At 39.4% G+C, this 141,572-nt stretch overlaps 3 protein-coding genes and 2 non-coding genes across 5 annotated transcripts in view; 2 read left to right on the forward strand and 3 right to left on the reverse strand.

The window, feature by feature from the left end:
* Positions 1–27,467: 27,467 nt before the first annotated feature.
* On the reverse strand, positions 27,468–27,539 carry trnaa-cgc (transfer RNA alanine (anticodon CGC)). The gene has a single exon. It is a non-coding gene; the product is annotated as a tRNA-Ala (tRNA).
* An 8,781-nt stretch (positions 27,540–36,320) lies between these two features.
* On the reverse strand, positions 36,321–36,392 carry trnaa-cgc (transfer RNA alanine (anticodon CGC)). The gene has a single exon. It is a non-coding gene; the product is annotated as a tRNA-Ala (tRNA).
* Positions 36,393–40,894: 4,502 nt separating this feature from the next.
* sema4f (sema domain, immunoglobulin domain (Ig), transmembrane domain (TM) and short cytoplasmic domain, (semaphorin) 4F) lies at positions 40,895–101,732 on the forward strand. The gene is made up of 15 exons (XM_059355330.1): positions 40,895–41,705; positions 88,775–88,917; positions 90,125–90,184; positions 94,082–94,180; positions 94,870–94,981; positions 95,063–95,182; positions 95,952–96,103; positions 96,182–96,363; positions 97,380–97,521; positions 97,658–97,871; positions 98,105–98,214; positions 98,318–98,463; positions 99,560–99,615; positions 99,752–99,942; positions 100,073–101,732. Exons 1-15 carry the CDS (start codon positions 41,612–41,614, stop codon positions 100,787–100,789), a joined length of 2,538 nt encoding a protein of 845 aa, XP_059211313.1. The 5' UTR covers positions 40,895–41,611; the 3' UTR covers positions 100,790–101,732.
* Positions 101,733–102,826: 1,094 nt separating this feature from the next.
* On the reverse strand, positions 102,827–106,675 carry LOC131989942 (carbohydrate sulfotransferase 12-like). Its single transcript, XM_059355326.1, has 5 exons — positions 106,579–106,675; positions 106,099–106,274; positions 105,084–105,227; positions 104,694–105,001; positions 102,827–103,219 (listed from the first exon to the last, which is right to left on the reverse strand). Exons 1-5 carry the CDS (start codon positions 106,673–106,675, stop codon positions 102,979–102,981), a joined length of 966 nt encoding a protein of 321 aa, XP_059211309.1. The 3' UTR covers positions 102,827–102,978.
* A 31,387-nt stretch (positions 106,676–138,062) lies between these two features.
* Positions 138,063–141,572, forward strand: part of syt4 (synaptotagmin IV) — a 7,809-nt gene continuing 4,299 nt past the window's right edge. The window contains exons 1-3 of the mRNA XM_059354122.1: positions 138,063–138,306; positions 140,310–140,929; positions 141,037–141,360. Coding sequence (XP_059210105.1) covers positions 138,273–138,306; positions 140,310–140,929; positions 141,037–141,360 — 978 coding nt within the window. The 5' untranslated portion in view covers positions 138,063–138,272. The remainder of the gene's footprint in view (positions 138,307–140,309; positions 140,930–141,036; positions 141,361–141,572) is intronic.

Consider the following 141,572-nt stretch of genomic DNA (forward strand, 5'->3'; position numbering starts at 1 on the left):
GCTCCATTGTCTGAACCAAGACAGCAAACTTTATCACTGCTTTCAACTTTGACAAAGGCAGCACAGGCCTACGTCATTACGTCACCGTATACGTCTGGAAACGTCTCTGCTCTCCGCGACTCCAATAATAACAATGGCAGACTACATAGTCTCTTTACAAATGTTGCTCATGGCTTTGCAAACCTATATTGGCATCCAAATACAACATGTACAACACATCTGAGCTGCTTATCTTGATCGCTATGGATGGAGATTACGTTCTTACTAACACTGAAAATCAGATGTTAATGTTAGACTTTGTTGTAAGTTAATGCTAGCACACTAATGCTAGCCCACTAGAGATAGCAAGTATCAATCACATTGCAGTCAAACAAATAAAATAAAATGAATGATACATGTTTTAGTTGGTCTTGTTGGTCACGATAACCCCACCCCCAGCCCCTAACGTAAGTGGTTCAAGTGTTGATGTCGCTCTGGAACCAGTTTTCCTGGCCGAGAGCCGGTTCTTTGGCAGTCGAAAAGTGAAGAACTGGTTCAAGATTAGCCACCGGCTCTGAACCGGCCCTGGAACTGCATTGGTCGATAAGGGGTCTTTAGGACATGAACACTGTTGTCCTGGGTCAAAATCTGGGGTTTGTTTGAATGATCCACTGTTAAAACTAGTTTTGTGAACCTTAATGCAGGTAGGCAGGCACAGGGAAAGTTTTAAAGGTTTTATTTACAAAAGGATGAATCAGTAGTTGACTGGGTTCATCCAAGACCCAATGAAGGCAGAGGGATGATGGTAGTGGAGCAAGTGAGTTCAGTGACGGTGGTGTGGCTTGAAGCAGTAAGCACTGGTCCTGAAGCACAAGGGAAATGTTTGTTAACATGAGGCAAAAAATACTGAGTTCATATCTAAGACTCTCAAAAAGGACATGAGGAAGTGGCTGATCTCTACCACACAGGCATTGCAACAATCTGGCAATAAATGGCTGGATTCTGGGATCTTAGTACTGCAGGCTGATGAGTAGATTTGTGGAAAGTGTGATGGTTGAGCAGAGTGGAGCAATCAGCAGCAGGTATGTCAGGCAGAGTGGAATTGGGTTGCCACGCCCACAGAGACAGACAGACAGACAGACAGACAGACAGACAGACAGACAGAAAGAGGGAGATCTGCATTTGTAACTTGCTGCTTCTGCCCCTTTAAAATCTATTTTTCTGTCCATGGCATCATCTAAGGGGAATTACTCCCACCTCCAGCTTATGTGAAATAGAGCACCTTGTGCTGATATCAAGCCACATACTGTAATTGAGTCCTTTTGACATTTTTAGTTGCACTTCGAGGCTGAAAACAAAACCAGAGCGCAAAAATACGCTATTTTATAACAGCACCTTTATTTGTGACAGGATGTACTTTCAGGTTGGCCTGCTGTCAGTTTTTTGATTTCCCACAGTAGTTATTATGGCTGGGATTGGTGTCAGGAAGGCAGGCGTGGAGAATTAACTCACTCTCACACCACCTCAGGTCAACAAACAGGAAGGAGGTCCTGTTGGAGTCTACTCTGGCCATACCTACTTCCTGCCTCTGCTTAGCAACGAGGAAAGCGTTACCAGGGGCTGTCAAAGGGGTCAACAGCCAACTGTTGTCCTATTACACAACTACAGTTTGCACATTTGCAGTCGGATTTTTGAGTTTCTTTTCATCATTAATCTGAATCTAACTTTTATCACCTCAGGTGCACTGAAAAGGTTTACAGACTTTGTATTTATGTCACTTCCTATTGAGCCCCGGAGTGTAAGTGGTGAACATGAATCCTGGGGTAAAACTTGTGTTTTTGTGTGTGTGTGTGTGTGTGTGTGTGTGTGTGTGTGTGTGTGTGTCAGGTACAGGCCTTTGACAGCCCTCTCTGCTGTCTGTTCCTCCTATTATCTCATCCTCTCTCCACATGCCGCCAACATCCAATGCAATAATTAGCAATCAGTCTCGCCCTGTTGGCTCCTTTCACTGACATGGTACACACACAGTCTCTCTCTCTCTCTCTCTCTCTATCACACACACACACACACACACACACACACACACACACACACACACACACACACACACACACACACACACACACTAAAGTAGATAAGAAACCATCATGTTAGGGTCTACCTTCATTATGCAGCCCTGTGTGTGTGTGTGTGTGTGTGTGTGTGTGTGTGTGTGTCTCATGAATGTCCTTATCTGCTGTGAAGAGTCCTTGTAGGCTCCAGCTTTGGGACAATGAAACACAACAACGGTCTGGATGTCGTTCTCCCTTTTGACAAGAGCACAGCAGAAACAGGAGATAATGGCACAGAGGACAGACTCATCACACTGAAATGAGATTACATTTGCAGGAACACACAGACATAGAGTCAGGTGGTATAAAGTGGGACAAATGGTCATAAAACAGACAGCTAAACAAGGTTAAGATAAGTAAAAAAAACATATTAGAATGAAGCAGAATAAGAGAGAAGTGTGAGAGTGTTCACGTTGGAACAAAAACCTCTCCAGAACAGAAAATGGATGAGGCACTTTAGGAAATGAGGTTTCCATGCATGTTCATTCATATTATAATCAGCTTTTCCTCTCATTTGTATGCATGAAAAATAAAAAGCACAACAGCTTTTAAAGTGCTATGAACAATAAAAGCCACACAGCCTCTTTTAGTACAGTAGAAGCAGAAAGAAGAACCAGGTATTTTATTTATTTTTTTTAGCAAAAACCGCTTGTAAAAGGCTAATGTCTCCTGACAAGTGAGGTTTTCTGACTCTGACAGCAGATAGCGAGGGACTCTTGAGTCTGAAGTGCAGTGGTGCGGGAGACCATCACGGCAAAGAAGGGCAGAGAGAAAACACTCTAGGTGGTCATGAGAGAAACACTTGGACTGTTTGTGAATTCAGCAGTGAAAAAAAACAGTCTAAAATGTTTCTATTTGGATGCATGAATCGGTAGGGATGGTTTCTTATTCAGAAAACACAGTAGAGTGTTTAGTTGTGATGCAAGGTACAATCGTTTATGGTGAAGGGTTAAAATATGAAAAATCAGTAGCATTGTAGTTACAATTAATTAATTAATTAATTGATTGATTGATTGTAACTGTAAGTGTTTGTTGGAAAGGGCCCAATCCCAATCTCCACACTCACAGACTTCCCAGCAACTCTCTGAAGACGCTAATAATCTCACTGTACCTGTGTGTGGCTATACGCACTGGTCTTTGTGAGTTAGACTGCTTTTGTAAGGAGGCTAATTTGCATAGAAAGAGGCCAATTTGCACAAAATGTATGGATATTACCAGATTTAAATATGTGCAAATAGCACAAGAGCCCTGGGACTTTTCTTTGCTTGGCAGTGAAGTTCGGGGTGTATCTCGTCCTTTGCAGATCCTTGATTGTTACTTTTTGTCTTTTTTTTTGCAGGTTTAGTAACCAAAAAGTCCATGCAATGTCTATGTGAATTCACCTGAATTGAGGACCACTGAAACAACCAAACTTGCATACAGTGGTAAGAAAAAGTATATGAGAAAAGTATGTTTGAAATGACCTAAGTTTATGCATTTATTTGTCATATGTAATGTGATCTGATCTGCATCTAAGTCTCAAGTATAGACAAACAGAATGTGCTTAACCAAATACCACACAAACAATTATAATATTTCATGTCTTTATTGAACACATCCATGAAACATTACTGCTGATGGAACTGGTGGAGCCTCCTATACTTGGGACTTAGATCTCGTTATATGACAAATTAAAGCAAAAAAAAGGTAATTTCACAGGAGATCACATACTTTCTAAGCCACTGTATATAGCCTTCCCTTTACTGGACTTGGAACAATCGATGCCGCCTCTCCTGCCATGAAATATTCTCCCAGCAGGTCTAATCAGCTTCACTCCTCATCAGCAGTGAAAGACTTAAAGCCTCAACTTCTGCAGCCGCCTGCTGACTGAGTTGAATAAGTCAAAAAGAAAGAGGGACAGAAAACGAGAGGGCGGGCGAGAGAGCACCTGATGAAAGAAAGAAAGAGAGAGAGTGAGAGAGAGTCAAAAGAATAAAAAAAAAACACAGACAAGGACAGGCTGCGCCCTCTGGAGCTTTTGTTCTATTGGCCATGGGCCCGCCGGGCGCTGGCGGCAACCGATGACATCACTGTATGAATCGCGGCAGGGGAGGGCGGGGCCTCAGCTGCCTCTTGTCACCCTGGCAACAGGTCCACTTGTGTGTGTGTGTGTGTGTGTGTGTGTGCTTGTTAGAGTTATGCAGTGATTGCCTCACCTCTGGGCATAAGTCTGCTGCCTTATGCCTTTTATGCTCTCTTTCTCTCTTTCTGTTTTCTTTCTTCGCTCATTCTTGCTGTTGTCCCTCCATCTATAAACAAGTGTTTAGCCATTTTAAAACATAAAATGTATAACTTTCTCCTGCTTTTCTCCCACTTTTCTCTTCCCCCTGTACTCATATCCATCTCTCATTTTAATATTTTCCTCAGTCCATGCTTCTCCTGTCCATATATCCTTTCATCTTCTCTTCCTCTTTCCCTCCTTTTTCCTCATCTCCTCCTTTCTCCTTCCCTCCTCTTCAATCTTTTTAGTATTCAGCGGAGTCTATCGTAAGTGGATTGGTGGTGTGCCCACTTAAAAGGAGTGGAGGAATCACACCACTAATCCCTTTGTGAGAGAACAAGAGCTGAAGCAGGCCAGTGTGTGTGAGTGTGTGTGAGTGCCTGTGTGTGTGCGTGTGTGTGTGTGAGAGACAATATTTCTGTGTGGAGATAGTGTGCTTAACAAAGGGGGAGAGAGGGATTTCGTATGGACAGGTACGTGATAAGGAAAGTCAGAGAGAGAAAGATAGAGGGGTCTTTGTGTGTGTGCCCTGTTAAATCAGGCATGTAACGCCAGCTTTTATTGGAAAGCCTCTCTAGACTCCTGTGATAAGTGGCAGCTTTCTCTGATCTGAACATGAAAGACCGGGAGCAAGAAAGGGAGAGAGAGAAAAAGTGGGGAGGAGAGAAAGTGGGAGAAGAAAAGAGGGAAGCATAGAAATGAGAGTGGAGGATCAGTGTGGTCCATCCAAAGGAAATGTAATTTCTACACTTCCTGGGGAGCTTCTTGTGTCGTCTGACTAATGACCAAGATGAAAAGAGAAGAAAGGACAAGATGACCAAGGACTTTACATGTGCACCATCAGGGCTGTGTGGCTTGCTTCAGGCACTTCTGCCATGTTTGAACTTTGCTAATTCACAGAACTGGTGTTGTGCATTAACACGCTAAAAAAGCACATTCACCTGGCCAAGAAGGCAGCAGAAAAAAGCTACAATTTACAACATTAAACACAGTTACTACAAACAGAGAATACAAATACAGCCATCACAACAACACTGAGTGAGCATCAATAGCCAACTTATATGGAGCAGTCACGCTAATCAAGGCAACCGATTTTTTTGTCCTTTAAAATCAATTTAAATTCCCTGATTTCTAGTTTCAAGTCCTTTTGCAAGTTATTCCAGCACAAAGAGGTGGCGTAATTAAAAGCTTTTTTACCCAGCTCAGTTCTAATGCTTGGGACCATCATCTGTACAGTAGTTTGACAACGAAGACTATATTGATTTTGATTTCAACATATGTATGTATACAGATAGGAAGGGAGCAGCTCAAGAATAGATTTGTGGATAAAAACTAACCGATGAGAGAACCTGCGGACATACAAAATGGCATTTCAGTACAGTGATGTGTGCCATTTTCCCCCAGCCAGTAATAAAACGTAGAGCACAATGATTTTGATTTGATTTGATATTTGATTTCTTTATTGTCCCAGAGGGGCAATTTGTTCTGCATTCAGTAGTTAAAAATGTCACACAACAAACAAATAATCATAATAAATACAAAACACAGCACATAAAAACATTAAAGCATAAAAGCATATGGGAGACATCATGGAATATATAATTTACATTGCTTAAGAAAGACAAAGCTACTACCCTAGTTTGATTAGGAAGCCAACAGCTGAGGGAACAAATGATTTTAAATGCAGGAATATCCTGTCTCCACAGCTACGCCACTGATTACAGTGGGTGCAGTGGCAGGAACATTCCGGCGGAAGTCGATTTTCATTTCTTTGAGACATTTAATTTCAGATATGAACTATCACACCACTTGACAAAATTGTCCAAGACAGGCCCATGGTCCACCTCATGTTCCTGCAGGAGACTGACTATGACTGAATCATCGGCAAACTTAATAATAGTCCTTGACTCAAAGGTACTCTGGCAGTCATTAGTGTAGAGCACAAATAGTAAGGGCGACAAAACGCAATGATAAACAGAATCCAACTTCTTAAGACTCTGATTAGTTCATAAAAAGCAGATCACCATAATCCAAAAGGGGCAAGACAGTTGCAGGAATCAAATACTTGCTTGACTGATAAGAGAAGCAAGATTTGTTTCTGAATAGAAATCCGTTTGCAACTGATTAAAGTGAATGTGAGCATTGTTAACTCTCCTAAAGCACACACTGTGAAGAACTGAAATCATCAGCCAATGGTTGAGCTTGTACCAGCATGAATATAATATCCATAGCATATATCCTCACTGGCCACTTTATTAGCTAGCAATGTGTATCTAATAAAGTGGCTGATGTGGTCTTCTGCTGCTGGAGCCCATCTGCTACAAGGTTGGACGTGTTGTGAGTGAGTGGTTATTTGAGTTACTGTTGGCTTTCTATCATCTCAAACCAGTCCGACCATCCTCCTCTGACCTCTGGCATTAACAACTGCAGCTCACTGGATATTTTCTCTTTTTTGGACCATTCTCTGTTAACCTTAGAGATGGTTGTGTGTGAAGATTGCTGCCATGTGATTGGCTGATTTTAAATAATCGTTAACGAGCACAGCTCTACCTAATAAAGTGGCCGTTGAGTGTATATGGTATATTCTTCAGGACTTGTTTCATCGTCTCCTATTAATAAAGATTATTTGACCTTATTTGACATTATTATGCATTATACATATGTATTACACTGAATGCCAATTCTAGTAGTGAACACTGAGAAAATCTTTTGCTGACCATGTAAATGAATAATAATAATAATAATAAAAAATTCCCCTATAACACTATTTCTAAATCAACCAAAGCATTGTTTTCTGCATATATGTGCTCCAATATGGGCTGCCAACCTATAAATCAATCATGGTCTAAAGTGCATAACACTGCACCTAACAAGAAAGATGCCCAGTTCTGTAAGAACTAGAAGACAGAAGAAAAAAGGCAATCCAAAATGACTCACAGAAGGGTGTTCTGAGCGAATGCCCCATATGCAGGACAGAGAGAAAAACTGTTACAAATGGCACTTAAACAACGTCACGCTGCTTCCATTTTGGCTCCGTCAGATAATGATGATACATCTGTGAGAAGGCCCTTGTTAGGTAAACGGAAGAAAGACAATAATAAAGACAGAGAGATGTTTAAAAGAGAGAACTGATCACAGGAAGTCTCTTCTGATCTCTCTCCTTTAATTAGTCTTTCTGTCCTTTCCAGCCTTGATTTACATGCCTGCACCATGCCAACAGCGGTACTTCTTTCTTGTCGTTCTTTTTTCCCCTTCATCTCTGCCTTTCTCTCCATCACCCACCAGGCGTCAAACACACTTCTCTTTCATTCCTGACACTCTTGTTTTCTTCTCTTCACTCCCACCACTCCTCACCCTGTGGGAGGTAGAGAGAGATTTATAGAGGCTGAAGTGATATCATTGTTAACGCTTGTCCTCTGAGCTCCCCTTTGAAACACACACACACACACACACACACACACACACACACACACACACACAAATGATGCACGATCAAATGCATGCAGGTTACTGAGCGAGCAGCGGAGGGACACAAATGCACTAACACACACTCCTTAGCACTCTACCGTCTGCTGTCAAGAGTGTTTATTCCCACACTGTAGGGAGTGTGTCACATGAGCAGCCAGCTGTGTATTTGTGTGTGTGTGTGTGTGTGTGTGTGTGTGTGTGTGTGTGGGTTGGAGGGACACTTTGGGGCTTCTCCTTGGGGATTAAACTTGCGTTTTAAGGTCAGATAGGGTTGCACTGCTGGTGGTGACACACACACACACACACACACACACACACACACACACACACACACACACACACACTCACAATCAGTTACCTCAGGACGGAATTAGCCGGCGTCACTGTTGTCAAACAGAATGGATTAGGTTATTTCAAATGCAATATGGTGTCTGTGTTAGCTATTGTCTTGCCAGCTAATCCATTTAAGTGACCACGTAGGTCCCAGTGGTACCAGCATCTCTCCTCCCAGAGCCTCGGCTTGGCAATTACTGTGTGGGTGAGTGGGCGGTAGATGACTTGCTGTTGTAGTAGTGAGAATAATTTAGTATTTAAATGACTTTGTGGCGAACACTTGAGATGTCTACAGGTTAAAAGGAATCACAACAGAGATCCAAACCTTATTGCACAGGATCAATTGCCTGTGCTTTATATTTAAGGCCCACCATTACTGACTTTTTTCCCCGAAGAATACCTGGATTTGGTCTGACAGGTGTTTTGTTTCTCCAAGAAAGTTGTAACCTTACCAAGGATGTTATGTTTTCAGTTTTGTTTATTTTTTTGTCAGCAGAATACCAGAAAAACAGCTGGTCAGATTTTAATGAAACTTGGTAGAGGGATGTGGCATAGACTAAGGAAGACCTTATTAAACTTTATTATTATTATTACTATCACTATTACTATTATTACCATAATAATAATAATAATAATAATAATAATAATAATAATAATAATAATAACTTTTATATATTATATTTATATACATGGGACATACCTTTTGAGCAGATCTTAATCATAGGGCGTATACACCAATTATTTTTCACTTGACTTAACATTGTGAGACAGGGCATCTCAGCTCTCCGAGTGCCCTTTGAGGAGATACTGGTAAGTGATTTTTAATGTAAAGGAAGTTATCTTGCAAATTTGAGCTGATAGAATACTTCTTATAGTGAGTTAAGAAAAAAAAGTGAGAAAAGGCAGACTTTCACCCAGGAGAACGGGGTTCATGTCCCATGTTAAAACAAAAGCAAAGGACTTTTTTCAATGTAACTTACGTTATTTATGTAACTTCCATCACCCTCATAACTACTTCACTGCCGGCATTTATGTACATTTATTTACTGTTTAAACTTTCTTTTATAATGCCTAACCAGGGTTTTTTTTGCCCTAAACCTAGGTCAGTGGTTTTGTAGCCTACATTCACAGAAACTGCAGCCTTCTTTACAACCATGTATGTATGTGTGTGTATCATAACATGTGTGCTATTTTCAGAACGATCCGGTGCACTGTGAGCCACGAAATGCTCATTTTGACCATATGTGTATTGATCATATGTGTAGTTATGGGTGTTATTAAATTTCATTTGTCTATTCTGTCGTTTAGCTTGTTGGTTTCAGAATAGAATATGGGACCTATGTAGTCTTCTTTTTCTATTTGGTAGAGCCTACTGTTTCCTTGTTAGTCCACCATTGCTTCCATATCAACAGAACTTTATCCTCACATGACCTTGACCATGCAGGTTTTATTTGGACCGTATCATTTACATCTAAATTAGCATTAGTTACAGGTATTGACTGCCATGACGGAGAATTAAATCAACCCCATTGATCCAATCGGAGCCAATGACGGATACAATTGGGAGGGATTAATGTGATACTATTCCAAGTCCAGACAGAAGGTAATTGGCTCAGATGGATTACAATGCCTTTGTGTGAATAAATGAAATATAGAGGCTATTGTTAATTTGACTAGGTTCTGGCAGATTCATGCAAAAGCAATGAAACCCTTCTTGCAAAAGATCAAATAGTGTGACAGACTAAATGGAGCTGATATTGAAAATGTGACATCTATATTTCATTTCTAACTATATCTACTGTTGTAATTCTCTTGAAAGGAACATGAATCCCTGCAGTCTGTGATAGTGAACTTAAATAAAAAGCCCCAGTCTTATCACTTAAGCTGATTATTGGGGAAGTGTTTTTGGGGTGAATCAAGGAAGAGGATTGTAGAAAGGGATATAAGGGTTTGAGAGTTGTTTTTGAACATGGGAATTAATGCTCTTTTAATCCCATTGTTATGAGACGTTGTGGCTTTAGGGCATCAGTGTCTCTCAGTTGGCAGGTTTTGGGGTGTCTCTGTGTTTTGGTGATTCTGTTCCCGTCTAGACAGATGACATTTGTCGCAGTATGCTTATTTGTGTCAAACGCAGTAATACCTTGAAGCCAATTGTTATGTGTTTGATGTTGTTTGGCTATAGTTTGAGCCATGACATAGCTTTGTGCATTCTTACCAGTATTAGGTGATGTTTTATGTTGTAAACAGATTAAATCTGTGGATCATGCAGGCTTGGACCAAAGGCTGCTGTTCATAGCTTAGCTTGTTTACTTTTCTGTTTACTCTTTCCACAGGTTCATAAAATGTAATTTGTTACATAGTTGAGTTCTTGACAGAATACTATTATCATCACAAAGCCAACAATTTTCTCTTTCTCTTTTCTTTCCTTTTTTCACCCTTTTGATTCACATATTGTGGTCTCGTAGGGCTGACTTCGAAGGTCTTGTCATATTTTGACCCCCTTCACACACAAACACATACACTAGAAAAACACACACAAATCCAACAAGTGCATCCAAACTCAATTTTGTGAGGCAGTGAGTCACATCATCATCCCAGCTCTCTTCATGTTTTACTGCTTCACCCAGCTTCCAGTCGGTGGGATCAAGAGAAATTTCAGTTGATGTTTTTGGAAAATATTAAACTGAGAGTGAACGCACCTGTAATGTTGTAAATAATCCCTTATTGTGAATGTACACAATGACAGAAATATGCCTTATAATGCATAGTGATACTGCCTTATAATGCACACTGATTTTGTGTCACTTTCCACTTTCTATTTGCCAGAAAAATACAAAACAATTACATCACGAATCATAATTATGCAGATGATACTCAGTTTTATATTTGTATATATTTTGACACTTTCGCCTGCCTATGCTCCAGTAGACTTGCTGCATCTATGCATTGGCCTAATGCTAGATGAGCCAGAATTTTCCTCTATTAAATAAAGACAGAACTGAGATCATTGTCTTAGGTGCTAAGGAAGAAAGACTAAAAGTGGAGGCTCAAATTGTCTCTAAGACAAAGTCCAGGTCTTAAGTCTTGACATTGTTATTTATTCAGATCTAAATTTTAACAGCCAAGTCAAAAGTCTATGATCATCTTAAAAATATAGCAAGACTCAGAGGATACATTTGGTTGGACTACTGTAATGGTCTTTTCACAGCTTCAGCTCCATCAGCCTGCTGTTGCTCGAGTTCTCACCGAGACTAATAAAGCTGAACACTTTACACCAATTCTCAGGTCTCTGCACTGGCTAGCAGTCAGTTATATAATTGATTTCAAGTTACTGCCGGTAGTGTATAAATCATTTAATGGCATAGGACCTAAATACGTGACCTACTTCTTCCGTTTGAACCCTTTAGGCCTCTCAGGGCGCCTGAAACCGGTCAGCTAAGAGTTCCCAGAGTCAAAACAAAACATGGTGAAGCTGCTTTTAGTCATTATGCTCCAATTTAATTTGTTTATGCTTACTACCTATGTCTTTTTAAACCTATTTTATATATTTCGTACGTTTTTACCTCCACTTCTCATACATGTCCAAAAAACCTATTACAGTGTCTTTAATATTGAACTGAACTAAACTTTCCTTTATACTGTGTATGTTAAATCTAATCCCCAGTATACAATAGAGTTGATTTTTTTTGTGTTAGTGTGTCTGCTTCAGTAGGCTAAATGATAGTACAGAGCCAATTCCCCTTTGTTGGGAATTAAATAATTTCTGGGTTAAACAGTTCTTCTAACCTCATACCTCTGAGAAAAAATACTGAATGTGAGCAGAAATACCATAACATTACAATTTCTGATACAAACAACCAGTAATGCCTTTTAAACCTTATAAAACAGTAATGCAATGTGACTCAGGGGAAAACACAATATAAACCGGCTCAGATGGACCTGGTACTTTGACCTCCTCTTAATTGGTGAACTAAACCCCGGAGCAAATCCTAACCTTTAAGTGGTCAGCCTACAAAGACTGTGAGGACAGCCTGAGGCAAGAACAGGCTGTTTGTACTGTAAAAACAAACATTTTCTGGAGGCTGGTCTTCCTTTCAGACTTTTCATAATTTTGTAAACCAACAAAATCTTGGATTATCCATCAACCTTAGATATTAAACAAGTATTTTCTTTCAGTGCTATTGCTTTTCATTTCATTTTAAATCCTAAATAGCTCAGTCTCTGACATTAGTTCTTCGCTTTAGAGCAAACGGATGTAATATCAGTCATTTAAAACACTTTCTTTTGAGCATAGATAACTTCCCCAACTTATTTTTTATTCATATATTTGTGTCAGAATCAACAGATGCACGAGATGCAAACAGTCACATCTGGAGGGCGCCTTCATCCTCAGCATCTCCCTCATCGGTGTGACAGTTTGGGCAGCCATCACAGTCACTGTTGACGACAAGCCGCCGTCCTGAAGACACCATGACAGGTATGATGATCTTGTTGATTGCTGATTGAAGTGGCGTTTACAGTGCTGCAGCTGTCCAGACATTGAATCATGCTGGTGTGTAATTAGTGTGTCCAGCATTTCGGTCGAGGCACACAAAGAAATAAGGCAACAGGTTGTCAGTGTGCAAATGAAGTAGGACACAGAAAAAGGACGTGTGCATTTTGACAACAAATGCACGCTTTAATGAACTGCTTCCAGGATACGCATGGTCAGATTCACTTTACCCACAGGACCCCATGTACAGGATTGCCTAAGCTTGTCAATTACTCCTGTGCATGAGCATGTGAGCGCAGCTTGTTGATATTGACAGTGCTGCCTCTGCAGTGTTTTACACCATATTGGCTATTCAAAAGGCCTGTTCAATTTCCCAATAGGTCATACGGACGAAACATGTCTGTGCAAAGAATTATCCTCTTTCTATCAGTACGACAGCATATTTATAGCAGCTATTCCTTTATTTTAAGTTTTCTTTAAATTATTATAATTTCAGTATTTCTGTGGTTTGAGTGGCTCATATTGATTCAATGCAATTGCACACACAGTGTCGATACTTTCAGCTACTTTGCCCTCCATTAGTCGGGATTGCTGGATCAGATGTGTATTGATTTTGACAGTGCTTGTATTGTGTGCAAGCAGACGCCTTTTCAGCTTCATAATATGGTCCAACACACTACTTGGAATGTAATTCACATACATAATCCAGGTAATGACGGATCAAAACACGAAATGTATGACAGTCTGAGAGATATGAAACTGAAAATGACTCTTGACCTTCCATAAATTGCACTGAACAGAATTGTAGCGTTTCATTATCAGTCTCACCGCGCAAGCTGCTTTGAAATGTTTACCTTAATAAATGTAAGCAGGTGCTGGTTAGAGTAGGAGTTGGCAAAATTGACCTCACCTGTCTATCTGGTGGCTTGTATACATAGACAGTCGAATACATGCACACACACATTCATGCGCACACTCTTATACACACATTTCACCCCCCCTTACCTCTCTCTAAATGTCAGAATACATTGATTGTGGGATTGTGAACAGGAGCCCACAGGCAATTTCAGGTTTTGTTTGTGCCTCAACAAAGATATAAAAAAACCTGACAGTGTATTTAAAGGTCAGACACTGAAGAATAAAGGGGCTCTGTGTGTGTGTGTGTGTGTGTGTGTGTGTGTGTGTGAGTGAGTGTGGCACAGGAGGATAGCAGAATTTGTAAAGTAAGAAAAAGTAGGGTAGGATTATATAGTTTCAATGTGGAAAAATGACACTTTTGGATCCCTACGAGAATATAAAAAAACTGTATTAACAGAAGTAAGTAACAATGTCCAAAGCTTTTATTTATTATAAAAACAATTTACTAGAGAATATATATAATAAATGTATTTCTTCATCCGCTTTGTCGTCTTCATCTACAAACATCAAATATATTGATTGACAGTTTAATGTTGATTACATGGCATGTGCTTAAAGTTCTTTGTTATTATATTTTGCTTACACACAACATGAAGCTCACTTTTCTTATGGCAAGATAACATATAAAGTCAATGCAGATAACAAAATCATGTCAAATGTGGTTATAAGCTTAAGTTAAAGTTTTCAGCTTTACACAAGAAATGTGCTAGACGATGTGTCAGAGCCTATTAGTGTTGAGCTAGTTTTGGATAGCATAGTCCTGATCAATCCAAACTCCATTCAGAAAACAAGCATTTTAAAAGCTGTTGCTGTTGTTGTCCTGCAGACAGACCTGACAGAGGATGAATTCACACTTTTACACATCGGCATCATGAACCCATTTGATACTTTTTTTTTGCAATGAAAGCATGCCATAATCTGTTTATTTTTGGTTCGTACTGCTGTGGTAGTGGCAGTCTTCCAGATATTTGTAAAAAAAGACTGTAAAAGTGCACCTTCCTATGAACTCAGACAGGATGCTATTTGGTTTTCTAACAAATCTGTAAATTCCACAACATAAACAAACCACCAACTTTCATCGAGAAGGCCGTTATTAGCCCATTAAATGGCCAGCTATGTTAAGGTTTATTGTTAGGTGCTGACTACTAGTGGCTGTAGTAATTATGAATCAGAATCAGAATCAGAATCACCTTTATTGTCATTGGGTAACAAATAGTACAATGAAATTCTGATTCTGATTCTGAACTGCCTCCTTGGTGGAAGTCTGAGAGCATTTTCTAGTTAAATGTCTTGTTATCATTATGGATTTACCATGTTTTTAAGAGTCTGCTGACGCTGATATAGGCAATAAAAACAGCATGAATTTAGTGAGAAAGTTAAAATATCAAACAATGATAGGCTAACTAGGCTTAAGTAAATTGTATTTAATTTATTTGAAAGTTCGGCCCACACAGTATTTGGCCCTTGGACAAATGTAGTTGGTGGCCCCTGATCTAAACCATGTTTTTTCTCCCAAATCCTAGAAAGCAGAAAGTGCTTAATGCACAAAGCAACAGTAGAGGTTATCTGTGAATATGCAAATGATCCAGCAGTCGAACTGGCAGTAGTATTGTAAGGCAAAAATCATCTTCACATTTGGTGTGAACACAGCATTAGAAAGAGGCATTTCTCTTTCTTGCAGAAGACACTACTGGGTGTGCTTGTGAGTGACATTGCTTGTGGATAGTTCTTTGAGTTGTCGTGTCTTTAAGGCTCAAGTCTGCTGTTGTACTCTTCTCAAGGAATCTGAAAGGTTGCATCATATGAGTGAAATAATGTATTCTTCTTTTTATTTGCTGAAGGTCAAGGTACTGACAATGCTAAGATGTGTTTGGCCGTAGCAGAGAATGTTATTTTTCTTGCTTTTAGCCAGTATTTATATGCTGAGACACAAATATATTTGGACAGTTAAGGTGAACAAGGACAGTATTCAGACATTTATATAAAAAAAAAAATGTTTTGTTTTTACAGCAAACCACCCCTTTTCTCAGAAGTTAAATTTACAACCTGCTTTCTAATTGAGGGCAGAGAAAAGGTTCCTCTTGTTTTCTCTGTACATGCTGTTGATAAAAACACAGGACCTAACACACACAATTAATCTGTCTTTCTGCAAGAGGAGCTGCTTGGTGTTGAATTTAATCTCAATCTCAATCCACAGGCACTAATCCTATAGATTATAGACCCTTTACTTCAGCACACACATATGCACACATTGCGTTATTAACAGCATCTTTATTTTATGGGACAATCCCCTCTGAGGAATACCGCTTCCTCAGCGTTAGCCCACATGAGTCCAGCTGAGACATGGACACATATTAATATTCTCATATGTGCAATAATTTATATCATAATCCATGCACGCTTACACTGATGCATGCTTGCCTACACACAGAGATGCATCGTCTATATGCAGTATTTGACCCAAGAGCAACCTCACTTAACATATTGTTGATTTTGCACAGATTGAGGCATAAGTGCAACTACACACACTCATACACAAATACGCACAAATTATTAAGGTGATTAAGTACTCTGTATTAATCTGTCTCAGTGTCAGCCATAAAGCAAACAACTGAAATATGCTGACTTTCACCACATGTCAGAGGAATGATGTTAGGATTAAACCCATACACACGTCTGTATGTGTTGTGTAATCACGTGTAATCTGCAATTATATAGATACTGGTCACATGTAATCCCTGTGACCTGGTAAAGAGAGATAGATGTAGATTATATCATCAGTGAGACTCCCTGATGAAAACGAGCAGGATTAATAACGTCTTATTAAAATAAATTGTGCATAATGTAACTCAGAGAGGAGATGGGATAAAGCTTTTTGACACATTTGGATCTCTATGTTCTGCTGAATAAGTAAATCTTTTCCTCTTGTTACTTTTTTTTTTTTTTTTTAGCATTTGGGCAATACAAATGCTTTACATAATTTGCAAACTAGGCTACTGCAGTATGCAGGCATTACACCTTAGTTCACCTTTTCTTTGTTGAAGTGGTACTCTCTACTTCCAATAAACTATAAAGACCTGAACAACAGAAGTGAAATGTGTGATTCTTTGTGAAATATTAAAATGAAAAGTATATATACATATATATATATATATATATATATATATGTATATATAAGTGTGTTGGGGTGTTGACCACTCGCAGGGCTACTTGGTGAGCTAACCATGAACTCAGTAGGTAGTTTTGTCTCTGCTGTTTGGTGAACTTGAATTTGTTAATGTAATATGTTATAATTATAAAAAAGTTATCATAGGGCCACTGTTTTATTAACATGGAGTATTGGTGGTGGCAGCCAAGTCATGTAGCAAAACAAACTTGGCTAAACATCTAAAAAGACAGACACCAGGTCTTTATTGGGAATTTCGAGAGGTCAGTAAAGTTCCCATTTCAACAACATAAAAGTATTACAGACAGTTATCATAAACGTTAACCGGGCTGGCAGCACATTAACCTGAGCAGTTTGACCCTTAGTAATTAGCCGACAGCAACTTTAGCTGTCTGTTAAGTTGTCATTAAGCTAGCAGCTAATAATAAAATGGCTAACATTAATGTGGAGCTGGCAGCAAACATTATTATTATTATTATCATTATCCTGCCCTTCTGTAACATGTTTTTTTGTCATACCATGCACTTATGTTGCTGTCCTTTTTATTGCATTACATTTTCATTGATGTAATTGTTGTAATGTTTGTTTTAAAGTTTTTTCTAAGCCTCTTTAATTTGTCATTCTTACCCAGTGGTATCGAAAATGATACAATATGAGTATTTTCCTGGGTAATGGTAACGAGGTTGAAATTCTAGTATCGTGACAACTCTAGTCTGAAACATTTCCTCTTTTGTGGAGCAGTTTTTAGTCTGATACAAAAGGCTAAATAACAGAATGGTGCAACACAGTGATATATGAGATGATGGCTCCTCTCCACTTTGGACTCTTTGTCCCCTCAAAGGTCAGCACTGTCTAATAACAAATGGAGTACAGTACTAACTGATGGAGAGAGACAAAAACCTGCAGCTATTCATAATAAATGCAGGGAGTCTAACATTAATTATTTAATGAAGAAAGCAACAACTTGGTACCCATCCTGCATCCACCAGTAAAACCATAGCAACCACTGTCGACATGAATGCACCGGTCGATCACAACATTTCCACTGCTTGCTTACTCTTCAACTGATTGTCAAGTCTGTCCCGTTATTAGACGTAAACTTAGTGAAACATTGATAGAAGAACCCTCGATACAGTTTCACTTGACATGTGTTATCTGAGCATGTGGGTATGTATATGCATGAGAGGGACTTGCGATTATCATAATGGAGCAGTGCCAGTAGAGAGAGAGAGAGAGAGAGAGAGAGAGAGAGAGAGAGAGAGAGAGAGAGAGAGAGAGTGTGTTTGTGTGTGTGTGTGTGTGAGATGGAATGATGCCAATGAGTCTGGATGGTTCAGCATTAGCTTTAGATCAGAGCATGGTGTCATGATCCCTCTATGTGTGTGTATTTGGCATGATAAACTGCTATGCAACTGATAGTAGAGCCCGACAGATATATTGGTTGATGGATATTATCGGCTGATATCTGTCTATCTATCAAAGGCTTATTGATATCAGTGTATAGGCTATCTGTAGGCTATGTGCCATCATGAAACCTTTATTTACTTATTATATATTGCAGAAAATGTTGCTTGGTGTGATTTAGAAATGCTTTTAGCTATTCATTTATTTTCTTTTTTAAATAGTCAGCAATTGACTGACACTGAACAGTAATTATGTTTATGTAGCTATCTATTTTATTCTATGTTATTGTTTATTTACTCAGTTATTTATAAAATTGGCTGACAGTGTAATACATTGTTTGCATAATGTATAACCATGTTTATACTGCCCTTGCAGTGCGTAACTTGGCGAAGCTGAAGAATGTTAAATATGGTGTTATGGTGTGCACAATCCACATAAAAAAGGTTTTTCTTTATTCCAACTCAAAAAATGACTATCGGCAACCATATTGGTTATCAATGAATATTCCCCCATCTATAATCAGTATCGCATCGGCCTCAAAAATCCCAATGTGGTTAAGTTCTAAGTGATCGCTCCTCTATATCTCTCCGTCTCTCTTTCCTGCCTCCATTCATCATTCCTTTATCAGATCTCTACTCAACCAATCATTGCTCTGATAAGCAGGTCACCAGCCATGCATACAGACTGCCACCAACTTCATAAACCAGTCAGTGGACGAACATTCATCTTGTTGCACCGAAGACGTGTCAGCTTGCGTTAACGCTCACCTCGTTTCCAAGTTTGTCATGTAGAGAAAAAGTTGGCTGCAGCTGAAGCCATCTCATATCAGCATTATAGCCACACATCCAGCAACTCTTATCTCCCTCTTCCCCCCTTTTTCCCGTGTCTTGTGCTTTAAAAAGTGCTATATAAATAAAGTTAGCAAGGTTACTTACTTGCACATTGTTCTTATAGCATTGCATAGTGCAGTGTGGTTGCCTGAATACCTAGAATGGACATATTACATGATTTGGAAATTTGTGTCCTGTCCCGTGTATAAGGGCAGAAGGTGAAGCATTTAGCTAAGGGTACATGATATTACTACGAGTCTTTAGACTCTTCAGGCCATCTGCCATCTCTGAAATGCCAGCAGTAATTGAATTCATAGTGCTGCTGTTAGCCCCTGAGCCACACCGCCTCCTGACACCAATGAGATTAGTTTTCCGCTGAAGTCCAAGCACTTAGTTTCGTGGGATTCTGACAGGGTAAACCAAATGCAGCATGTTCGGACTGTATTTATTTATGATTAAATAGCTGGTTGCCATTGTTGGTTGCTCTCTCTGCATTAACCCCACCAAACTGTTCTTAAAAAAATTGACAACAATACACCATTTATTGTAGAATCAAACTGGCATTATCATCACAATCTGAACTTTCTGACAGTCCTTGAACGGATCATAGAGCAAACGTTTTCATGAGAAAAAGTGACTAAAACAAAGTATAAAACTGTGATATATCAGTAGAAATCACTTTATTCTCCATGTTTCATTTAAAACGTAGCAAAAAAACAAACCATTAGGGACAACAAGATCCTGTAATAAACATTAAATTCTGCGCTCTTCACAGCAACTGGCAAGCCTTGATTGATTTGGTTTGTCACATGACAAATATCGGACATAACAGCAGGCTGTTTGCAGATGTTGTAAAAATGCAAATAGTTCAATATGTATAGCATTTGGAGACCAATTTCCCCCCCAATATTCATGATTTGGCACTTGGAAATGTATATATATAAGCTGTATTTATAAATTACATTTTAGTACAATTTGGTTTTTTAGTCATCAGAAAACTTCAACTTGTGTTTTTTCTTTTTTATGTATATCATTATAACTGTGTAAGACTACACAAAAGACATTTTTGAATTGGTCCCACAGGACTTATATATTGCAGTAAAATACAAGGCCACAGTAAGTAAAATGTAAAAGGAGCAACAAATGCTCAGAAGCAGCTTGGGGGTTGAGAGGGCTAATATATAAAGCTTGATAAATCTTTACAGCTGGTGATCTTTGAACTTTTAACAAGCTCGTCCTGAAATGCAGTAGCTTGTTCTGTCCCCACTACATAAACCAGTATAGCAAATCATTTACTAATAGTTAAGCATTTGTCAGTCCCTATGTCTTTGTATGTAATGAAACATGTTCTGAATATAATTTTTTTTTAATATGTGTGACTGGGCGCCATCTTGGCTCCACTGAGCAGCCGTGGACTGGAGCCAAGATGGCAGATGGCTGCATGTCTGCAGGGTTTGGATTCCTACAGGGCCTCTGATACAGCAAACACAGACAACCGGGTGGAGGAAGATGCTGATATTTATTGTCTCTCTGCTTGTTTCACTGTCTCAATCCATTTCTTTCCTTACCTTTGATTCACTCCTCCCTGAATCAGCATCATTTTTAGTTTCCCCACCCATTACATGTTGTCCTCTTTTTGGGTTTTCCCTTTTGTGTTTTCTGTTGCCATTTTTATCATAAACAAGGTGTTCTGGTGCAAAAGAGAAAATATAAGAAAAAGACAGAATATTAATGCAGGATTTGATGGAATGCCTGTCTCCCTCCCTTCTTCCCATTTTGGATGATACATTTGGTCTTTGATATAATAATATAATATTTCCTTCCCTGTAATTAGGGGGGTTGGTGTAATTAAACACCTCTAAAGTAACGTTTGATGAGATGAGAAAGCCTGGGTATGTCTGGCTTGTTCCTCTTTATAATTTGCATTCTCATTGCTGCACATTTTGCATTTTGCATATTATGCTGACGCTTTGATCCGGAGCATTTTTCAGTTTCTGCAAAAGCACAGTAAGCTTTAAATTCTTGTACTACAATCAGCAGCTGATAAAAAAACACACACAATATGAAGATCCAGGACAGAAGATTAGATACAAAAAATTGCTTTGCATCTGAAGAAATTCAATTATCTTCTGCCAAACAAATAGATAGAAAATGAAGACTTGCTGAGCACTGTAAAAAGAATTACGTGTATAAATGTGTTTTGGGGTTATTAGCTTCATTCTGAGGAGAAGAATCTGAACTGATAAAAATACTGCTCTTGCAGCAGTTGAGCAAAGAATATCTGCATTTTCCTCATTTCTACATTTATTTATACCTGTATCCTTTTGTTCTCTATTCATCTTTTTCTCCATTTTCTCTCTTTTTATTAACCACTATATTTCCACCTTTTTTGTCCTTTTTTGCCTTCTCTCTCCCTCTTTCTCCCCTGATTCAGACTCTATCTCATCCCTCCCAACCTCTCTCATCTCCCTGCATCCCATTCTCTTTTTCCATCTCGATTTCTCTCCTGGAGCAACAGTATGTATACACCCGGTTGCCACAGCAACCGGAGGAGGCCACATGAGCGGGTGGATGAACAAAAGACCCAGAGACCCTCATCCATAGAGAGAGAGAGAGTGAGATAGCGAGAGAGAGAAGGAAAATCAGATTTCATTTTTAGGCGAGGGGTTTGGTGTGTGTGGAAATTGAGGAGGTGGAGGAGGAGGAAGAGGAGGGGAGGGGGGGATGGATAGCGTAGGTGAGGTGAGTTCATAAATGAAAGAGAGAGAGAAAGAGAGAGGGAGAGAGAGAGAGAGAGAGAGGGGGAAGGGAGATGTGGTTAACAAAGCTGAAAAGGGAAGAGGTTTCTGTGAATAAAAAAAGAAAGCCTAAAAAATGCAACAGTGCATTATGTAAAGTGGCAGCTGTCGCATCACTGTGGCCAGCGGTGGTGTCTCAGAATCATTTCAAAATCACTTTGAGGTGCAGAAGATTGGATGTCATTTTATTGTTAAGACCATCTCAATGGTACTTCATAGTATTGTTAGGAAGAATACGAGGTAATTTCGAAGGCAATTTGTGTGAAAAAACAGCTATTTTTTAAAGACATCTTTAAGGTATTTCACTGCATGTAATTTACAATAATGAAGTGCTGCTTCCTGCCTCCATATTTCTCATGTTTAAAGTCAGTGATATACCAGCTGTGATATTTGGGAGTGAGGGAATCATACTGACAGCAGTCTGTTAAAGTTGAAACCACAATGTTGCCTTTGAGCTACAAGCATGTTAATATGGCAGTGCGACAGTGGTACCCAACCTGGGACTAGAACTATAGACCGTATTAAACCGTGGTTCTAAAAGTGCAGCCCAGGGGTCTGGGTAAGGTTTTCAAAAAAAGGTTTTAAATCTATACTAGTTTAGTTATAGATTATCTTCTTACCTTAGAATCTGCAATAATGTCTAATACATGTGTAGCACTTTTTTCAAATTAAATGTTTTATTTACCATTGCTCTCTTGCTCGCTTATTCCAAGGGACATTCACAAGGGGGTCCTCAGTATATTTTCTCTCCTTTAAAAAAAATATTGACAACCTCTGGTGTAAAAGAAGTTGACGTTGCTACCGGGTCTGGAAAGTGAAGCCAATACTGAGGTGCCTTACAGCCAGCAGGGGGCGACTACACTAACTGCAAATAAAAGTGACAGAAGTCTATGAAAAAATGTCCCTACTTCTCACCTGATTTATTACCTCAGTAAACATCCCAATAAGTTTATGGTCCCAATGGCTAGTTTCAAGTCTTCTTTAATAGAGCATGATGTGGGAGCTGTGTTCCCATTTAGAGTAAAATAAACAATACAGGAGGGTATGCTTTAAGGTGTGACTGACAAGTTGCTGTCATGGCAGCATGATTTCATGGTTTTCATTGAATTATGGAAGCTAACTTTGTTAGCAGTGACTTTGCATTGCACATCCAGTAGTCAGGTGCAGCCAGGTTGAGCATAGAGTTAAGCAGTCTACTCATTTACTCTGAAGCAGGAACTGGAAATGCAAAATGTGATGTAATTTCTGGGTTGTAGGACTCATTCCTACGCAATCTGTAGGTGGGCGTGCAAAGTGTCTTCAAGTTCTCGGTCAAACCCTCTTGTCCGATATTATCACTGCTGTCTCCAAAAATATACAGAGCTTTGCTGCCTCTAAAACTATTAAATCAAACAATATGAGAAGCACCAGTCACTTGATTGAAACCTTGGATATCAGTTTCATCTTATGAGCTATAAGCATCTCTTGTTGCTACTTTAGATTTAAAAGTGAAAGAGACAACAGTGCGATAAAAATCCTTAAACTACACTTTTTGCTTGCTTTAATTACAGTACTTACAGTGTGATGATTTGAGTAATTCAAAGGCACTGGTTTTATCATCAAATGTAAATATACTTTATAATAAGATACTGATAATCAAACATAGAATAAATAGGCCACCTGAATGTTTCTTCCAATTACTACAGCTGTAAAGAAAACAACTAAACGCCTCTTGTAGCTCCTTTAATCAGCATCTTCAGCTGCATTGCTTTGCTGGTAATTATGTTGTTCACTGTGAACAAGGCGCAGACACTCATTCAGTCTCACATATTAAGCTGTAACCTAGTAATAATTAGGGAAATAGATTACACTTGAGAAAAATATCAAGTTGATTTCCACTTCAAACCTTCCTCTCATTATCTTTGCTCTTTTTCATTAGCAGGTTTTTTCTCAAATTGGATTCTTCGATGAAAAAGGAACAGAAACAACTTTGTTATAGGGCTGATATAATCTAGGAGTTTTTAGGTGTCAGCTCTTTTTTTGGACACAGGATGTTAGCTCTCTCAATCATCTATAAAACGACGACCTCAAATGCTCCCTTCGAGTCCATTGACCTTTGAAGTCTATAATTAACAGTTGAGCTGGTGGCAAATGTGCTCCTATTTGACTAGGTAAACGTATGGAGCGCTGATCCTTTGCAGAATATACAGATAGACCCTTCAGGGCACTGGTGGGAAAACCATATTCAATTATCCTGCCTATTAAAACCTGTCAGGAGTGTGTGTGTGTGTGTGTGTGTGTGTGTGTGTGTGTGTGTTTTAGCTGGAACAGGAGAGCCGTATGCAAATATAATTACGCCAATTAAACCACAGTGGGGGCTCAGAGGGGGTTTGAGTGAAAAGACTGGCAGCAGTGGTGTCCCAGTGTTGATGTGTGTGCCAGTAGGTGCAGAGCTGGTTCCCTAGTGTGTGTATGTGTGTGTCTGTGCATGGATATAAGTTCATGTGCACATGTGTGGGTGTTCTGGAAACACTGTTCTTCGCACCCTTTACTCCATCCCCCCATCAGCACCACCATCACCCCCATCCCCCAAAGCCTGCTTCCCTGTCTGTCTGTCTTCAGGGAGTTGAAGGAGCTCAAAGGAGAAGCTTGGGAGAGACTCCATGTTTGGAGGAGAGATGGAGGAAGGGATGAGGACATGGAGAAAAAAATGGGAGCAGGAATACCGGAGGGAGTACGGATGAGAAAGAGACAGAATGGGTGAGTTCAGGAGCAAATCAGTTGCCACACATGTAATAGGCAATTTAAACACTGATGAAGACAGTTTTAGGCGGCCCCAATGTTTTATTATTAACTTTCATGAACTGAAAACACACTGTGAAGTTCCAGGACAAAAACACATACATGGAAATAGTGCATGTGGTTGCAACTTGTCAGTCACAAGGTAGCCACACTCTGTAGCTTACATTTTTTTATCGTCTGTTTTAGTCAAAATGGGACCATAATTCACTAAGTTAACATCATGCTGTATTGAAGAAAACTTGAAACTAGCAATTGAGACCATAAACCCACAAGGAAATTGGTTACTGAGATGCAAAATCAACTGAGAAGTAGGGTCATTATCTCATAGAATTCGATACAATCTGACTTCTTTTGCTGCTGGTTGAGTCGCCCCCTGCTGTCCATTAGAAAGAATGCAGGTTTAAGACACTTCTGCTTCCACATTGGCTTCACTTTTCAGGCCCAGAGGTTGCCCCTTTAATGAATAGAAGGTCTTTTATGTTTATTTCTTTTTCTGTTCTTTATGAGTTAATTCAAGATAATAATAATTCTTATTTTAAATTTGACGTTATTCAGTTTTTGCTGCAGGTGCAGGCACGTTACAGAATGATATTGGAGCTGAAATGATTTATTATACATATTTTTTCAATGCTTCTCTGATGAATTCTCCCAGGCCATGACTGATAATAAAATACCAAATCCAGTCTTATCAAATCAGATAGGAACTTGTTTTACTGCCACAGGTCGATGGTCTGTGTCCCAGGGAGTGTAAGTCTCATCTGAGTGCACACAGTATTAGCTCTGATCATGTGGTACATCATTGCAGCAGAGGGAGTTGATATTTTAGGGAATTGGTTGCTTGAAAGCACCTTTGACTCTAGTCCTGAATCAATTACTATCTTAAGAAAAGTTCAGGACAAGATCTGTGATGGAGACAGCCGAGGGAGTGAATGACTGGCTCAACTGATGTGATATTTCATGACATTCATTGGTTATTTTTCTGCACATTTCCCCCCCTTCCCTCCTGAAATCGGGAGTCACTAGTTTTTGCCCAAGGGGTAACACCAGTGACTATGTCTGTCAAGTTAAATTTACCCCTGAGAAGCTACCTGTTCATACACTCAGAAGAAAAACGACAGAATTGTTTCAGACAGTGTCTAAAAAATCTTTTCAGCCTCTGTCTCATGGGAGATAAACTGTCATCACAATGCAGTAGAGACGACTGTATCACCATCGTTGTGTTCAAGCTTTCATTTCTGTGTATTTCCACAATACAGTGGCAGCATCATACACTTGACTGCACTTCATAGAGATGACAACATCTGCGGCAACTCAATAAAGTGCAGGCAGCTTTGAAAACAAAGGAAATTAAATGTTGTTCTGATCACCGTGATCAGCAGGTTACTGAGACACAACTGACAAAAGGGTAATAATTTATTTTTTTTCCAAGACAGCAGTCTATTAAGGAGCACAAACTGTAGTCCGTGTTTGCCCAATGAAATTGGCCGATGCCTTTATAAAAATCTACCTTGCTCCGAAAAAAAAGTCCCTTTTCTCTTTAGTATTTTAAATGTTTGTTTTAAAATTTGTTCATACACTGAAGTATTGGACAAATTGGTGATGTTGGCGCTGGATGGAAAGGATTCACCAGTCTCAAAATCAGTAGGATTCATCCTCTGGAGACTATGAATGTCTGCACAATATACTGTTGCAAAAACATGATGGACATACTGACAGACATGGACATGACAGACTGACATTGTCTTACTTAGAGCTAAAATTGTAGTCCAAATCTATTACTTTTTTAAACAAGTGAGACAATGAACAGCTTTTGGACCACATACCAGATGCTCATCTCTCTCATAAACACTCACAGTAGGAGGAGAGATGTAAGTCGGAGTGAGACATGAGCTCCAAATCCCTCTCCTCATGAGGGACGGACCCTTTTTTCTTAAAAGGGACTTACAGTTCCATAATATAGCCTCTGATCTCATACAGTATTTAAAGAACATATGATTTATTTGCCGTACTCACTTTGCCGTATCTATTTTAAGCTCCCGAACAAACTTTAGATCCTCTCCTCTCCTCTCCTCTCCTGCTAATCAGTCAGCAGATGTTTGGGAGGCACAACCGCCACTCTCTTCCTCCTCCCTCCTGTCCTCCTGTCACTCCTTCTCTCCCTTTTTAATTACCTCTGAATTTCTTTTTTCTATTGCTGGTCGCAACAGCTTAAAATGAAGGAGCTGTTGTCATGTGAGCAGACGCCCAGCTGGATTCATCCCTCCCTCCTTCGCTCCACAAACCTGCTCTCCCTCCTGATGAAATTATTAATCCATATTCATGTGCTTATTATTGAACCATATCTTTTATTAACAATTCTCAGCCTGACACTAGTGTGTTTTCTTCCATCTTAGGATTTTCCCTCGCCATCGGCCTTACAACCAGCCAAGGACCAATTTACCCGCTTTCTATTACTACTCCTTATTCCACCCCCACTCCTTGCCCTCTCCTTCTACCTTTTCTTTAAGTCACAACCCCCTTCTCTTTACCTCCCTTACTGCATCTCGACCCCCTCGTTTCTGTTTGCCAGAGAGAAGGGCTCATAGTAATAGAAGGGAGAAAGGGAGATAAATGCAGATGGACATAAAAACAGATGATATAACCAAAGAATACGATGAATTAATTCGATAAAACCCATGTTTCATATTGCTTTATGACATTCATCACTCACAGTCTATCAGATGAATAAAAAAGTGAAGTTGGAGGACAACTGGGCTCGACTAATACTGATCAAGGCTTTGGAGCCAAAAGTGCATTTATAACCATAAGTTTCTTTGCGAAGGCAACAGACATTGGCTCTTTTTAATTAATTCCTTTGGTATAAGGGACAAGGACATTTGGTGAATGCTTTTATGTAAGGCTCCCTTGAGCATTGTGTAGATAAGAAGTGGAGATGCTGGGGATTGAACCCAGGACCTCATACATGCGAAGCATGCGCTCTACCACTGAGCTACATCCCCTATGTCAAGACTACATGTTTGGTGGGTAGGAAACACAGATGGACGGACAAAACATCAGACTTGAATATAAGAGACAGCAGTAATCCCATTTGTTTTAAAGCATGACCACATTTCATAATTAACCCTTTTCAAAGAGCGAAATGATATCAATAGCACTACCTTTCTGAAAAGCTGAAATTGATTGTTTCTACTCTTTTAGATTTATTCAATTCAGAGTATGTGCATGGCCAGAATTGAGTTTTGGTGAATGTCATTACATAAAGCAATCTTGAATAGTGTGTAGCTAAGTATTAAAAACATTTGACATTTTCAAAGGATTGGTTCCTTTGAAGACTACATGGTGGAGAAGTGGTTACCTCACTTGCCTCACGGCAAGAGGGTCACCTCAGGGTTTGACTCTGGCCTTTGGCGCTCTCTCTCCGGCTTACTCCCACAGTCTTAAAACATGCAGCTTAGGTTTAATTGGTGAATCTAAATTTCCTGTAGGAGTGAATCTGTCTATATGTGTCTGCACTGTGATGTCTCGGCTCCAGCCCCCTGCGACCCGAGTTCTGATAAGCAGTTAAGGATAATGGAATGCAATGGCTCTTTTGACACTACACCAAGGTGTCGATTTTGGGAGCCAGCATATCACTTTCCCCTTTTCGACCAAGTGTTTCAACAGCCAAAGAACCAGCTCTTGGCCAGGAAAACTAGTTCCAGAACGGCACCAACTTTATGCTGGTCTTGAACCACAAACCACTTATATCAGGGGCTGGGTGCGGGATTATTTTACCAACAAAACCAAACTAAAACATCATTCATTCGTTTAACTGCAATGTGATTGATACCAACTAGCATTAGCGGGCTAGCATCAGCTTACAACAGTCAAACATCAACATCTTATGATCAGTGTCAATCAAGACAACAGAACAAATGTGTTGTACATTATGTGTTTGAATGCCAATGTAGGCTCGCAAAGCCAGGAGCAACATTTGTAAAGAGACAACGTAGTTTACTGTTGTTATTATGCTTGCGGAGAGTGGAGACTTATACAGACGTATACAGTGAATGAATGACGTGGCTCTCGAGCAAACAGGATCTGAGACAGTTCACAAGTAGAACTAACTGCAAACCAGCTCCAGCACCAGCACCAGCACCAGCAAAAGAACTAGGTTTGCGTTGTGGTAACTGTAGCTGCACAGGTTCAGAACATACAATGGTCACTTTACCACCCAGTCCTGCACCAACTCTTCATCAGTGAACTGCTAACCACACTAGATTTGTGAAGACTAACTTACCTTAACCTACCAGATAAGATAAGTCTTGTTGAAACTGTTCAATATGTGGATCTTGTTCAGGGGGCTGCCCTATAATGAGCAGCTATGATTCAGACGTTATGGATATTGCTTTTATTTGAATAAACAGTTGAAAGTATCACTTGGATGTACATCTGCATGCACCTGCACAACACAGACTATACAGTTGTAAAAACCCATAAAGACATATCTCCACTCTTAGCTCCATAGCTACTAGTGGTCAAAAACTCCACGGTGTAGCTTTACTTCTCTGGCCGCAGGGTGATTTCTGTGTCTTTTCAGTAAAATAATGGTAAATAATTGCAACTGTAAAAGCTACTCAACATTACAGCTTTCAATGCACCATATGGTGTAAGCCACAGGGGTTTTGTCTTTTTAGTCTTTTCATGTTTTAATGAGTATTAAAGTATACACAACATATTTAAAGCCTATTTTGCTGCAAAATCATTAGTTATTCTTAAATCTTTCATTTGTGTGACTATACGCCCCGACAGAATATGTTTCAAATCCACTTTAGTTGGATCACAACATAAAAAGGCAATGAATACATATTAATGAGCTTGTATGTTATTGTAAATAGGGCAAGGAAACATCATGAAAGATCGTACTTATACTTTCTGTCTTTTGTGTACTTATGTTGTGTGTTAGTCATTTAATGATGTTAGACAAGGCAAACACACCTTTTCCTCCAAAATGAGTGTGGGTATAAATAATATTAACACTACTGAACACCATTCTAACATGTAGTCTTCAACGTGTCAGACTGAGGATTATTATATCTGCAGACTGCCTCACATATGCACAGTGAATCATTTAATCAGTGATCTATAGTGCAGTATAATCTGCGTAATCAGCCTCTGAATCAACTAAATGAACTGAAATAATCAGTTTCTCCCATATAATCATAATCTCTTACCCTTTCAACACATGCTGCTGTGCAATTATTGCAGTGTGATCTGACTGCGATGTAGTTTTTATTTTTCTGTAAATGAGTGTGAAAGGCTTAAAATTAGTCTTTCTGCTCACTATTCAGCTGGGTGCGAAAACTGACAGTGGGACCCCTTGAAAGAAAATATGTAAAAAGAAATTTGAGCTTGTAGACTTAAGCAGATACATTAAATATAAAAAAAGCCAAGTCAGCGTCAAAAATAAATCTTAATTTAGGAATTAAATTAGTCTCAGTATCAGATTCAGTAATGAAGCTGGACAGTTTTGCAGCTCTGACTCCAATACAGCCAAAGCTTTCTTTCCCCCGCAAACAATAAATGCTTTCACAATGAAAGACCTTGAACATTTTCAGCAAAGCAACTATCCCTCTGAAATGGGAATATTCCACATCTGCCGAGGCCCACATTGCAGCTCGGTGATAAAGCAAACAGAGGCAACCCAGCCAGAGTCCAAAGCTGTGGTGGTGTGTACTGTAAAGGGTTTAAATCTCTCTGCTATCAGCCACCCACAGCAGTTTATCTCCCAGCACTGGGAACTGTGCTTACAAGCATGTTTCTGCAATACAAATCTACTGTGAAATCTGCCATAGTGATGTAACCTGAAAGTCTTTCCTCCCTAAAATTAACTTTTATTCTTAATTTAAAACATGTAGACCAAACTGCCAATGATGCCAAGCGCCGCTACCCACCTCACCCCTTTCCCAGTACTAAGACCCCTCTTTCCAAGCTGGATGGGGGTCAAACATGTTGTCAACAACAGCTTAGCAAGCGACAGACCTGTCTTATCCTTTCAGAGATCAGATTTTATCATTAAGAAACAACGACCCCATTCGCCTCACATGCTACAAATCTATAAGTAAACAGCTCGTCACCTGCCCATCCTCAAGTCAGCCTGACCTATAACACACACACATTTTCGATAGCGATTATGGGTTAAAATTTACCTTTGATCGGTGACTGTAAGGAAAATATGTGAATTATTTTAAAAAAGAAAACCCAAACAAATAAGGAAAGCTGACAGAAGCATTATTCATCAACCCTGTCAGAGGGATAAAAACAGGATGTTGACATGACCCATTTATTGAGTAGTATCTATACCAGATATTATCTGTTATCCAAAGTCTACTTCCGGCCAAGTAAGACAAGAGCCATTCCATCGAGTGCTGATAAAGAGTACAACATCACTTGGACTTTTAACTACATGTTTAACTTTTATAAAGCTGTTTTAAACTGTTAACTAAAAACACTGACAATCATTATCTAATCCTATCATAACAAACTTTGCCCCGCAAAGATGAACGGTTTATTTTATATATTTATTTAATTTTATGGATTATTTTAGTAAAAATAAAAATAGTTAAAGTTAAAGTTAAAGTAAATAAACAATGTTTTTTCCACGTAATTTTACAATATGTAATGCTATTAAGGGGAAATGCCTGCATTTCCTGCATTTACGTTGCGTTACCCATTCACTTGCTTGCTAAATTGACATGTTGCCTTGCAATGGCGTCCTCACAAAGTCACCATTTGAACACCACTTCATTTCTCCCGTCGCTATGACCGCTGACACAACTAAACGTTAGCTTAGGCAAACGTTATCAGTAAATGTATTACCGTTAGCCGCCTTTGGTAAAGATACTTATATAGTGTTGGGGGCGGAGTTATGATAAGGAAGCTCCAGTGATTTTAGACACGCCCCAAAAAATCCTGAACACAGAAATGGAGAAAGACAGTTTAATGGTATTACTCGAAAAAATTCTGTCATATATAGTTTTAAGTATTTTTTACATGTTTTCAGCTATTAGTTTGTACCTGGTAAAATATGTTTTCATACAAATCTCTAATTTAACTTTACCCAGACTTTAAAGTCAGCAAAATGCTAATCCCAATGTGCAGGCTAAAGTTATCCATCTGGCCATGATGATATGTAGCACAACATTGCTTAAATTTGTTGGAATAGTGTTAGAAATAGTCCCTTTTTACCCTACACATCATTTTCCCCCCTGATGCCAGTGTACTGCTGCAAATCAGTCATCATTAAAATATTTTAAAAAACAATCCTTGTTGACTAGCAATTTATTCATTTGGTATAATTAAAACAATGCTGAGATTGAACTCAATCAGTCATTCTGCTGGTTCTTAGACCGTATGTAAAGCACCTGTGGATTCAGTGATTCACTATTTAAGCAGCTCTAAACTTCAACTTAAACATAGTATAAGCTGGTGTTTAAATTTGCTTCCCTTCCTCTGCACCCCCACACTCACAATCCTGTTTTTCAGATTTATACGCTGTGGATCACACAGGGTTTTTTTTTCTTTTACACTAGTCATGTATTAATGTCACGGTGAGCCAAGGAGCTTCACTTTGTACCAAGCACTTGTTTCTTCAATTAGATCTCTGTGGGGTGGAGGGGTACAATGTTGTACTTGCCCGCGGCGTTCTCCTACTCTCTCCGCTTCTCCACACAGCTAGAGTGGGTTAACAGGATTAAGGGGACATTTGCATTGGGTTGGGAGGAACGCTGAGCATGTTGGCAGTGACTCCATCATGGTATGTAGTCAGATAATGTTCAGAGAGCTCAACGTGTAGCGAATTTAGGTCAGATTTGAAAATTGCATACATTAGCACACATACAAATGCACCCACAGCATGTTAAAACCTGTAGGAAGAACTGATAGATTAAAAATAGTTTAAAGAGGGCTAAGGAGGTGGTGTGCATCTTGGTGTTGATCTTGAGTCTGGATCATAAGGGAGTTGATGTTGGCATAATCTACTTAATCTGATTGAGGGCAGCGTCGTCTTCACAGGCTCAATAATTGATAGCACCATCTGCTGTGGAATCAATCTACCAGAATGCCACACATAAGGAATTAGGTTAGAGCAATTCTGGGTAATTACATTTTACCTTTTTCTTGCCATAAGGAGTCTGATACTGGATAATTATATTTACCACTTCATCACAGTCACAGTCAGATGAATTGGTGTGTCTGCTGCAAGTCGGCCCTCCAGAAAAATTCATCTGAAAGTCCCCCAATCCAATCGACCTACACTAGTCTCAGAGCCAGACTGATTTCCACAGTGCTGTGTCAGCACTGGAAAATGGTCGGTCTGCACCCATTATCGATCGGGTACAGGGGGAAAAAAAACCCTGGCATGCTTGTATTTCCTTAAACCAATCACAATCATGTTGGTCGGAGCTAAGTCCAGCATGAGCACAGAGTACAGCCTCTGCCAAACAGATACCTAAGCAAACCCCCACTAACCCTGAATCAACTAGGACTGGGTGATATAGCCAGAATCTGGTCATTTTATATCTCTGGTAAATCAACAAATAGTCTTTATGAAATAACCACATGGTTAAGCCTATTTTTGTATATGCCATACTCCATGTTAGCCAAACTGCTCCAACTTCGCTCCTATGTGCAAGAACCAGAACGTAAAGCATCTTCAGACTGTTACACAATTCGGGATTGCAATGTATACAATAGATGTTTTCATATTGTTTTTATGATCTTTATCGTCATAAAGCCCATAATCTCAATAGCAGGGTCATTTTCTAATAAACTTCTTTGCAATCAGACTTATTTTTGCAACCAGTGGAGTCACCCCCTGCTGGCTATTAGAAGGAATGCAGTTTAAGGCACCTCTGCATTGGCCTCAGTTTTAGGCCCACTTGATTTTAAGTGTTTAGCACGGTAATGAGTCGTGGATGCTGGAGTGGTGGTGATGAGACAGCTGGTTGTCCCCCCTGGCCATCATTGAGAAAAAAACAGGCACAGAAAAGAAGATAATATAATAGATATAGAAGGAGAGAGAGGACACTACGTCAATCAGTCACATGGATCAAATGTTCTTTGACTGCATTCTCATGATTTTCTTTTTAACCTTTTCTGATTTTGTTGATTTAAAAAAAAGAGTGGCCACTGTTCGGAAGGTCGGTTGATCCCTGACCATGGCAGCCTACATGTCGAAGTATCCTTCAACATACTGAACCCAAAATTGCTCAGGATGCTGCGTTCATGGGTGTGTGAATGAATCCTGATGGTGGCAGGTGGCACCAATGAGGGCAGCCTCTGCCACCAGTCTGAATGTGTGTGTGAATGGGTGAATGAGCGCTGTCCGTAGTTTAACATGATTTGAGTGGTCGCAAAGACTAGAAAAGCGCCATATAAGTTTAGTCCATTTGTCCATTACTTTTCTCTTTGCTTCTGTGCTCACTCGCTTATACACTCTTAGTTGCAAGACAGTGTTCAGGTCTTATAGCTGACTCATTATGTTTATATAATATAAAATTACTTGGGCTGCTGCACAATCTTTCTATGTACCCCATGGCAATCGCTGAAGTACCCCCTTACGGCGTGTGATGATTAAACTTAGCAGCATTCAGTTCAAGTGACCAGTCATTACTGAATAGCAAAATGTGTGTCTTACAAAGCACTTCTTTGTTCTTCGAAGGATGAGACTAATGATTAAATTTCAGCTCACACTGAAGAATGATTACACCACTGACATGCAGGCTAATTATAGCTGAAATGATCCCTTTAATTAGTCGGGGCTCTTTAATCGCATATGGTGTGTCTATATGTAACGTTGTGTGCATATATGTATGTGTTTGCTGTCTAGATTGTGCTTTTGTATGACATGTAAATAATTGATTAGTTAGCATTGTTTGAACATTATTAATTCACAGCACAGGGATGGATAGCACAACAGCTCTCCCCCATGACTGCATGAAAGATGTGCTCGCAAATATGTGCTAATGTCTGACTGATTAAAACACTTTTATTAGCACTGAAAACATGCACAACATACTGCATGTGATAATTCGACAAGATTTTCTTTCCTCTGCCAAGCATTGTGTTGCAACACCTCAGCAGGTGCAGCTGTAGCCGCATGAGCAGCCTCTCAACATGTATCCATGTTTCCTGGAAGCAACCGTCATGTTGTGTTCATGTCATGTTGGAAAAAGTGAAAGAACAGGTTGACAGATTAAAGCAATTTGGGAATGCTGGGAGCTTTTTTATCCATGAATTAAAAGACGTGAGGGGGCAGATACAAGGGATTGTTTTGTTGCTCCTAGTTATCTTCCATCCAATATGACATGTATGTGACAAACCTGTAATACAGCCAGGGAGTTAAACACATAATGTAGTGAAAAATCACTGTGTTTCTGAGATTAGACTTAAAAACTGAGATGATTATTTTTTACTGCTCTTCATGTTTAAGAAAAGATATGCAGCAAAAGTGATTCATTTACTGCTGTGACTGACTTTGGTACATTGCTGACATTTTTTTCTAGTCTTAAGAGCAAAAGCAACCCTATTGTTTTTTTTCCTTCATCTTACTATGGGAAAGAGAGGGTGGAGAGAGGAGATGGACATAGTGGATGAGCAAAGTCTAAGAAAAAATGACATCCCACATATAACTGTATTCATGCCACAGTTTATCTATTGAATGCAAAACATTCAGTTGGAGGACAACTAAGCCTGATGAAGGCCATTCCATTCAAAAACAAAATGTGATTCCAAAAAGGGAGTTAGTTCCATGGGCCGCTGAACTGAACCTTTCAAACTGATTCACCTTGGAGGGAATGCATGGCTGTGACTTTGGTGAATGGGCTTTCTCACTTGTTAAACTTGACTGCCATGTGCCCTGATTGGTTTCCTGCTTTAGTTCCATTGTAAAGAGAAATTGGAGATGCTGGGGATTAAACCAGGTCCTCATACATGCGAAGCATGCACTCTACCACTGAGCTACATCCCCTCTGTTTATGGAATATGTTTGGTTGGTTGGACAAATGGATGGATGGATGGATGGATGGATGGATGGATGGATGGATGGATGGATGGATGGATGGATGGATGGACGGACGGACAAAAAGATCAGATCTAAATATAATAGGAAGATGTTTAGTAATCACATTTCCAACTGTTTGGCAATCTTTGTTTTTTTCAAGCGTGGCCACATTTGGTGCCTGACCTTAACCAGGTGTTTTTTATAGCCATGAAAAAGCTCCCTAAAACTTTACAAACCCAAACCATGGTGTTTCCCAAAACCTAACCAAGTAGTTTTTGTGCCTAAACCTTGGCAAGACTTCACCATAGATATAACAATGATGTTACACAAAACTCTGTTGTTCGTTTTATATTACTGTAGACCATCATAATACTGCTGTATATGTGGCAACTGAAAACACAACTGGAGGACAACTTGTGAGGACAGCTAAAAGAAGCCATTGCTGTAGATGGTTCTTATTCATTCACCTCTTGCTGTTTTTTATTTTTTTATGTGTATCGGGTTAGAGCTCCTCTGAAGATAAGCAGTGGAGGACAACTAAGTCTGATGAAGGCCATTGCATCCTAAAACAAAATGTCTTTCCAAAAGAGAAGTTACTTCCAAGGGCTGCTGAGTTTGAACATTTAAAAATGATTCACCTTGGAGGGAATGCATGGCTGTGACTTTGGTGAATTGGTTTTCTTGAAATATTTGACCACTACACAACCATCCCTGCTTTAGTTCCATTGTAAATCAGAAGTGGAGATGCTGGGGATTGAACCCAGGACCTCATACATGCGAAGCATGCGCTCTACCACTGAGCTACATCCCCTCTGCTGACATTTTGTCCACTGTATCGTAATGGATCTTTTATTCAAAGAAAGGGAACAGGGTCTTAGTGTCTTCTAAGCAGTGATGGAATCATCATTTACCTACTTTGTGAAATCATTAACTTTATTAACCTTCAGGTTAATGTTCCCATGTATCTTGTGTAACCTGGAACTAAAAAACCCACATTCATGGACCATTTGTGTGGAATGAAAATAATCAAATGCTTTAACTTGAGCGTTGATCCAAATCTCCTGGCTTACCTGGGCTCAGTACAACAGTTCAGACCCACTGCCTGAATCCCTTCTATCGCTGCCCTCAATAAAACAGCAGAATCCATTGTTGGGGGATTAGCGGAAATGGTTTGGGCAATTTCTTCCATTTCCTCCTCAGTAGAGGTAAGGGATGGGGGGTAAATCAGTTGGCAACCAGCCAGCTGCGATACAAACACCAAGCAGTGAATAGCACATAGGGTGGGGATTGACCCAACGCTCGCCTTGTAATCTGTTTCAGTCAGACATTCTCGGTGAAATGCTCACATTGTGTACAGGATTTCTGCTCTACGGTATTAGATTGACAGCTTGATTGACACATTAAGACAGAAGGACGGGTGGGGATGCCGCAGGAGAGGTGGAACGTGTGATGAGAAACAGGGAAGTGAGGGTGACAGAGGTTAGAGGGTGCAGGCAGAGAGAGATAGGGGGACAAAAAAACAGGGTGCGTTACATCTTGGGTTTAATTAGGGAAATGAAAGCTGTTAACTAAATGAGTGTTTCTGTGTGAGTGCATGTGGCCCCTCTGCTCCTCAGGGCAGAAGTCCCTGGCCTTTTGTGACCCCCCCTTCTCTCCCTCACACACACACACACACACACACACACACACGCTGCTACTGAATAAATTGAAGAACAGAATTAAAAACCATGACTGCATGGATTACTTATCCAGTTAATAGATCAGTCACACACTTGCAAGACTTTATGCCACTTTACAAAAAACAATATTTTCAGTCACTGCTGCCCTGATGCCCATGGACAAGGTCAATGTCACATGCATGTGTGTGTGTGTGTGTCTGGCCTAAAGCTGATCAAGAAGCAGCTGCTCAGTGATTCTGAGCCATATAATTACATTTGCTGGAGGTGGTGGCTCGTCTGTCTCTCTCCATGTCTCTCTTCTGTCTGATTTTCTTTCCTGTCATCCTCTCCACCCATAAAAATGCCTCAATTTCAACCAGCGATCCCCAACTGTTAGCCACACATGTACACACTCAAACTGACACACATGCACAAACACACAAAATTACCTTACCCGCTGTCTGTCCTTGGCTGACACGCATGCATAGATGTGCTCAGAACTGTATATATAAGTGCACACATGCAGTACAATAAAAAAAGCACCGACTTGTGACAATGCATAGACAGGCACACACACACATTAACAGAACGAGTGCAGGGTCACGGATTGCAGCTTCCTAACATCAGGGTCTGAATATTAATGTGCGGGGACAGATAAGCAGCCGTGGCAATCCCTTTAAGGCCATACTCCACTCTGGTTGGTGCTTATGGTTAATTTATGCCAATCTTTATGCCCAATATATGCAAATTGTGTGTTTTTGGTTTGAACCCATATGTGGGGAGAGGTTTGAAGGCTTTGATCAGTCTGACTGTGTCTTTGTGACGGCTCATCATACAGCAGCATTAACTGATATGTGGAGGAAGCCTTCTTCTGGTTGCATACTGTTCATGTTTTAAATGACATGTTGTTTCTATATTAGCACTTGCTTCACCTGTCCAGTAGGGGGCAGCAGTTAACCTCTTCCACTCCACCCTCCCACCATTTTTTTAAGGTTGAGATGGGGGTGCAGGTGCTCTTTAGACGGAGAAAGGAAATCAACAGTAGATGTCACATGGAAGTGGTATACATCACCTGGAAGCTGGGAACCTGAAGATTAATTTGAGATGCAGCCCGGCACTGTGTGTCAGTGTTAAGTGTTCAATGTTAAAGGTTTACAGTGTATAAGGGCTTAGAACATTATGATTGAAGTATATGCTGGTCATTCTCATGCTCAATTATGTCTTATAAGTTGTTGCAGCATTTTTAGGTTGATACCATTTGTTACACAGATTTGTTGCTAATTGTAACCATTTTGACCACCAATTGATTCAAGTGGTTATAAAAACTACAATAAAATGGCTACAAGGTGGATGCAATTGGGTCTCATCTTTCCATTTATACCCAATTTATGCAATTCCAAGACTGTTTAGAGACAGGAGTACGTGGAAATATTTCAATACAATAGGTGAAAATGACCAGTTTAAACTCCATCCAAATAACTGTATGGGATAAGCATAAAATGGGCATGCCAGTTTTTACCCCTGTCAAAATGTAACCTTACTTTGGAGCGTTATTTCGCCCCCTTCCTCACAAGATCATAACATGGTTGTTGTTAGGTCCTGGGTCTTCTAGTTTCATTTACTGAACCTATAAAAACAAAAAGTTGAAGAGGTTAAATTTGACTTCAGAGGGGTTTGAAAGATACTGAATCAATATCAGAACCCTCCTTATTTGCTTTATCCCAGACACACTGCAGTTAGTCAAAACAGTAACTGACCAGATCTGGACCCCCGCACTGACATTGATAAATATACTAACCACCCAAAAGTCATGGGTGAAGGCACGGTGGGGTTTTCCCCAGTGCCCTCATCTCCAACGGCCGCTACAACTGCCACTGATGAAGACGTTCATTGTGATCCTGAGTGATGTTTAGTCATTCAAAAGTCATTGGCCGCGTAAAGATGAGACACGCACAGTGTGAGCTTAATCAGGCTCGATTAGAGACGGCGCCGCTCACTTTTTAGCTCCATTTGGCTTTTCTTTATCATCGCTCCCTTACCTCTGACCCCTGTCCCCCTCCTTCCCCCTCCTCGTCTACCAAATCCTTTAATCCATGCTCCTCTGTGACCCCTCCCTTTTGTCATGGACTCAGGGTACATGTCTGCACCCCCGCCCCGTGAAATTGGCCGGTCAGCACTGCCAGCCATCTTCCTTAGAGAAAGAGAGACTGAGCGGGAAAGAGAGAGCTTTCAGATTTGCAGTTATGGCTGCTGCGCAGTTAATCCAAAAATATTAAAATTAGAACACAAGTTTGAGCAATTTCTGAACTAAGGAGACTGCAGTTTATTATTTTCTCAATAATAAATGAATGTCATTCCCACCCTATATGACATTGAATAACATGTTTGATGCACTGAAGAAGTAAATGTCAAGACAAATAAACAGCACATGGCAGAAAATAACCTCTCTGTGGATTATTAGTGTGGTTAAGGCTGCAGACTATTGACCTCACAACTACCGCTTAATCATCTTTACTTCAGACGCTCCACCCCCTATGATGTCAGATGACTGACAGGTGGATTAAGGGAACCAGACCACAGGAGCAGAGTTAAGAGGAGCAGAGAGCATTTCTAGTCAAATGTTCATTCTTTAAATGGAAATGTTAAATGAGCTGTTAATGTCTGATAGACATAAAAAGGCTAACAGAAATATTAAGTAGAATGGGTTCCAATATTTCATCAAACCTCATATACTTGTATGAATGGTTGTCTAATTCAGTCTTGGGGCAACATGAGTAAAGCATCTGATTGGACTCAGTGGCCGACCCTATTCAGAATTAAGGAGATAAATCAAATAGCTCATATTATACATTATAACCCGACTGATACTGGATTGTTGTGAACAAGAAAGAAATCTGATCAGCCAATTGGCTTTTTATTTTTATTTTAAGTTACATTACAAAGGTAAGGTGTTATAGTAATATATTACATTTAACAGCCACTATATGAACTATAATTCGCTATGAACCAACATTACCCTCTTCCATATTATAATGCAATATAATTTATTGCATTTTTTTCATGGAAGTAATGCAAAAGTAGTGCAACAGATTAAACACAATGAGTAATACTGTCACTTAACTCATGACTTACATTAGTTCAAGCTCTATCACATATTTCACTATTCCTCTAAATAATGATATGTCGTCAAGTAACTTACAGAGCTGTGTCTGAGAACTCTCTTTTTTTTCATACCTAATTTGTCTACAACCTTCTTTTCAACAAATGCCATTCTCAAAAAACAAATCTCTGTGTGAAATCAGTACAAAGAGTTGCATGCACCCTCCAGCCTTTAGGACTTCTGCAATGACAGTTTCACTTTAACCACTACAGGCTTTTATGTCATTGTATGACAGTGTAGACAGTTGTATAATAGTGTAGTGGACACAGTGGAACCTATAATTACTCCCTGATCCGTAATTATAAAGAACCTCACAAAACTACTTCCGTTTACTCACAAGTTTGATATCAAGTGCGTACAGCGTTTTCTTTCTTCCGGTTTGCACCTGTCCACTGTGACATCATACCTTACCTGTTGTGTACCCTCGCGCTGCCTTTTCCGGAGGGCGGGGCGCGAGACGGTTGGCTCCTACTCAGTCAGCGCTCGAGCGTTGTAAGCAGCACATCCTCGAGCCGGTCGTTACAGCCTCCATATCACTGAGCACAGAGCCAGCGCTCGAGCTCCAGCGACACAGCGCGCGCTCGGGATTGTGTTCACTTCACGGACCTAAACGTGATTTTCTTGCTTTAATTTGCTCAGATAATTTAAACTGGCGACGAGAGGAGGTTTTTTTTTTATTGTACCAGCGGGACAAGCTCGGCGACACCGGGGCACAGAGCGGGGATAGGAGCGAGGCTTCAGCTCATTATAACCCAGGACACTGGACATTCTTCCTGCACGAGAGGACGGTACTTTGGATTACTTTGACACACAGTTTGTTACCGGAATACACCGTAAATATAACTACAATAATGTGTCTTCTGCTTCTCGGCGTGTCGCTTTTCTTTAGTAGATAATACAACCCTCACATTGCGCTGAGCGGATGCATGCACTTCTGTGCGCTTTGTGCATATTCAAGCTACAGGAAAAGCTGTAACCTGTAGCAGAATAAAATATTTAATAAAGCATTTATTTTATTTATAACTAACCCCCAACTCATTTACTATTGCCTTGGAGCGAGCCCTGCGCCCTTTTTGAACTCAGAGAAACCTGCGAAGCCCGGATCAGGATCAGGATGCATCACAGCTGAAACCACGGGTCCGGGACTTTGGTGTTAAAAATCAGATCTGACGGACCTCCATCTCTGTCCTGGAGCAGGACAGGAGCCGAATCATGAAGTGTCCTGGCAGTGCGATGTGGATCCTGCTCCCAGTGCTATGCCTGCTCTCTGGAGCCTCCTGGGCAGCGACCCTGGGCGGACTGGGAGGTGAGTGCAGCCGCCAAGGCGGAGGAAAACAAAAAGTCACGAGGGGAAGATTTGTGATGATCAAAGCTGTGATATTTGAAAAAAGCGGATTTTTATTTTGGAGGATAGTCTTCACTTTCAGAGGCTTTATTGTGTGTTTTTTTGTTTATTGTGTATTTGCAAATTACAAGGTTTTTCAAGTGGCTTTATCACCACAGCATGGTGGTGGTGGTGATGATGATGATGATAACAGCTATAAAACCAATAACATTCATGATGCTGGTGCAACATCTGCAACTTCAGCATAGTTTGCAATGCTGCCTTATGTGATTTCACCATATACACAGCTCCAAAATGATGTGTGATCAGCTTTGGCATTGTTTGCTGCAAAACAAAATTTAACCCAAAGTTAAAGCTGCAGTCTAACCTCTGTACTGCTGTTTTACGCGCTCTGCGTGCATTGCCAAAGGGCTGCCTCGCGCCTTTATTGTGACTTGATAAATGGGGATGCTGGCGAAGCAAGCAGGTGCCAGACATGTTCTGCTGAACGCCAACAACAAGTGCACAGACTGGGCAGAAAACACCAGGCTGTTGGATTCATCCAGACACGTAGCAGCTTTCAAATTTAAAGGGACAGTTCACTAAAACGCGGCTCAATTGCTGGACAGGACTGATGTGCGGTAGGGAATTTTCATTTGCCCTCATCCAGAGAAGGCAGAGGTCAGGATCTGTGGCTCTGTCAGCTGGCAGTGATTCAGCGTCATGGTCAGGGACACTTGAGCAGAGTGGAAGCACGGGATTGAAAATGTTCAGACTGTGTGCAGGTCTCTAAAAAGACCCATAAACAGCACTTCGTTTTTCACAAAAACCTGAAGGATGAAAGAGAACCAGACACAGATTTGGATGGCTCTAAGTCAGGGTGAATAGTAGACAAGCCCAGCTCTCTAACAAGCTCCCCCTTTGTGTCGGGGTCAGCAGCACAGACTGTCCAGCCTTCCTGTTTTCTGGAAACTGACTGACAGTTACACTGAAAAACATAAAATGAGAGGAGACATCCATCACAACAAAATGATAAGAAGCTTATAGGGCAGTAACTATTATATGACCCTTTGGAGATTGGATTTCAGTCTGTATGAGTGTGTGTCTCTGCATTTGTCAATGTTTTGAATGTATTCATTTTGTCTGCAGGGTAATAGATCTGTGCTGTTGTTTTTCCTTTTGTATAGTTTTCATGTTTTATTCCCCTTTATTTTTTCCATCATTTATGCTATGAGTATCCCCCCTCTCCTTTCTTTCCCTCTCTCACATGTGATGGTGTTTACACCCAGATGCACTGAGGAGGAAAAGATTTAGAGGTTGCGTCACTGTGTCCATTGACCATTAGCCTGTACTCCAGTCACCTGACTGTATTAAAGGGCTTTGCTCCACAGCAGCACTCTGCAGCAGACCTTTTTGTGCTTTAACCCTTTAGTATTTTCCACTCTGTGATTGATCTGCAGCTAAATTCTTACTTCAGACGGCCACTGCTTGATTCAGTCTCATTTAATGAATGAATGCAGTGTCTGTAACTTAGCTCCCTGTCTCTGTGTGTCATTACGCAACTGTGGCCTGTGGCACGCTAGCCCCGCAACAAATACAGTTGGAACCAAAGCCAGCAAACAGCAATGAGAGAGGGAGACATTTAGATTGGCTGCCTTATAGAGAAGACTTCCACAAACACTCGCAGATTAGGAATCATAATTAGTATTTCGTGTTGCATGGTTGTCTTTCTGTTAGAATGTTTTGCTGCAACTTACATCAGAAATGCTGCATGCTAAGTGCAAACATGCATGACTCTTATCTCGATTAAAGTCCAAATTTCATTCTAGCAGAGTTCAAACGTGTTATTGCTATCCTCTTTAAGGTGTGTTTGCATGCTTCAGTGTTTGCATGTGTGTTATGATAACCTAAGAGACACTCTTATGTAAGACAGTGTAGTTGTTATGAGCAACTGGTCAGGTGATGTGTGTGTGTTTGTCTGTGTGTGTTAAGCTTGGTTTGCATGTACTCTAATATCTAAGGGATGACCTGCACAGAGTGCCTTCAGATGCACTTCTGCTAAAACACTTAAAAGCATGTAACGGTTCTATTTTTGCAACTAATTTAATTTACGACCTCTAAACCTGAATACTGGATTTTAGCCAGCCTCTGTTGTTTTCAAGATAAATATAGGCCTTGATCTGGCATCATCCTCAGGCCCAAACGTGCATACAAAGTTAAGAAAGTCTTGTTTCAAGATACCTTTTTTTTCTTTCACTCAGTTTGTTCCACATTATACACCAGTCTTGCATCATTCCTCACTGCCTCATTGCTTTAATGATACATCTGTATCTGTCGTGCTTGTAAGATGCAATATTAAATGGTTGGGTGGCTAATTAGGCTGATGTGGAATTGTTCCAACTCTCTGGTTAAGTGTTTGGGAAAAAGTCGTAAAACTGCTCGGCTGAAATTACCCGCTGCATAATGAAGTTACCATCAGAGTGTGGGATTTTAGTTTAAAGCAATCCCAAACAAGCCCATTTAGTTAATCATAATTGTGTTTTTGCAAACAATTTAGCATTTGGCTCAGCAATCGCAAATCATATTTATAAAGTAGACATTTTTATCTAGTTATTTTAGTTATGAGAGTGCTGATATAATTTCTATAAATCATATCCAAAATAATAAAATCAGGATTAAATGGCACTGTAGGGACATTATATCTGGATCAGAAAGTGACCCTCTGCCAGCTCCAGTCAGTTTCACTAGTCTAGCAGTCGTTTTAATGCTCCTCACATGAAACTCGTTAGGGTGTCGGCACACAAGAAGGGGCTGGCTCCCAGCGGTGCACCCACTGCATGGATCAGGGTCCATTTACGTTGAAGAGAGAGGAGCTAGACTATGTCTCATTTGATTAGCTTGGTTAGTCGGAAACTATGCAGGCATATAAGCATTATGACACTCAGAAGGCCACCCAGCGTCCATGGACTGTACCACCTGCAGTTTGCCTGCCTGCTCACCAAAACTATACTTTTTTTCTTTGTTTGTAGTCAACAGGAGCTTAACACAATCTCTATTCAAATATTTCTCACTCCAGTAGCTCAGAAGACTTATTACTCTATTGTAGTTGTCTGTTTTTGTGCCAACATTTGCACTTGGCTAGCGGTGAACTATGTGTGGGTGGATGGGAGTCCCTTGTAACAAAGACTAATCAAAGCAGGATGGAAAATACAGTTATCGACTTGATTTCACTACATATTACTGTGTGCTGGGTGGGGCTAGAGCTTCTGTGGTCTGGTCTGTGCTTCTGGTGAATTTTACTTGCCAGGTAATACTGATGCTTCACACTTCACACTTTTAAACAAAAGCATCTGTAACTGATGACTGTGAAAAGTGCAGCCTCTGCCAACTTTTTCTGGCCGTCAAGCTTAAATTAATTCTGCAGAATTTCCCTGGTTGCTCATCTCCTACTTCTACCTGTTGTAACCGAAGTGTAAAAGGAGAAGTGCCACATCACTTAACAGGCTTATGTTTCTCATATTTACATGATAGGTGGTTTTAGCCCTGGCTCTCCAAAAAGCTAGGACAGGCATGGGAGTAGAATTAAAAGAATAATACATTTCAGATTAAGTGGTTTGTCTTGTTATCACTTTAATAAGCAGATGAAAACCCAAACAGTAGCCACATTGTTTATTTAAGTAAAATGCATACATTTTGCATTTTGTCACTGGTGGTGGTCTTTGTTTTAAGAGAGGGGCCCCACCTTCAATCAATTTGTTGGTGAATTAAGTTATTATTTGTTAAATTTTAAACATTTTTTATATAAATAATTGACCATATAGCTATAGTGTGGTACATTGCAAAAAACATGTCAGTCATATCACACTTCATACCATATAACTTATCTTTTGAAGTACAATTTGAAAACAGTTGTCAGGTTACAAAAGCAGTGATATGTTCACCTTTACGACTCAAGACTAAATAATCCAACGATGGCGTGAGTGTTGAAAACCCCAAAACAAAAGTCAAATTGAATTGTGGATTTGGAGAATAATGACACTACTGTAATTAAGTGATTATGTTCTTTGTGCCAATCAGAAATGATAGTTCTTAGTTTTTATTAGCCTGCATAGTTCCATGTTTGTTACAAATTTTCCTCAGACATAGTTATGAAACCTGCAGGTTTTATATGATACATATCAAACGTGATGTTGCCTTTGTGCATTCAAAATACTCGTATGTGCTGATATGGGGCTTTTATGCTGGTGTCACAGATATTAAGTGTAGAGGTTCTGATAGTCAGGCTTGTGATGTGCAAAAGTCTCATCCCTGCATACTTTGATATCAGAGAAATGCCGTGGGATTAGGCCAGGAAGAGCGTAGCCGCTAAACTGTCTGAACCGGGGCTTTGCCTGCGAGAATACATATGGACTACAGAAGATTATGTGTTTGGGTTGAGGCTGCATTGTTGTCTCTCACCAGGGAATATGAAGTTGTTATCCAAAGACAAGAGAATAGTATTTCCTCTGTTTCTTTGTCATTCCTTTCCAGCCCTCATCCCTCTCTTTCTTCTAAGTGTAGCTGATAGGGCCTGCTGGAGTTGAGTGGTACCATGGGAATGGAGATCAGAAATACTTTTGGCGCTTCCTTCAGTTTAGTCTGATGAGCCTTAGCCTTTTTGCTGGCTGTAGATTAAGTGCATAACGGACAGCTGCAGCATTTTAAAATCTGCCTGTCTATCTATATCTCTCTCTGGCTGTCAGAAAAACCACAAGTGGTTTAAAAGTTTCCACCACAGCCTGTCCACAGTTAGTCCCTGACCCAAAACATACATCGCAACAAAACTTGCATCTCTATCTGTTGCTTCTTCTTTTCTTCAGCTAGCTACATCTCTGTTTTATTTTTCTGCCTGGGGTTTTCTCTTTCTTCTCATTCAACTGTATTATTTCATTCCCCTACCTTTTCTGTTATTTTCTAAATCAAGTTTTTTCTTTTAGGTTATCTAGTATCGGCTCATAAAAAAAAAAAGATTAAGCTAATGCTAAACCTCAAACCAAGCTAAAGCCTCTGATAAAGACAAGCTAACAGGCAGCTTTTAGGAGGGTTTTTTTTGGTCAGGTTAACGTTAGATATTAAGCTTCGCTAAACCTAATGCTAAACCTCAAACTTAGCTAAAGCCTCTAACAAAAATAAGCTAACAGGCAGGTTTGTAGCATGTTTTTGTGAAGTTATACATTAAAGAAAGGAGTGTTTTTTTTCTCAGATGCCAGGCTCAGATAAGATAGACTAAGCTAACACAGCTAACACAGCTAAAGCTAAACCTTAATCTCAAATCAAGATAAATCCTCAAAAAAAGAAGCTAACAGGAAGGTTTAAGCATGTTTATTGTGAAAATGCGTAAAATGCGTCTTAAGAGTGCCTTTTTTTAGTAAAGCTTACTCATGGTTTGTAACATACATTTTTTGATGTGTTTTAAATTTTGCAAAAATATGAGTAAGATATTTATTCAGAATGAGGTTATTTGCTTGAACTGGCACTAAATGAATTAAACATGAAAGAGAGGAAGTGAATGAAAGATGGATTAGAGGAGTAAATTCTCAGCTGTCATTGGCCTCCTACAAAAAATGTTCTCTCACTCTCACATTCGTCAGCAAAGTTCATTAGCTTCTCATGCGCTTTTTACTCATAATGCACTCTCTATGAAGCCCCCGACATTGTCCCTGTTTCGGAGAATTACATTAGCGCTGCACACGTACATAGTGGTTCATGCACTCTCCCACGTTGTTTGTGAACGGTCAGCCCACACAGGCACTCCTGTGACTGGTGCTTGTCAGCATAAAGGTCAAATCGAGTCAGATGTCAAAGGCCACACACACTCACACACACACACACACACACACACACACACTCACTCACACACACACACACACACACAGTCGACGCAAGCAGATTCCCTTGGTTGTATTCCCAGGAGGATTTCATGATTGGGATTCTTGGTGGCTTTTTTTTCGGCCCTAATTCTGCGTCTCTTGTCCAGATACGTCTGTAGTATGAATGCTGTGAACAGCTTAAACAGAAGACACTTGGAGGTCAACGCCATGGTAGGCTGCTGTAGGTGGGTTGGTGGAATTCTTCATTCATTCATTCCTCCTTCCTTCCTTGTTCTCACTCCCTCGTTCATAAAAATCCTCAACAAAATGTGCTGCGTCATGAGGTGAAATGCAGCTTTTCTTAAAAGGTTTTCTGGAGTTATGGTCTTGGAGGGTTTAGCAGAGAGTGCATGTGGGTGTGTGAAGCATTTAGTGTGTATTGGGGCTTTAGAAGAAATGATTGCAGTGCACGGCTCAGGCATATAGCATCACCTCATTGGGATTCACTCCTGCTCTCTGCCCTCATCTTCTTCCTCCCTAGCCCTCTGTTGCGTGAAAATCCCATCTGATAGAAAGTAAGTTGAAACCAATTATAATGCAAAGAGAACACTTATGCGTGGAGAGGCTACACTTAAACTGATTTTTTTATTATCCCTTGTTCTGTTTAATTCAAGTTAAAATGAAGCCCTTATTTTAGCATTTTAATCAAACCTGGACAGTCCCAGAGGCGTTATGAATTTAAAAACTTTACTTCATGTGATGAGATGTGGAGTGAGTTGGAGGACTGTTTCTTGTCTGAGAGGCTGTTCAATATTGCTGACTGTTGTCTGTGACCATCGTCAATCATATAAATCAGTATTGATTTAACTGTTCACCAACTCAAGGTGAAGTAAAGGAGAACAAGGAGGGACCTAAAGAAGGCACTCTCTAGTTAACAATTGCTGAACATGGTTAAATTTGAATGTTGTGATGTATGAACCCAAGACAATAGTGCTTAAAAGGATAAAAAGGAAAATTAAAATGGATCTAATAAGTTTTGGGTATAGACACTTATAGTTATTGATGAGCTAAAAACACAGAAAGGAAGTGTAATTGATCCGTCTCGTACAAGACAAAACCAACCAGACGGACAGGAGTTGATGGGCGTCCCAGGTTTGAGATAAGGTCACAGGTCAGACAGGGTCACCTTGGTCATGCTGAGGCACTGACAGCATCCACTTAACCTGTAAGCTTTATGGTCACACATTTACAATGAGAAGATCCTCAGAGAGTCTGTGGCTATTTGCTCAGACTGATTGGAAGTCTAGAATCAACAGAAGTCAGCAATTGATTGGACTGTCAATCCATCCGTGTATCTGTCTGCTGCCTTTCTGTCCGTCTTGGTGAGTGCTGCCATTAAATGCGCAATATGTAATTTTCTGCAGCTAGGGGCCTCTCAATAAAAACAATAACAAAAGACTTAGTTCAGTTTGGTCTAGCTGCTGCCTGTAGCACCTGGAGTCAGCTGTTCACAGTTAGGACTCCTTCAGTGTCCATTGTTCAGGAGGTTTTTACTGGAATTATCTGCAGAGGTCTCCTCCTCTACGAAACAAAAGAAACCAGTGATTAACCAGTAAAAGCAATGAAAAAGGCAGCTTTATGTTAAAAAATATTTTTTTCTCCAATGCTGTTTGGCAACAAAGAACATCCCACATGGACCGCAAACTGAGCTGCTGCTTACATTTGATCAGTAAGTATTTGATCATTTGAGTGTAATGTGGCTTAAAACTGGATTAAAAGTCAATTTGTGACGGCTTTTGGTGAAAAAAACCCCAACTAAAATTGTTTGAAACATTTGGGATACACAATTCAAAGTATTTCACATAGGTCTAGTCTAGTTTTTAGACATCTATATACAATCTATCTGTATAATTAAGAGCTGTAATACAGTCTTTACATCTGTTTCACCTTTTGAAACCCTTCTTTGCTATTATTTATAATACATGAAATAATATTAAATATGGATTTAATCAATAACTGAAGGAGATTGTAAGGTGATTTGTTTACATGCAAGTCCAATGCTGCAAGTGTGCTTGCTGCTCTTTGTGCAGGATCTGTATCAGCAGTAAGGCAAAGGGAGGAGTGTGGGTGGGAGGGGAAGGAAGGAAACACACATGCACGCACACACACACACACACACACACACACACACACACACACACACACACACAGAGCAAGCTTCTTGTCTCTCTCCTCGTGAGTAGAATACTATACTTCCTTTGGCCCTTTCCTCCTAGACACACACACAAACAAACACACACTTCATCTCACCACGCTTGTTTTTGGCCATTGATCTCCACAGTTCTGCTGTCTCTCTCAGCCATAGACTAATACAAAGCTACATGGACAGTTTGCTGTTGTCTCAGTGTTTGTGTCAAAAGAGGATGTTTAAAAGCTGGACACCTCTTTTTGGAATAAAACTCCTCACACCAGCGCTGTAGCGAGCAGTCAGCTTATTCCAGATTTGTGCCTGTTGGCATTTTTTTACTCTCGGTGACAGTTGGAAGCTGGAAGAAGCCACCGTGTGCAGACTGCAGAGTTTGAGTGCAGAGGAAATGCCTTGTAAATCCTACTTTTACTGCTTCCTAACAGCAGTGATATTTCTGCTTCCGTGCAAATACATCAAAAGTATTTCACCAGTGAAGGTAGACAGTGATTTGACTGGGGCAATGCCCTGCAGAATTTTAACCACTGTGCACAGAAGAATTGAAAACACTATTCTTGTGCATAAAGCACAGACCACTACATCTAGCTGTGTTAATGCTTGCTATTGCTGAGACAATTAATATAATGTGTCTTCTCCACCCTCCATATCATTAAACAATGTTAATAGCCAGGTCCTAGCAGAGTAAATACAAGAAACACAGAGATAATTATACTCAGCCATTCTGAAATTTCACCTTCCCTCAGACCTGGACCGTCAGGTCGAACCAGCTTACAGTTGTAAACATGACACTGTTTGGTTTAACCGGTTTCTGCAGGAAACAGAAATACACCATAAATGCACCATAAATGGTATTTAGTTCATTTTCAGTTCAAAGAAGCTGGAAAAGTAAAAGTGTTTCACATAAACACACATACACACATCACAGGGTGTTTGGCATGCCATGCAGAGCAGGTTACCTCTCCTGCTACGATCAAGGTAACACACCTGGTCATAAAGTCAGCACAGCGACTCCCATCTGGAACACACACACACACACACACACACACACACACACACACACACTGGTAGCCTTCAAAGAGAAGCTGAGTAATGGATCTCCTAAATCTAACGGATAAACTGATAAAGTCTGAGGCTACTTTCTGTACGTGTGTGTGTGTGTGTGTGTGTGTGTGTGTGTGTGAGATGAACTAAGATATCTATTTCCTCTGTATATTGTGCTTGTTCTCTCTTAGGCAGCCCAGTAAATCAAACCACATCTCTTCACTCCTTCTCTCTCTCACTCTTTTTGTGCATGTATGTGTGTGTGCGACTTTTGGCAGCTTTGTTTGGCACCCAACCACGGGCCTGTTTCTCCTTCTCCCTGGCACACACACACACACACATACACACACTTACACAAAGACTGCTTGACAGTAAGGGCTACCCTGCTGTTCCTTACTTTGTGTTTATTGATTGTCAGTGTCTTCCGCTGCAGAGAGTTTCTTTGGTAATAGTGTGTGTGTGCATGTGTGCATGTGTTTGTGTGTCTGTGTGCATTGGTCAGTTTAAAGCACAAATTGACTGTGTTGTTTTCTGTCTCTCCATGGTGTGTCCATGACTTGTTGATCTCCAGCTCTACTCTTTAGTTTTTTTTATCATCCTCTCTCTGGATATTGACCTCCTGTCTCTTTCCTTTTTTCAAGTTTGTGGTGTGTGTGTGTGTGTGTGTGTGTGTGTGCTTTTAAGGAAAGCAGAGTAACACTGGGAACCTTAATGGCAGGAAATAAGCTTGGGCAACACACAAAGGAAAGCTGTCAGAAGTCCTTCTCACTCACACACACACACACACACACACACACACACACACACACACAAACACACAAATGCACGTGCATGTAGACATACAGATGTTTACACACACACACACACACACGCACATGCTTCCTGTTTTTCTTTTTTTTCAACCTTCCTTGTATCATTTGCTTGTTTAAAAAGCTTGAAATGTACTATTACCTGCATACTAGTTTTGGCATGTATGTTTTAATGTGTAAGAGTGTGTTTGTGTGTGTATGTATGTGTGTGTGGACAAACCTCTCATTAAATTCCCCCCTCTGTCTCTCTCTCCGCCGTCCCCTCTCTCTTTCCCTTACCGCCCCTTGGTCGCCCTCCTCTGCTCCCTTTATTGTGGTTTCTTTTAATTGGAGTCTGAGGTGGTAATTACAGGGTGGGAGGGAGTCTGGGAAAGGAGGAGGAAGGAGGCGGGAAGGAGGAAGATGAGGAGAAGAAGGAGGAGGAAGAAACAGCAGGGTTGTGATGACAGAGCTGCAGAGGAGATGACAGAGGGGAGACACCTTTTCAAGAGGAAACGTTGTTGAGAACTGACCCAAAGACGTTTTCTCAAATTCTCCTTGTGCACTAATACATTAATACTGTTGACAGTGCTTCTGGCTCTTCAAAAGTGGAGAACATTAACATGAGCCAGGTTTCCATCCAAAAGCATTGCAAATTTTAACTGACTTTTCCATCCAATTCTGTCCTCGAAACCAATCGACTACTTTGGTCGTTTGTTTTCTACCCTTAGTGTGTATCTTTTTTGGGAAGGATAGTCTCGATTATAAGGAGTTGGTTCATTTAGATAAGCTCAATGTGGTGCAAAAGAAGAGGGCGCAACAAGACGATGTAATTAAAAGAGCACCAGTCAAACCTTAAACAGAGCAATGAATAATCTGTTTTCCATCCATGGACATTGAAGTCGCATGTTTCATGTATGTCATAACATTATTCGCTAAATCTGTTTCCATTGCAGTGATTCACATTTAGCTTTTATTGACTTTTTAAAAAAAATGTTTTTCCTTAGCCAAGTGTATAACCTTTCTTTGTTTTTACACAAGTTTAAAATGTGTTCAAAATGTCTGTTTTCACTCAGGTATTTTATGCACATAAAAAGAGGTGAAGGGAAACGCACCTACAAGTGATGAAGTGTTTTGTTTAATGAGGTGTGTAGGTTGATAAAGTGCACTTTTTGCTCATTTTGTACATGTTCTTTCAATAGTTTGGTTATTCAAATGCTCTAGACATTTTTACATTATTTACATTGTATAATCTGAGTTTCTTATCCCCAAATTCAAGGCCATCTGGACCATTGAAACTGGCTCACACAGATACACACAGATAGAAAAACACACAGTGGGTTCATCTCCTCGAGGCCTGTGTGCTTTCAAAATAAAATGCACAAAAATCCTCGCATTTTATTTTCTTTGTTTTACTCGATCTTTCTCCCAGCAGACTCTGGCTTCAGCGTCTTCCTTGAATTTTCTTATCGTTCTGTTTGCCCATACATATTTTATTTTGTTGCAACTTTCATTTCATTGTGTATATGTGTTTATCTTAGTGTGTGTGTAAGAGCGTAGAAATGCTGAAGGCCTCCGTATTTTGCTTTCCTGGAGGGAATAACCTGTGTTAAATGAGATACAGTAGCTGCCCCTCCTTTCCTGCTGTCTGGGACACGCACACACACAAACACACACACACACACACACACACACACACACACACACACACACACACGACATTGTTGAAAGCCAGCCACGCTGTAAGGATACATTAATGCTGATCCACATTATCATAATTGAGGTGTCTGCTGAGCCTGTATGTGTATTTTGTGCGTGTGTGAGTGTGTGTGCGTCCAGGGGGAATACAGAAAGAGAGAGAGGGGGTCTTTAGAGCCAGACAGACACCATACTTTCATCTTTTAGCTCAACATTACAATGGAAGACAGCCTGCCTAAAATGTGTGGTTATGTGTGTGTGTTTGAAAAACATCACTGAGGCAGGAAAACTCTCCTAAAAGCATTATCACACTGATCTAGAAAGCATGTCGACAACATAAAGCACTACACAGGAGCTTCATAGACAGAGACGGTGGCATCACAGTGAGAACGCATTAACTGAGCCTTTGTTTGAATGGAGGAGAGTTAGTTCAAAGCTCATGAAAACAGAAAACATCATAGTTGTTGTTTTTTTTTTACTAAATTAAAATGGTAAAGTACCTTAACTAGATAAAAGGTTAGTTTTGATACACTATATCTGTGAATTGTGACATTCAAAGCCACACAATACGAATCAAATCCATTATGAAATTGTAGGACACTGATCCAATTATCATTTCAAGTTCCCGATGTGTGACATCATGCTACTGTGTCCAGTCAGATGGCATCATGACATCACAGCGTCTTGGCCGATCTCATCAGCTTAAGTGCTTTTATATAACGGCCCTCTTGTCCACATGGGACCGAATAGAAATGAGATCCTGGCAGTCCAGATTAGATTAATATCATGCTGACTGAGATGTTACAAAGGCACTGAGGAAATGTGTGCAAATGCATTTGCTTATATACGTTCAGATACATACTCACTGACCTTTACAGTACAAATACAAACATGTTTACTGAAATAGATCTATATTTTTTTACTGTATGGCATAAGTGAAGCAGGGCTGGGTATTGTTGTAAAAAAAAATAGGCTACCAGTAACATTACCAGTACCCTGATACAATCAAGTACTTTATTTTAAACAATTTGTTCTACTTAATTCATAAGGTTATCAAAGTTATCAAGGAATCCATAACACATAGTGAAAAAACTGTGAATTTCCAAGATTAAAGTTGTAAATGTTTTTAAAAAAACAAAAGCTATCCCTGACATTACAGTAAATTTAAGGGCAAAAAGTGACAAACTGAATTGAAATTATGAAGGTGTGAATTTGCTAGGAAAACCAAAGAAATTCTCAGAGATTTGTGAGAACAAATATCGTAAATTTACAGTAAAAAAACTTGAATATTCTTTGCGATACCATACAGGTTTTTTACCACTTCATCTTAGATAATATTTAGCCTGAAAAGTATTTTTTTCTCAAAAATGTGCAACTAAGCTGGGAAATTCTGTCTTGGAATATACTCATCCTCTTGCTCCTTATTTATTTATTTTATTATTTTTCCCCTACAATCACCATTATACGCCTTTATAGCCTATTGGAACATTTTTGTGGTATCTTGGCATGTTGAGTTGCCAATTCAGTCAGATACACCACACTCTCCACAGCACTGACCGTACAAGACTACCTGGTACTGGGTTATTTTGGTTGATACGTTCACAGTTTAGAGTACCATCCAGCTCTAAAGTAAAGTTGTCTTTTGCATCTGACATTAAATAGCCTAAATAAAAGTGGAATCTTCAGGTAGTTGCAACCACAGCATGCATGTATAATGTATAACCTGCTTTTTGGCTTGAGCAAATGCCTGCAGCCATTTAAATTTAGATCATGGAGGCCTTCAGCCACTGAGCTAATACGTATTGAATGGACAGCAATCTGTTAATGGGGCTGTTTGTGTGGGTGGGTGGGTGGGTTTGTGTGTTATCGTGTCGAGCCTCACTATTGCACTAATAGGGCACTGAAAGAAAGGACTTAGTGCATTAAAGACACTAAGAGGTGAGGTGGACTTATCCCACTCAAACATATGGGTTAGGTCAAACTGTGTATGTGTGTATGTGTATGTGTGCATGTGTGTATGTGTGTATGTGTATGTGTGCATGTGTGTGTGTGTGTGTGTGTGTGTACTTAAGAGGATATAAGCTGGCAGTTTGGCTAATGTAAATTACTTTGATAATGAGGCTTGTGTGTGTGTGTGTGTGGGGGGGGGGGATTTTATGCACTTGGTAGGCTGCTACTTTAAGAACCACTGACAGGCTGTTAAGGTGCTGCTTATGATTGCTTCTTCTATTATCACAAAAGCAACCGCACACATTCAGCTTTGTGTTGGCAGGACCTGCTGTGTGTTTACGAGCAGTGGAAGTGTGTGTGTGAGAATAGGAAGCCGGCCTTAGTCAGGTGACCTAGTTACACACATGTCAGAGAACACACAACAGTGAGCAGAGCTTGAAGAGTTGCTCAGTTGCGTTATTTGCCTCAAGTTTTCAGTGTTAATAAATGATTAACAGTATTAATGGCTTATTCATGGAGCCCGGGGAGCTGCTATGTACCTACCATACCTGTGCAAATAATCTCCCCAGACACACAATAATGAGTTACACCGTGTACTGTACTCTACTGTGCTCTGTAACAGGATTTGAACTGCAAAACATCCCTGTAATTTTAACTCTACAGGTCTTCAACAGGTCATGGTTTCTGTTAGTGGAGATCAGTCCTTGCATGGGAAAATGATGGAAAACTATATATTTTAAAGTCTAGTAAGTTGTTTAATATGCTTATAGCAGTGACAGATTTACACTTAGAAACAGAAATAGATATTTTCTACACTTGTTAAAATCTTTATGGGGCAATGTGTAAAACTGCTTGAAGGAGAATTTGCTGTTTAGCTACCAGTCTGCCTGGCAGCACTGAGCAACAACACCCTGGGAACATTTGCATGTTTGCTTGCATGCAGGTCTTTTTCCATCCTTTAGTTTGATCCACAGTATATTCCTGTGTGTGTGTTCTGCCAGTATAATGCTCCGTCAGCTGACCCTGCTCATGACTCTTTTCTTTCTTTTTTTTTTACACTCACACATTTACACTGTCAGTGGTGCTGATGACAGCTGAAGGTGAAGAGCAGGGCATAAAAACTGCTGCACATTTAGTTTTAAAGGCACAGTCTCATTAAAACAACCCTATAAATTTAATTTACAACACTATTTATAGTGGGAAGAGTTAAAGAGGAGAGGCTAGTAGGCCAGCTGGAGGTTGACCAAGGGTATAATAGATTAATTAGCAGTTGAGCTGGTTCATGTTATACACTGATGGGAAACAATAAGGTACAGTTTAAACTGTAGAAGTGTTTTTAAATATTTGTAAAGGTGTGTTAGGGCAGTAATTGAGGCTAGTTTTTATCCTGGGACAGCAAAGTAAGGTCTTAAAATATTGTGAAAGTGAACTGAAGTTTGTTTCCTGACTTTGTGTTCTTTTTTACTGGTTCCTTATCTTTCTTAAATGTGTTCCACGTCACATTACACATGACAGGTTTGTTTAATTTAGGCAGCCTGGCTGCTTTGCATTATGAATGTTTAGTGAGTTTGCATGCCATCATTGTTTTAGTTCAAACAGACGCCCTCAGAGATACACGGTAAGACTTTGAGCAGGAGTGACAGAACAGACATTACTAAATATCATTTAGTGTCAACTTTTATTATTGCTTCCAGTTTTTAGTTGCTTTTGAAGTTTAACTGTTTCATGATGCAAAGGCGTATTTATTGTTTAAGTGGGTATGTGTCTCCTAAGAACTCAACATGCAGATGACATATATATACTACTGCTGTAAGAGACTGGAGGTTGGAAGCAATTCAGAGCGAAACCTGTGGTTTGGAAGGACAGGGATAAGGGACAGAACGAGAGAGAGCTAATGGACTTGTCAATTATTCACTCCTAACCTTTTTAACCGCCTGTTAGTGGATCACTTACCTGACTTGTGTTTGTGTGTGTGTGTGTGTGTGTGTGTTAGTTTGTGTGTGTGTTTACAAGAGCCACACATGTTGTAAGATGAGTATTTGCATGCTGCTGGGTTCGGATGTACGTGTGAAACGTCTTTCTGAGAATGACGTGTGATGCTATTTATGATATACGATAGGGATTTCTTTATCCAAAACAATAATAGCCTGCTTCTCATGGTTGATATCATTAATCAATCATTTCATGTTTTTTGTATTTAACCTGTAGTTAATAAACACCTGACAGTAAGAAATGCTTAAATTGATGATTTCATATCTGGATATAAAAACAAAAAAACAGCTCTTTTTTATATATATGTCCTTGTAAAGTACATAAAAAAACTTTGTGAACAACTTTGGTATTTTATAGATGATAATAATTCAAAAGCAATGCTTTGACATAGTCTGTCAAATCAGACAAGTTATTGCATTGAACAGAAGTTTGAAAATGTGTAAACTTCTAGAACCAAAAGCCTCGGGTGGCTTAGTTTGCAGATAAATCATTGATCAGATTTATATATATCTGCAAAGTAGCAGCAGCTAGGGAGAGTATACTGGGTTCCAAATGTGGTATTAGCTAGCAAAATCCTCTGTCGTCGACCCTGAAAAAGGCTGATCATAAAATGCTGTAAATTCTGAGATTGTGTAGTTTCTGTTTCTAATTAAATTCTTGCAGTTTTAAAAGTTTTGTTGAATCAGTGCTACTGCTCATTTTTTGTGCTACCACTAATGTTTACTGCTGCTGCTTTATATTTCTCCAGTACATCTTCAATGTAAATTTGCAGGTGACTTACATATTTGTTGTGTTTAAACTCAGACATTTTACCTCCTCTTATATTTGCTTATCTTCCTGTGAAAGTGTGAAAAATGTTTGATTCTCTAGTTTGTCCTCCTCTTCCTTTTTCCTTTTCTTCTTCTTCTTTGTGTTTATTGGCGAATCCCATGATCCCATGTTGCATTTATCAGCTGTAATTTAATATCAGAATAATAACAAATATAAATGTCCCATTTTTGGCTGATAATTTATTGACCTGATATATATCGTGCATTCCTAAATTAGACACATTATTGTGCATATTTATATGTTGTTTTTTTCAGTGTCTTTGTGCCTTTGCTTATCGTTATGTGTGTGTGTGGGTGTGTGTGTGTGTAAGCTGATGGCTTGTCAGCAGGCCAACCCGACCATTGTGAAGCAGTCACTGCTGTTCCATTGGCCTCGCGGCTATCAAGCACTGATAAAGATGTCAAATAACATGCACTGTGAATGTTATGAAAATAACTTGGGAGACCAGAGAGGAAACTGTCTGCCAGGGCAAATTTTATTTTAGACAGACTTCACTGAACACACATCTCAGTATATTGATGCCTCTGCTGTTATTGCTATGGCTTAAATACTGATATTCATTATATAATAGTTGTTCAAAAGCTGATCAGCAGGTTGAGGTGCAGCTAAACATGGACAAAGACTAAGCTTTCCTTGTTAGGTCACACACACACACACACACACACACACACACACAGATCTTAGTGTTTGCCAGGAATGAGCTAAGGGTCATTAATCTTGCTTTGCTTTGCGCAAACTGACCAAATTCTCACTCAAACACACACACACACACACACACACACACACACACACACACACACACACACACACGCACGCACACACATGCACACTGAGTGTTCACACTCAAGCTGAGAAATAAACATTTCTGTCTGTTTTGAAGAGCCTTTTAAAATCTTTCCATTTTGTTTTTTTACTTAAATGTAAGTGATTTTACCAAATGTCTCATTGGTGTTCTTTGTGGTGGGAGAATCTATAAAGCTCCTCCCTCCAGGTGTGTTCACACATACAGGTGCAACCACGTGTATGCATGCGTGCGTGTTGAAATGCATAAATAAATAGACCTAGACAGGGTGGTGCGGCTCTGTTGGAATTCCACTGGTTTGTTTTGCACCTTTTGAATGCCCATCAGTATTTGTTCATCTGTAACAGTTTGTGTGTTATGCAAGTGTGTTCTACACAAACACAAATGAGACCTGCCAGATGATTGTTTGGGTGGTGAACAGGGATTTTATGTAGTGGAGCCATGGCAGGGAACAAGATGATTTAAAGCCTTTTAGTGATTATGAAGGCAGGGGGTACAGAAGATTAAAATACTTGTTTCCCTCTTAATGCTGCTGCTGAGAACAGAAGCTGTTTTTTTGACCATGCAGTGTTATATGATTGGTTGTTTGTTAACTTATTAAAACTCTTCATTTGGGCCTCACTGATGAATTGGCATTTATAATTAGCTGATTTTAGCTTATTACAAATATATTTCACAGATACTGTTATTATGTGAAACTTGAAGACCAAATTAATCCATTGGAACCAAGAAACTTCACAACCACAAACTACCATCCTAACGCAGAAAAGTGCAATTCATGCAGAAATCTCAAAGATGTCAAAACATTTTGAAATCAGATCAAATGTTTTTCTGTGGTGTTCCTCAGGGTCTTGGGGTCTTTATTTCTATATTTTTGAGGGATTTTTGACCATTTATATCCATTCTTGATTGGTCAAAATCATAAAATATAGCATTAAATCTGTGTGGCAAATGGTAGCAAACCCAAAACTTATGAGACATAACTGAGCATTGGATGGCCTTCATACACGTGCATCATAATGCTCTAAACTCAGTCGTTTCAAAATATATTATAGTTAATTATTTATTCTTTATCTCTGATTTATGAACAACGCTGAGCTGCATCGCAAATTAATGTTCAGGTTCCCAGCTTTCAGATGATGTGCACCACTTTTATGTGGCTTCTATTATTGACCTCTTGTATTATAGCAATCAAATGCACTGTATAGTAAGTAAAACCCCTATTAACCAGAATGGCCTGTTGGTGTTCTGTAATTATATTGTTATTGATGTATTAATATATCAGCAGCACTTTAATGGTGTAGTTAGTAAAGGTGGGGCCCTTTTGAACAACTTCATATATCCTGTTGGGTACTTTTATCTATAGTAATGCTTTGTATGAACAACAATGCTTTCATTTATCAACAAAATTGAATGATTTTCATTCAAGAAAAGTTTTCGTTAAAACTAATATTGATCAAACTCTTCATTTACATGGCATTTTTATGCTTTATGATGGTACCATGCTGAGGTGAGGCGACTCCAATATGAGAGGATACGAGGGAGATCCTGCAAAAATGGAAAGAAAATGACAGAAGGAGGAGTCTTTTTTCAGTGGAGTAAATTTGCGCGTGTGTCCATGGGTAGAGGGGGTACAGTGAGAGGAAAAAGTAGGAAGAGAGAATGAGAGAGGCTAAGAGGACATTTTCTCATCACCGGGAGAAAATGAAAGTAGATGGGAAGAGAGGAGAAAGAATGGAAACAAGGGCAGGAAGTCAAGATGAACTGTCATGTCCTGTAGACCGATGGCAGCCTGAGAGGAGGAGAGATGAAAAGAGGAGTTTTTATCCCTCCCTCTCCCTCTCTCTCTCACTCTCTCGCTCTCTCTCTCTCTCTCTCTCACTGCTGTGTGACCCGCCATGTCTCTCCCTTTGGGTTTAATCAAGCAGACAGTTGGTCCGACCCGTTCCGGGGGGGATTTATCATCAGCAGGCATTAATCTGTGTGACAGGGGCTTATTAGATGAGAGCGACCACCCCTGCTGGCTTACACAGTGGATGGAGCCGCCACTGACAGAGAGAGGTGGCTGAGGGGAAAGTCACACTGTAGGGAGGGCAGAAGAAAGAGAGGTGGTGATTTAACTTTCACAATCTACCTGTTTCTTTTGAGGAAGATGAAAGTGACATGAAGGAAGGAGTTTATTTTTATTCCCTTTGACGGCCAAGATCTGCTGTCTTTGTTTGAAAGGTCGACATCAATTAGATGTGCAGTGGAAGCCTGTGCTGTCCACGTTAATATCGTTACAGTACACGGCCCTGTGTGTGTGTGTGTGTGTGTGTGTGTGTGTGAGTGTGAGTGTGCACACATTCTGCACATGTATTGTGAGGTATTTTGTTGTTGTGTGTGTATGTTTGTGTTCTCCACCCCGACACTCACTGTCCTCACACATGAATGCCCGATCTTTAGTGCTGATTACGTAATGACACAGCAGCTCTGCAGAGTTTTTGTCCCAGCACAGTGTCTCCTCAGGCTAATGAGACTCATCCTTTCAATACTTTATAAAGCCCTGGCTGCAGCTTTTTTTTTTTTTTTACCCGGCTGCAGTTTAGTGACTTCCTCTCACTCGTGGAGTTATGGCTTGTAGTTTTGCTGCAGGAGGGAACTGAAGGAACGTAAATCACCTGTGTTGTGATTCTGCATTGTGCTGACTCATGCTTCGTTGTGCAGACTAAAGCAGTCCACACATCGGGACAATCACTGAAGAAACTAGTGATCTGTGGCAGCATAGTGACAACATGGAAAACCGGTTAATGGATAATAACAATATTCTAGGCACCTATTCAATTTTGTTTTGAAAACATTATGATGAAGTACCTGGAGGCCATTCCCATGCTTAATTATGTCTCATAAGTTGTTGCAATTATTTTTGGGTTTTGGGCTAAATGTAAGCATTTTTTACACTTTGACAATTAATGAAAAAGGTTAAAAATTGCTCCATGATACCACATCAAGGCACCGAGACCTTGAGGAACTACATAGCAAAATTGTATTTGATTGTTTAAATGTTTAGCTGCGTTGTTCTGCAGTTGCATTGAGTAAACAGGTGAAGGTTTACATTGTATTTCCACTTATGGGACGGCAACTTGACTCACTCTTTTTTTGGATTATAGTAGCAAAACCTTTGAATAATGCCTTGCATGTTTTTGTATGCAGATACCAGAAGTTGGAGTTAAAACAAAAAAACCCTGGAAAAACCTGCCATTTTTATGTGGCCACACTATGGTAAATAACAACTACAATTTAAGATTTTTGAAAAATGGCTACTTGGAAAACAGTTGATGAAGTGCAGACATTACCTCTGTTTGGCTGCTGATGAAAGGATTCAAGAAGCTTTAGAGATGAGTTCATGTTATTTTCAAGTGGTAGCACTCTGCAGATCAGCTGAGAATCCCATGTATACCTAGGGGGAACTTCATGCAGTGGAAAACAAAACAGGAAAGGAGCTGGTTCTAAAAGTGAGTCAAGCCAGGTCAAGCAGAGCCGTACCATGCAGTGATAACTGACATGGCATTGGAGTTATCTCAAGGACATTACGACAGCACACAGGTTGATGGACACAACTTTCACAGGCATAATCTCCACTGGGGACAAGAGGGGCAATTCAAAAAATCGTTTCTGTTTAATTTACCCACCAAAGTCTCTTTAAACTCTGTCCTCTCATTCCAGCTGCCATAATCCACATGAGACACTTCACCTGATATGTTCATCTGATGCCTTCTATTGTGACAGCAGTGAGATTTACAAGCAGTAGGGAGTTCTTTGTGGACTGCTTTGAATTTAAAATATTTTTCACCACAACGCAATTCAGAAAAGGAGGTGGAGGAAATAACTAAAACATTAATTGTGGATGGAGTGAGACAAAGAAGTACAGAAATTTTGGATATATTACATATTGTTACCTGCTAAAACAGTGTACTATAAAGATTAGTAGATAACATACACTGTCCATATTGCAGTATGAAATAAAAACACAACGTCAGAACATCTATCGATCATTCTGTATTATCATCTCCCAGTAAAACTATTGTAAAAGTAGGATAAGTGCTATATCATTGAACACACAATCACCAATTTCTTCAGAGTGTTGATATATGTTGTATAAATGTACATCCTTGACATAATCTGAACAAATGTGCAGTGTTAAGGTCATGGCACAGCCTTTCTCTAACCACTACTGCAAGCAGAGAGCAAACAAATACGTGCATACATAGATTTTATTTATGCACAATAAATCCCTGCCCTCACACTTACTGAAGTTGAAGGCGTCTCAGAGTTCATGAGGGTGTTGCATATAAAAAACGAACAAATCAAACTGGGAAATGTCTGTTGGTCACTAGGCACTTAGGAGGAAACACATGGAGGATGTTGCAACTGCACAAGTTGCATTCCAGGAAAAGACTCAGGCTAATGCAATTAGCTACCTTACACTACAGTACGTCTGTGTCACCACAACCATAAACGGTCTGTCTCCTTCTTTTCTCTCTCTTCCTCATCTTGTTTCTTGGCAATGGAACAAGCTGGCAGGTTGTGGCTGATGATTGACCCCCCGAGCTGACCCAATTTCTGTCTTTCACAGCACATACACATGCTCACACACACACACACACACACACACAAACTCAGTTGTAGAGCAGGTCCTGCAGGTGTGTGTGATTGGCAGCAGTAGTGAGGGGGCGGATAGTACCTGGGGATACGGGTTCTCCATAGCAGCCTACAGGCAAGTGTACAGCATGTATGTATGAGGGTGTGTCTCCTATAGCGAATGTCTTGTGTTTTTTTTATGACATACTGAGGATTCCTTAGAATAAGCCTTTGTAATTCAACCATTTTGTAGTTTAACTTTCCTTTTTTACTTACTTAAAGGGACTGCATTATCATCAGCTAATTTGTGTTCCATTTTTCACATTTTCCTTCTTATCTCCTTAATATTGGAAGCTGTGCTCATCTGAAGAAGGCCTTATTTAGTCTTGTAAACTATAGAGAGAATTTTCAACGGGAAACACAACAGTTTTTGGGTCAAACTGAAATGTTGAACCTATTACAAACAGAACAAAATAGGGCCATCTCCAAATATTGTGACTTTATGGGAAAGTTTGGATTTACTGAAGTGTAGTCTGTTGAGGTGCTTATCCATAGTCTGTGTATTACGACAGTAGATGCCGGTTTTGCACAGCCCCAATTTATTAAAACAGGCAGGAGTACAGAACAGAAACTAAGCAACAAAGTACTGCTGTGGAAGAGGCAGCAGTTTATTCTACATGCAGAATATTTTCATCAAACAGCCCTTTCCAACCGGTTACTGAAGCCATTATCTATGAAAGGTACCAGACCATTGACCAAAAAAATACATTTTTCTTACAGAATACAGGAGTTGCTGGTCTATTGCTGCCTTGATTGTTGTTTGTTTTTGTTATTGTACATCTTTGGCTAGTCAGAAAATAATGCAAACTCACTAACAGATTGAGGCAGCGATAGACCAGAATCTCCTGTGTTCTGCAAAATAAACTCACTGTTTTTCTCAATGGATTCTGGTGGCTTTGAAATGAGCATAGGACAGCTCAAATTCCATAGTTATACAGGGTTGTCTGATTGCAAGGTAAAGTTGTGAAAATATTCTTAATACAGTGTCCACCAGTACACTCTCTGGTACTCCTGCCTGCTTCTTCAAGCTACTGTAGGTAATAGACTGACTATGGACAAGTTCCTCATATGACCCTACTCCAACAAGTCCAAACTCTCCCTTTAATTACTTTTATATGTGTGTTTTAGCGTGACACTCCTGCATTATTGTGAAGTTTCTCAGAAGAGACGGACCAAATGAGTTACAAGAGAAGCACTAAAGAGCAGCCAAACTTGTTTCTTTCTCTTAACCCGAGAAGCTCAGTTTACTGCAAGTCCACGGGCTGTTTTCCACTGATTTGTTGCACAATGGCATCTTTGTCAGAACTGGCAATTTCTTATTCTGTGCCAATTTTTCTGCCACCATCTTTGTAACCAAATCCTTCTTTTTTGCTGTGATTTTTTTGCCTCACTTTATCTCACTCTAATGACATGTCACTCAGACAGTGCAGTCAGGTCAGTTTTTCAGGTATGACAGACTTTTCCTGTGAAGGTTTCAAAGGAAATAGGGTTAATAAAACCCTGAACCAAAACCTTAAACTTCTGCTTTATGACCAGTTTCTGTAGCCACGGGGGCCACCTTATCTTCGGATTGACTTCTACTTCCTGTTGCATGTGGAACTAATCCTATGATCTTTGTGTGTTTCCTTGTTTGTATTTATGACCCCCCCCGCCCCCGCCCCCTTAACAACATGAACAGCAGAAAGGAGTTCATAAAGCATGGGAGAAAAACACACATTTGCATACACAGGTTTTTTGCATAAACCCATATGAGAGCTTTTCCTCCCGCAGTACTCAAAACAGTGTGTGTGTGTGTGTGTGTGTGTGTGTGTGTCTCCATTGTATTGGTGATGGGGTCAGGAAGGAAAGCCCCGCCTCTTTATTTCCCCTTGTCGCCCAGAGTGACGATGACGTCACAGAGGAGCCTGGACCTGCGGGGCATCGTGGGAAATGGCCTTTAGACCTCGGCACACGAAGATGCACGCACACACAAACAATCTGTGTGTGTGTGTGTGTGTGTGTGTGTGCTCTACATGTATGCAGGAGTGTGACCGGAGAGAGGTAGAAAAAAGAAGGGAGATATATGAAATCAGGTTAGGGGGCTGGACTTGTGGGACTGGGAATCTCATCTCCAGACACAAGAAAAATTCTACCCATGTCAGCAATTTGTCACTGTGTGTGTGTGCGAGAGAGAGAGAGGTGATGAGGGGATAGATAAATTGATAAATGGATTGAGGCAACACCTCTGACATGATTAACGACTGGACGCACTGTATTCAAGCTAACCTCAATCTGTACATGTCAGGATTCTATTAACATTAATCGAAGCTCGTGAAAATGAACTGTGCTGCTGTGCACATTAAGCAGCATCTACTGTTTATTCACTGTAACTGAGCTTCTTAGTGTGTGGCTACATGTGCATGATGAATACACACTGAGAAAAAAACATGCATGAAAAATAGCCTGGCTGGTCTCCAGCATTTGCAGCCTCCATCGATCGTACAGTAGTTGTTTAGTCTGTAACCAAACGGTTTAGTATTAATGTAGCATTACAAAGCTTGTGTTACAGTGTATATGTTGGATTTAGGAGCTCAAATGTATCCGTAATATTGGAATTAGTGAGTTTACTTATAAGGTGATGTTATATCATATTGTACACTTATTCATGGTAACCTGTATGTTGTATCAGTATGAGTTAGTACTGGATATTTAGACTCAATACCTTTGAGTTTGACTCAAAATGTGCAGCAAGTATCAAAAACTGTCTAGTACCGAAGATGTACTTCTTTGTCATGTTCTAAACATTTTTACCTCTTCTTTCATGAGATGATCCCTCAATTTAATAATATTTTTGCTTGTTTTAAATGTACCGTCCTACTGTGTCCTCATAGCTTGTGTTCAACATTAAATATTGATACATTTGAGAAGTTAAAGGGGGCATATGATCAAAATGTTTGCGATTGTGCACATACATTTCAGTGTCTGGAGCGCCTACCAACTCACAAACTGTGATCTGCAGTCATAGCGTTTTACTGATATTGTTCTGGAAAAATAGCAAGTGACAGGACTGATATTAGTCAGTCATTAATTAAAAAGACCCGTACTTGTGAAATCATGTTTTAACCTTGTTAACATGTTCATATGTATATTATTTATGTTACAAGATGCATCATGAGTTACAGGAGCAGTCAACCCAGTTGCTGGGAAATATAATGATAGCTTATCGATATCGTGACATGAAACTACATATCATCATTCGGATATCCTGTTATTTTTTCAGTATGAACATAGCAGACTGTTCTAGTTTTTACTGATGCTAACTGCACACCCTGATACGTCTGTGATTTTGGTGCACAACAGACTCCTTTTTTTCTTCTTTTTTCTTCTTATGTGTAAAACAAAATATTAATCATAGCAGAGCATTTTTACACACTCAAAAACATGATACACTGACAGGAGCAGAGGCTAAGGTGGTGTATTCAGGGGTAAGCATGCTTTAATATACAATATTTAAAAAATGCCTCATGTCATCAAAGAGCCCAGTATGCTGAGGGAGATATGAGCAAACACAGTAGCTATGTGAGTGTGGGGGAGGGAAATAGCTTATGGGTAATGCAGTCTTTAGGGATACAGCATGCCTGCTCTAGAGGTGAAGCCCACCATCCCTCTAACACATCCCTGTGTATGTGTAGCTGTTTGCCTCGATCCTCCTCACTTCCTCTCAACAACTGATATTTTCTAAATGTCAAGCCTGCGTTATCTTTGAGCTGCAGGCAAATATAGGATTTATTTAGGCTAATGTATGTGTGTGTGTGTCACATCAGTATCTCATATAGCAGAGAAGGCAAAAGCAGACGCATCCTAAAGGGCGTCGGAGACAAACAGCTAGGTGTCGCTGGTATTTCCCAGCTCTCACTGTCAGATTCTTGTCTTCAACTTACAAACATTTATCCAAGAGTGGAACGAGAGCACACAGAGTATATGCAGTGCTCACAGGCAGTAAAGGAAGAAACCCCTTACTCTCTTCATCCAACATGTGGGAGTGGAGAGTATTGATCGCTGGTCAGGCATTAACCATATGAGAGAGCCAGAGATTATGTTTATCTATTGATTCATGGAATCACTGAGCTGTACAGTACATTTGCATTTTGAACAACTTCAGGTTTCAGTTCTCTGATTACTGAAATACACACATCACTTTTAGGAGCAGTCTGTGGTTTTGGTCGGAATGGATTCAAATAAGTACTGTGTGATTCTCACTTCTGTTTCTCTAAAAGGCTTTATATTGGGTTGATATATTAATAGCAAGTAAAACAGCTACAAGAAAATAGACATGTTCACTTTTGTCGCCTTTGCACCGATGTCACTCTGCAAAGGTTCTCAGATGGCTGTTTTTGTTAACAACATCATTAAAGAATATTTTGCATTATTATAGATTACATGTATTACATTGTCCACCAATTCCAGAATGAACACTAAATGAACACTAAGAAAATACATAAACATAGAAATAAAAAAAATAAAATAAAAAAAAAGCTAATTAAATAGCAGAACTGTGTGTTCAGTATCATTCAGTTGCTAATCATTTAAATAATAATTAATAGCTGATAAAATAAATAGCTATGTTCACTATCAGTCAGATGCTGACCATTTAGGTAATAAATAAATAAAAATAAAAGAAATTGCTAAATTAATTTTTACTTTATGTTCAGAATCAGTCAGTTGCTGGCCAAGAATGCGTAAAAATAAAATAAAAATATGACACAATTTCTAAATCACCAATTTATACATTATATGTTCTGTAAAAAAGAATGAGACAAAAGAATAGACATTAGATGCATCTGTGATGGGCCAAAATTGACCAAAAAGATCATTAGAAATAATCTTGATTAGTCCTCTGGTCTACAAAAAGACAGCAAATAATGAAATATGCAAATACCCCATTTTGTAAAGTTGTAATTTTTTGTTTTAACAAAATGATGCACAAAACAAACCACTATGTCGACCTGGGTTGAGTCAAGAGAGGCGGCACAGTAAGGAAGGTAAAGCAGCAACATCTAACTTAAACTCTCTGTACACAAACATCAACATCAGCATTGTTTGTTTTTTTGTCGCAGACGTATACTGTCCCCTTCCACTCCAGCACCTGAAGTGGCTTTAGGGATCCCGGCTTCCTGTTCCAGGCTGCAGGCAATTTTAGGTTGACATCTAATCAAGATGAGTGACAAGCGTTAAGAGCAGGGAACTGACATGGGAGCAGCTCACAATACACTTCTGTTTGCAGAGTCAAGTTGAAGCTCAAACTGTACCTCCGTGTTAGAGGCTGTTCTCCCTGCAGGGAAATGTAAATTATGAACTAAACTTAATACTTATAGCACAAAACAGCTTATGTAACTCTACCCACCACGAGTTCCTGTAATCTGTGAGTGTGAGAAGCTGGCGTGACAACATTTCCTAAGTTTTTTCTCTTGTTTTCACATGAATTAAATAGAAAACCAACAGTCCCTCATCATCTATTAGAGCTCCAGCAGACCTGAGAGTTACAGAGCAGAGCAGTGGCGGCGAGCTGGCTGAACTTGGTCTCACCCCTCGTCCTGCTTGACTTTTAAATGTTTCATATAAACAATCTGTCCTGACTTCTGCCTCACCCTTTAACTCCCCCATTCCCCCTCTATGTGTCCAAATGCTCCAACTGATCCAAGTGAGGAAAACACCATACTTCATGTTTAATGTTACAGTGGAGTTTAATGGTGTGTGCATGCTCAATGTGTGTGTTTACCCACACATTTGTGCTGTGCTGTGCTGTGTTTGTGTGTGTGTGTGTGTGTGTGTGTGTGTGTGTGTGTGTGTGTGTGTGTGTGTGTGTGTGTGCTCCAGCTCACTGACAGTGCAGTGAATCAGCACAGGAGCTTCAGCCATGTGGAAACAATACACATCATTTATTTAGCATGAACTGTCCGTGTGTGTATATGTATGTGTGTGTATGTGTGTGTGTGTTTGTGGTATGGGGTACTAAAAGGCCCACTCTTATCATTGTATTTAAAATGTGTATAACGTGTATTTGTGGTGTGTGTTATGTAAGAATAAGTTGCTTTCCCACCTGTCTAAGGTTACCATCTTCAGAAACCTAACAAAGATACTCATAACCTTCATGTACCAGAATTTCCAGCTACACACAAAGAAAGATGGTTGACAGCAAGATTTATAATGATAAGGATCATTCTGTCACGCACACACAAACACAAAGGCTCCATATCAGCAACTTCCTATTGTTTTGAGGTCATTTGCACGCACCTGTCCTCTTCACCTCATGCAGTATCTTTGCATCTGCACTCAGCTTCTTCTGGTTAAGATTCCTTCAGTGTTCATCGTTCAGGAGGATTCGATCCTCAGAGGTCTCCTCCTCTCCAACACAAATGGACCCGCTGATCAAAACCAGTAAAAACCTTGAATAAAGCAGTTTCATGTTAAAAATCAGTGTTTTTCCAATGTGGTTTGGTGGACAAAGCCTGTCCCTGAGGGGCTGTAAGCTGAGCTGCCGATAGCATTTTCTCAGCTTGTTTCTCTGATAACTTGAGATCCAGATCATTAAAAATCACCAAAAATCATTAATCCACTTAAAGATCTGAAAAGTGTGTTGTAAAAATGTGGTTTATTTGGATGAAATGTAATTTTATGACATCCTGTGGCAGACAACCATTGACGGGCCCAAATGAAACAGGCTTACCTTGATTAAAACTATAGATTTCAGACATTTGTAAAGCAGAAAAGTTATATGCCTTTAATTTTGTGTTGATCCTCAAATCAACTGATATATTAAATGTTTGAACAAAACAGAAAATTATCCATCTCGCCTCTGAAGTCTGTTGTGTGAAAGTACTGATGCAGGAGCCTTTGACCCTGACAGACAATGAATAAATAAAGCCGACTGTATGTGATAGACACATATGAGGGCGTTCATCCCCTGTGACTGTGCAGTGATCTATTGTTTGTGACACATAATCACACACACATACACACACCCTGATCTCTTTGACAAATGTTTTATTCATACCTGAGTGTGTGTGTGTGTGTGTGTGTGTGTGTGTGTGTGTGTGTGTGTGTGTGTGTGTGTGTATAAGAGGTGTGGCTCTGAGGTCATTCAGCTCAACAACAGGCCCAAGCCTGACAATGATTTGGGGTCAGAGATTCATAACTTAAGCAAACACACACACAAATACAGACTATTATAATACAATATTTGTTTTCCTTCTCGACATCTAAGTGGTTTTGTTCTGCTTGTCACTCAATCTCTCTTGGATATCTTAAATCTCCTAAATGCCACCTGGCTGATGAGATTTTAATTTTATTTTTAATTTAGCTGAGTTTGATAACCTTTGGACTAAAAAAAATCTACCTAAAATTAAATTTCAAAAGAGCATAGATGTCCAACCAAATTAAAAGCTGCATTTTATTAATTTCCTGGAAAGCTGACATTTTGAAAATGCCATGTTTTCATTCAGGAAGACATTTTTCATGCAGACATTAACTGTTCAGTGACTATGTGCATCCTGTCTGCCACCTGTAATATCCATCATCAGGGTGGCGCTTATTGATGATTGGCAATTATTTCCCCATGTGAATCCATATCCTGCATTTGAGTTTGTTTTTATTCAGCTTTTCCGCATAAGTGAGCATGAAAAATACTGATGTCTGAAGCAGAGATGCACAATGCTCCGTCTGCTCTTTCAGTTTGCTCCCCTGATCCTGAGAGTTGCCTGCAGGACAGATAAAGCTATCATCTCTGCAGACACACAGAGGACCTCAGCAGCCATTTCACAAGAACGGAGCACTTAACCCATCAACCTTTACTGCCATATATCACCTTAGACACACACACACTGAACCACCGCAGCCATATCTATAAAAGTGGGCTCCTCAGAAAATGGCCCTAGTTTCACTGCAATGCTATATCTGTCCACCTTGCACTTTCAGTCTCTCTCTCTGTCTCTTTCTCTCTCATTTTCTGTCTCAGGTCAGTGAGTTCTTGCCTTATGGCTCCATTCGAACAGAGAGGAAGAAGGAATGCAATGTAACACCCATTTGTTGTTCATTTTATGTACCAAGTACATAAAAAAACTACAAAAATGCCTATTTGTTTTTTTGAAGTAGTAGCTTTTGATATGATCATATGCACACAGTAAGCAGTAATGTATAATGATAGGTGTTCATAATGGTATAGTGATCTTTGCACACCTATTCAGCAACAGATTAAATGCATTAAAAAAATCCTGCAAAATGTAGAACTAAAATATGATTGGAACATCATTTTTAGCTAGAATAATAAAGGAGTTGAGAGAGAACAATATAAGACCAGCACCACCTGCAAGCCTGTCATGTTATGCATATTTAAAAAATAGACATTGCTGCACACAATATGGACTGTCAGTACCAGATTGGATGCCAGTACTAATTAAACAGAACACAAAGGGCCATTTTAGTTTCAGCTTAAACTTTTCAGCACACCGGTTCATCTGTTCCTGCTGTTTGTACTTCTTAACATCAGCCTGACAGCTGGCTAGTCAGTGTTAGCTGCAGTACTTGGCTACAGGCTCGGGACAGAATGAACAAGTAGAATCTAATGAACAAGTAGACTCAGCTGAGTCCACTGGCTTCACATCCTGTAACAAGAGATGATGCCTCATCACAATATACAAAACAAAGCTGAGATCATCTTACTAGAAATGTTCAGAAACCATTTTTTACATGCTGATTCCGATGGCTAATAGCAAGTACTGATCCGATACCATCATTGTCTTATGGCCTGGCCCGGGTTAAACCCTTTGTAAAACAAGAACAAATGCATTCAGTGAATAAATGCAAATGCAAATGTAAAACATAAATAAAATCACAAAGCATCAAATTCAGAATTTAAAATGTATATTTTTTTCAAAAAGCTTTCCCATTTGAGCATTAGATATCTTGCCATGTTCTGTCTTCAGTTGCATGTGGGTCACAAGGTATTTGCAAATAATTGCATTCAGCTTTTATTTTACATTTTTTGCAGAGTCAAAACGTTTTTGAGTTGTAATAAATTGTTAGCGTAGCCACAAATTAGTGAAATATAGTAGTGACTGTATAAACAGTAGTCAACAGCAACTTGCGGACATTTCACTGCAGTCATTTATTGTGTATATTATTATCGAATTGCTATCTCCTAATTGCCTCCTAATTAACTTTATTTTTGAATTATTCCTGCAGCGTTCTAGGGTGCACAAAACCACAGAAACACTCAACAGTATATGGTTACAGTAACAGTCGTCATTGCAGCCCTGTTTCATTTGATTGTAGTATGTTGCTCATATTGGTACTAAAAAGAGACATTTTTGGCACAATCACAAGACTTCTTCAGTTGGAGGTGCAGATGGCTTTTTCGTGTTCACTTTTCACTACCTGGACTCTCTCTCTCTTCATCTCTCCATCTCCCCCACTTCCTGCCCGTCTCTCCCTCTCATTGCTCCATCCCTCCTTTCACGCTCTATAGTACCTTTTATTTATTCACATTCCCCTGTGCCTCTTCCTGTCTTTCCCTTTGCCTCTCTCTTTCTCCCCCCTGTGGAGTTCCTCTTGTGTGACTCGGTGCTATGCTAAATAGCTTCTAAATCTGCACACACACTCGGAGAGACTGAGGTAGTGATCTGCTAACAAATGCAATTTGAAGGAGCATCACAACAAACTATGATCCAGCTGACCTTGATAATGTAGCCAAGTACGGAGGGAAAGAAGGAAAGCAGCCAAGAAGAGGAAGACAGAGGAGAGGAAGTGCTGGATTTTGTATTTCCACGAGGAAGCGCCTCTCTCTTCCTCTCTCTCTTCTCTCTCTCTCTCTCTCTCTCTCTCTCTCTCTCTCTCTCTCTCTCTCTCTCTATCTCTCTCTCTAATTCTGCCTCTGCTTTGGAAACTCTCCATGTTTTCATCATGTTGTTTGGCGAGACTGGTTTCTGTGCAGCTGGAAGGTCATCACCCTCCCTCTACGACCAAACACACACACAAAATGATACTGATTCCAGTGTTATCAGTTGCTGTGGTGCTAAAAGCGTGTGAAAGGTTCAGAATGCATGGAGAGAGGGGTCACAGGTCAAAGATGGTGCCATGTTTCTGTCAATGTCTGGTGAGAATTCTTCGAGTGGAACCTCTAATATAAATACACTGACAGCCACATGGTGAGGTGTGTGTTTGTAGGACTTTAGCCTTGACATGCACTAGTGGGTTTGGACTCTATCGTTCAGGAAGAGGCAGTCGATTTGGTAATGTGAGACATGAGAAGACATACAGACAGACAGACACAGAGAGCATTTAGAGGCGCTTGTGTCTCTGTGACAATGTGTCCATTGTTCTCAACTTTGAATGAAACTGAGAAGAGAGAACCGGAGAACCATGGTGAAGAGCTAGCCACTTGGAGCATCTTTCCCCGCTCAGGTTCATTCATACTGGGACGCAGAGCTCCAGCAGAGCCTCCTGGATCTATGAAGAGCACAACAACTGCACCTGGAGCAAGTCCAGCAAGTTAGGAAGAGAGGGCAAAAGATTGACTTTTATTACTTTTACAATAGAGTGTTAAGAGACCTTTGAGGGTTATTTAATCTGCATTTCATCCAAACTTAAACACTGATTTGGCTGCTTGTTTTAGATGGCAGAAAATCAGTCTTTAAGTATTTTGGCATACACACAGCTCCCCTCTCAAACACACATACATCCCCTCAGGGTCGGTCAATGGCCAGTGGTTAAATGTTGGAGGCTTTGATCTCTGGTCTCTGTCACTGGCCAAACTCAGTCCAACACACTGGCTACTTTGTTCTGTTGTCAAGAATAGACCCAGCCCCAGACATCATGGACACAATGGCTGGTTTTCAGGGAGCATGGAGATGTGTCGTTTTCAACACATCCATCAGCTTTTAGAGATGGGTTTACTGCGATTTGTACTGCAGTATCTAACAATTTACGGCCAGTGTTAAATTTCAGTACCAATGCAGGAAGTTGAAAGTGATTCACAGCGGACTATAGTTATTTTCCTCCATTGCTAAACTGGTGCACAACAAAGTAGTTCATTCGTATCAGTGTGTTTCCACCAAGGGGCAACTTTCAGGTCTGAAAGATAAAGCCAATGCAGAGGTGACTTAATCCTGAATTATTTCTAATGGCCAAAATGGGGAGACTCGCCGGTTGTGAAAAGAAATACAATTGCATAGAAGTCTATGACAAATTGACCCTTCTTATCACGTAATTACATCAGTAAACATTTTCCTCATTCAATTATGGCCTCAATCTCTAGTTCTTAGTCTGAATTAAAGTCTTCCTTGATGAGTATTGTGTTCTTTTGTATATTATGGTCCTATTTAGAGGATGTTCTCTTTTGCCTTTATTTATGCAAAGCACACTGAGTTGCCCCCTTGTACAAAATGTGTGTTAACTTGCCATTGTTATTTCTAAAACAGACAATAAAGCAGTGTATGCCTTTGTAATTTTGCATGGTTTGATCCAGGAACTTTACATTGTGTGTTTTCAGCTCATGAAAGTTAATTGTAACAATTCGTCAACCGAAAATGTCTTGCTTAATGTTCAGTTCTACTAAAAGACACTCTGAGGAGTCTGCTGGTTGTTAATTTTTTTCACCTTGCAGTTTTGGTAGCTAGCCTGCAGGAGCTGATGACTTAGGACCACCCTCTTGTCCAAATACAGCCACTTCTGGCTCCAAATAAACCAAGTTGGCGACAGCCAAAATGAAAAACTCAAGGCTTGAAACTGCAGGCCACAAACCAGTTCTCCACTTCTTCTATACAGTCTATGATTTTTGCACATGATTTTCAAATCCTTATTTATATTATATTGAATACAGGCGTCAGAATATTATTTGGACATTCTATTCGAATGGCAGCCAGTATGTGTAAAAGTCAGATTGTTAAATCAGTGTGTTTTTATCAAAGTTTAGGAACATTTTTGTCTGGTAATAGGTTTCTAAGACGACTTTTAATGGAGATGATGGAAAAAAATGTGGTCAATGGAAGCAGACGTTCATGAGAGGCTTTAACTGTGTGTTTGTATGATTAGGGGGTGAGGTTGTGGTATCTAGGATGTGGGGTCACCTGGTATGTGAGTGTGTGTTTCTGTGGCTGTCTTGGTGGCCTCTCCAGCTGCCTGTGTGGATGGAAGATATTTTTTCAGCAGATGGGAGGTAGACCTCTATGGTTTCTACTAATGTTTAATGAGACATGTGTGTGACTTGTGTGTGGCCCTGGATATATTTTTTCATTCAAATCATTCCATGAAGCCTTTCCATTCCTCTCCCTGCATGTTAAAGGACTACACTGTCACACACTTATTCATCATAAGCTTTTTTCATGAATCATGAACATTAATGTTGAAACAACTCTTGCCACTTACTCATGGCACCTCCATACCCCACTGCTTTCCTCTTATCTCCACTTCTTTGCTTCTGTCTGAGACTCAATGAAATGACTATTAATGACTTGACCTTTAACCTCTCATTCTTGCCTCAGGGCGGAAGCGATGACATCTTGAAGAGGTCAGAAATAGAGAGGGGAGGGTGGATGAGGCACAGAGTTGAACTGAAGGGTCAGAAAAGGGAGATAGTGCGAATAGTTGTTGTGTTGCAAGAAATCCGAAAGCTGTTATACAAATGCATTGTCAACAAAATCAGTGTCCCAGATCCCCCTTTTCTTTTCACTCAGCCCTCTAGGCCAGCAGGCTGTTAATTGATGTATCTATTATTGATTAGCTTAGTCTCCCTTCCCTATTAGCCTCTATTACTATCTGCTCCACCAATGGACAAGCTGCTAGCTTCGTGCTTAAACCCGTTGGCATTCTCTCTGTTTTTTTTATGTCCTTACAGATCTATGTGTATGTAAAATTCATGAAAGCACACTCATTTGCCTGGGAGAACAGGGAGTGAAAAAGTGAGAATCATCTGTGTGTGTGTGCGAGTGATAGGAAGTGACTAAAAACACACAGCAAGCCTTATGGTGGACAGCTGTGTAGGTGTATCAACATTGTCATTATCAGCGACAGACAGGAAATTGGCTTCGTTAAATATTAAACCGTTTTGGCCCACATTTCAGGCCAGTCATGGGATTTTTTTCATGTGACACACACAAACACACACACACACACACACACACACACACACACACACACACACTGCCCTTCTTAGTCATTATTTGACTTTTATTGTGTCAAAAAACCCTCAACAATGTCATCAACTGACAACTGACAGTATCAACTGACTGTCTTATCACCTATTTCTTGTGAAAAAGTTGTGTTGTAGTTTCTGCACTAGCTTGTGGTTTTTCTTTCTTGAAACCACTGTGACTGACAGTGTGAATTAGTAGGAAATAGTAGGTAGTCAGAGTTTCAGTCAGTTTGTGGTTCATGTGTTGACTAGCCTCTGAGAATGACGTCAACTCAAAATGTTTTTTTCAGCACTGAAGTCCCCCTCCGGACACATTTTAAGTGTGTAAAAATTCTCTGCTATGATTAATATTTTATTTTACATGATTTTCCCACATAAAAAGTATAAAAAAGGCTTTCAGAAAGGACAGGAAGCACATTTACTCTTCCTCCTTCACTGAGGAACTCTGAATCTGGGCTCTCCTCTTCCACCACCGTTGCTTGCGTACAAGGTTGACCGTTGAAAGAGACTGTCTGGAGTCTATTTTACTGTTAAAACTAATGTCAGTGAGCCTCCATTGATCTGCACCAAAATCAGCAACTAGCAGACGGATCAAAATAGAAAGAGGTTTCAGGTTTCTTTTATGGCTTTTGATTAACTTTCGAAGTAGTGACAAACCTAATCTATCTTCCCCGGCCTACTTTTGAATCTCTGATTGTAGTGGAGTGCACAGACATCTCCCCCTTCAGTAGAGGAATGTGAAATCACATCTCTAGTGACAAACTTTGCAGAGATACAAGTCAGTATAGTCAAGGTCAGACATTTCAGGGGACATAAAAGTAAGAAAAACACATTTTTAAGCTGTGTGGGAAGTCTTTGAAGTCAACTTTAAATGTGTAAAATATGAACAAAATCAAAGCTCTCTGCGGCCACGATGAGTCTGCAACTCGTTTTTAAAGAAGTAAAGCGAAAATGAACCATGTGTGTTGGTGTGTGTGCTTATGGGTTTAAATCCTATTGATCTTCCAGCTTGTAAACTCTGAACTTTGGCTCGCGACCCCAGGGGTCATCAGTGACACGCATGTGACCGTGACCAGCTGTTGCTTCTGCTGTGTGTGTGTGTGTGTGTGTGTGTGTGTGTGTGTGTGTGTGTGTGTGTGTGTCACCACATGCAGATGTTAGCTAAAACTGTGTGGTCCCTGCTGCTATAATGAGAAATGTGTGGGGTCTCTGTGTGGTTGTGTGTGCAACGGATAAAGACATGCAGTTAAACGCAAAAAGAACTGCAGAAGAAATGAAAGCTGTTGCATGGATTTTGCAAATTATACAGAGGTAATAGTGCAGAGTATGTTGCATGGTAGCATACACAGACACACATACATGCACACATATGTTGTAGCGATAAACCAGCCTAAATCTGTGTGTGTGTGTGTGTGTGTGTGTGTGTGTTTCTCTGTGGGCAACAGTGTGTACTGGCTTGAATCTAATAGCGAGCACAAACTGAAACCCACAATTTCGAGCTGCCACCCACCAAACACATCAGGTGAAAGACATCTGTGTGTGTGTGTGTGTGTGTGTGTGTGTGTGTGTGTGTGTGTGTGTGCTTAGATGCATGTCTGTTTGTGAGTTTGTGTTTGTGTGCTTAAAGGTCCCTGTGGTGTTGGCACAAGTGGGTTCATCTCACGCCATTTGGTTTTTGCCCAGATACCTCTCTCACTCATGCTGTTTCTGCCCGTTTAACTCTCTGTTTCTTTTCCTTTTTCGCTCAGTCTCCTGTCCTTCACACTGTACCCAAGAGAAAACATCTGTAGCAACGATATTACACACAAAACACAAGCTGTGTGGTCATTCAACCAGAAAGGATAAAAAAAAACAAATTCTCTGGAGGAGAGAGTTTAATGTTGTGCACATCTTTTTAAGCTTTCAGCACTTTGATCACTACCTGTGTGATTGAACCCTGTAGAGAAGTTCTCTTTTCTATTTATCCCTCCACAGGGAGGTCAAAGGTCAGGCTCAGCTACAGAATAGCAGCCCTAGAGCTGATAGTGTCTTACACTTCAGCACAGTAGATGTGGCTGTCAATGACATCATCCAGCTGAATTACAGTATTACTAACCACTTGGACATACTTTCATCACTACAGCACAGGATGCGGCAGCTGATACAAAGTTGTATGTGGAAGGGAAACTCTAGTAGTGTTAGGCAGGTTTAATCAGAGTGGCCACAAGATGATTAAAGGGATCAGAAAGAAAAAAACATTCTGCTACAACTAGGAGTGAAGCAATTTTGATTCATAATTGAAAATTGATCAAAATGACTTTTCAATCTGGACTTCCACAATCAAAAGCTGGAGGGTACATTTCTCAGAATGGAAATGTTTTGGGCCGTTGTATTACATTTGCCCTTGTTGGCCGCCGTATTAAAGTGTTTGGGCACCAACAGGGACTTCATGGTGCATTCAGGTGCATCTTGTATACTTTGAGAAACCCAAGCTGTTGGGCTGGTTGTAAAGTACCTTTCTACCATCTAGTTGCACTTCTTTTTGTTGTTGTTAAACAGATTGTTTATTTCTTTAAACTAAATCATGGAAATATGACCCTACAGCCTTAGTGTGGTACATTCTAAAAAAATCATAGCAGTTATATAACATGGAAGTGATGATGATCTGTTGATCTTTATGAATCAAGACTGAGTAGTCTAGCAATGACATAACCTTCAGTGGTAAAAGAAAATGTTTAAATAAAATATTTAATCAAATTGTGACTTAAAATGAAAAGTCAAACGGAACTGTTGAACTGGAGAATTGTGACTGAATTGTTATGCCTTCTCCTTTTTTTGGACTCCAGGAAGATGACCGATCACCATGGCATCAGCCAATGGGGATGCAGTAAATAAACAATAAACAATAGAGTGCTAAATTTCGTTTTAAGGTTTCACAAGGCAAAAAAGTACAGAGGGACTGTTGTATTGTAACAGATGTTATGGCTGCTCCTGCTCTGTTTGGCTTTAAAGTGACAGGGATTGTCTCACTGTTTAGTCTGAGTCCATCGGCTAGAACTTAAACACAGCCAGGCAGGTGTACCTTCATATAAAAGATGTTATTGTATTATACAGGCGTAAAGGTTTCCATCCAGATTTACTGGTAGGTGCGTTCAGTATCATTATTTATACCAGACTATTTTCCACATATTGATTAATTCAACACTTTCAGTCAACCCTACCTTTACTGAAGATATGCTGAAAATATATAAATATATTGTTTGCATATCCATCCATCCTGCGTCCTCCTTTTATAAAAGATATTTATATCAAAAGATTCAAGATTGCGTAGGATGCTGAGATATTTATATCATGCAGCGGAATGGCTTTATTATATTCTGCAGTACAGTTGCACTTACAGTAAGATAAAAATAACACGATTGTGTTGATTCAATGACTCATTCATACAGAAACTCCCTCACATACACACTGGGCTTTATGTACACACACTTCATGTGTGAGGGCTGCAGAATGCTGCAGGCACCAGCTTCTAAACCAACACACACACTGCACATGCTAATCCTGCAGGGCATGGGCGAATTTAGGGCAAGCCTGATTAGTAGTGCTACTGCTTATCACCCAGAGCCAGAGAGAGAGAGAGAGAGAGAGAGAGAGAGAGAGAGAGAGATTGTGGAGGTGAGAGAGAAATTAGGAAAGAGGTAGTGGGAGGCTGGGAACTGGGAGAACAGGGTGAGAGAATTGGAGATATAGCAATGTGGATCCACACAAAGGAATTTTTTTGTTTGTTTTTCAAAGTCAATATCCTCAGTATTTTATTCATCTAAAATCATCCAAATATAAACACATATCCCAGGAGGAAATGATAAAAAGAAACAGGACACAGGGAGAAGAGTAGCGGAGCATTAAGTAATGAAGTGGGCAGTCAATCATTGCAACCTTGGACCTCCTCCTCCTCCTTCTCCTCCTCCTCCCTACAAACCTGCTCCTCTCATCTTTACTGCAGACTCTCCCAGTGTCCTTGTATCTTTACTTTCTGATGCCTTATTTCCTTCCTTCAGTCTTCCTTACTTGGTAATCCTCCACTTCCCCCAGGGCGTGTGTGTGTGTGTGTGTGTGTGTGTGTGTGTGGCTGTCCCCAGTGAAGCAGAACGGGGAGGCCAGCATTGTGTGTCAGGGTCATTTGGTGTTTCTGATGTCTTCACTTGTGAGTTGGAAAGAGGAAGGCCAAATATGAGGCACAAAGTGGGTGCTATTGCTAATAAGTCACTTTTCAAGGGTTAATGAGTTGCAACTTCAGGTTTTAATTTTGCTTACTAAAGGTTGTGCCAGTGTCACCGGATTAATAAACCGAATTTTAGCACTAGCTGTTGCACTTGACACAACAGCTGCGTGTTACAGTGTAACATAATGAGACTGACGACTCCAGACCACTTGGTGTCGGTAATGCTACTCTGAGCTGGTTTGCTAATCGCAAAAATAGGAGAGTGAGGCTACAAAATGTTTCAGATGTTCTCCTTTTCTTTGAAACTAAATTGTCCGTGTCTCTTCACCTCAAAAAACGTGGATTTTCTAGTAAACAAAGTATACACACTGTATAAAAGGTGTTTTATTAGAAAGTCGCTCTCATAAGTATATAATAGCTTCTGTTTTGTTAAAAACCTTTCCACTACTGTACCTACATCCTTAAACAATCCTGAAATGTTGCAATCTAAATACAGTTTATTGACTTAAGCTTCAGTGCTGTTAAAACAACTCTTTATTGTCTTTTACAGGTCCTAGAATGTTTTTTTTCCTCAGCATATTGTTTTTCCCATGAGAAATCAGCTCAGTCACGCACGCCGACACTCTACTCTAATAGAGCAAACTGGTTCTTCATTTAGACATTCATTTCAGGGGCAAATTTGGTTTATATTTTATTAAAGTGACCATAAAAGGTTTTACAAACTATTACATTTGACTTGATGAAATTTGCAGACACAGCGGCACACAGGCACTCCCTTACTGTGGCTCTAATAAATCTGCACTGGGATGAACAATAAGCTGTTAGAAAATCCATGTAGCAAGTCTCTATAATGTGTATGTGTACTAGACTGTGACATTGTATATATTTATTATATGAAACTATATAGTAGTTTACAATTTAGCTGGGACATTAAGCTCCTACTGAGACATTTTTGCTCTTACTGACAATAACATTTTGATTTCAAAATATTGTACATAATCTTTAAGAAAGATGCTACTGCATATTCAGTATGTCTCTATGGATTTGCTCACTCTTGCATGATTACAAGTAAAGGAACCAAACCACAGCTGCAACCACTTCAGATTAACTTTTCAATTTCAAGTGCCCGTACATAGAACATAATCACACAGATGTTATGTAGCACTTAGCACTCTGTAGCATTCAGCTGCATTAGTATGTAGCAACCGATGCCAACAGGAGCCAAATGATGACCAGCTCCTCTGTAGATCTAACGAGCTTTGATGCTTTGAGGCCTTTGTAAGGTCTGTTTATTGACTGGATAAAGGCTGAAATTGACCATGACCGCTACAAGAGGACGCTTGTCTTTCTCTCTTCAAAAACACTCTCTTGATCTCTGTCACACAAATTAGACTATGTGATCTTTCTCCAACCAAGGTTGAAAACGACATCTAGAGGCAGATATTTTGTCGAAACGGCAGACCAATGTATTTATTTTCCATTCAATTTTGAACACTCTGCCTCCATCTCTCTCTTTAACACACTCTAGAAACAGCTCTTGAGACAGGATATGCCTGAATAGCTGACTTCTATCATCAATCAAAGAAAAGACAATGAACCACTTAGGAACAATAAGAAGGGGTTAACCAAACATTACACACACACACACACACACACACACACACACACTCACAAGCACAATCTCAGTAACCATTTTCATTGTCTGGATGCTGAAACAGAGACTGTATTTTTCTTGTTGTAAATTATTGAAATGAAGCTACTGTTTATAACACACTCTACCTTGTCTGAGCAGCAGACAGAAAACATTTTTATTTTTGGAATAATACTGGGTATTTTTAGCCGGATTATCCTGTAACTATTTACTTTAACTATGCATGCACATTCCCAAGATGCAATTAAGCCCATAAACAGCAAGGGGAGTATGTATCTCAGCTGCAGAATCTTTACAAAAGACATAAAACAAAGCACAAAACAAGAGCTTTTATCACTAAAGCTGGGATAGGCAGTTTTGATTTTTTGCATCATTTGCATGAAAATTTATTTTCAAATTCTAGAAAACCACCTACCCCAGCTTTAAACTTGCAAAAAAAAAAAAACACTTCATGTTAAACTGTGCAGTAATAATGTTATAATTTATATGAAAAGCGTAAAAATAAGTGAAGAATACATTCCTGCTCCCCTAAAATATTTATGTTCTATTTTAAAAACTACAGTTACAGCTGCATATAACTGACAGGAGGCTTGTCTCACTTTGGATGATGCTAGTTGTCTGCCATCACTCATCATAATGCACGCTGAAGTGTTAGCATGGAGCAGTGGAGCCCGCTAATGGGTATGCAGTCTAATGGGACAATCTGCCAAAAGCTGCTCTATTCTTTTTAACCTGTGGAGTTCGTCTGCTGCTGCTGTGAACAATTGAGAGGAAACAGCAGCTGGAAAATGGCATTGAGCTGAGTGGATGATAGCGCTATAACTGTGTGTTTCTGTGTTGATCATGCAGCTGTGTCCTGTCTCACCGTAGGGGCTCTGTGTGTGTGTGTGTGTGTGTGTGTGTGTGTGTGTGTGTGTGTGTGTGTGTGTGTGTGTGCGCATCTCTTCTCTCCATCCCGTCAGTTTTGATTGACATATGGAGGAGGGAGGTGTATAATTTATCACTTCCTGGTTGGTCCCATCCCACAATGCCCTGCAGCCAGAGACCAGGGTTGGTCCCCCAGAGCAAAAGTCAGTTTATTAAACCCTTAATGGACACGGCACACACACATACACACACACCGACAAACACACACACCCACAGACTGTGGTCTCTCTCCCTGGCTGCGTCTCTGTCATGTTTAATGTATAATGAATGAATGATTCATGGCAGGGGAGAGGATTTTGTATTTTAGGACTACTTATTCATTTATACTCACACCAGTCGCTTTTTAAAATCATACCCTGGGTGTGATTTTTTTTTTTAGCATGTATAAGGTCGCTGGGTTTGCCAGATACATCATACGGATAATTTTTAATGTGCGATCCAAATGTTTCTGTAAACCCCATCATTTTTGTCTATTGTCCCAGTTAGATCCATGTTCTGTCACAGCATTTTAAAAGCACTTTAATAACCACTGCTCTATTTTTTATATCTATTCATCCAGGGATTAAAGTGGAGGTCTGTGTCGGATGCCTGCTCTTTGACACAGCAACACCTAGCTTCGGATTCATACTTAAAGCTGCACAAATCAATACTCTTGCATTAAAAATAGATCAAATGAATCTGTAATGAGAACTGACAAATGAGACTAAATTATCACCCAAACCTGTAGGTCCCCTCAACTTTACGGAGCATTTTAGCATCTTACAGGTCATTGTTTTGGTTTTCTGGGCCATTTGTGTTGAGTAGAATACATTAATATTATTACTATCATGTTTTTGTCAAATTTTTGGTGTCTAGCCTTAACAGGGCAGTCTAACAGCAATTTAACAGCATCATAACTGATGAGTTGTATTCATTCAGGAGAGTTGATTTAATTAAAACTATTTATTATTATTCAAATCTTCTTCAAGTTATCTGTTACGCACATATAACACGCATAACATGCATAGCTTGGTTGAACAACATCACATTACAAACAAACAAACAATCAAACAGAATGAAAACACCTGCAAATAAAAAAGTGAAAAACAATCGAAAGACCGACTCTTTTAATCCGATGAATCCGATTCAGATTTTTTTTATCTTGGATTTTTGTTCAGGACTTGGACTTTGGAGCTTTATAAGGTGATGATGTTATAAAATATGACAACAGACATTCAAAGATGCATTCTAAAATCTTAGTAGAATCTTTGAATGAAAAGCTCTCAATTAAACACTTTTTCAGCCACAGCAGGAAGCTGTTTTCAGTGAATTAGCTCTAATAAACACTGATAAAGCTTTGTACACTAACTTGTATTACACCAAGCTTATTCCATCTTAGTATTTTGCTTCCAAAGACAAGAAGCATACTGAACATATTTGCTGAAACACTACAAGTTACTTTATTAGGACACGCTTCTCATACGTTAGGAACCATTATCTTTACTTCATTCTTAGCAAAGTGCATAGATTTAACCTGCTGTTCTTTGTTGCAACATGTGTCCTTCTGATAATTCCCTACCCCACGTACACACACCACACATGAATGGTTTCTGTATGTGCACACCACAAACACACACCGGCAGGAAGGGATATTTGATAGGCGGTGAGTTGCGGGCTCCTGCTGTCAAAGAGGAGCCGTTTACCCAACCTGCAGAGCATCCTCTCTTCCCTTGTGACACATGTCAGATCCGATTTATTCATTAAGTGCTTCGAATGTCGTATGTCATCATGAAGATAATGAAAAATACAGAAAATTGCATGATGTATTTCTTTCTGAGGCAAGGACTTTTTTGTAACGTGTGTCTGGATGTTAGAGGTGTGTGTGTGTGTGTGTGTGTGTGTGTGTGTGTGTGTGTGTGTGGCTGTGTGTGAGAAGGGCAGATGGTGTAGCTCTAGGAATCATCTTTCTACATTAGGGTGCACAGCAGGTGGTGGCACCGTGCGCATGTGTGCACGGATGTATGTGTGTGTGTCGTCATGTCCTACACAGCCGGCGAGGACCAGTTCACAAGGACATCTCTCCAGACCTTGCCTTTGGCCTGTGTCACTAACACTCATGTCTACTTTGCTGTGTGTGTGTGTGTGTGTGTGTGCGTGTGTGTGTGTGTGTGTGTGTGTGTATGTGTGTGTGTGTGTGTGTGTGTGTGTGTGTATGCATGCATGTGTGCAGAAAGACAGGCTCTAAAGTGAGATTGAGGAAATCTTTTGAGCGATGTAAAGCTGCAGGGTGATGAAAGGATGGATGGATGACAGCAGATGAAGAGAGGCGACAAAAGGGACAAAAGTCTGAAGAAAAGAAGACAGAGTGGATGAGACTCTAGGTCTCTAATGATCTCTTCATCTCTTTCAGCTTCCGTTTGAAGTTGACTTTGATTGACAGATTGAGGAAGGAAGTGTTTATTTTATTAGCTCAGGGTGCTAAAGTAGAAGAAGGACACTACAAAAACTTTTAATTTAGGCCAGCACAGAAAAACATTGCACATTAGATCAGCAGCTTTGTTGTATTTGAGTATTTGAGGAACAGTTGTGTGTGTGTACAGTGTGTGTGTGTGTGTGTGTGTGTGTGTGTCTGTCTGTCGTATTCGTCTGCTTCAACAAACTGCGATCTCCCTCCCCACATTGGCTGATTTTCAGAAAGTGCGGGCGCTCAGTGAGCAAATCAGAGCTTTTTTTTGCTATTTTACTGCCTGGAGGCTTTTAGCTGAACAGATGGCTCCTTAGTGAATGAGAAATGACATTCATGTGAAATGTTACGGGAAACAGATGCAGACGGACTGCATGGAGGCAGGGGGAGAGAAACTCTCTGTGATTCAGTTACGTGCAGATGTCAGTCTGTTGGGGTCTTCTTTCACTTCTTTCACAACACGGACAGTCTCTAAGTGAAAAACCATGTTAAGGGCCAGCACCATTTATCACAATATCCTGACCCCGTACTTTGACTTGCATCCACCATAACGACAGCAGAGCATGGTTGTACTGGTTTTAATCTTTTACTTGACAGCTTCCAAATTGAGGGTCATGACACTTAAAGGATGTTCCTCAAACTAAATTCTCTTCTGTGTCACTATGGAAATGTATCTAGTTCTAATAGTAATTGTGGTCCTTCTTTGAGCAGTTATGAAGAAATAAATGTTCTCGTCTTGTTTGTACTGACATCAAACTCCATCCCCTTTCTGTTTGGCTGTTAAAACACTCCTCTATTAATGTGTTACATTGTCACCTCCACCTGCACAACAATACAGGGTGTGTGTGTGAGTTTTTTTGTTCTCTCCTTTCTTCTCCTTCAGGTGAGTTAGACAATCCCATTACTGAGATGAATGCTGTTTGTTCTCCTATCTGCTCTTTACGGGCTCATGATTATGTTTGATGCCTCAAGCAGAGAATGTGTGTTTAAAGAGGATGATATTGCTACTGAAGAGATTAAAAAAGGTTAAAATGAAGCAGAACTATGGACCCCTTGAAAGCAAAAATAATATAATATTAGATTTTTTTTCTTTATTTAATTTTATTTGAATTGTATGTCAAATAAAATAAAATGTATTTATATATGATATATTGATATATCATTATTTTATTTATAGTATAAATATAAATAAGTTGGCCACTATACTGACAGTTTTTAATTTATGTTATTTTATTTTATTATATAAGTTATGTTGATTAGTCCACTTAAGCTCTTTTTTTTAATTGCTAAATTTTTTTTCTAGTTCAGAAGGTCTGTGTATCATTTGTTATTGGTATTTTTTTAATTTATTCAAATGCATAAAACAGCATCAAAAAATGTATATTATTATGCTCTATATTGGACATCAGTCATCCTGCTAACTAAGTTTTCAGCCATTGAAAAACTCATATTGGTTGAACCCTTTTTATACATACATACATACATACATACATACATACACACATACATACATACATACATACATACATACATGTATATATATATATATATATATATATATAATTATTTTTTTAATTTATTGATTCATTTATATACTTCAAACATATTGAATAATAGATGTTTTTGTTGTATTAAGTTCTGAGTCTGCATTTGTTTGTGTTTGCACAAACAGCGGTATAGGCTTTGTTAATGACATTAGTCATGTCCCATTAAGTGTTTGATTATGCAAATACACTGAGTAATAGCTATAATGAGTGTTATGTAATATATTCCTTTGCTCTTGTTGGTTTGTTTGAGGTTACATTAACATCACAGGCTTTATTCATTAGCATCAGTCTTTAATCTGTCCCCTAATGACTTAATCTGTCTGCCCAGTGACTTCCTTTCTTTGTTGTGCGTGCTCAGGTGGTGTTTGATTGGGATGTAGTACAACTTGGAAACCAATCACTGGTTCCACCTTCAGTGGAAATGAGACTGTAGCTGTGATCTTTCTGTTCTCTCTCTGAACACTTCTGACCTTTTTTCACAAAGGTCAACAAAGATCAGCGTTGTAGGACTTCAAAATAACTGCTAAATCCCTCACACACGTACACACAAACACACACTCCAAAGAAATTCAGCTGTGCTCTTTCCTCTCAGCAGCTGGGACATGAACACACACACACACACACACACACACACACAAACACAAACACACACACACACGCTGATATGCTTTGTTTTGTGGTGGATGCTGGAGCAGGACTGGAACACAATTCAGGAGCTTTTGGGACTGGATTCATGCAATATTTTTGAGATTAAAAAGACAAATATAGCTGAGATTACACATCATGTATTATGTAAAAAGATGGATGCATTATTTATTATATGTCATGATGATACATTATTCAGTTTATTGTATTTCTCCTCAGCAGTGGATTTGAATCGTCATATGTAGAAGACATTACAATACAAATCCAGAAGAATGTTTCTGGAAAAATTTGGTTGAGTTGAGAGAGGAAAAGGAAAAAAAAGTCACAAAATAGAGAGAAGACTGAGAAGGAGAGGGATTAAAGGAGTTAATCTGTAGCTGTGATTGTGTGAGAGACCAGGGTGAAACAAGGGTTACTCTCATCTCTTTATCTCTTTAAATCTCTTGCTGGGAATATGGTGTTTGATTCATCCCGTCAACCATTTATACTTACATTGACCGACTACAGGAGGCACGAATCAGATTTATTTCAGTTTCCTGAAGACTTCAAGTGCTTCAAGCTTTCTGCAACTTTGCACAACTTCTCTTGAATGTTAAAAAATATCTCACCTTCTTTTTCTCTCTTTTCTTCCACAGACACTCTTCTTGTTTCTAAAACTTTCAATGGTGTGGCCAACGTCAGCACCTTCCTATTGGACCGTTCATCTGGCATGTTGTTCCTGGGTGCCAGGGACGCCATACTGGCTGTGGACACCAACAAACTGAACGAACCGCGGAAGGTAAGAAGGATGTGTGTGTGTGTGTGTGTTGAGCGAGTGCTCATTATAATTGTCACATAATATCAATAACAGTGTGCATTTTCTAATGAATTGTAACGGGTCACAGATTTATTTAACTACATGTTGTTAAGTTGCTGCAATTCCTGCTTGCCACTATAGGTGTCGCCAAAGAGAATGAAACGTGATCTTTAAGATTGTAACTTTAATTTACAAACATGAGAGGCCTAAATTGTCTCAATAAGCATATTTCCCAAAATATCCAATTAAGGAAAGATCCTTTTTCAATAGTTGTAGGTAAAAATAAACAAAGCTGTAAGTTTCATGGCCTTTCGATGTGATTAGTTGTGTTTCCAGCAACTCATTTCTATGTGCATTTCGAAGATCTGCATGTGAAAAGCTTGATGGAAACATGGAGGTGGCTTTTGTCTATTTTGTCGCTCTGCCAGTCAAGACGAGCTGACATGAAAGATCAATTGTAATTTGCCCAGTTGGAACCAATTCCAGAAATCTTCTCTCCATTTTCTCCCAAAGTTGTCTGATTAGCAATCCTTTCTTTTTTTCCTCGCGCAATCTCTTCTTCTTCTGCTGTTTACTGACAGATTAGTCTACAGCAACACATTACACTGCCATCTTCTGACCAAAGTATGTTTATGCAGCTTTGTTTATTCGATGTAAACCAGTTGATGGTAATGTCCCTAATATGCATTTTCTTTCATGCAACCTTTTTTTGCTTCAAAATTCGCTATACTATAACTATAAACTATAATGGAAACACAGCTATCGATCTTGCTTATTTCTGAGATTTTCACCTAGTTTCTCTCACTGTCAATGATATAATGAAAAATAATGATAATGAGCACATTTCTATACGAATTGCTCCAGAGCCAAAGAGAAATTAATTAGATTGGGATTTTCTGGATTTCTCCTTGTTATCATATTGACTTTTTTGGGGTCAAAATAGGAGCAATTTTCTGACTTTATGTTTAGGGATTAGAGAATTTGTTTAGTGTTTGAAGAGATAAGGAATCTCTTTGGAGATTAAATGCATTTTTCCATTGAGCTAATTGCTAATATATTAGGGGGAAAAAGAACAGGAGTTTTGGGCGAGTGTTGTGAAGAGCCTTAACACTGACTACTAATCAGTTACTGATGAATCAGTGACAATGACATATGCAAATCTCTCTGTCTGTCTTTTCTCTTGTCTCAGATTGTTTGGGATGTGCCAGAGGAGAAGAGGAAGTCTTGTGTGGGGAAGGGAAAGACGGAGGTGAGAGCTGTACTTGCTTGTTTGGAAATTATGATGAAACTACACTGAGCCCCTTTGAATGTGAATCTTTGAGATCTACTCATTGAATGTTAAATTATGTATACGTTTTTTATTAACATTGTTGATAGATAAACTTAAATATATTTAATAAGGGACTGGAAGGATTCTGACACAACAAAAAGATATATTCCTATTTTATTTTAACAATAGATTATTGCATTCAAATGGCCTCAGAGATGGGAAATGTGTGATTTGATGGGTCTGTTTTTTATGCCCTCAGCATGTGTGTGTGTGTGTGTGTCACAACCCCCGTGCTGTTAGGCATCGGATGGGAAGTTCTGGGACTTGTGCCAAAACCTCATCAGGGGTGTGTGTGTGTGTGTGTGTGTGTGTGTGTGTGTGTGTAGAGAGAGACAGAAAGAGACTAAGAGCGGTGTATACAGTATGAAGTCACAGATGCCCAGTAACTGGCTGTGGAAACTGATTAAATAGAGCGTACTGTACACTCAAGCTGTACATCTCATTATGTTTGGACTACAATAGGACATCAATCAAACTGCTTTGAGTAAACTTACTGTACACTTTGGATTATATTTGTTGAATAATTTCTTCCTGATTCACTGGTTTTAACAGTTTCCCAGACAGCACCAGGCTGACATAGAGCCCCAGCATCATAATCTAGTCCTCTCATTATCCGATAATGCTTAAAAAGTGTCTGAAAATGCTTCTAGTCCAGCAAAATTAGGTCAAATGAAAAGATAAACAATGCTAACAGAAGCACAGTTTATTAAACAAAGGGAAGTGCAATTCGTTTTGACCCTTTTCTTACAACCAGCATCATTCCTGCAGTTCAGTTTAAGGAGATTAAAAGGTGAATGACTGATAAAAGCAGTGTTTTTTTCTGAGAAAACATTGATTAAAAGATTACGTGTGAGTCGGGAGGATTAAGAAGGAGAGAGGAGAGGAAACAGGAAGGGTAAGAATAAGTGGGTGAGAGAGAGTGAGCAAGGAAAGATGAGGAGAATCGTTACGAGGCCAAGAAAGACAGAGAAATGTAGTACAGGAGACAAGAAAGTAGATTAGAGAGACAAGACAATAGACTCAACATGAAACTACCTTGAAGTTGACCCAGCGAGACATGGTGTGTGAATCATCCAAAAAATACAGACTGTAAGGGAAACATCAGGGCAAGTCACAGGGGTTACACAATGCTCCACAGCTATCAGCAGGATGTTACTAAAAACAGGAAATCAGGGATGTTGTAAGAGATAAAACAGTATTTCACTGGAGTTTAATGTCAATATCAATCATAACGCAAAACAACAAATCACACATGTCTTTTGTGAGACTAAAATGTAGGTTAACCGTTGACTCATCAGTGATAATTATTTGGTGTTGAGTGGAGAGTTGTTTTCCTGTCATAGAACGTGTGCAGGTTTGCGCTGCCTTTCAACACTTTTAAGTGTAACATGAGGGGTAATAAGCTTGGTCTGATTGACACATAGTTTTGTTTTTGCACTCTCAGGGTGGAATGAATGCTGACATTTCACTGTGGTTTACACAGATACTGTGAAAATTTACAGACAGTCAGAACATTTACATACAACATAAAGAAAGAAAAAAGTCAACTGTTCATCTGCCAAAAGACTTTAATTAGTCTGATAAGGAAAAATGCTAACAAGTCTTCAAACCTGGATCAGGCATAGTTTGGGCAATTATCTAACAATACAACTTTGAAATTTCAAAAGGCATTTTTTACATTGCATATGTGTGCATATCCTCGATTTTCAACTTCACATGAATTCATACAGAACAAATATAAGACTTTTTATTACAATAAACAGCAGTCCCATAGAATTAGCCATAGCCCAAAGATTAATATAGTATAATCAGAAAAACTCACTTTTTCATACAGCCAAACAAGATTTTGAAAATTACTTTGATTTGTTTTTCTTTCCAGAAAAACAACACTTCCACTGAAATCAAATTTTCAGTAACCATTGGGTAATCAGTTCCTATACCTAATTAATACCAAATTAATTGAAGCTATAACTGCTACATGGGCACATAATCATCTTTTAGAGATGTTGTGGCTGTCAACAGTCAAACATCCAGCAGACACAGAGCATCATTCAGAGTTGTTGTTCTGACAACCCAACAAATCCAATATTCAGTCTTCTTTTATCTCTAATTTGGTCTCCCCAAACCAAAGGTCGTTTCTAACTATGTTTGTCTGGTATTTGGGGCTGGGCTGGTAGTGTACAGTGGGTTTTGTCCGACTTTTATACCAGAACAGCTAACTGCTGTGGTCAGCAGAGACAGTGAACCAAAACAGTAAAGATGGCTCAGAAACCAAAACAAAGACCTGAAAGACACTAAATCCTGGAAAGTATCGGCTGTCAATTTGATGATCGTTTAGCCTCCAGGGGCAAAGGCCAATATTTCTGGACTTCCACTTCCATGCACTCAACAGTCTGATTAGTAACTTGAGACGTCAGAATGGAGGGAAGAACATTAAAAACATCCTTTTAAAAAGCGAAATCGCCATCAGACAATTGCCATTGGGTTCAGAGATTGCATTTTGACCAATGGGTTCCATCTCTTTTGCTCTGCACATGGACTGTTTACCTGAATGGAACCAAACCTGCTTAAACATGATTGGTCAAAAACACAGCTTTAAGAAAAGAGAGAGCTTTTTTTCTGACAGTAAAAATAAAGATCTACTTGTTGTAAGATAATAATGCGTGATATGGTAATAGTTCACCATCCAAAAGCAAAAATTGGTGTGTAACAACCCTTTTGGGGAAGAAGAGTGTTTAACATAGAACAGAATGAGTTCTAATTATAATCTCCAGCACACTCGCATAGACTAGAATAAAATAGAATAGAATTGAGCAGAATAGAGCCATTCGATTCACCCCGTGCCAGATTGTGAATGAATCTTATTAGTATGAATGAGGTTAATTTGGACCAATGAAAACGCTAATCCCAAGCTGATCCCATTGTTACCAGCCTGAGCTCTCTTTCTCTCTCTCTCTCCCTCTGGCTCTGCGTCCATCTCACGGGACAGGTTGGTGGTGGGGTGGTGGGGGCTCATTTGGGTGACATGATCTGGGCATCAGAAAGGATCAGGTCCCTGGGGCGAAGGTGACTCAGGCCTGGAGCTCATTCAGGATGGCACGCAAAGACACACATGCACAGGCTCACTGAAAAGTGCCTACGTCATGGTTTCATGGTAACTGGGGAGGAACAATAGGGCTGTTTTTCCATAACGGCTGCGGACTAAATATATGCGTGTGTGAAGAGAGGGAAGCTCAACAAATTCATAATCTATATTTTGTGTATTGAACAGACCTGCAAAAGAGCACATAAGTGAGCTTTTCGTGTATTTTTTATGCACGAAAATGAGTCTTGAATTGCAGTTTGATTGCTTTTGTTCGTGTGAGTTAGTATGGAAGGTCTCTGCTGGTAGCAGTGGGGGTCTCAAGTGTCTGTCCCAGCAGTGGGGGTCTCCAGTTTCCAATCAAAATCAACGATGCTCCAGCTGTTCCCAGAATCCACTCCAACCTTTCTCCTAAAGCTCAGCCTGGTTCATACAGGACCACCTCTGTTCATAGAAAAAACACATGACTGTGGCTTCAATTCTAGTAGTTACAATATCACTTCAAATAAACTATGCTGTTTTAGGCATTTCATTTATTTTTTTTAATCATGTCTAATTGTTTTGTGGTAACTAAAATAAATCTCCTCTTTCACATATTTACTTTTTTTTCAAGTTCCTAAAACTGAGCCAGACCGTTCATCACCTAATGCAAAATGTAATAAATATATTCAGTGAACAATAAAACAAAACTCTGTTGCTTGTCTCAATTTCTGGGTGTTTGTCTCCCCCTGCAGGTCGACTGCAACAACTACATCCGTCTGATGGAGTTTCTGGGAGATGGACGCATCTACGTGTGTGGCACCTACGCCTTCGACCCCCAGTGTGCCTTCCTGGTTAGTTAGTGTGTGTGTGTGTGTGTGTGTGTGTGTGTGTGTGTGTGTGTGTGTGTCTGTGTGTGTCTGTGTGAGGCCTTCCTTCTGTTAGTCTGTGTCTGCCAGTGAATTTATATTTGAGTGAGACGTTGTAGGGCAGATCTATGCCTGAGGATCTCACTCTAACTCTACTCTAACAAACTGATGTGTGTTTGCCTGCATGTCACGTGTGTCTACAGCTACAACTCAATCTTTCTGTCAAGTCGCTCACCAAACAAACAGGCACACATACAAAACACTTACTGTTATCCTACCACTGCAGCAGTGAATTTATTCCCATTTTAAGTTTTTTGTATTTTTCAGCCTCCACACATACTTTATTCAGTTCCTATTATCAACATGTTTGATGCCAATCAACCAAAAAAAAGCTTTTAAATGTTTTGTTGTGGCTGACATTTTCTAGAAGGTACTTACAGCACAAAATCACTCAAGCTTCTGGCATAAAAGAGCATAATTAGAGTCAATTATAGTGACATTTTAAGCAGACAACCCCTAAAGATCAAATTGAAATTGTATATTCATTTAGAGGATGATAAAATAAAAGCTGGCTGTGAAATTGAATAATAGAATGCATAATTATCACTATTCATTTGGCAATTCAGTGTTGCCCTTTTAACTGTAATGTTTTCTCTTTTCTTGTGGTCCTGCAGGAGCTTTCCTCCTTCACCCTGGAGAAAGCTGAGGATGGAGGAGTGAAGATGGAGACGGGGAAGGGCAAGTGTCCATTTGAGCCCAGTCAGCACTACACAGCTGTTATGGCAGGTGAGACAGAACCACTGAATGTTTTTTGTGATTTATTTAGTTTGTTGTCTGGTTGATCAACTTCTTTCTCTCTTTGTTTAGGTGGTACCCTGTACACTGCAGCCACCAGTAACTTCCTGGGAACGCTCTTCGACATCTCCCGAGCAACGGGCCCCGAGCAGGATCGCATCCGAACTGAACGATCCATCAACTGGCTGAGTGGTGAGACACATGCACGCTTGCACATGCTCACACACTAAACCCCCATACGCACATGTCTTGACACAAACACTCATTTAACCCATTAAGATCTAGTTTTGCCTCCAAAAAAAACCCTCTAAAACGAAGCATTGTTTCAAAACAAAAAAAATCATCTGAAAGCTTAAACCCTTTAATGCTTTAACTGTTAATCACTGTCTTGTCCTAAAAAGCATTAACATGTTTTCTAAAACATGAATAAAAAACAACAAAAATATTATGAAATATGCATTACACTGTGTGGCATAGAAAGAGAAAGGTGACAGCCATATCTTCAATAAAACAAACGTTCAGTAGTGCAACAGTTTGTTCACAGTGTACACAGTTAGTGTAAGTCAACATCCTACTGTAACTACAGATGTTGACCAGTGGGTCTGTAGGCCCATTATAATCTGGGTCATCGTCTGATTTATTGTAAATAATACTGAAGTCTGTCTCTATGTTGCGGCCCTCGTCCGTCACGTGCATCATGTTTTGGATGATCTCGTCAATTCTGCCAATTCTTCTGTGTGGAGGCTTGGAAGATTTTTTTCTTTGTTTTGTTTTCCTATCCGCTTTCTGCTTTACATCAGCAAATCACGTTGCATTTCATCCGTTACGTGTCTTATAAAAAAGAGGAGATCATCCAAAACAGCAAACGTTGCATCCGGTCTAAATGTGTTAAATGACCATAGTCATCCTTTCCCACAGGAAGAACTCAAGTTGTGCGTGTTTGTGTATGTGTCTTTCTCAGACCCAGAGTTTGTGAGCTCAGCCTTCATCGAGCAGTCCGAAGACAACCCGACAGGAGACGATGACAAAATCTACTTCTTCTTCACTGAGGTGGCCAAAGAGTACGACCTCTACACCAAAGTCAAAGTGCCCAGGGTGGCCCGAGTCTGCAAGGTAACCCAACGTCTTTAGTGATTAATTGACTCATAGATCGCCTCACATTAATTCACTGTTGTGCTTGTCTTTCTTCAGTCTGATGTGGGAGGGATGAAGACCCTGCAGCGACGTTGGACCACCTTCCTCAAGGCCCAGCTGGTGTGTGAGGACAAACCCAGCGGTCAGCGCTACAACATCCTCACCGATGTTTTCACCACGCAGCACACACCGGGCGACCCCAGCAGCACACACTTCTACGGGCTGTTCACCTCCCAGTGGTGAGCTGGGGACCAAGCAGGGGGAGGGGAAAACAAAGCTTGTCTTTATTGTGACAATGTAATACAGTTTAGTACTTTGTTTTTGAAAATGACTGTGTCAGCCACAAAAGGATTGTTGAAGGGATTGATAATCAGGGCATGGGGAGAACAGATTGAGCCTCCGCTGGTTGCATCAGAACATCACAGTAACTCCAAGATAAAGCAAAGCTAGCTGTTTCCCCCTGTCTTTATTCTAAGCTAAGCTAACCATCTCCTGCCTGTAGCTTCATATTAACCATACAGCATGAGAGTGGTTCTCATCCGACTTTCATCCAGTAATCAAAAAAGGATGTCAGGATTTAACAGTTCCATATTGTGAGTATTTTAGAAGCACTGGTCTCTATAATGTCCTGTCATCGGTGCTCTGTGAAAACAAATCGCTTTGTATGTGCGGTGAAATCTACTCAAGTCATGCAACATGTGTGTGCCTGTTTGTTGTGTTTGAGAGAGTTGTGCAACCATCCTGAAGCATTAAAAAGAGGTGTACAAATGTCAGAGGAAACTGTCATTCTAACATTAAATCACCCAAAAAAGTACCTTAAACCAGCCGTATGAGAACATTTGAGAAATCAAAATGAACAGCAAGTTTTTGTAGAAGATGGATATCAAATGTGCAAAGCATGAGGTCAAGTAGTGACTGCACATGGGTCCATAGCGTCTAAATATCGTCCAAAATCTACTACATTAATTATTCACACATTTATGCACTTTTCACCATACACACTAACTTATATACATAGTTGATGCTGATAAATATATTATTTTATTAGCTAAATTATTGATATTCAAGAATGATTAAATAAGCTATTTTTCCTTACATTGGGTCGAAGAATACATTTCCTGGTTAATAAATTTGAAAACTGTGAAAACCATGATATTTCCTTTGACATCCCTAGTTTCAAACTATTCCTTTAATGCAGCAACACCTACATGGTTTAATGTTAAACTTTCTATTTCTTTTGTTATTGTTTTCTTAGGGAGCGTGAGGAGTTATCAGCAGTGTGTGTCTTCAGTCTGTCTGACATCAGCAAAGTGTTGGACGGTCCCTTTAAAGAGCTGAAGAAGACCTGTGAGAACTGGATCAACCCAGAACCTGTTCCCACACCGAGGCCTGGCCAGGTACTGAGCTGTACAACCACATTACTGCATCACCTCCTCTAATTTACACAACCTTTCACCTTTCAATACATTTTTCTAGATTAATAAGAATCACCCTGACATTAGTTTTTCTCTCCTTTCCCCTCACATCTTTTAGTGTTTGAACAATGCTCTGAAGGCCGAGGGATTCGAGTCCTCCCTGAAACTTCCCGACAAGGTGTTGACATTTGTGAGGGACCATCCCCTGATGGAGAACAGTGTGACTGCAGCGCCCCTGCTGGTCCGGAAGGGAATCAGATACACCAAGCTGGCTGTAACGCAGACGGGCAGCAGAGAGGAGCAAAAAGGGGCAGTGCTGCACCTCGGAACAGGTGAGGAGAGAGTGAGGCAGGGGTATGAAGGAAGGAGAGGATATAAAGGATGGAAAATGTAAAGAGATAAACTCAAACTAGAGTTAGTGCAGGTCGAAGCTGTGAAAGTGATTTTACTTACTTTATACTCAAATACTTCAGAAAGCAATGACAATTTTATTACCAACCATCCTCAAAATGTGTGAATTAATTTAGATTCTGATACAAATCAGCTGTTTTTTTGTGTGCTGTAGACCGTGGGGAGCTCCACCGGGTGGCAGTAGTGGGCCAGAATGCTACCTTACTTCAGGAGATTGCTCTGTTCACCGCACATGAGCCCGTCAACAACATACTACTGCACCAGGTATTTGCACATTTATTCACCCAAATGCATATATTAATCTGCCGGGCCCAGAGATATCTGTGATATTGCTCAGTGATTCTGAGATGGCTCCATGTGTTTGCAGGGCCGGGCTCTGGTGGGCAGCCCCCTGTCTCTGGCTCGTGTCCAGGCTGAAGGCTGCGCTCTGTATCCCAGCTGTAAGGTGTGTGCCAGAGCCCGAGGACTGGGCTGTGTGTGGAAGGATGATGCCTGCAAGCCCACAACTGAGGAGTGAGTACTACAGGAATATCACAGAGAACTGGAAACCTTCCAGAAATGAAAAGCAAAGGCAGACAGCAGCAGTATTGGGTCAGAAAATGGTTTAGTTATGTGTAAAAATTGGCCTATTTTTCTTTTTAGTATGTTCCAGAATCATTTTATGTATTTTGTTTCAGACCTTTAAAAATGTCAAGAAGAAGATTATCTTCTTTTAGCTTAAAGTCTTAAAATGATTTAGTATAACCAACAACAAAAAGGAGAACTGCATAAACTGCATAATCATTTAAAGGAATAGTCCTGATTTTTATGTGTGGTTAAATGAGGTACTTGCAGTACAGTAGATGGCAGTCAGCGTGCCTCCAGTTTGGAGAAGCAGGCTGGAGTAGAGACACAGAAGCTAAATAATGTACTGCTGTGGACTGGGACAGCAGCTTAATGTAATTCATCCACATAAAAAAATCAAAATCAGGATCACTGTACCCTGAATATAGAATAATGTCAGACTATATTTTCTGAACCTTAGAACTCCTGCATGCCTACATCTAAATGTAACTGTGCTGCAGGTCAGCTGTTTCAGTCAGACTTTCTGCAACAAATACGAGGAAAATAAAAATGAGGCAGTATGAACAGAAGGGGAAAGAGAGAGAGGGGAACCTGAAGGCCAAAAAGAGCACAAGCTACCAGAGCAGATGTGCAAACTTTTTGCCCAGGGACCCAGACAGCTGCTGCTGCCAGGGGTGGGGTTTGATAACAACACATCTTTGGGACCTTTCACTGGATTTTCCCATCCTTACTGAATGCTGGTGTCTTTTTCAATTTTCAGAGGATAGATTGCAAAAAACATTCCTGATCAGAAGGCCATAATGACAATTTGTCTTCAAAGAAAAAATGACTCTCTTAATGACTGACTAAGAGACAAACAAAGTTTCTCTATAATACAGTGTGCTGCACAGTTGCACTTATGCGTAGGAAAACTGTCATGCTGCTGTAGGTCATTCACTGACTATGGATGGAAGTATTTCATATAATCCCATTTCAAAATGTCTGAACTATCCCTTAAATCACTTGCACAAATGTGACTCCTTTTTGTGTATGTGTGTGTTTGCAGTCCTGGTCAGGGTGATATTGTTGACAACGCCTTGAGAAAGTGTGATGTAGAGGACGGTGAGTTTATCTCATTTCTATTCTTAAATACTATGTAAATGTCAAGTTCTTCATTGATTTCAAACCTGGTTACTATAAATATATTCTCTATATGTTTTTCTGTGATTCAACTCTCCCTGCTTGTTTTCTCCTCCAGGACGTTGCAAACCGTTAATGAGGGAGCTGCAAGTTTCTATGGGTTTGCGCTTGCTGTTGCCATGTGTCCAGCTGTCTCCCAGGCCCTGTAGCTGGGAGCACCCTCCCCACAGACACACTCGGCAGCACCACTCGGACCTGGAGGTGACTGTCACCAACGACAGCCTGGGAAAATACATCTGCACATGTCAGGTAGACAGGAAAAACATATGGGCAAATAAGTTAAAAACTAAACTGTTTTATTATGAAATATATGTTGGTGATTTAAAAGGTAAACACAAACAGATTAATTCCTCTTCTCTGTCTTGTTGCTCTTCTCCAGGAGCCAGGACCAGGTATCAGAGACCCCACCCCCTGCCGCAGAGCAGCCTTTCATCTGGCGCTCGAACACCCCAGTCATAAAGGAAACGTGGTGATAGCAGGAAGTCGTCATGTCCTGGCAGTCTACATCCTTTTCTTCTTCTTGGGTTTAGTGTTTGGCGCATTTCTCCTCTACTTCGTGACCCGTCGCCGCAGCATTGCCCGCCAGGGTCACCACCTGCCAGATAACTCGCTGTCGTCAGAGAAGGGGCGGGACTTGCTGGGCTCCTCAGCCACGCCACAGTCGCCTAGCAGTGCCAGCTTGATGTCTGAGGGTTTCAGATTGACAGAAAAACGGAATGGGACGGCGACCACCAACACGACTACAACACTCCTGAGCAACCAGGGGAATGGTAACAGCTACAGCGGCACCCTGATCCACAGCAACCCCAGCAATGGCCACGGGAACAGCTTGTATTCTACCTGCAACACAAGCAGCAGCGGGCTGAAGTTCACCTCGGAAATCTTAGCTGCAGACTTGCTGGATGGAAGGACGGGGGAGAGGGAGAGGGGGAGGCCCGAGGGGGTGGAGAGGGAGTCAGGGGAGGGGGACGAGGTGGATGAGGGGCTGGGGGACGGGTTAGGGGACGGAATAAAAGGACTGGAGGAGGAGTTGGCCACCTTTCCCATGTTTAAATCACCAGCACCACTGGCTAAGTGTGAAGAAAGTTCGATATGAAAAGCTGATGCGAATGCTGATCGCACCATTTTGCATCCTCCAAACAAACTGAATAATATTGGGAGGAATGCAGAATGGCTACTGCCAAATGCCTTTGTATGGGAGCTGTGGCATGAAGAGAGACTACAGAGATCTATGAGAAATATATGATAAGTCTATGTGAAAGCATGTGAGAGAGAAACATGTGATGTGTTGAGAGCCACAGCTAAATAAATGTGTCAGATGTAATATAAAGTGTAAATATAAGCAGTCTGAATGTGACTGTGGACACAGAGCTGAGTGTGATATCAATTTAAATGTTAAAAAAAATCAAAGATGAAATGTCTACATGTGTAGACATTGAAAAGCCATATTGTCTTTCTCCTTAACTTCTGTTGTTGTTTGCTCTCTCGTTCTCTTCTCTTGATGGCACTGCAAAAAAAAAGTGCACTTTGAGTCTCTCAGCACCTCTTCTCTCCATTTCTATTCTTCTCTCTGACACACCACTCAAATCCCAGACCTTGACAGGTCCAAAGGCACCAAAGGACTGCTGAGCCATAGACTGCCCAGTCAGACTGCACCGGTCCTGGGCTTCAAACAGAGAAATGTCACTGTCAGAGACTACAGAACCATCAAGAGAGTCCCTCAGATGGGCCACAGTGACTGTGACGGGGCTGTCACTGCCTACACTGTCGAGAGGTCAACAGGAGGATTAGTGTCATTGTGGAAGCTCAAGATGCACAGCAGATAGAAGTAACTGACAGCTGCATAGATCTGCCACTGAGCACCTTCACAGTTACTGAGACAAAGGCAAAGGATTTTCAATAGGATTTGAAAATCATTTCAGCCTCACAGAATGGACCTTGCCAGACACAAAGCCACCATCACCTCGTTTTGTGAGTGTGGAACTTAAAAAATGTATTGTTTTTGTCATGTTGTTTTGTAATAAAGCCTAAGAAAAGTTGCTGTTAACCTGGTATCACTGTGTTCGTACTGTCTGCTGAAATATCTGGATGTGAGACAGATTTGGAACAAGCAGTGGCGTGTGACCAAACCTTTTACTAAATTCTACAATTTGCAAGTGTCCGTGGCTGTGAGTGAGTGTGTGTTCCATGTAAGACATGAATTACATTGATTAAACAAACATATAATAAACAAACAGTTCGACATTTTAGGAAAATGCACTTTATTGCCAAGTATTAGATGTGAAGATTGATACCGTCCTGTCCCATACATATGAACCTACAGCCAATGGTCACTTAGCTTATCTTAGCTTAGTTTAAAGACTAGAAATGGGGGAACCGCAAAATATAACAAAAGCCACCTTCATAATTCACGTTATATGCCATAAATATTTTTTTTCACACACATTTAATGGGGGTTAGGGGAAGGAATGGCTAACTGGGGCTTCTGGTCTTTGTCACTCATGAACAACCAGAGGCCTGTGCTTGGTTGAATAACAAAGAGCACTTTAACATTTCCTCACAGTGAAGTGCACCTTTTGCTGCTCTGACGTATGTAAATGTGGATGAATGGTCTAAGAGTGCGTTCTCCATCTTTACTGCAATCACTCAAAGAGAAGATGAAGGAGCAGTCGAACCTGTCGCCTCATATTGTCCTTAAAGCCTTCTTTCTCTGGTAAAATATTAAAATTGTGAGAAATGGTACATTAATGGGATGCAGCTCCGCTAAATAATGTAGCTTTTTGCATCTTGCATGAGTGAATGGTGAGTGTGTGTTTACAAATGATATGTTTACAATATTAATGTAAAAACTAAAAGCTACCTACTTCCCGCCTGCTGATTTGAAAACCAATCGGAAAGAAAATTAGTAGTATTGAACATTAACCATAGCACTATGCACACAAAAATGTGTACATAATAATTAAGGACACAACATAGTGTGTGGAAAGATGTTAAAACCCTCCAGCAGGAAGTCAAAATGTTGGCATTTGATGCTTTAACCAACAAATTAATTTCCTCACCCTAGCAGAGGGGGGGGGGGGGGGGGGGGGGGGTACATTTATGAGTCTAGATTTAGCTGATGTAGTCTAGAAAAGTTCGAGATGTACAGCCTTTGATTAAAACCCTTTTATATATTCATGTTATTTTTTTTAAATCCTGTATCTGAGAATACCAGTTGGTTAAGTGGGTATTGTCATGCCATAACTTTTCTGCATGAAATCTTTTCTCAGGTTAAATGACTTTATCTCAACCATCAAGTAATTCACTAGGCTTGCTGTAGCCAAATAGCCTGAAGTCCTCCTTGTAGAGCTCATACAGCTTCCTCCTGGCCTCTAGGGGCACTGTGCTGAACCAATCCAACACAGAAGCAGAGGAAGTCATGTTTCCATTGGAAGGAGGGAACTTAATGCTGTCCTCAAGGTTTAAGATCATCAGCAGCTGTTCTGCATCCTGCTGTAGAGTCTCCTGATGGCCAACAAAATCATACCTGAGAGGTAAGACAAACCAATGTCAAACTGTTGCTCAAACAAGCATTGTTTTGTTGACTTCATTGGATGTTAAAGGGGCATTTATTAGAATCAATAGAAGCATTGCAGTCAAGGTGATTTGGGCCAGGGGTCTAGTTGCATGTTGGGAAGGTTTTTCAGATCCATTCTAGGCACTATAAGTCGTGATATTTCAGCCGCAGCAGCAGCCATTTAGAACATTCTTTTAGTTGAATTTGGCCCTCTAAAAATGACCCTACTTTATTTAAAAAAAAATGGAAATTCAACAAGGATATGCACAATAATTATTGTATTTGTACAGTATATTTTCCGTCTGTATGATGTACAATCAATAATGCGAAAAGTGCCACTATGTACATTAATGTACTGTCTCATTTTACTGAATTTCACTTGCTTTAAAACAGCTTTGCTGTGCAGCTTGCTTGGTTATGGCTAAGTCACATTTCAAAATATGATAATTTAACATCTGGTATAGTATTCTAACATTTTTAATCTGGCAACAATAAAGGACATCCACAAGATGAAAAGATAAACAACTAGGCTGTGCTAAATTTGCTTTCAAAGTTTTGAAAGTCAGATGTTAAAAATAACTTTAATGATTAATAAGGTCAATGAAGCCTTGTAACTTCCAGAAACAACACAGAGGACATCTCCTGCTGGTTTTACTGGTCTTACTTGCTTGGGTGGAGCTGAGATGGAAGCTGGAATGCACCACCTGTAATTGCACCCGCCTCAAAGGGTGACTCAAAGCAGCCACGGCCTTAATTACGCATAACATTAAGCCTTTATATGATTTAAACCAGTGAGTTGTATAATATGAATCTCCTGTTATGCTGGGCTTACACCAAACGATTTTCCCAGTCCCAGACTAAAAACTGAAAGTCTTTAGTAAATCTAGGAGTTTTACTGGAGTCACAGCGCGCTCCCGTCATCTCCATTGTTAAGTGTAAGGTAGTAATCTGCACTGTTTCATATCAGTCTTTTCCTAGTCTTGGGTTAGCGATCATATCAAACGTGTTTGATATTATCGCAAGTCGCAGTCACGTAATGCTACCTATACATCAGAAGACTTTATAAAGATTTGGAAAAGACTCCCGAACAGACTGAGATTTTAGACTGACTGTGAATCTTGCAGGGTAACTATTTACAAGACTACAACTAGATTCTTTTAACATTTTTTTTCCTATGATGCAATTTTTTCCCATCACCCTCTTAGTAAAAACATACAAATGGAGCAGAAGCAGCTTTTGGCTCCAGCTGTGCAGTGGTTTCTCTCAAAGCTGAAAAAGGGTTTCTGTTTTTCTGACATGAAAAGTTGGCTATTTTACAGTAAAAATAGATATCAGGAAGAATAAAGGAAAGGAACATTTAGAAATGAATTCATGATATTCATTTATGTCCTATTTAATTAGAAACAACACAGAGGACATGTCCTGCTGGTTAAACTGGTCTTACTGTATGAGGCAGGGGTGACACAGACGGTGCATCTGTCTCCAGTGGGGCTCAAAGGGCTGATTCTTTTCTGTCCACGGGTCCAGTAGGTACTGAATAAAGTTGTAAAATGAGGGGAGCACACCAGATGCGAACGCCTTGTCCGCTGTCTGTGGTGGATGCCGCTGGTTGCCATAGCGGCGCAGAATGTTCCGGGCAAAGTGTTGATAGTAGTACTCGTTGTGTTTTTTTAACTTGTCTCGGTAGGCGGAGATGAGACGGACGAATGGGTCGCGGACAAACAGGAACTTGATGTAGTGCTTCAATTTTGCCTGTAGTCAACAAATAAGCACACATGGATGTTTTCTGTTTGTAAGCTTTAAGGTCACCTCTTATGTCTATGTATCAACTGACCTTTATCTCGTGTCTTGGGAAGCTGTTTAGGAGAGTGAGCTTGTTGGGCATGTGGACCAGGGCACCAGATATGGACTTGGGGTCAGGATAGGGCTCACCCTGATTCAGAGCAAACATAACCCTCTTCCAGTTGGTACACGCCACCTGTGGATGAAAACAAGACTAAGAGTCCACATATGGATGAATGAATAGGACGACCAGGCGCAGGCCCAGAGCCCTGATCTTCACCTGCAAAGTGTCACTCAATGAGACATTGACCAACCAGGAAGAGACTCAAAATGACTGCAAAGAAACATAAACAAAGTAGAGACATTAGAGAAATGAAAGAATACAAAGGGACTAAAACAACTAGAAAGAGATGCTTAACAGCTACAAAGAGACCACAAAGTGACACACAAGCACTTTAAAAATGGGCAAAAAAACAAAAACACAAAAAGACACAGACTACAAAGAAACCAAAACAACTACAATGACACGCAATTGCTATGAAGATACACAAAGGAACCACAAGGAGACTCAAAATGACTACATAGAGACACGAACCAGCTGCAAAGACAGGCAAAACACCAACAGCAAGAAGCAAAACAGCCACAGAGAAAGCAGTAAAAGGACTTTAAAAAGACAACACCAACTACATAGATACCCAAAGTGACTACAAAGACACACAAAACGACTCAGAAGAGACACAGAACAGCTATGTAGGAATGCAAAACAACTACAAAGACATGCAAGAGAAACACAATTATGATGAAGAGACAAAACAACAATGAAGAGACACAAAACCTCTACGCAGAGATGCAAAGCAACTACAAAGAGACACAGAATGACTACAAAGAGACGCAAAACAACTACAAAGAGCTACAGATTGACTGTGGACACAAAATGACTACAAAGGGACACAAACTAGCTGCAACGAGACAACAAAACAAGTCTAAACAGCTATAAAAGTAGTGTGTCCTGATACTATGTAGTATCTATATTTTGCATGGGTATGTCCAGGGGCTCGTTGTCTCACCTTAGGAATGTAACAGTAAATGATGCAGTGTTTATCATCCACAACAAGGTTCGCCAACTCTTGTTTGCTTATGTCTTCTAAGCTGCGCTTCCCTTCAGTAGATGTCTTTTTGTCAGCATCACAGCTTTCTCTTAGCAGCTGCTTCCTCAGCTCCTGCAGCTGAACAATCCTCTCTGCTGTGGCGAGAAAGAAGAAGAATGTGTGTTGTAACTGTTTAAAATGATAATTGCTAAGTTACTTCAGACAAAAGCCAAACATTTGTCTTTCCGAATGCTCCATTTAGCTAAAGTAATGTGACATTAACTATTAGCCATAATAGGAGAGGAGAGGACGCAGCTCCACTGTTTACTAATCCATTTATTAACTCGCAATTCATTTCACAGGCAGTGGGTCACAAAACAAACAGAAGCACTGAGCAGAAGCAGGATGCACTTCAGGAACAGTAAGTAATTCACATGCACACAGGGCCACATATTCTACCTCTCTTTTCTTGTGAAATGTCCCATAGGTGAAAGGACAACATGATGAGAGACATGAATCCAACAAGGAGCAGCAGGAATCCTCTGTGTGCTGTCATGGTAGCTGGAGCTGTCAATGAACCAGAAACAAAACAAAGTACACTGAATGTTAATGACGCTTGAGTGATAAGGGTGAAAGCCATTACCCTTTAATACTGTGTAAATGGCAGTCACAAAAGAAACTCCTACACAGTGTACTGAAAGACATATTAGACAGTGTAAAAACACGTACTAGCTTTTAATAACACTGACTGAGGATGATTCCAAAATCCACAATTAAAGTGAAGTTAAAATCCTGTACATTTGTTTCAATGTACTTCAGATTAGGTAATGGTAACCTAATAAATGAAGCAAAATCCATTAGTGGAAAAGCAAAAAGCATTATTTTGCACCAACTGTACAGAAGCATCACTCACCTTGCTGCAAAGTCCCAGAGAGAAAATTACTGATCAGTAACTCAGCCTGCAAAAATCACAGACTGTTTAAAATATGGACGTAGTTTCCATGGCTAATCCGAATATGGGCAAAGAGGTGAGGCTTGGGTGGAGCTGAGATGGGCTGAACGAAACCTGGATGGATGCCGGAATGCACCACCTGGTAAGGCAAGTTTATTTATATTGCACAATTCAACACAAGGTAATTCAAAGTGCTTCACATACACACAAATAGCAAGACACAAATGAAAACAGTACAAACAGTCAATTAAAACAGGGAAATAAAAATAAGATAAAATAAGATACAGCAGGATAAGAAAATAGATAAAATAATAAAAAGCACAGGTCAAACATTGCATAGTTAAAAAGTGTGATTGCACCCGCCGGGTGGAGCTGAGATGGAAGCTGGAATGCACCACCTGTAATTGCACCCGCCTCAAAGGGTGACTCAAAGCAGCCAAAGCCTTAATTACGCATAACTTTAAGCCTTTATATGATTTAACCCTCAGGGCACACTTTAATTTACTACCCTTTCAGACCCTTTCAGACCCCAGTACCCTTTATTTTTCATATAATATATTTTTTTTGGCTGGGGCATTGGTTTTTATCACAGCCTTGGATATGTCAAAGATTAAGAACAAAATTGATTTTGATGCATTTTTAGTTTTTGTGTAGTGTCAGATTTAAAATTTACTACCCTTTCAGGCCATTCGGGATGAAAATGTCCACCTCCAAAAAAATGCTATAAAAACTTTACAGATTAATATTTTTTTCTGCATAAACCTCTCAAACAACTTCTGCCCTGCTCAAAACTACCAAACATTCAAATATTTTGATAATTTTAACCCTTTAAATGCCAGTTTGATTGCATAATGTCACTGTTTTTCAAAGAAAAAACACAAAAAATTGAGTTATTTTCCAGATAATAAATAATTTTTGGCTGGGGCATTGGTTTTTATCACAGCCTTGGGTAGGTCAAAGATTAAGAACAAAATTGGTTTTGATGCATTTTTAGTTTTTGTGTAGTGTCAGATTTAAAATGAAAAAAACCCTTTTTGGCCACTTGATGGCAGACATGTCCACTTCTAAATAACGCTTTAAAAATATTACTGATATATATTTTTTTCCAACATATTAATATTATATAATATTCAATTATTTTCAGGATTTTAATCCTTTAAATGCCAGTTTGATTCCATGATGTCACTGTTTTTCAAAGAAAAGACAAACAAAAATTTAGTTATTTTCCATTTAATAGATAATTTTCGGCTGGGGCATTTATTGGGGCATTTATTTTTTATCACAGTCTTGGATATGTCAAAGATTAGCAACAAAATTGATTTTTGATGCATTTATAGTTTTTTTTTTTTTTGTGTAGTGTCAGATTTAAAAATGTACTACCCTTTTATGGCAGACATGTCCACTTCCAAAAACACTATAAAACTATTACTGACATATATTTTTTCTACTTTTTTGGGTTAAATCTTTTGATCAACTTCAGCCCTAATCAAAACCATCAAATATTGAATAATCATCAGGATTTTAACCCTTAAAATGCCAGTTTGACTACATGCTAATATTTCTTATGAAAACAAGATCTGCTGTGTTTTGTTAGATGTGTGTGTGTATTTGCTGTTTCGTGTGTCTTGACCTCACTGTAAAACTTGAAAAGTTACTACTGTCATATACAGCCATATATGCACTCTTCCAAGTCAATAAAAACATGGGCACTTAAAAAAAAAAGCTACAGACAGTTTGTGACAGGACTCCAGCCAGGTGCAGAAACTTACAAACTGTCGTTTTTGTTTTCTCCACTGTGACCTCTTTGAAGTGCAGTAAGACAAGAGGGACTGTTATAGGAATTTTTTAGAGTGACCCTTCAATAAAGAAGATTGGATTCGGAGTAGTAAAGTTGAATTCGAATTTATTATTCTTGTACAAGAAGGAGCGTTTAACAGTGCAACACACAACGAGGGGTTACAGAGAAAAAGGCTCCCAGAGGAGCTCTAACAGGTGATTCTTATACTATTATTGATAATGGGCTGTCCTAACCCTTGTAAATTGTTAACAGTCAGTGCATCTAGACGTTTTCCTTTGTTCCCTTAATCAGTAATCAGGATATCCCCAATCTAAATGTCCTCTGACCTGTCTCTAATCCTCACTCTGTTGTAGACTTCCTTTATTGATACTTTACCCTGAACCTTACCTCACCCTGCCAGCCTCAGCAATAAAGTCATATCAGAGAAGTATAAACAAGACATGTAAGAAATGGGGACTCCCATACTCATTGTAGGATTTAAAACATCTGAAACACTGTATAAACCTAATTTTTATAACAGGGACCATGTTTTAATACAATTAAAATTGTATTAATTAAAACAATAATGCTAGTAAGCTCAGTCCAAAATAAAAATATAGAGATGTCATATATTTACGGCCACAAGCGGGATTTTGGGGACGCTGTTTCTTAGTAAAGACAACAGTAAGGAGACCCAGTTAAAATGTATAAATAAATGAAGGCCTATACATAAATAAGTAATAAATAATCGATAATTAATGTATGATTAACTAAATTAAAGTTGATAGAGCTGATAAGTATAACTATTCAATTAAACACATTATAATTAAGTTGGACAAAGGTATATCATGAATTCATTTCTAAATGTTCCTTTCCTTTATTCTTCCTTTTATCTATTTTTACTGTAAAATAGTCAACTTTTCATGTGATAAAAACGGAAACCCTTTTTCAGCTTTGTGAGGGGCATTTTGTGGCGTCTCCTCTTCTTTCTTTTTTTTCCAATACAAACCACTGCACACACTAGAGCAGCTGGAGCCAAAAGCTGCTTCTCCTCCATTTGTAAGTTTTTACTAAGAGCATGATGGGGGAAAAAATGCTAAAATAATCTAGTTGTAGTCTTTCTAAATAGTGACCGTGAAAGATTCACAGTCTTTGCAAAATCTCAGACTCGGCTGGGACTAAAAACTCTAAACGCTTTAGATGTGAGCTGGTGTGAGCTGATAGTTTTCCAGGAGTCTTTTCCAAATCCTTTCAAAGTCTTCTGATGTATAGGTAGCATAAGTTGTCATGAAGGTTAAAATTATCTATAGAAAACAAAGCAGTTTTTTGTTTGTTTGGGGCCTGTAAACATGTTTATTTCTCCTCTAAAGATGATCATTCTAACATGGGGTTCTATGGGGATTGACTTCTGGAGCCAGCTTTAGGCCAGGCCATTCATCAAACAAAGTTTTGACACTTTATCTTTTAGCTTGACAGAAATATGTCATGATCTTTACTTCACGGGTGCACTGCATATCACAGCAGGATATGACCATCGAGACGTGCAGCACATTTAAGTGTGCAAAGTGATTTTTTAAAAAGGGAACATTCATGTTGTATCTTTACTACATAAAGATTTTCTCATTCCTGTGGTGCCCTATAATACCTAGAAAATGAATCATACTGACTTTTGTGATTGATTCCCAGACTCTTCCTCTAGAGCAAGCAGTACTTTAGCATTTTTTCCTGAACCACACGTTTGGTTCAGTGTGAAACATTTAACTATTGGATGGATTATGTTAGAGTTCGTTTTTTTTTTGCAGAACAGATGAGAGGAAAGTCCTTTGACTATTTATTTCAGACAATAATGAAAGAGCGAGCATGTACATGGACCTTCTCTGTTCGGAAATCACAGGCTGCTAAGCAGTTAGCTGTAACCACCTCCCAGAAAAGGATGCCTAACTTACTTTTACACAGAGTTTTATAATGTAAATTATACATACTATCTGATTGGTCAAAACTGTTGGGGCAGCACCATGGTTTAGACTTGGCCCGCCCATTTCGTTGGGACACAGGCTAGTCCTAGCCTCTTGGTGCTTCAGCTTCCAGACACCGCCCTGTGGAAGAAAAAAGCTAACAGCACACTTCTGTATCTTGTCTAGTATTTGTCAGTGCCTATCGTTATAAAAATTACATTAACCTGGGGTTTTTGTATAATCTAGCCATGTAGCTCAGATGTCTCTCTTATGGCTATATGTTTAAAGAGCATGTTTTGTGTGTCATCGAACATGCTTAAATGTTTTTGGACATGCCTAGCGTATGATTGGACATGTTTAATCTGCTGTCAGGTGGGCAAATTGGATTTGAAGAGTAATTGGACATGTTCCAGCCAGCTATATGTCCGAGATATGGAATCAGTGTTACACTGATTACACTAGCTTTGTCTTTCTTAAGCAATGCAAATTATTATATTCCATGATGTCTCCCATATGCTTTTATGCTTTAATGTTTTTATGTTCTGTGTGTTTTGTATTTATTATGATTATTTGTTTGTTGCGTGACATTTTTAACTACTGAATGCAGAACAAATTGCCCCTCGGGGACAATAAAGATTTATCAAATCAAATCAAATCACTGGGGACTTGTGGTCCATGTAAGGGTCAAACTTTGGAGAGAAGAGAGACAAGACATCTGCAAGGTCAGAGATTGGCCAAGAGGTTTTCCCCTTGGCTACAAACAAGAAAGTTTATGAAAGATGGTGTTTGATTGAACATCTGGGTAAGCACATGATTGAATTGTCTAGAATTATAACAGAGACCGCCCATTGTAAGAAGCATATAAACTAACTGTTCGGGCTCTTTAGAGCGAGCCTTTTTCTATGTAACCTCAGTTGTTGTGTTGCACTGTGAAACGCTCCTTATTGTACAAGAATATTAAATTCAACTTAAACTTTGATACTCTAAATCCGATTGTCTTTATTGAAAGAAAAATTCCTATAACACCTAACTCCACTTGGGCTCATGACCTTGAATTGTAGCACCAAGAGTGCTTCAGTGTTTCATCTGCTTGCCCTCAAATATGTGGTGATGTGCAAAGTGTTATCAGTATGTCCTTCCTGTTGATATCCTTATTTCTGTCTGCTGTGCCTGGCGTATGAAATATGTGTTTTATGCTTTGCTGAATACATTTCTAAGCAGCATTTTACTGAAGGTCACAATGCAGATTATTGCTAATTTTATTAATCTCTAACAATTACCCTGGCATTTGTTAGATATTAAAGGTTCCTTGAGGGTAAACAATGATGACACAAGCAGGTCAAAATGTTTCCTTATTCAGTGATTGTCTTGTAAATTAACAGTAAAATACTGGCAGCAGGGTTTCCAGCATTCTAAAGTTAATTTTACAGTTCCTCTACTGTTATTTACTTTACAGTATGTTACTGTGATAAAACCACATACTGAATTAGAGTAAAATCCTGCATTTCATTGATTTTTACAGTAGACTTAAACACAGTATAGTGCTGAAGCTAGTTGTAATATTGTTGCAGTATACAATGCATATTTGTTTTCTTACAGCAATCTGTTACAGTGTAGTGGTAAAACAGGAGACTCTGTAGACTGTGAGTTGGCTGATAACAGGTTAGCATCATGACTGCAAATTTGTTAAAGCTTAATAATGCTTAGCTTCTTCTTCTTTTTAAAGATTTTTTTTGGGCATTTTGTAGCTTTATTGATAGGAGAGATATTGAGAGTGAAAGGGGGAAACAGAGGGAAAGGGCTCCGAGCCGGATTCGAACCCGGGCCGCCCGCTTACGGAGCTGGGCCTCTGTGGTATGCGCTCTACCAGGTGTGCCATCGGGAACGCCCCCATAGCTTCTTTTTTTAGTGTGTTTAGTTTACTTATTTAATTATGAGGGGTTTTTATGTTCTGGTTGATTCTAGAGTTACACTGAGAAATGTGGCTTTGTAGTTATAATAGATAATCAGTCGTCTGTACCATTGACACACAGTGGTATAATTTATTAGATTAGATTAGATTAGATTTTTTTTTTTGTCATTGCACAGAAATACAACGAAATTCAATGCACTCAGGTACTGGACTCATATAACAAGATACATTCTTATCATTTCACCTCAATAAATAGTAAATAGAAAAGATACATTCTCATTCTCTCAGCACTTAGTATATTCATGTCATTCATTCACTGTACCATCAATTTAGTGCCATTGTATGCATTAAAACAATACTGTAATTATATAAATATATAAAGTGCAGAGCATTGTGTTAGGTGTGGATATCCTTGATTAGTGCTGTCGGACCAGTGAGTTTGTTTTCAGGTCTGAGTTGAGTATGGTGATAGCTGCGGGATAGAAACTGTTCATGAATCTTGTGGTGCGTGTTCTGATGGACCTGTAACGTTTCCCTGAGGGCAGCAGTTCAAACAGATGATTGGCATATATATATATGTATTATACCATTTAATTCAGCAAATCAGCCTCCTGTCTCTCCAGTTAACCTCAACAACATCAGAAATGTGTCTTTCATGACTGAAGACTTCATGACACACAGGATGTGGTTATTCATCTTTGAAAACATCCTGATCTTTGCACTGTAACACAAAACAAAATTGCATTGAAGAATATACACATAATTAAATAAGTTCAAAGCCACCTTTTTATTTAATTTTGTTTTTTGCACTATCTAATTAAAATTATACAAAGTTTGCTGTGTCCACTGAACATAAAGTCTGTCATCCTGTCAGAGTTTTCTATCACTCAAGCTGTTTGTTTTCGAGCCACGTTGATACTGACTGACTCACCATTATATTGTCTAGTTCTTGTTGCACAATCTGATTGCTTGCCTTGATCTCTTCCTGAAAACACAGCATGACAGTCAATCAACATACAGTTACATCTGCAGACATATACAGCGAGCAGCTCTGATATAACGGATATTAGTGCACACAACTGCAGATTTGTTAATGAAAAATGGCTGTGGAAATGCAAATAAATATGGAATTATTTTCTATAACAAAGGGAAGTTAAGAAACTTTGTCATGGCAATTTTGACGATTGCACTAAGTAAATGGGTGAGCTGGCCAAACACAAGGCACACAATACTCTGTTCAGCAGGTTTTATTAGCACATTCAAATTATCACCATACCCCGCACAATCCTGACTGGCTCTTTTATAACACAACAAAGCCCCACACACCGCTCGGCTTATAACTGTTGTATTTCTCAGCTCTTCAGCAAGACTCAATGCAGCCCTATTTTCCTACCTCACCTCCTACCTTTCCTACCTAAGGACACAGTTCACTCATTCACACGTACCCCTCTCACATGGTGTTATCAGAGTTAGGTTCACAGTTTGAATTTCTACAAGGCCTTGCGTCTCGAATATCAAGTAGGTCGCCGCCTACTTCCTGCCCCACCATGACAGGAAGTACCAAATTTCCTTCACAACTACTAGATGAGAAACCAGTACAAAACTGTTATAATATTATAGACACTGTCTAACACTGAATGCAGAATTCAGTTGATTAATTAATGATGTGCATTTCATAGTTAGCAATATGATACTTTCTGGTGGGGAGGGGGGCAGAAAGTCCTTCTTTTGACAGGGGGAAGAAAGACAGGAAATAGAAAGGTGTGCGTATGTGTGCATGTGTTTTAAGCAGAAAGTCTGTCAGAAAATGCATTTTATGTCTTAACAGCCCTTGGTGTCATACTTCTCTTCTCCATTAGACATCACATAAAAAGAAAAATGCTCATCTAGAGGCAAGAGGTTTTAGAAAAAGGCTGTAAACAGATCATTCTGAAACACACTGGTGATTAAACTATGTTGGTGTAAAACATCTTACCTGTGCTGTTAATGGAAGAAGAATACACAACACAGAATGCTTCAATAAACTAGTGGTGTGACCTCACCCACTGCACAACTCAAGTGTGGGCGTGCATGCAGGTTGTTTTTTGTTTTTAACCCCCACTCTTCACAGGAAGCGTCGCTAAGTGAACATCCTGTACTCTTTGAAACAGTGCACAATGCAGCTCTGGTTCTCTCTCTTAAATTTCTCTGTGTGAAGGTATTTTATGTCCTCGGCTCTAGCCCATGCTACTAACTACCAAAGTTACTTTTTAACCTTATTTAGGCCGACATTCCAACCCTTCTTCTATCTGATCTATAGACTTGTTTTGTTCACATTCCAACATCTCCTCTGTCCCCAGAGTCTCCCAAATAGACTGGCGACTCTGTTCCTGCGAAGGGTCAGGGTGTGCCCCAAGGGTCAGAGAGGCCCCTTCTTACAGAAGCCAATCTCCTCCATCACATGTAACATGAAGTATACAATTTGACACAAAATATACTACAAAGCTTTAGTGAAGCAAACTAGTACACTAAGTGGCAGCTTACATGGCTATGCTTTCAACATGGCTTCCCCCAAAAACTGAATCTATACTCTACAACAGTGAATAAAGGAAATTACAAATATGGAACAGAAACTGGTTGAGGCCTTACCAAACAATTTATTTGGATTACATTTTTGATAGTTAGGAATACTTTTCAGGTATTACAAGAAAAATCACCCTATTTTATTAAAAACATGTCAGTGATTTTAATGCATGAACATGATTAAATGAAGGTGCACAATAAGAAAGAGAAACTTGAATTAACAGACACAATAGATGCAATATCAGTGATTGAGGCACTGAAATGACAATCCAGTGTCATGTTCCTCAAGACATTGGATTTTTTTCTTCATATATTCCAGATCCTGTTCGGTGTTTGCTATTTCTGCATCCACCTGCTTATTCTGCTCATCTAGGTAAGTCTTGTTTTTTTCCATGAGGCTCTCGATGTCCTTCAGTTTTTCCAGCAGCAGAGGGGCATCAGGTGACTCTTCAGAGGCTTTCTTCAGTTGTGACAATATTGGCTTATAGTAGCTCATAGATCCACTCACAAACTCTAAAAGCCTGGCCTTTTGTGCCTATTGAGGGAAAATAAAAACACTTTATGACAGTCTCAGGCTACTCAAAAGCTGTTTTTTTTTTCTGAGCTACATTAATACTGAATGACTCACCATTAAATTGTCTAGTTGTTGTTGTATCATCTGATTGCTTGCCTTGATCTCTTCCTGCAAACACACAGACAATCAACAGTTACATCTGCAGACATACAGGGAGCAGCTCTGATATAATGCATATTAGTGTGCAGATTTATTAATGAAAAATGGCTGTGGAAATGCAAATAAATATGGAATTATTTTCTATAGTAAAGGGAAGCTAAGAAACAATTTCTTTACCAGTTTCTCCTTGTCGTTGAGTGAACTTGCGAGGCAGACGAGACACAGCAGAGTGAAGAGGCCACCAGCCACTCCTCTGCTTCTGGACAAAGCTGCTGCTGCCATCGCTGTTCTAAATAAAATGATAAAACATAAAGGGTCAGTTGTTATAAGTTTAGAGTGACCCTTGAATAAAGACGATTGGATTCGGAGTATCAAAATTAAATTGAATTTAATATTCTTGTACAAGAAGGAGTGTTTAACCATGCAACACAGCAAGTAAGGTTACAGAGAAAAAGGCTCAAACTAAAGAGCCTGGACAGTTTATATACATCCTACAACAGGCGGTTTCTGACGTGACTCTAGATAACCTAATTAACACAGATTATGTCTTTCACAGGTCCCTAATCTGTAGTGAGGGGAAAATGTCCCTGACCCTCACTCTGTCATGAGTGCTTCCCCTATCCATACATAAAGCTGATCCTTATCTGAACCTTCCTGCCCCAGCAGAAACACTGGAACCAAGGTTATAATAGTTTTGGATTTTTCATTAGTTTTTGTTTTAATTTCGTTTTTTGTTTTCAAATTCAGTTAGTTTTAATGCGTTTTTAGAGTGAGATTGCTAGTTTTAATTCGTTTTTATTTTTGGATAATGCTTAGTTTTAGTGTTAGTTTTAGTTTTTTTGTAATGGGGTATTTGTTGGGTGCCAGATTAAAAAAAGTCACAATAAATGTTCCTTCATTTCCTTTGTCTGATCCATCTCAGCCCCAATAAGTTTATTAAGTCATACAACCAGATAGATTAAATAGATTTCATATCAACCAAAAAGGTTTACGTATGAAAAAAGTTGACAAAGACAAATACAAAGGACATTTTCACTATAATTTTAGTTAGTTTTAGTTAAATTTGTAACCACACAATACAGTTTAAGTTAGTTATCGTTTTGTAAAAAAAATATTTTTATTTCAGTTAACAAAAATGTTTTTTCAATTCTAGTTTTCGTTATTTCGTTTTTCGTTAACTATAATAACCTTGACTGGAACAAGTATCTCGAACATACAGCTGGCAGGGACACATTTGCTTATATGATTAAAACACTTGAAAACCCCAGGTTGATACTAATTTTTATAATATCAGTAAAGAACTTAAAACATTTTCAAACTAATATTTAAAGTCTGCAGTACAAACCACCCTACGGTTAAGGCTAAAGTTTTTGGTTTACTGTTGTTGTGGAAATTGCAGATCCTTGACTCAGACTAAACATTGTTAATGTTGCGCCCCTGAAAACAGGGAGAAATAATAAGAGTGATGGCGATGTTTTCCTCGATAACAGCATTTACTCGTATATTTCTACATATACACAATTTACAAACAACTTGAAATATTTTTTTTAACAAAGTCTACATATGTATTCACATGTGACAGAAACACTTGATGCAGTTGTTAGTTGAATGTTCGCACGGACACGCTCAGCAAACCTACTCTTAATATTCCCTAAACACTCTCTTAACACACAAAACATACTATAACATTCTCAAAACCACTGTAACAGCGTGAACCACTGACAATATACCTGAAAACGGGGAGAAATAATCACAAAGAGTGGTGGCGATGTATCCTAGATAAGAGCATTTACTCTTATGAGGAAACTACCGCAATTTCCCCTGGGTACTGTGGGCGGAGACCAAAGCAATCGATCCCAGACTCGCAGATCAAGATAACCATGTAGATCACCGATAACGCTATTTTACTTTTTAACAATAAAGAATAGAATACTCAATGAATTAATTAAACTTTTTTTAAACATTTAACTCTGTTTTTTCCCATAATATCAGTTTGACTATTTTAACAATCTATTTTAACACCATCACAGAATTTACTTTTACACCCTGTTACAATAACACAGAGACATACAACCTTGGCTGGCCCTCTTTAGACACTACTGGGAATTACTTGAGACAAATATTGAATTCTTCAGTTAAACTAGAGTAAAGGTCGATTAACAATATATAATATAATTAATCACAAAATTCCGATTAATATGCTGAGATGATACCACAAAATGATCTATGGAAATGGGTGAAACAGGTTTAGAGTGTGTGTGGTGTGTACGTGCAGGAGAGGATCAGATTTGATTTTCTAGGAAAAGTATGTAACAGTTTTGCTTTACAGGATAATGCCAATATCAGTTGGTGTAGTTACATGAAACTGAATGCAAGCTGCCAGATGTTGGAAATAGGATTTTAGGTATTACTGAAAAATTACCTGAAAATGTATCTATCTGACTCCTTACTTTCTCTCACCTATTTCCGTGCCGATCTTTTGATGGGGAAGGACGAGCAGGAGAAGTCCAGGTTCTCAGTGGAACTTCAATTTATTAACAATAAGTCAAGAATGTGCAGTTGCAGAGTCTCTGGCTTCAATTAAGCTTCCCTGATAACAACATGTGCTGGGTCAGTTCACAAAGTCTCAACCCCGTCTAACTTTCCCTGAACCCTTTTATAGTCTCTTCGGGTGTCTGCTCTTCTTCATTGGTTGTTGATATCTCACGTCATTCTTCTTTGTCGCCAGGCAAATTTAGTCAAGAGTTGCTGATCTGTATAGCCGTTTTAACACTTCCTCCTTTCTGTCTCACCATCTGTGGAGAAACAACTGAAACTACATGTTATAAAAATTAGCATTAAACTGGGGTTTCCAAATGTTTCAATCATACTAAGTGTGAATGTGTTCCTTTCAGCTGCATGTCGTAGATACTTTCTATAGTCTAGTGTTTTTGCTGAGGCTGGCAGGGTTGGATAAGGACGGTATGAGGTTATCTAGAGAAACGTTAGAAACCGCCCATTGCAGAATGTATAAGAACCAACGGTCAGAGCCTTTTCTCTGTAACCCCTTGTTGTGTGTTGCACTGTTAAACGCTCCTTTTTGTACAAGAATAATAAATTCAACTTGACTTTGATACTCCGAATCCAATCTTCTTTATTGAAGGGTCACTCCAGAAAACACTACATGTGGTCTAACCATTACATCTGCGTCTACAGTCATTTTCACTTCTGCAAACAAATCTCATCCTCTGTTTCAACACCCTGAGTCAAGCTCTTCTAAGTATACACATAGTGCAAAAGCAGTTCAAGCATGTTAGTGTAGACATACAGGTAACAATTCATTATTTTTATTCTGTTGCATAAGCCTCACCTTCACGATCTGGTCACCCCATTAACCTTATCCTGGGTGATCTGTAGCCTCCCAGGCACTTTTAACCTTTTGTTGAGTGTCCAGCAATACATAACCGCAATGAGCACATTTGTTCAAAATATTAACAGAACATGGGTACATTAGCAATATATCTAACAGGCAACAAACCAGAACAAAATATATCATGCTTGGAGAGCTGGATTCACATTTCCATAGAACTACTGTAAGAGTAAAATTGATCTCAGCAACTTGAGATGCAAATCTCTCTCCCCTTTTCCTGCCACTACTTCAAAGTCTCCTTTGTGTCTCAAATGTGATATCCAGATGATACTTTACACCTGGAAATGTCCCCTTTGTATTTCAAATGTGATGTCCAGACGAGATTCTCACACCTAGAAAGGTCCTCTTTGTGATGTGCAGACCTCATTTTATAACTAAATGTAATTACTGCAGGAGGCCAACCTGGGGGGGTAGGGTGTCGACACCAGACCTCCGGTGAACACAGCGGGGTGTGACTGTAGGATAAATTCATAGGTGAATCCACATTGAAATGTTACCTAAGCACACAGGTGGAATATTAAAAGTCATGGGAAAGGAAAACCTCTTGGACGAAGGTCAGCATAGCGCATCCTGAGTGGATGCTCTGGTTGATACGATAACATTAGAATAAGAACAGAATCTCCCAGGTGTACTCACATATCAAATGATTGTCATAACAGGAAAATACAGGACAGTAAAACCTTAGTTACAAAGAAACAATGACGCACGAACTGAAGTGAAATGAGTTTGTGAGAGGCGTTGTCTCGCAGTGTTGTTCTGAAAGTTGGTCTTGATGTTTCATATGTTTTTACTATCTGCCAATTAAATCCCGCACAAGGCTGTGATTCGATACTATCTGTTCGTCAAGTGTTTTCTTTAAAGATTTTCTACAACATGACCCGCATCTTAGGTAGCGTTCTCCAGGCATAAATTGGACAGTTTTCCTTCCTTTCAGGGTCTTTCTTCATTTTGACCACTTGTGCGTTGATTGACCTTTCTTTGCAAAGAAAATAAACCTTGTCGGCCGGAAGAAGTCTCTATTTCATTCTTCACCAGCAGCAAAGAAAATTTCCACTACAGTACAAACAATTTTGGGCCATTAAAGGAAGAACTGCTGTGAAGGCATGTCCAGGCAGTGCATTCAGCACACACTTGACCTTTGACCTTTGTATATTGCAGGTGCAAAGGCACGTATGTTGCTCAGTGCTCACAAAGTGACAGCATCTTCATGGATAAATCTCCTGAATGTTTATTAATTAATGTTCACAGAAGATGTTGCACGCTGCTTTATAATCTACCTGGATACGTGAGTTATCCTGCATGATGCAACACCTGACCTGGACTCAAAGCTCACACTGCTGCACTTTCCCATTAATAATGGCTATTTTATTTTCTGGTTTATGTCTGACCTGTTAACAAATGGGCACTTTTTGGGACAATGAGTGGCATTGTTTTGTGGCACGTGACAGTTTTTTTTTTTTAATGGTTAATTGTTTATAGTTTTTACTTCTTTTTTCTGAACTTGTCTAATCCTGTAGTTTCACTAAAGTTAAATTAGCATATGCTGTAAACACGATCATACTTGAATCAGATAGCTGAATTCAGTCTGTCATTAAATATCTGTCCCTATCAAATGTTAGAAAAATTGCATGAGGAAACCTTGAAAATTGAATAATCTGTCACCAACAGAAAAACCCTCACCATTTTTCTGCGCAGATCATTGATGGGGAATGAAGAGCAGGAGGCGTCCAAGTTTCTCAGTTTAACAAAAGTTTATTACAATACGTCAAAAAATGTGCAATTTACAGAGATTCTCCAGGTTCAAAACTCATGTCCCTGAATACAAACAGACAGGTTTCAGTTTGTGAAGTCTGAACCCCGTCTCTCTCTGCATACAACAGCACGTCATGCCACCTGGTTGCTTGCTGCCGAAACCAGACAAACTTGTTAGCACAAACATTTTTCCTTGTTATGACTTACAGAGATTCTCACACGGGATTTTCATTCGGCCTTCTGTGGTCTCCCCTCTCCAGACACACATACACACACACACACACACACACACACACACACACACACACACACACACACACACACACACACACACACACACACACACACACTCACAAATGCACATACACACACAGCAAAAACTGTGCATCAATATATCTGGATGTCATTCTTTGTGATTTATAGAATCTTAATCAGTTTAAGCCAATGAAGTATATGTCAACAAAGTAATCACAGTTTCTAAATCAACATTAACACACAAACATAATCATTGTATCAAAATCATATTGCCTGATTTAATATAAATGCATAGAGAGAGATATTACACCCAAGGTTTTGACCTTTGATAGTGACCTGCGTCAATCACAGAGACAGAGAACAGAGACAGACAAAATAGAAGCAGAATAATCAATTATTTTAACACAAATTAACCAGAAACAAATGAATAAAAGGTTTGGTATGTGTGGAGGAGGTTGTGGCTTTTTTATGTTTCTTTTGGAGTAATGGCTTCTTCCTGGCAGAGTGGCCTTTCAGCCCATGTCGCTACAGTATTCGTTTCACTGTGGATAGTGACACACTCTTACCAGCTTCAGCCAGCATCTTCACAAGGTCTTTTGCTTTTGTTCTTGGGTTGATATGCACATTTTGGACCAAAGCCCGTTCATCTCTGGGACACAGAGTCCGTCTCCTTCCTGAGCGCTATGATGGCTGGACATTCCCATGGTGTTCATACTTGGGTATAATTATTTGAACAGATGAATGTGGCACCTTCGGCCATCTGGAAATTGCACCCAAGGATGAACCAGACTTGTGCAAGTCCACAATTCTCTTCCTGATATCTTGGCTGATTTCTTTTGACTTTCCCATGATGTTACACAAAGAAGCAGTGTGTTTCAGGTGTGCCTTAAAATACATCCACAGGTGTGTCTGTGGAATTAACTCAAATGTTGTCAATAAACCTATCAGAAGCTTCCAAAGACATGACAGCATCATCTGGGCTTTCCCAAATTGTTTCAATGCATAATAATGTTAGTGTATGTAAACTTCTGACTTTGAAGAAAGTAATAAAAAAATGTCTTTAAAAAATCCTTCTCTCATTATTCTGGCATTTAGCAAATACAAATAATTTTGGTAATCCTAACGGACCTAAAACAGGAAAAGTGATTGTCTGATTTCATGTCAGACAGTGAGAAAAAAAGCATATGTGTCTTTTTATATAGTGTATGTAAACTTCTGGTTTCAACTGTATATGTCCGAGACAAGGATTCAATGTTCCACTGGGACTTTCTCTGTTCAAGCTGGCTGGTTCAAATAAGGGTCAAACTTTGTAGAGAAGGGAGGCACACATGATATCTGCAGGGTCAGAGATAAGAGGTTTTTCCCTTGGCTGCAGAAAAGAAAGTTAGTGAGAGATAGCGTTTGATTAACATATGAGTAAATGCATGAATTGAAATATGTGGGATTTGTTGGGTCTGACCGCCGGTCGGTCAGACCTCTCCCACCGAGTTGTTTGATGCAGCGAGGAAAGACACCAGGGAAGACGGTCAGTTTGTTGGTATAATGCTCTATTCAGGCTTTATTTCGCAGTTTGCAAAGTACGGAGATCACTCTTACAGAGATTGCATAGAATACATCTGTTCAACACAACACCCAGAGAGATCTGACTATCTAACTACGGAGTACTCTCTTATACAGAGCTCCGGTGGCGGATACGCCCTACGTTTAGCTTGGCCTCACATAATCTTGTTCATCACAGCTTTTGCAGCATGTAACACATTTTTTCCACCTTCTCACACTTTGCTGCAGCTGCACCCCTGTATCTCCCTTGCTCTTCCCGTTTTGCTAGCGCCTGTGCAAGCTTTGTGGTTTCTCCCCCCACCCTTTTTGTTCTATTTATTTCTGTATCTTCTAATATCTGCACATATCTTTGCATGTGGCAGTTATGTGACCTTTTTCAGACCTCTGTCCTCTGTCTGGCCTTTGGTTATGTCCCTGCAATCTACATTCACATTCTACATGTGCCTATTAATCTCACCTGTTGTTTGTACGTGTTATTTGTACTTTTCCTACTGGCCTCCGTCTAGCCCCTGGTCATGCTCCTTCAATCTATACTCACCTGTAAGAAGCACATAAACCAACTGCTCAGGCTGTTTAGATTGAGCCTTTTTCTCTGTAACCTAAATTGTTGTGTTGCATGGTTAAACGCTCCTTCTTGTACAAGAATATTAAATTCAACTTAAACTTTGATACTCTGAATACGATCGTCTTTATTGAAAGGTCACTCTAAGATTCTTATAACAGTTCCCTTGTATTGAATTTATTTGTGTTTACAGTGTTTGCTGATTTTATGTGCCAGAGTTTAATTTGATCAACTTGACCTCTGCTTCTGGACAAAGCTGCTGCTGCCATCCTGTTCTAAATAAAATGATAAAACATAAAGGGTCAGTAAAGAACATTGTAAAAGTGTAATATTAAAAGTCAGCATAACCCATTTTAATGTGGGTATGAATGTTAATGCTACCTATACATCAGAAGACTTTAAAAAGATTTGGAAAAGACTCCTGGAAAACTATCAGCTCACACCAGCTCACATCTAAAGACAAGTGTTTAGAGTTTTTAGTCCCAGCCTAGTCTCACACTGAGATTCTACAAAGACTGTCAATCTTCCGGGGTTCAGTTACAAGACAACTAGATTCTTTTAGCATTTTTTACCTCCCATGCAATTTTTTTCCCTCATCATGCTCTTAGTAAAAACTTACAAAATGGAGGAGAAGCAGCTTTTGGCTCCAGCTGCTCTAGTGTGTGCAGTGGTTTGTGTTGAAAAAAACAACAACAACAAAAAGAGGAGAAGACGCCACAAAATGCCCCTCACAAAGCTGAAAAAGAGTTTCTGTTTTTTTGACATGAAAAGTTGACTATTTTACAGTAAAAATAGATAAAAGGAAGAATAAAGGAAAGGAACATTTAGAAATGAATTCATGATATACATTTATGCCCTATTTAATTAAAATGTGTTTAATTAAATAGTTATATTTATCAGCTCTATCAAATTGAATTTAGTTAATCATACATTAGTCATCGATTATTTATTACTTATTTATGTATATGCCTTCATTTATTAATACATTTTAACTGGGTCTCCTTACTGTTCTCTTTACTAAGAAACAGCGTCCCCAAAATCCCACTTGTGGCCGTAAATATATGACATCTCTATATTTTTTATTTAGGACTGAGTTTACTTTTTCCTGTGGAAGTGGTTTTACTGCCCGTACTGGAACCGGGGACCTTTCCCCTGCTCATCTATTGGTTGTTGATTGTGTTACGTGACTGCACCTTGCGATAATATCAAACATGTTTACTGACTAGAGAAAGACTGATATGAAACAGTGCACATTACTTCCTTACACTTAACGATCGAGATGACGGAGCACACCGTGACTCCAGTAAAACTCCTGGATTTACAGTTTTTAGTCTGGGACTGGTGTAAGCCCAGCATAAGTGTGTGATCTTATGTAAATGAAGAGCTGCTGTGCAGGGAATGAATAAAAAACAACGGTGCAATGGCACAAAATAAAAAGCTTTATATCCTCGTGGTGTCACCGTACCCACTGAACAACTTTTGTTGGAATGTTTGATGCAAATGATTTGGTGTTTGTGTATCTGCAGAACAGGATCAGATTTGATTTCCCAGAAAAAGTATTTACCAGTTTCATTTTACAGGAAATTGCCAACATTTGTTGGGAACAAGTCTGTACTTTTCGGGACAATAAGTGGCATTGTTCTGTGGCACATAACTTTTTTCATTTAATGGTCAATTCTTACTAGTTTTTACCTTCTTTTTTCGGAACTCATCTAGTCCTGTATCTCCTTAAATGTTAAATTAACATATGCAGTAAACACTTTAATACTTGAATCAGATAGCTGATTTCAGTTCGTCTATAAATACCTGTCCCTATCAAATTAAACAGAAATAAATTAATAAATGGTTTGGTATGTCATACGCGTTGTGTTTTTAGTAGTAGTTGTTCAAAGTAGTTTGAACAACTTTTTCTAATTATCTTTAGTTAACCAAACTAGATGTCTCCTTCTTGTAGCTTTGCTGTAGTTTAACTTCTCCCAGTGTGCACTAAAAGGTGGCTTACAAGGCCTTTCGACATAACTTACCCCAAAATTATTAAGCATAAATAAGCATATTATGTCTTTATAGACCTTGTTACCATATTAAAAAAAACAAAAAAAACAAAACATCGATACAGTATTTAAAAAACTGAGAATACGGACATTATTCCGTGTAACAACAGTGAATAGAGGAAATTACAAATATGGAACAGACACTGGTCAGGGCCTTATAGAACAATTAGTTTGGATTACATTTTTAATAGTTTTAATTAATGTGTGTGTGTGTGGGTGTGTGTGTGTGTGTGTGTGTGTGTGTGTGTGTGTCTTTCTATACAGATTAATTTTTTTGTATTTCAGAAATACTCTGGGCTTCATATTTTTGGAGTGCAAAGTAAAAAGGCTTCAGACAACAATCCTCCCCATGTTAAAATATTTTTTTTAGAGTGACCCTTCAATAAAGACGATTGGATTCAGAGTATCGAAGTTAAGTTGAATTTAATATGCTTGTACAAGAAGGAACGTTTAACAGTGCAACACAACAAGTGAGGTTACAGAGAAAAAGGCTCAATCTAAAGAGCCTGAGCAGTTGGTTTATGTGCTTCTTACAATGGGCAGTTTCTGACGTAATTCTAGATAATTCAATCATATGTTTTTTCAGATGTTAATCAGATGTTGTTTTTTACAGTTTTCTAATCTGTAGCCAGGGGAAAACCATCTAACCCATCTCTGACCCTAAAAGTGTCATGTGTGCTTCCTCCTATCTTAACCTCAGCGGACATGTAGCTGGCAGGGAAACATCTGATTCGTATGATAAAACGATCTAAAAAACCCAAGTTAATATAATTTTAATAACACTATGTATTGAATTAATTTGTCTTAGCAGTGTTTGCTGATTTGCATGTGCCAGAGTTGAATGTGATTATTTTATAAACAGTAAAGGCATATTTTCCCAATATTCTATAGTATACATATGTTAAGTTTGTCTCTGTTTACAATAACCAAGTAATTTATGCAGGAATACTTCAGATTGAACATCATTCTTTGTATGACTGTTTTAGGTATTACAAGGAAAATAATGAAAACAAATCAGCAAAAGAAAACACAATCATCATTCTTTTTACCCTATTATATGTCAAACAAGTCAGCGATTTCAATGCATAAAACTGATCAAATGAAGCTGCACAATAAGAAAGAGAAACTTAACAGATACAATAGATGCAATATCAGAGATGGAGGCTCTGAAGTTACAATTCAGCTGCATATTCCTCAAAAGCTTTGTTCAATTTCCTAAATTTTCCCAGTTTCTTATCAAAATACGCTATCTCTGTACCTAACCTCTCATCGTTCCCCTCAAAGTAAGTCTTGCTTTTCTCCATGAAGCTCTTGATGTCCTGCAGATATTCCAGTAGCAGAATATCATCAGGTGATTTTTCCAATTGTTTCTTCAGTGATTTCTTCATTATCTCAAAGGAGCTCATATATCCACTCACGATCTCTGACATGCGGGCCCTGTCTGCCTGTTGAGGGAAAATAAAATCACTTTATGAGAGTTTGCTTTGTCCACTGTACATAAAGTCTGTCATCTTGTCAGATTCTTCTATCACTTAATTTACTCCAGCTAGCATGTGAGCAACATAGATACTGACTCACCTTCAAATTGTCTATTCCTTGTTGCATTTTCTCAATGTCTGCCTTGCTCTCTTTCTGCAAACACACAGACAATCGACATACAGTTACATCTGCAGACATATACAGTGAGCAGCTCTGATATAGCGCATATTAACGCACACATCTGCAGATTTGTTAAAGAAAAATAAACATTTTAACAGGAAAATTGCTTGTGATGACTCACTGTGGAAATGCAAATAAATGTGGGATAATTAAATAATATAAATAATAATATGAAATAATAAAAAAAGGGAAGTTAAACAATTTATTCACCACTTTGTTTTGGTCGATGTGTGAAGTTGCGAGGCAGACGAGACACAGCAGAGTGAAGAGGCCACCAGCCACTCCTCTGCTTCTGGACAAAGCTGCTGCTGCCATCGCTGTTCTAAATAAAATGATAAAACATAAAGGGTCAGTAAAGAACCTAAAACATTTTAAAAGAGTAATATTAAAAGTCTGCATTATAAACCATTTTAATGTGGGTGTGAATGTTATGTGTGGGATCTTACCTGTGATGTAAATGGAAGAGCTACTGTGCAGGAAATGAATAAAAAACAATGGTGCAATGGCACAACACAAAAAGCTTTATATCCTCCTGGTGTCACGTTACTCACTGAACAACTTTTGTTGGAATGTAGGTGTGTTTGATGCAATTGATTACGAGAATATCTGTACATGAACAAATTTGGTGTTTGTGTAGATGCAGGACGGGATCAGATTAGATTTCCCAGAAAAAGTATGTAACAGTTTCACCTTACAGGAAAATGTTATCAGTTGGTGTAGTTACATGAAACTGAATGCAAGCTGCCAGACAACAAATCAGAACAAAATATGTAATACTTAGTGTTGGAGAGCTGCATTCATGTTTCCATAGTGGCTCAGGTAGTTAAAGGAAGACCTGCTGTGAAGGCATGCCCAGGTAGTGCATTCATCACACACTTGACCTTTGACCTTTGTGTAGTGCAGGTGCAAAAGGACGTATGTTGCTCAGTGCTCACACAGTGACAGTATCTGCATGGATAAATCTCCTGAATGTTTATTAATAAATGTTCACACATGATGTTGCACACCTGGACTCAAAGCTCACACTGTCGCACTTTTATTTTTTTATTTTCTGGTTTATGTCTGACCTGTAAACAAATGGGCACTTTTTGACATAAACTTAATTGAGTAGCATTGTTTTATATGTGTCTATAATAATTATTTAATAGTTTGACCTTCTCTTTTGAGAGTATTTTCCTGTAACAAAGATATTGTCAACATGTACCACATGTGAAATAATTTGCTGTGTTTAATACTTTTCAATATAAAAGAGACATGTTACAGTTGAAGCAATGTGTTTATTCTTAGAACTTAAAATGAAATAGAATGTAAAATCCTACTAAGTGGAGGCACCAAATAACTTATGCACTAACCTTATCTTTGAAAAGAAGAAAAAATAGTTGGTTACATTTTATTAAGGTTAATACGGCATCACACAAACAAAATTAAGAACCCAGAGCCCGCCCTAATATTTAAGGTGATTCCTCAGTTCATAGGGCAGGGTGCTACAACTATAATACTTGTGTTAGAGACTTGGTGCTGAACCCAAACGAAGGACAACACACAGGTTGGTCTTTGGAAAAATAAAGAGTATTATTGCTGAGGAGAATGGAAATTGTTAGTGATTAATAAAATTAGCAATGGTCTGCATTATGACCTTTAGTAAAATGCTGCTTCGGTGTATTTGGCGGGGCATGGGACACACATTTAATAAGGAATAAGTATTAAAGTATCAACAGAAAGGACATACTGATAACACTGTGCACATCACCACATATTTGAGGGCAAGCAGATGAAACACTGAAGCACTCTTTGTGCTCCAATTCAAGGTCACGGGCCCAGGTGGAGATAGATACTGACGAACACCAGACAAGATACAGAAGTGTGCTGTTAGCTTTTTTCCTTCCACAGGGCGGTGACAAGAAGCTGAAGCACCAAGAGGCTAGGACTAGCCTGTGTCCCAACTAAATGGGCGGGCCGAGTCTAAACCATGGTGCTGCCGCAACATTTTTTGACCAATCAGATAGTCTTACATTTACATTATAAAACTCTGTAAAAGTAAGAATAGGTATCCTTTTCTGGGAGGTGGTTACAGCTAACTGCTTAGCAGCCTGTGATTTCTGAACAGAGAAGGTCCATGTACATGCTCCCTCTTTCATTATTGTCTGAAATAAATAGTCAAAAGGATTTTACTCTCCTCTCATCTGTTCTGCAAAAAGTCAAACTCTAACAAAATCCAGGGAAGTAGCAGGAGAGGGGGAGATGAATGATGAACCTAAGGTTAACTGAGGGAGAACTGGGCTGGCAGGAAAAGGCTCGGAAGAAGCAGGTGAAAACACAGAGGGTTGATGATCCTGGAGCACAAAATTTGAACTAGAGGTAAAAGATAAATTCACTCTTCTGATTTGGCCAAAGGCATATGTACCACAGTAGGCTGAACGACAATCTGGCGATGAGTGAGTGAAGAAGCAGGGTTGATGTTCTGCAGGCTGATGACTTGATGAGAGGCAGGTGTGCTGACAGGGAGGGTTGACGAGCTGATTGAGAGCAGGTGTGCCTCGTCATTTCATCACATATGTAATGTGTACTTGTTCTAATTATCTTTAGTTAACCAAATTCAACGTCTCCTTCAGGGAACTTTGCTGTATTTCAACTTCTTCCAGTGTGCTCTAAGGGGTCGCTTATTTATTTTACATTACTCTGTGCAACAACTGTATGTAACCTTACAGATTGATCTGACACACAGGGGCTTCAATTAAGGAGGCCACAACAGTCAGTGTGGGTCAAACACATGCCATTTATTTTACAATAACTAAAACTCTAAAGAACACAGTCAAGGAAAGACAAGAGGACAGACAGTCATATCACGGCTAGGAAACCAACCACCCACCGCCTAGGACACTGGGAGTATACTAGATATTCAAAAGAAATATAAACCCAACACACTTCGAATAAAAAACACCACACTAATTCAATGTGCAACCACAAACCATATCACCATCTAAAGTGAACTCCCAGCATTTCAACCACACCGGTGAATGGAGGTTCCCACCAGCCGCAATACTAGAAACAAGACAGAATGTTAAAACCCTAAAACGATGCAAACTCAAATCTAAAATAGAAACAATAAAATCAATATGGCTAAAATTAAAAAAATACTAAAATAAAATATACGGCAGTAGTGCTATTCCTAAGAATAAACAAAGAACTGTTAGTTTGTAGGACGTATAGTACGAGGTTTAAATGCAGATATTCTGCATACCTCTGTACTTTATGACAGTCAGTGTTTCAGTCCTACAAACAAATGACAGACCCACAATTAAAATCATTAAAATACAAATACCTCAGGGTGCATGCACCCCTACATTACCCTAACAAATAAAATGCTACCCTGATTCTAAAACAATGCTAAAACCCCAGAGAGTCACCAGTCACAGCCATGTGTGCAAACAGTCTCTGCTCTCTGCTGCTTCCTAGTGACCTACTGCTACATGTACATGGAAAAAAATACACATATGGAGCAGAAACTGGTCGAGGCCTTATAGAACAAATAGTTTGGAATACATTTAATTTTTAATAGAGTTGTGACACTATGGCAGACACAAATGATGTGCATTGTTAGTCAGCAACAGGATACTTTCTGATGGAAGAGGGTTGGGGAGGGGGGCAGAAAATCCTTCTTTTGACAGAGTGAAGAAAGATATTTCTCTTCTCGTTGGTTGGTAGCTCCACTTTCTTGTGACGTCAGTGAAACCCTGCCCCAGAACTATTAGACATCACATGACAAGAAACAATGCTCATCTAGAGGCAAGATGTTTTAGAGTGAGGCTGGAAATGGATCATTCTAAAAACACACTGGTGATTAAACTATGTTGGTATAAAACATCTTACCTGTGCTGTTAATGGAAAAAGAGCTGTTGTACACCTGTTGAATGAAAAAAATAAGAAAATTACACAACACAGAATGCTTCAATAAACTAGTGGTGTGACCTCACCCACTGCACAACTCAAGTGAGGGCGTGCATGCAGGTTGTTTTTGTTTGTTACCCACCACTCCTTATATATCTCTGCTATTCAGGCCGTCTCTGTAGTTTCATTTCAAGTGAAATAGTATTTGCCAGTTTCTCTTTACAGGAATAAACCAGCACTGGTTAGTGAACATGCTGTACTCTGTGTTAGAACTGTGATACACAGTGTTTTAGAGTAGTGACCTAAATGTAATTAAACTAGTATTTTAACTACATTTTGCAGTTTGCTGGTTGTTCTGCTGCATTTATATTTGTAGAGTGGCGCAAGTAGTAAAATTACCTTTTTGTGCAGTTAACTACTGAAACTAGAAAAAATGTTGGGCCATTGAAGGAAGAACTGCTGTGAAGGCATGTCCAGGTAGTGCATTCAGCAAACACTTGACCTTTGACCTTTGTGTAGTGCAGGTGCAAAGGAACTTATGTTGCTCAGTGCTCACACAGTGACAGCATCTTCATGGATATATCTCCTGAATATTTATTAATCAATGTTCACAGAAGATGTTGCACGCTACTTTATCATCAATTTTTTTATTTTCTGTTTTATGTCTGACCTGTAAACAAATGGGCACTTTTCTTTACTCACTTTACTGCTCCTAATTGGAGCCTAATTGCAAAATGTAAGACCTTTTAACATAACTGTATTATATTTTAGATATCAACTATCCTAATTTAGCTCTTAAATTATCTTTCTTAATTAAAACATTTTAATGGCTTTTTAATATGTATACAATGGTATTGCATCTTCTCTGTAAGTCTATCTCTTTGTTGTCATTTTATTTTCCATTTTTTTGTTTTTGTACTGACTTTCAACATACGTCCTTTTAGACCTGTACTGCACAAAGGTTAGTGTGTGGTAAATGCCCTGCATGGACATTCACAGTGGTTCTTCCTTTTATGGCCCAAAATTGTTTGTAGTTTCAGTAGTTAACTGCACAAAAAAGTAATTTAACTACTCGGGCCACTATATGAATGCAGCAGAAATGACAGCTAGCATGCAGGTATACTCCACAACGCTGTGAATCACAGTTTTAACTGGTTTGTCACCTAGGAGTCGTGCTTTGTTTCTTCAAGTACAGGATGTTTACTAACCAACGCTTCCTGTAAAGAGAAACTGGCAAATACTATTTCACTTGAAATGAAACCAAGATACTAACAAGGGGAGGCATGGTAAAAAAAAAATGCATCCAGCATGTATGCACATGCACACTTGGGTTCAGCAGTGGGTGAGGCCTCACCAGTATATTAAAGCATTTTGTCTTGTGTCATTTCATTATATTTTTCATTCATCAGGTACAGCAGCTCTTCTTCCATTTACATCACAGGTAAGACCAGAAACTTTAACCATAGGATTGTTAGTACTGCAGACTTTTAATATTATAGTTTTAAAATGTTTTAAGTTCTTTACTGACCCTTTATGTTTTATCATTTTATTTAGAAAAACGATGGCAGCAGCAGCTTTGTCCAGAAGCAGAGGAGTGGCTGGTGGCCTCTTCACTCTGCTGTGTCTCGCCTGCCTCGCAACTTCACACATCGACCAAAACAAAGTGGTGAATAAATTGTTTCTTAACTTCCCTTTGTTATACAAAGTAATTCCTTATTTATTTCCAAGTCCAAGTTTTTTTGCTTTTATCTCAAGTTGTGTGCTGTTATATCAGAGCTCATTCTAATACATCTCCAAATGTAGCTGCATGTTGATTCTCATTTTCACACTAACTTTGCAGGAAGACATGAAGGAAAGAATTCAGAAAGCATATCACAAACTGGACAAAGTGAAGGTGAGTCAGTCAGTCAGTGTCCATGTTAATCACATGCTCACAATGAAACAGCTTTTGAGTAGCCTCAGTGATAGAAAACTGACAGGATGACAGACTTTATGTACAGTGGACACAGCAAACTTTAAGTCATACAGTGATTTTTATTTTCCCTCAATAGGCAGACAGGGCCAGCCTTTCAGAGCTCATGGGTGGATATACGAGCTTCATTGAGCCAATGTTGTCATTTCTGAAGGAAGGCTCGGAAGAATCACCTGATGACGTTCTGCTGCTGGACGTAATTGAGAGCATCAAGAGCTTCACGGAGAAAACTAAGACGTATGTAAACGGGAAGGATGAGGAGATAGGTACAAAAATAGCGAAAACTGAATTTGATCTGGGTAAAATGAAGAAAATAATCAAAGCTCTTGAGGAGTATAAATATGAGTTGTAAGTTCCATCAGTGTCTTTATCTCTGATATTGCATCTGTTGCATCTATTAAGTTTCTCTTTCTTATTGTTCCTTATTTGTCTGTGCACTGAAAGCATGAGTTCCTTTGAATTGTTTGACATAAAATCAGATGTTACACAAGAACAATGATGTGAAATGTGTTGATGTAGTTACAACTTTCAATTAAAACATCTACAAATGTAGTGATGAGCATCTATTACAATGTATGCAGTGAAATCAATGACTATGCAAAACACATTTAAACACTGTTACTTCTACTCAGATCAAATATTAAGGTGGATAAGGTGACTTTGTTTTGTCTGTAGATTTTTTTTCCTGTTAATAAATGATTTAAAAACTGTAATTGAACTACACACATTCGTCACAAATTTAGCAGAACTGTAAAACCAAAATAAATTCAATAAAAAGGACATTTGTGTTATCTGATGTATTCTTTTATCAATACTGAAATACTGATTCATCCATGAAGATGCTGTCACTGTCAACTTACTTCACTGACTCATGTTCCACAAGCAATCTGAATTTTGAAAAACTGCTTTTAAATTTAATGCAGCTGATCCCTGGAATGAAATAAAGCAATTAATAATAATAAAAAAAGCACTTATACCTTATGAACATGTGATTTTAAACCTCCCAACCTATTACAACTGTTTTAACTTTATTTTATTTTACATCTTAATGACTGTTACTTAACAACCCTAATTGCAAAATGTAAGACCTTTTAACATAACTGTATTATATTTTAGATATCAACTATCCTAATTTATCTCTTAAATTATCTTTCTTAATTAAAACATTTTAATGGCAGTGAAGTAAGTTGAGCCCATTTGATTGACGAAGCAATTCTCACTGGTAATACAGTCAATATTCATGTCAATTCCAACTTTATGTAGCCTCTGCAAGAGCAGGCAATGGTCTATGGTATCACATTTATTGGGAGGATCATTTAAAAGTAGTGCACGGTGCTTTTTTATTTAATGCTGACACAATTTCATTTAGGCTGAGTTACAACAGCAACAGTACTGTTCCCCACTCTGAAACCAGACTGAAATAAAGCTCTGGACAGAAATACTTTCAATTGATCATACACCAGAGATTCCAGGGCCTTTGCCAGGCAAGGATGTTTGAATAATGGTTTTTATTATTTATTTGTTCTGTAATCTGATAATTTGGGTGGTGAACATAGAGAAAATGGATCCAAATGGTCACACTTCCTGGGCTCGATGGCATCTTTAACTCCACTTAAAGAGGCAGGCTCTAGGATGAGGGAAAGGTTGTTAGTTTTATTAGTATTTACAGCCTTCTTAAAATTTGCAGGGTTTGAATAAGAGCCAGAAATTAAACCCAGAAAGTTCTTCAGTTTGGCTCTTCTCACCATGTTAGTGAGTGTGAAAGCAGTCCAATAGGAATTATTCCCAGAGTCTCTATCAAAGGACCAAGCTTTGATTCTTTCCATTAACAAGTCAGACAGATTAGTGGTAAACCAGGGGTTTGATCAGTTTTTACTTCATGCCTGTTTATGAAGGAAGTTTTGATTAAATATTCCAAATCCGCCTCAACATCCAATTTCAGATGAGAGTAAGATGAATATCACTACGACAGAGAACATTTAAAAAGACTTGTTTATTAAAAGTTTTTAAAGGATTTAATCTCTTTGAATGAGTGATGCTGATACAGGCCACTGGGCAGGAATCACTAATACCAAGATAAAATACACCAGCTGAACCAGTGCTATTACTCCTGTTGGATCGGATTAAATCAATTAGTGTTGAGTTCAGAGGGTTTTTTAAGGCTCGGTCCAGTCGGCTCAGGGATTAGTTGTGACAGATTAGGACTGCAAGTAATCAGAGGCGTCAGAAAGCTGCAATTGCAGATGCAGATCAAGAAAAATGTCTGAGAGCAGGGAGTTTATGTGGTCGAAGTCCATCATGTTAATGTAGGGTGATGAAATAAGAAAGATGATCTGTTCCTCAAAGTAAAGGTATATTTCTTATTGGGGATTTTTTTATTTCATTATAGTTCCAATAAGGCTGTTATCATAGGTGAAATCATACTTTGCAAATATGAGGTCATCTTTGGTGTTACATGTGCAGACATATGCAAAGAATAAACATGTGCATGCTTTCTCCTAGCATATCTTTCATCATCTATATTTGCCTTACCCAGTAAAACCAAAATGTGAGTTATGGAGGAAGAATGGAGAGAGAACACACACACACAGTTTATAAAATAATTAAAGGGATGCTCCAGTATTTGGAGACAAGATGTCAAAGGTGATCAACTGTTAACTTCAATATAATAGAATGAGATTCCATCTCTAATCAGTTAGTGCTTATATTCTACAAATTCAGCCTGGGAGCTGTCATGCAATTCAGAATTATACAGATAATGGTGTGTGAAGCTGAACCCCTTTAAATTTTGAGCTGTTCACTCAGTCCAGTCATTCAGCCAACAACTTACAGTTGCAAAAACAATGTTTCTACTTGGCCTGAAAGTACAGGAAACTCTATATCCTACTGTTTTGTCCTATAAGTAAGTTAGTAATATATAATATGATGTCATAGACTTTCTACACATCAAGTTAGTGCTCAATTATTTGTTTAGTCAATTGATTGCCAATCCAATCATTTGTTATTTATTAAGGTCAGATGCTTAATGTTCTCTGGTTCCAGCTTTGAAAAAGTGATGTTTTTTCTGTTCTCTATCTTTGCATATTGATTATCTTTGAGTGTTGGACTCTTAGTTGAAGATGATACCTTGAGCTTTGGGAAATCGTTTGCATAGCGTTTTCCACTGTTTTCTGAGAGTTAATGGACTACATTGATTTACAGCCCCACGGTGCAATTATCCAGCCAACATAGTAATCAGTGAGACAGGCTTCACATCTTCTAATAATTCTGTTTCTATTGTCACAAATCGATGCCCCTTCTTGTGAGAAACTCATTGAAGAAACAGCACATTTTCCTGTTCTTTTTTGTGTGTATTTATTGCTAAATCCATAATATTAATGAAATGACAAGACAAGACTGTCTGCAATTTTAGACTGTCAGTCTTATTGATGATCCCCTTCGCTCGCTGTTGTCGTAATTATTTCCCAAAACAAATCCATTAATAACTTGGCAAAATAATTTACAAAGCACTTTCACACAGTTAAAAGTTGATCATTTCATCACTTCAGCATTCGAATGTTTCAAACATGAGCAGATATAAATGTGTTGCAGTTGTACAGCTAAATGTTGATTTTATTTTTATTTTGTTGAACTCTTTTTTAAGCAGGAAGTCTCTTGAGATGCATCTGATCTGTTGGACAGAAGCTAAGGTGCAATGCATCCTGGTACAGGTAAGCACTGCTGGCACGACTCAGCAAACAGCGAACATCAACTTTTTCTGTCGATATCCCACACACCCAGCAATTTATTTCTTCAGCTGACTACATTTACCATAAACACTGATTAAACATTCATATAAATTGTGGCAATGTTTTCTTTTAAATCATGATAGTCACTAATTTATTGTCATTTTCAGGGGAACTGCATTCTTCATTATGACCACTAGGGGTCAGTATTGGATTACATCAAAAGTTAAACATGTCAGCAGTGCAAAACACACTGACTAATGTATGCTGTCTTAATCTAACTATTCATGTTGTGTTTTTGTTTAATAGTAGTGCGAGTGACTGTGAGCAGAATGTTACCTGCACAATGTTCACTTACTGAATGAAGTTTGACAGGTTAAAATGGTATTACACATTGACAGTAATAGTAATGCAGTTTTTAAGAGCAGACCACTCAGTCCAGCTTCATTGGGCAAGAGTGAAAAAACTATAAACCAATGACAAAGACCTCTTATTGTAAACTCTCACACAATTTAAAAGCTACAAAATATGTGTTCCGCTGAACTGTCACAAACCCTTTCTGTTTCTTTCCTGCTCTTTGAGTTGTGTTCAGTGAATTACACACATTGTCATACATTATACTCTATTAACATTGTATGGAAAGCAATGAGATCCATGTTTTTTGTAGCCTATTTTAATTATGAGTCTAAACCTAAGCTTCAGTATATGAATCATACTCAACAGTAATCTGCATGATGTCAGTAGGCCGACCCCAGCACCTCTGGGTCTATGTGCAGATGTCAGGCCTATAGTATATTATATACACTGACTGATTAATAGGTCCTAGTGAACCTGTTACTATAATTACTATTAGTCTATATGAGAGGAAAGCATCACTGCAGACCTATCAGCCAAATTGCCACTTACTTTAATTAATGATAGGACCAGAGTATAACCCATCCAGTCACTAGTCTTATCGAAAAAGGAAGTGCACACACATAAATAGGCTCCATAGAGAGAGAGAGAGAGGGGGGAGAGATACAGACTAAGGCCGTCCATCCCCTCACAATCAATCAGGGGAATTGGCAGTCTGTTGTCCTGCTACTTCGGGGGTCCTGATTTCACAGCCAGCCTCCGTCACTACTGCGTCAGCACTGATGAGCTCAGCGTTACCGGTAGGGAGGGGGAGAGACGGAGGAAACGAGGAGAGAGAGAGGGAGAGAGAGAGGGAGAGAGAGAGAGAGAGAGAAGAAACGGGGTGTTGCCGCCTCTGAGACACACTCACGCATCACAGAGTAACAGCAGCAGCAGGGTGAGGACAGAGCATCCCTCCATCCTTCTCTCTGGGAAAAACAACAACACTGCTTTTTCAATTATTGAAGCCGTACAAAGCCCGTTACATAATTTAACATAATCAAAGCCGAGATATTGTGGAGATACAGCGCGCCCCGTCACCAGGAGAGCTTGGTGTGAAAGCAGACGGACCGTTTCAGCACCTTGGACAGCGACCATGGCTCCAATTGTGGAGGAAGGAGCTCAGCTCGGTGAGAATTAATGTTTTATTTGTTTAAAAAAAAATATATAAATAATAATAATTGGAAACTTTATAGCCTTTTTTTTTTAAAGTAGTCATTCATTTCACGTGACTCCTCAAAAGTATTAGCTAGCCTCATTAGTCGAATATTTTTAAGATACTAATTAGCAATTACGCTCCATTTTGGCCCCTTGTTCTTAAAAAATAACGTGAGTTTGTTCGAGTAGCTTGTACTCTATTTTTTTTTTTTTTAATGAAAGTAAATGGCTTCTTCTTTACTCGATAAAACAACGTGTTTCGGTAGACCACCAGCCACCATTTTGCAGCAAGCTTAAGGGCGACAGCTGATTATCAGGAAAACTAACCAACAGCGTGGAGGTGTTTTAAGTTAATTTATCACTAGTAATGGGTGTTACTATAGCACAGGTGAAGCCTGGAAAGCACCTGTTTGTTGTCTTTATTTCCTCTCGGTTCAGCAGCTCCCTCACAGCCCTCCCGCTGCCACATCCATCTGTCTGGTGTTGTTGCCTTGAAAACCACTCCACCTAGGATGTTAGGCTGAAATATTAATGAAAGGAAAAAGGGAGAAAACAGTATGTACAAGTGCTGTGATCTGAAGTTGAAATTAGAGTCTCCTTATTGAGAGGCATTCCCCTTAGATTAGTAATACACTTTAGATGGATGCCTACAAACATAACAGAAAAACTGGCTTATAGTATAGTACAGTACAGTCAATTGAAATTAATATACAGGCACAATAACCTATAAAATAATACAGTAGGAAATATCAATTATATACGGTTCTATATGATCAGAAATGGCATCAAAGAAGTGTTCCTGTCCTCAAACATCACGGTTTAACTGTAGTGTCTTGAACGTCAGGATATATCTGTAGTGTGTTAACATGACACTTTCATCATCAGAATCACCCAGGCAACCCCAACCCCAAGGCTGTTGTATGACAAAAATGTTAATATATGATCATAAATCTGATGTAAAAAAAATGTAACTAGGGTAAAGATTTTCACGAGATCAAAAAAATTCAAAACACATGAGATTACCCCCACCCCTCTCCCTCCCTCTTTGTATGGGTGTTAACCTGAGTGCTTTTCCACTGGGCCGCCCTCTTAACTGCAGGAAATGGTGCGCGTTTCCTCTATTGAAATGGACCTATTAGCTCTGACTGCATGAGAAGGCAGCATGATTGCTGTTGAGTCACAGTTCAAAAACCACAAAACAAAGAACTGAAGCATTGAGCGGTAATACGTCTCCATAGTAACGTTTTAGTGATACTATAGGTGACAAAAGTACCATTGAAATTAATTAGGCTCACTTCTGTTGGGAAAAAAAGTAATTAAAATGGATGGTCATTTTTTCTCACTGGTTTGACCACATTTCCTCTGCTGTAGGACGAATATAAATAGCTATTACACAGAAAAAACTGTTTTGCTATAGCAGATGAGCTGGTGTTTGTTCTCTCTATTGACCAGAATGATCCAGATGTTTCTTTTTTAAAGACATGTCAAAAAACCTTCCCTTACCTGTTTCAATTACAGCTCCTCATTGTCTGACTTGGAATAGTAGCAGATAACTAGAGTATTTTTTCTCCATTTGCCAAAATATTGTTACTTTTCATTATCTGCTTCTGAGTTCGGCCATTTTTACAAACCTGCTGTCATGAAATTGACCCGTCACATAATGACGGTATGTGGTTTTTCCCAGCAGTTCATTACTTGCACCGGCTGCTTCCTGTTGATTTACTGTAGCCATGTTTGGAACATGAACACAGTACGGATGGTACTTCATCAGGGTTGAGCAGATTGCGTTGTTTTCATCTCCATCTGAGTCAAGACTGCAGCTTGCCTCAGTCAAACACACAAAATGGATTCAGTTGTCTCAGTGTAACGATAAAATCTGCTGAGGTGAAGAATTATGTGATTTATGTGATGTGTAGTCAGACATTTTTAATGAAAGTTGTTTTTCTCCTTCCACGCTCTCTGTCCTCCTCTCCAGTGGCAGTGCCAGTGGGTGTTGCTGTTGTGAGTGTCTTCGGCCTTGTCTTCACTGTGTCAGCCTTTGCATGGATCTGTTGCCAGCGTAAAAACACCAAATCCCAGAAGACACCTCCCTACAAGTTCGTGCACATGCTCAAAGGGGTCGACATCTACCCAGAGAGCCTCAGCGGCAAGAAGAAGTTTGCTGCACCTGCTTCCACGACAACTAACGACACCAGTAAAACTGATGTTAATGGAAACTGCCACACTGCGACGCCAATGAGTCCAAATGGCACCAGTAAACTGGTGTCAAGTCCAAACGGTTCTAGACCGGCTCTTCATCTGGATCTGGAGAAACGGGATCTGAATGGCAACTTTACCACCAAACCATTTCATCATCACCACCAGAAGGTGCGCAGCTCCCCAGACCTGGAGCTGCCTTCTCCTCATGCAGGGTTCACCCAACCTGGAGTGATGGACCGCCGTGACCTCCCTTCCCCGTCCAGCACCCTCTCCAGCCAGGCGCCCACCCCGGCTGTGGACAAGCCCCACGGAGAGGAGAAGGAGGGCGGACTAGGAACCCTCCATTTCGCCCTGGAATACCAACCAGAGAGGAAAGCATTCATTGTCCATATCAAGGTACTGTGTGTGTTAAAGAGTGTGTCTTTGTAATCATGTTTGACATCAATTTTAAAAATGGTTTCATGCAGTCCTGACTAATTGATTAATTTGACTTTTTATACCAGGAAGCCCACGGCCTGACCCCAACTGATGAACAGTCGCTGACCTCTGACCCTTACATCAAGCTGACCCTGCTCCCAGAGAAGAAGCACAGGGTGAAGACCAGAGTCCTGAGGAAGACCCTGGACCCCGCCTTCGACGAGACTTTCAGCTTCTACGGGATCCCACTGGCCCGAGTGTCGGAGTTGGCCCTTCACTTCATGGTCCTGAGCTTTGATAGATTCTCCCGTGATGAGGTCATAGGCGAGACCCTTGTACCCTTGTCTGGGATCGACTTATCGGAGGGGCGTGTCTTGATGAGCAGAGAGATCATCAAGAAGAATGTCAAGGTAAGACCTGGGACTATTTTGATGTTTAACCCTTGGAATTGATGATTTATACATGTGTCTCTTCATCTTTTTTTGTTATCATGTATCAGTTTTCTGTGAGTGCATTTATTGGGATTAGATTTCCACATTAAGTCTCTTAGAAGCTTTTTTTTTTTTACAGCATGCAGTAAAATAAAAACAAAACAAAAACTGTCAAAATAACTGTGACATTA

The sequence above is a fragment of the Centropristis striata genome, chromosome 17, assembly GCF_030273125.1.
Source record: "Centropristis striata isolate RG_2023a ecotype Rhode Island chromosome 17, C.striata_1.0, whole genome shotgun sequence".
Classification (NCBI taxonomy): domain Eukaryota; kingdom Metazoa; phylum Chordata; class Actinopteri; order Perciformes; family Serranidae; genus Centropristis; species Centropristis striata.

Excerpts from the sequence above, each read along its gene's own strand:
- LOC131989942 (XM_059355326.1), bottom strand. The coding sequence starts at position 106,675 with ATGACAGCACACAGAGGATTCCTGCTGCTCCTTGTTGGATTCATGTCT. Across the intron at positions 105,228-106,098 it reads TTTACTGTTACATTCCTAAG|GTGGCGTGTACCAACTGGAA; the intron begins GTGAGACAACGA and ends TTTCATCCACAG. Across the intron at positions 103,220-104,693 it reads TGTCACCCCTGCCTCATACA|GTATGATTTTGTTGGCCATC; the intron begins GTAAGACCAGTT and ends CTTACCTCTCAG.
- sema4f (XM_059355330.1), top strand. The coding sequence starts at position 41,612 with ATGAAGTGTCCTGGCAGTGCGATGTGGATCCTGCTCCCAGTGCTATGC. Across the intron at positions 96,104-96,181 it reads GGGTGGCCCGAGTCTGCAAG|TCTGATGTGGGAGGGATGAA; the intron begins GTAACCCAACGT and ends GTCTTTCTTCAG. Across the intron at positions 97,522-97,657 it reads CCACACCGAGGCCTGGCCAG|TGTTTGAACAATGCTCTGAA; the intron begins GTACTGAGCTGT and ends CACATCTTTTAG.